Consider the following 121,896-nt stretch of genomic DNA (forward strand, 5'->3'; position numbering starts at 1 on the left):
CAATAATATAGTGCTCCCCAAACACCTCATTGCAGTGCAAGACTAGACCATGAGCTCCAAGTCTCCAGCATGACACTTGAACCTGCAATCTTCTGACCTAGAGCCCTTTTTGAACATATACATAAAATGCATTAAATGAGCTTGCAGTTATTCAGGTGCTCATTTTATTCTTAGCTTTGTGCATTCACCTGTTGAATTTATAGAAGTCCTGTATTTATATAAATATGTACACACCTCAATCTTGCATATCCAGGTTTGTTCGAGTAAGTGCAAAATTTATACATAGTACTTTGGAAAGGGATTTTCCTATGGAACAATTGTTTGTAATGTCGTATTTAGGTTGCAAGTAATATTGCCTCAAGTTTTAAAACTTACCTTTCAATGAATGTGAATTCCTTCAGTGACTGAGTTCAAATTTTCAAGTGCTTTCATTAATTCCTAAAATTGGTAACTTTCTTTCCCCCTCTTCCTCTGTATCTTCCTTACAGGGTGCATATCATCCTGTCACTCACATTTATACAGCCTCTGATGTTAAAGAAATCATTGAATATGCTCGTTTAAGAGGAGTTCGAGTCATTCCAGAATTTGACACTCCTGGACACACACAATCATGGGGGAAAGGTGAGTTCAGTTTGCCTTTAATAGAAATCCAATCTGCTGTAGAACTGATGCAATGATTTATATCCTTTAACTGAAGGCAGTGCTGAAATTGTTCATATATATAGAGTGCAGTTTAGTCAATATAATTACATTTTACATAAATGTTGAATGTAAATGAACTTTCCTCTACACCCTGTGAATCTTTGCACAATAACTTGTTTTCAATCTCAATCTACCACGTGGTCCAATCTCTTAAATTAGATGAACTGATTTTTGTACTTGATATATTTTATGTTGGGATGTTTCAAAGCATTTCCCAGGATGTACTGTACTATAAAATGTAGTGACATTATTTTGTAGGTGAACTATCAATCTCACTGACTGTAATGTTTGTTCAATCAGGTTTCAGTAGCTAAGTTTTAAGAATTTGTCGCATGAAGATTCACACCAATAAATCCTTAATGAATATTGTTTTGTACATCAACATTACAATTAAATTTAATTGACAGTCCAGGCCTTCTATAATTTTTTTACTTGCATTTTGCGTTTATCTAGGTCAAGCCGATCTCCTTACTCAATGTTACAATGGTGAGGAGCCTAGCAGAACATTTGGACCTGTCAACCCCGCTGTAAATACGACTTTTGGCTTCATGACTAAGCTCTTTAAAGAGATCAGCCGCACGTTTCCTGATGACTACATTCACTTGGGAGGAGATGAGGTGGATTTCTCCTGCTGGTATGAAAACTTGTAATTTTCTTGATCTTGTCCATGTGAATTTAAAATGTTTGTTCAGTTCTGCTGCCAGCAAATCTCGTATAACTCAGTAATTTTACTGAGATTGTGTAAGCCTTTCATGCTTGAATGTACATGCGTTTAATGTGTACCATCCATTTAATGTATTTCATAAAGCCATTGAATATTACAAGGCTTTGTTCTTGTTGCATTGTTTCCTTCTAGGAGATCAAATCCCACTGTTAAACAGTTTATGGAGAGCCATGGTTTTGGCACTGATTATAGAAAGCTTGAATCGTTCTACATTCAGAGGTAAAAATTGTTTCCTTCCCCTCTTGCAGCACTGTAATTAAATATCGATAGCTAAATACACATCGTGAGATGTAAATCATTTTAGGTTTCCTGTTTTGTCATAGAATAATTTTTTTACAATACTTATCATGCAGTAATCTCTTGATTTTTCAATTTAAGTACGGTTCATTTTAACAACCTCTATTTTGAGGAATTGCTCTTTGCATTAATGCAGCCCAAACATTTGGACATTATGCATTTTTTATGTTTTCAGGTGGTGTTGCACATGTAGTCGAATTAATGTTGTGTATCCACACTCATTATTTAGAATCTGGCTCCAATAATATTGCCCACATGCTTGTGAGGTTATACAATACATGTTTATGGAGTGCTTTTCACATTGTGAGGATGCCCCGAAGTGCAATTGCAGTCCTTGATCGTTACCTGAGATGGGGTAAAGGTTGCAGGCTTCTTGCAGTGCTGTGCAATGTAACTGAACTGGCAATGTAGTGTATTTTTATGTAACAATTTGAGACTGACAAGTGAAGAGAAATTCTGAGAATAGTTCAGAGTCTGGCACAATGTGGCATTAAAGTGATAACATAACTCCTGATAGAGGAAATTTCAGAAGAGTTTTCTGCTCACTTATTTTTATTCTTCCAGAATGCCTTTATCACAGCATCTTGCTGTGTCCAGCATCCTGGAAATAACCACACTTCCTGGCAATCTGTTAGTTATTTCATTACCCTTTGGGTACAGAAGTACTTATTGACCTGTGTCCTGAAATTAAGCTTTGCAGCTCTAGTCCAGCGCTGTAGTCAATTTTGTGTGATTATCAACTGTCCTCTTGTTTCCTTATCCATAATGACTGATCCCAACTGTCTTTATTATAGAACTAAAATGGAAGATGGAATTTAAACTTGCTGAAGTTGTCCTATAATCCTCTATTTATTGGTTATCTGCTCTTGGAAGTATCATACATTTTTGTTCTTGTAGCACAGTGTTGTCCAATAGAAATCGTTGACTTTATCAACAAAAAGATCAAAAGTATACATGCATCCACCATGTAAATATGAGTATTGTACTTGCCCAATGATGGTGTCTATTACTCATTTTTTATTTACTAATCAAAAATGCAATTTCACCACATCTAGTTTCCAAATTTGCCACATGTGGCTAACGTATTGGACAACCCTGTTGTAGTGGGAGGTCTTGTGTAGCATTTCCTGTTACAAAGGTTTCCACTGACTAATTTGGAAATAAAGGTTTACATTTTACATAAATTGCCAACCAGTTTGGGGACGGAAGTTACAAAGATTTCAAACACAATGAAGGACTAATGGTGGTGATAATGGGGGTCTTTTGAAGACGTGTTTGAACCTGCACACTTATTATACTGAAATTGCTGCTGTAAAAATCTTCTAAAAATAGCGTTGTCTTTTGATACTTTTTGTGACCAGTTTATTTGCCATTCTAAAACAGCGACTGATTCAGTGTATATTACTTGCAGTGTCCTGGATATTGTATCTGCCAATAGGAAGGGTTATATGATCTGGCAAGAGGTTTTTGATAATGGGGTAAAGGTAAGTACATGAAGCATTTGACCTATGCATGGCTGAATCTAGTTTAAAACCACTAAATTCCCAGGTAACGGGCAATAACTTAATACTGAAGATGCACTGGTGTAATGTTAATCTAGCTATTAATAAACTGCTTAGAACAACTTAAGGTAGCTAGAATTTCAGATGTGCAAACTCATTTATGATTAGTCTTGCCTGATTTTGATTTATTTCTTAATTTAGACATGCATCACATCTTATTTTACCTTGGGTGTTTTGGATTTTTTTAAAGTGAAACTTCTCAAGTCATAAGGATGGTGGTTCCTGTGAATTTGAAACTATAGAGTAATGTCTGGTGACCTTATGATCCAGAAGTGAGCCATTTTTGTAGTTCAAAGTTTTTTTTTAAGAAAGTAACCGTAGAAATACATTCTTCTCGATTTGGAGAAAATTGGAAAACCTGTTGAATACTGATTTTACCAATTAAAATCAAAAACTGGCAAGCCTATTTATAATGTTGACCTAGAAATGTGAGATTTGAAATTGTACAGATAGAATGGGTTGAGTAATGTTTCCTTTTCTGTTCTAAATCTCTTGGAGACTTCTTTGCTGAACTTTTTATAAAATGTTGCATGCCCTTATGATTTGCATGGTTCCATCAGTAACCTACAGATTTACTTTTTGCTGTCCTGCATTTACAATGTCTCAGGGCATCCAGTTTTTCTTTAAAAAAAGCGTTAATAAATGAACTGGTAATTTTATAACTAACTATTTTGCAGAAAATCTTGCAATATGGACTTTTCAGTGAAATTAATTTTACAAATGATAAATAAAAAAGCTTTGCTCATTTGATATTTTATAAAGTCAAAATGATCAAAAATGTCAATCTTATAAAATACTACAGATGTTCTGGTTGCTGGCTTTTTAATTTCTTCATCCGGATACTGATCCATATTCCTCATATCCTATAAACGTGGCCCTTTAGGTCATTTTCCTCCCTTAACTGAATTAAGTCAGTGGTACCCATCTCTCTACGCCCATCAGAGACTCACAGAGGGACCTGTAGTAAAATACAGAATGATGTTGTACCAGAATAGTCTGTATTCTGTTTACATTTTATCACAGCAATATGAGGTATAATTACTTTAGGACCCGAGTCTTGTGTAGTTTCAGCACATTCTGGAGACACCGATTATTCTTGGCCGTAAATGGTAATAACACTCAATTCCCTTGTTTTACTTCATTTCGAGCACTGGTGTAACTATTATTGAGTTTGTAGGATCCTGTTACAAAAGGACATATATGAATATAGTTCTGTTAACTTTCCTCACAATATCAGAACTTAATTTGTGGAGTCTTGTAGCTCAGTGGTTGGAGCACTCACCTTGTAAGTGAGAGACCTGGGTTTGATTCCTGGCAGGGCAAAACCTATACCAAATGCAAGGTTATTATTTTGTTTATTATTAATTTGTATTCAGATGTCCTGTCTATTCTACTATAATTTGCTTAGTAATTTTACTGCCCCACGTTTTCTACCAGTTTTCTGCAGTTGATTCATTTTGATACTTCTGCAACATACTCATTCATGTTGATGTTAGAGTTTTTAAAAAAAAAACTATTTTGTATCTAAACCATCAATCTTAACTCAAACTGTAGTTTAAAGTTAGTATTAAATTAATTTATTTGTCTGCAGTTGTAATATTTGTAAGTAAAAACCATTAAAGTCTGTTTAACCTATTTGCACTGAAATATTAGCTTTACTTGAATCAATCAGTTCAAATCTATTTTTCTTCCAAATTTAGTGTATTTAAAAACTCATTACCCTCAGCTATAAATCCCTTCCTGCCTTAGTGACTTTCTCCTACCCCCACTCTTCGGCTCACCCTTCTCCTCAGCCAACTCGGGCCTCATGCCCATCCCCAGCCCTCTCTGTATTACTGTTGGTAGCTGATCCTTTAGCTACTAGGTTCCCATGGTTGCTGTGGTAGCTTACTGTGAGCAAATTGGTTGCCACATTCGCCTACAAAATAGTCAATCCACTTTACAATATCTCCTGTAACTCACTTTGAGACATCTCAAAGAGGTTATAAGGTGCTGTAGCCTTATTACAAAATAATCACCACTTTTTACAGTAAAATCCTATGAAGTGTTCCCCTGACATGAGGCACTATATCAAATATAAGGATTAATATCTGGAGCACCATGCCTCTACCACTCAAACATGTCCCTTCCTCTTCTTTTCTCAGTGTTCGACCCTATCCTTGTAAAGCTTTTGACGTTTGACTACATGAAAGATTCTATATAAATTGTTCTTGTGGTGTTGATGTGTTCTATTTATGTACAGCATATTGTTAGATGGCGATAGAAACATTTGTAGAAAGAGATGGAAAATTAGGTTCAGTGGGATACTGAGGTGAGAGGGACAGATCTTGAGGGCTGGCAAGGTGTTGCTATGGTGATTGTATTACACCTGATGCAGTAGTTTTTTAGTCTGCACTGCAGATGATTTGTATTTTGTGTGGTCCAGTTAACCACACTGGTGATTTATCTGTATCAGAAACAGTCCCACTTAGTGTAGATAATTGTCTTGCTGCTGTACTAATTGCCTATCAATAAAGCAAAAATTTTTGAGCTTATCATTGGTTCCAAAATAAATCCCAATTTTCACCAATCTCCTTTTTAAAAAAAAAAGCAACAAAGAATTATTTTTAATTTTTAATACTGCCTTTAATGGTCCTTACTTATAATGAACTGAAATTAAGCTTTCAATCATATCTCTGAAAACAACACAGAATTTTTGCACAAAAACAAGGAATTTGGCTAGGTATCTGCACAGTTGTCGTCTGAACATTATCCAAGTATTCTGTTCATCCAAAACTCAAACTTTTAATATATTTCTTGTTTCCATTTAATTCCCTTTTTATATGGTTCTATTTAATCACAGCTTACATTTAAAAACATTCAAACTTTTGGGTCAGATTCATTTGGGAGATTGCACAACTAGAGAATTGAGCGATGCTGAGAAATAAAATTAAACAAGTTGTGAAAACTTTTTTTTGTGTGGTTGATTCTGGAACAATTTTGGATGGAGATCATTTGTAATACTAATTTAAAGAGTTAAATCTAGCTTCTTTTTACAGATTAAACCAGACACCGTAGTTGAAGTGTGGATGGAGAGCAATGTAAAGAGAGAACTAGCTAAAGTAACGCGAGCTGGGTTCACAACCATCCTGGCAGCACCATGGTATTTAGATTACGTTAGCTATGGACAGGACTGGGTGAAATACTATCAAGTTGAACCTCTCCATTTCAATGGTTAGTTATTTCCTTTATAGAAGTGAGGAATGGTTCTGTAAATGTTGCATTGCATGTTACTATAAACACCTAGGATGCACCTGGAGTTCATAATGCTCCTATGATCTTAAGGATTTCTGAATAGATCTTTTGAAAGGTAACGTTTAGATGTTCACCAACATAGGATGATCTAGTCCTACAGGTTTCCATCTATTTTTATATTAAGTTGTACATTTGATCCAGTTCTAGATTGTACTTGCTAAACAATGGGAAGTGACCAAAGGGGTCATTAGTATAGAATAGTGAAACTTATTGAAATCAATATATTGCAAGTCACAAAATGAGACTACAACTGCCAATAAAACAATATAAACTTTGGAAAACTAAAAAAGTATTCTGAGGATAATCTTCCCTCCCCTTTTACTTTAAAATGAATGTATTTTATATAGAAAGTAGGCTACTGTTTGTCCTTCATAATCTGGTTTTGGTGGTACAAGAAATGTTACCAATTTATCCGTGCAAATTAGACAGTCCAAAGGCCATGCGATGCTTAGACGTGGAGCGATTTTCATTACACGTTTTATAAGATGCAGCATTTTTTGGGGGGAAAACTCAAATCAAAGGCGAGAACATGTGCAAAGTTTCTACAATGTGAAGTTATCCAATACAATTTTATTGCAGCTGATTTGATGCAGTTTGTGTAGAATTTTTGAATGCAGGAGTTTCTGCAAAAATCTTCTAAACATTTAGATGTTTAACTTTTATGAAAAGTTAGAAATTTGATGAGTACCACTTTGGTTAGCTCTAGAATGGATATAGAAACTTGTATGCTCTGAACATAGTCTTTTTGATCTGGCTGCTCAATTAGTTTGTACAGTGAAATTCTACTAATTGAATACTCAATTTACCTGAAAATTGTTCATTAAACCGAACAAGTCATATAACCGTAAATAAACCAGTGACCTCTTTGGGGAGGAAGGAGAGGATACCAGTGTTTGCACTGTACTGTAGAAGGGAGTAATTTGTGACTGAATTTGGATTAATAAACAAATTATCCTGGCAAAAAACAAATTATCCTGGCAATTGACCGACCTATATTCTTAGATATGGTTTGGGATTTCTAAATTCTATTCAATAAACTAAACTGTTCAGTTGTATGATATTCAATTAACTGAATTTCACTGTGATGTGTAAATATACAAGTTTTAATTGATTCATTACTTAAATATCCCAGCTGCATCTTTGGTAGGTTTGCAGTCACTAAACTGGTCTTAGTAGCTTCATAATGAAACCTTTGCTTGCTGTTTACTATCTTTTACTTCTAACTTTTCATGAATGTTTCCAACAATTTTATGTTGAGAGAAAATACAATTGCACAAATAAATGTAAATGGTTTGGTATATATGTAATATAATTTAGAAGCCGGTCATATCCACATTGAGACCTTATGGAAGTCAGAACTGTTGAAGATTTTAGTGGTGCAAGCTGATGTTTGCCCGCTTCAATAAATATTTTTGATAATTTTTTAAGGTTTCTTTATGTGAATAATTTTTGGTTTGTAGTTGAAGTTAGACACCATTGTTCACGTGTGGAAAGGCAACACAGCCCAATACCAGAAGGAATTGGCCACTGCAACAGCTGCTGGGTTTCATGTTCTAATTTCCTCTCCGTGGTATCTAAATCGCATCGCATATGGGCAAGATTGGCAGCAGATCTACAAAGTGGAACCAAGGAACTTCACTGGTGTGTCCAAATGGCAACAATTGCAGATTTGCTAGAAAACTGTCCTAAGTAAAAGTTTGAGTTTAATTGCTGCTTCAAGTAAATCCCTAAACTAAATTAGTTTTTTTTACCAATAAGTGGCTGTTGATTATTTTTGACCAACTACTTTTGTTAAACAAAATTTTATGGTTTCAAGTAATCTGGTGCTGTGTAAGAGTACTGAAAACCAAGGCAATTTGAGCGTTAGAAGTAGAACCTATATTATAACCTAATGAGATGTGTATTTGAACTGAATGTTGACAGTAAGTAGTCATTCATTCCTCGTCCTTCTAAATGAAGATCTCAGGGTGATAGCATTACTAACAAAGTCCATTTTTTGGATGAGACATTCTGCCTGTTTTCAAAATATCTCTGGTGGGGGGAAGAAGGTGATAAAGAGGGTTGATAACATTTCTGGTTACATTTCCGGATGCATTTTTGTCAATTTGAAAAAGAAACCTTTCCTGTTAGTCCAAGAGTTACTAACACTTAAGACTATACAGAAAAGGTAATTTTCTATACAGATTCTCATCGTTGTCAGTCAGGATTTAGGTGTACAATGGCCTAGTCATCCAAAGGCTTCCTTATTCTCCATAAATAATTGTCATCAAATATTGGATTAAAATATAAATACAAAAGTAGTCTGGCATATCTGTTGAGCAATGAAGTGACAGTCGCAAGCAAGTTATAATTATAATGGCTTATCAATAACATTCTGCATGATTGCAATTCTGGCTGATCTTTAGTCAACTTCAGTTATCTTCAACAGTGCTGATGGCTCCATTACTGCTCCTCAGCAAAGCTGAGCTTTTTTTTCCATCGTCCCCACAATGTTTTCTCCCTTATTTTAACCATGTCCTGATCACCTTTCGCATACCATCACAGTTTTATTCATCTGACTCTCAGCCACATAATCTACAAATTTTAGATTAGCTTTTATGTATGATGCTCAATTTTACTTCTGCACCAGCACTCTGATCTCTCCTCACTGGGACCCCTCAATCCTACTTTCTCAAACGTTTTAACTCTGTCTCCATAGCCTAAGTTCTGTCCCATTCTTATCCAGTTCAGTGAATAGGTTTCAAGATGCTTTTTTTTGTTTGTTTTAAAACAACCCTATTTTCCTCACTCTATCCTAGCCTTCTCGGACTCATTGGAGGTTAAATCACCACCCTGTATGCTGGTGACATCCCCATTGTAAACCACTTTCATACTTTCAAAAATCTATTTTAAAATGCCCCCATCTCATAATTCCTACCACTTTTTGCTCTACAACCATATGCCTCAAAAACATTATTGTGTATTAATGGTGCTAGTGTAATTTGTCTTTATGCATGGATATAATCTGAATTAATGTATTCTCTTACATAACATAAGTCACCTATGGATCACATCCATAATAATGTAGGTTCCTGTTGTATTTGTACAATGTGGATGTTTGGTTATTGCTTTATTTGGAATTGTAATTCTTGTGCCTGATCCATCTCTTGAACTCCATTGTTGAAGAAGCCAGGTGGGAACAATGTACAGGTAACCAATGAGATCTTTCAAGTAAATGCTTTGGGAAGTGGAAACCTGCAATCTGGGATGGAAAAACAGTGAATTCAATATTCTGCCAGATTTTGTAAGAACCATAATGTTTGGGATTCAAACAAAAGCCAGAACTGTCGAATGCTTCCCAACATGTATCCCGAAAGTGCTATATAAATACACATTTGTATTGCTTTTAAAGGTAATTTCTTTCAAGTGGCTGTTTACATTGATTTATTCTTGAACTATACTTACTGTTACGGTGCAGTTAATTGATTTAAGTAATCCATGCATTAACAATCAATAATTTTTCCAAATGAAATATAAGCAAGCCATGGTGGAGAATGTCAGTATCATTTTACTGTTCTCGCTTACTTTTGCCATTAGCACAAATATAAATATTGTTAAATATTGATCTAAGCTTTCATAATCTAATAGTTTTAAATTCTTCAACCTTGGTATGTGTATAATGTGTTCAGAAATAAGAACATTTAAAACTCAGTGCTGTAGTCCCCTGGAGTCTATTGCAAGCGTACTAATAGCAAATGTATCTTCACTTCTGAGAGCGAGAGCAATAGTTAAGTGTTGCATCTTACTGCACAAATTAATCAGACTAGTGTTTTAACACTAATTTGCTCATCAGTAATGGAAGTTCTGGCACTATCTAAGGACCCACTTAGATATATGGGTTTATCTATGGGTATATGGGTTTAATTTCCATAGAATGGAAATTTTGAACAAGAAATCAAAGTTGGAGACACTTCTACCATTTCATCCTTTTTTTTCCCCTCCCCCAAATCTAGGAACAGCTGCCCAGAAGAAATTGGTGATTGGTGGAGAGGCTTGCCTCTGGGGAGAATACGTGGATGGAACAAACCTCACACCACGATTATGGTTGGCAACCTATTCTATTGTTTAATTCAGATTGTGTTGTATCTTTTTTGAATGCTGAAATGTTGCATTTAGTGTATAATGTAATTAAATAGATCTGATCTACTTTTGACTTTATCACTGCAGTAGGTAGCTTGGTTTTATTTTTTTTGGCTGTTCATTGCAGAGGCTGTTTCAATGCATTTTGAATTCTGTTTACCTTCCCAAAACTGTTTGTTTTGGAGAGTATTTCAAACCATTTTGTTTGGAATCCCCAATGTGTGTTTCCTTTGTCCACCACAGGTGGGAACTGGTTAAAAGCATTATACTGATTGTGAACTCCCTTTAGTTGTGGGCACTAAATAAATGACATGAAGGGTAATTTTTTAAGCTTTTGTGCATTTTCCAAGATACCATGTTTATGAAATGTACTTGTTTTGCTCCTGGAAGGCCTCGCGCGAGTGCTGTTGGTGAACGACTTTGGAGCCAGGAAAACGTAACTGTTCTGGGAGATGCATACAGTAGACTTACTAAACACCGTTGTCGCATGATCCGGTAAGCAAAGATTTAAATTTTTATATTTACACATATTGTGCCTTTTTTTAATATAACTTCAATTCATAAAATGAAGGCATCACTCAGTGTAGAGCTCAGCTATGCAAAGCAGAAGATAATTAAATTTTAATCTCTGCTCAGTAACTAGTGCAGTGATAGCAGTGCCACAATTGGGTTCAGCACACCCAGGGTTAGGAAGTACAAAATCAGAATAGCTTCCATTCCTGGTTTCTAATCCAGACATCTGCTGAATGGTGACAATCAGTTGAAAATAGGATCTGTTTCAGCTGTGATGTTGGTGTGATGCCATTGTCAACCTGACTTATCAATGGGAAAACAAATAATTTTAAGAGGAAAGGGAGAAAAATACAGTGCATAATTCAGGAGAGTCCAATGTGAACATTTCTTGACCAGCTCTCTGCAACTTTGACAATCAGTTTGAGTAATAACGATCCAAAAGAAGTAGATTAATGCAAAATGTCTTTTGTTAAATGGCTTTCCACCAATGCCACCATTGCTGTTTTGAATGTTATAGAGCCTTGATTTTTATTTAAAGCATCTCCATCACATTTAGTTGATCATAATACAGCTGGAAGTTGATATATTTTTTAAAAAATCCTTTTTTTCCCATTTTTAGACGAGGGATACCCGCAGAGCCGATGTTTGTTGGCCATTGTGCTTATGAATACAAAGGCTGAGTGTTTGGAAAATGAAACAAAATAGCAAACTTTGAAATCAGCATTTGAACTGAAGAAAATTGCTGTACGACACTGAAATTATAGAGAATGATCATGAGTATTTTTAACCAGAATGAATGTTTGATTTTTTATAAATATTCAAAGGCATTGTACAATAAAATGTTCAATATTTTTGTCCAACTTCAATTGTTTTGTGCCATTGTCTTTAAAACTCAAGTATTATCTATTCTGATCCTCATTTCTTGTTATCTGAAGTGCTGCTCTTCAACCGATATAACAGATTATCTTTAGTGTGTTTTGTCATTGTTGATGGAAGGGATACAACAACAACACCTTGCATTTATACGACACCGCACACGCAGGGCAGAATCCTAGAGCGCTTGACAGTGGCGGAGCACGACGCCGAGGCGGGGGGAGGTGACTGTAGGTAAGGTCAAATTGGAAGGTCTTAAGGCGCAACCTGAAGATGGGGAAGTAAGGGGCAAGGTGGAGGGATAGGGGAAGAGTATTCCAATGTCAACATATACAAGTTTTTACTTGGTGCTTTTCCACTGTTATCTATTTCAGCAGCAGTACTTACCATTTTGAAATTGACGTTAAATGTTTGATTATTCACTTTTTTAAAAAAATCTGAACAATCTGGCAAGGAATCTCAAAGCACAAATTTCTACCGAATTGTTGCCATGCACTGTCTGCCAATTCTGTGTTTTTCTGCCAAAAATGTTCTGGTATCCAGTATAACTTGGCCAAGTAGTCTACCGCAAAAGAAAAACAGATTCATCAAGTCGATCATGAGGTGCCTCATTAATTGTGCTTGGTGCTCTTGCCAGTTTAGAGACCTCAATTTCTGCTGTGGTGAGCAGTCAAAATTTTGACTTACAAATGTGGGATGTTGTTTGCAAATATTTTTTGCAAGCCTGTTATATTTTAACACTGGTTTCCAACATTTTTTAAAAATCATTGGAACTAATGAGCTTTGCAATTGATGGCTTTCTGTATCTCAAACAAGAGCATATATTTTTACCTTGCCTATAATCTTTTTGGAATGTAGTCCAGTTTGGTGGTTTACATAATTGCCATAAGGTAATTGATGTATTAGTATTTAATATAGCCAGTGCCTTGGGAGTGCTTCAGTTTTTTCTGTAAAGTGTACTGACTATTTACAGGCAAACCAATGTCCCACAACTGCCATGAAGTCAAACCTTAGGCAAGTTTCCTTACTCCAGACACCTTACCCAGCAGTAAGTAGGAACCCAGTTGTAAGTTGATTGGTGGATTTCTTTCTGGGGATAATAATCCTTAATAAAAAAATTTAAAAAATTGAGTGGCTACTCAATCCACGACTTTGTCGGACACTGCCATGGGATATTGACTGCCACATTTTGCACACAATTCACTTTACAGTATATGCTGTGAAGCACTGAGACATCTTGAAGATGTGATAAGGTGCTATATTAAATGCAAAAATATCAAATGCAAGGATTACTTTGAAGTGACTTTTTAATCTGGGAGATTTTTGGTCATTGGAAGAAACTCTTTGAAGGCTGTGGGATCTTTGGCATCCACCTGGACAGGCAGATGGGATCTTGGGTTGATGACAATGCTTTGCTCTTTCAGTAATACACTGAAGTATCAGATCAGACTGAAATCAAGTTTCGTTCTACTTTTTGAAAGCGGTGTGACCAAACTAGGCAATGTTATTAGACTTATTACATCCACGTTTCTCTCGCAACTTCTGCAAAAATGTGTAGTTTAGTTTTGCAATGGCAACGTTTTGCTGTGTTGTGGGAGTGGGTGTAATATTGTGGTCTGGGCAAAGATATGCCAGTACTGATGAAATGAAAATAGCTTTACAATAAAAGAAACTAAAGTCTAAAGTGTAATATTTGCAAACTTGATGTTGCTATACTAATTCTGGTATTGTGGTTTTCAGTTTGAAAGGACTTGTCTTTTTAAAAAAAAACTACAGTTAAGTAGCTGAAGGCACTGCTTGTAGGGCAAGGCAGCAGCAGACTCTAAACAATGCAACCATATCCTGAAATAAGAGTAAAACCTGCCAGTCCACTTATGGCCTCGGGGATGGGAATGAAACTGTCAAAAAAGTTTAAAAAATGAATATATCCCTGGTTTTAGTAACCCCACCAACTGCTCTATATTTTTTAACTCAATGCACTCATTTCATCAGAGCTGTTTGTCTTCTAATTATGGTAATTTAAACATCTTTGATCTATAAGATTAACACCTTAACACCAATTGTATTTTAAAAACATCTCACTGTCAAGTGACTTGATCTTTAATTTTCCTGTATCAGCTTGGCTCAGTTTGGCTCAGTAGCACTCTTGCCTCTGAGGCAGAAGGTTATGGGATCAAGCTCCATGTCAGGACTTGTAATCGCATATTCCAGTTGCAGTGCTGTAGATGTTTTGCAACGTTGGAGGTGCGGTTCTTAAGATGAGATGTTAAACCAAGGTCCCATCTGATTGTTCAGGTGGATATTAAAGATCCCCCAGCCTTATTTGAAGAGAAGGGAGTTCTGGCCAACAAATCCCCCAAATAAAATTGGTCACTCACTCCATGGCTGTTTGTGGGACAGTGCTGTGTGCAAACTGGCTGCAAAGTTACTCCATTTCATAATGCATGTGATAATAACAATAAGGCACTATATCAAACAAGGATTTTTAATATCCTCCCTATGATATAGCTCTTTGACCTAATGCCTCCCCCTTACTCCATGACTCAAACGACCACATTAGCAATTCACAATCAGAGCCCATCTCTTGCAAGTTTGCAAGTCCAGGTGCTATTCAGCTGTTAAAAAACATGATTTAAACCAGGAAATACCAACTATATAAAACAATTTAAACTCTTGGTTGCTTTGCCAGAAACCTGTACGGGGTGTTTTCAGTAATGTGAGACTTCACAGAGATGAGTTGTGAAATCAGTCAACACCACAATATTATGTGGAGTACAAAATCAAGTGATCTAAAACTTATTTCTTCATTCCTTGTTTCAATTCCAGGAACTTGAGAACGGAAGTGGTTCGTCTCTGGGGAGAATATGTAGACATCACAAACCTTATTGCAGTGCTGTGGCAGGGTCACATGAGCCAGTAAACAGGGTTATGAAATTGTACAGATACTCCAACAGGAGTATTCTTTCACATGCTTGGCTTTTACACTAAAGTCTGATGTAGGAACAATTCCATTACTCAAATAAAATTGGCAAATAGAACATTGAACAAGTGAGAACATTCTTGGCACCTCAGAAGTTTACAATCATTGAAGAGACTCTAACCAAACTAACCCTAATCTATTCCTTAGTTATTAATTCTACCTTGTCTGGGCCATTTTTTTTTTAAAAAGTTTTTTTTTTAAAAAAAGGCCAGGTGACAGATACTGATCAGTTACTTGAGTCAATGCTGAATAGGTTGATCTCAGGAAATCCATCTGAGCCACTGCAATTGCATGGAATGTCCAAAAGTGTCGCTCACTTTTCTGCTCCCGATTGTTGTCAAGTGATTCTGCTGAAAAGTGTGTGAACAATATCAGCACTTAGCTTTAATACCACTCACAATGTCAAAAACTCACTGCCAGATTCACTTACTCACCGCAAGGGACTAGAGGGCATCTGGTGGGAATTAAGATTATGAGGGAGAGGCAGGGAGATTGAGGTAGGGAGTTCCAGAGGTTAGCACAGTGGCTACAGCACAGCCACCAAAGGTGACGAGGGGAGTCGGTGAGCATCCAGCTGGCTTATGTTAACTGAGCGAAGGGGGCAGCCAAAAGAGGGCTCTACAATCAGGTAAGAGAGGTAGGGAGGTGCTGGAACATAAATGTGGGAATGTCTTCATTACTCTGAGGCTGGGAGGGGAAAATGATTTCACTCACCTCCGTGAAGCCTCACAGTACTGAAATCACCTCGTACAGATTTCCGCCAAGCAGTGGTTTAAATTGTTTATTTGGTGTGTATTTTATACTACAACAACAACAACAAGATTCCATTTATAAAGCGCCTTTCACGTCAGGAGGACGTCCCAAGGCGCTGCACAGCTGGGTCATGACCCGAGCAGGGGGGAAATGGTCAGGGTGAGGGGAGGGAAGGGAGGGAGCGAGGAGGGGGAAGAGAGTCGAGAGGGGAGCTGAAGGCACGGTCAAAGAGAAAGGTTTTGAGACCGGCCTTGAAGGAGGAAAGGGAGGAAGCAAGGCAAAGGCATTGGGGGATAGAGTTCCAGAGCCTGGGGGCTGAGAGGCTGAAGGCCCGACCACCAATGGTAGTGCGGTTGGGGCGGGGGACGTGGAGCAGACCGGAGCCAGAGGAACGGAGGGTACGGGCAGGTAGGTAGGGGGATACTGCCATTAATACGCAAAAGAATTGTGGAAAAAAGAAAATAGAGACTTTACTTCTGTTTGTAGGATTTACAACAGACAATTCCATTGGTAACTGTCACTTTTGGCAGCAGGAATCGTGGTATAACAGTATAAGGACTGGAACAAGCTGCTAAACCCATTCCTGGTTTTATGATGATCAACACATCTCACAAGTGAAAAGGATCTGAGAACTTAAAACTGCTTTCCCAATATTTCAAGTTCAGATAACAAAAAAAACTCAAGAACTTCATCACCATGTACATTATTAACTCATATGTGAGTGTAGATAGTGCTCATCTTTTGTTATCTTAATTCAATACGTTGGATTAAAAGATCTGCCAACATCCAATAAACTTGGATGTCATTTGTTTATTTCCCCTTTACAGAAGTAGGCCATTTGGAGAGGCTAACATTTCAGTCATTTTGCGACAGTGAAGTAAAGTTGCAGGTTTGAATCCTGGTCTGTGCTGAGTTAGCTGATATCTGCCCAGGCAGCAGGTGAGAGAACTATAATTGGTGTCTGGGTTGTGGAATGGGTTCCCACTCCTAATTGCTCTGCAGCCTCCCTCCCCACCTCTGGTGGGAGGTGCATGTGTGTGGCGCTGGCTCAGATAGGTTCAGACTTGGGCTGTGATGGGCTGTCAACATAACTGGCCAGGCTCACACATGAATAACGACTACTTGGGTTAGATACTACAATCGGATGAAAAGGGAATGAAACACATTCAGAAAAGGAGGGAGGGAAAATCCATGGATCCAGATGTAAATGAAATCAAAATCTAGTTGAAGTAAGAAAAAGCTGCCTTGTGATTTCATATTGTAAGTTGAGTCCCAACTAGAGTTTGCAGTTCACACCTCAGTCGTCTTGAGTGTGTTTATCAGCACTTGTAGATTCCGGGATCAGAAACAAATGTTAGCATCTGACATGATATACTGGGTAGAAGCCACTTCTGTTGCCTAGAAAGTGGCTGAATGTTCTAGGAAACCCTTTCCACATCTGCAAGATTCTCTATAGCATTCTGGAGGTCAATCATTTTCTGCTCCAAGCTGAGAAATCACCGTAGGTGTCCTTCTCCCAAATGTCATCAGTCATAACATGGACTTTGTAGATGGTTTTGTTCTGCACTCACATGACTCCGGTCATTTTGTTGAAAAGCATCTTTTGTTCCTGTGAAGTCATCGCCTCATACCTCGACAGCTCCAAGGTGAATGTAGCCATGCCTGATGCCAATGTGCGGAGAGTGGTCGAATAACCCTGAAATCATTCACAAGCATTTAGATGTATGAGCAAATGCTCATCATTAAAAAGGAAAGGGGGACGGGGTATGAAAAGATTCACTTTAATGTTAGGATAATAATCTTTTTTTTAAAAAAAGCAAATTATTCCAAAATAATAAAGGTTAGAAACATTTTAGAATACTTTTTCACAGATTTCTTATTTTGTAACAACTAACCAGCTCGTACGCAATTGCCATAAACAACTTGAGCTTAAATGGCGCCTTTCACGTAGGCTTACGTGGCACCTTTCACAAGGGCTGCTTGACCCCCTTATCTCCCACCCAGCTCAGGCTCCATTCTGTTTTTCCACAGCTCTTTGAGACGTTCTCCTAAACAAGTGCAAACTGTTGAAAACTCATTTTTGAATCTCAGAATCGCAGCAACTTGGAATAGTTCTCAGTATCTCATCGTGGAATAGGATTGTTTATCCTTGGATTGAATGCAACTGATGTAGTGTTTACACTTAGCAGAAAATAAAAGTGCTGATATGTACTTTGTCAATAAATAATAGAACTAATATCCAGCTCAATTCATAATTTACCATCATTTCAGCAAGTGGGACACATGCCAATACCACTCGGTTATCCTGACGGCTCTGGATTTCCTGGACGCTTCCTCTTCTCTGAGCGAGGTCGGCCAGCACTACACTGAGATGGTCTTCATCCACCGTGATCTCCAGGTTCATCACTGGCTCTAGGACCTGGCTCCCAGCACGCCTCAGTGCCTAGATGCACACAGACAAAATAGCATTGTCTCAGAAAACAACCAATTCTTTACTGCCCACCCTATGAGTGGGGGTCAGGCCTTCAGCTTTTCTGCCCCCACCCTCTGGAACTCCATCCCGGAATCCTTCTGCCTTGCCCCATCACTTGCCTTCTTTAAGGCCCATCTCAAAACTTTCCTCTTTGTAAAAATTGTAATAGGAGTACAATTGATTCTCTTTGACCACAAAATATACAAACAAAATTACAAAATTAAATTTTTAAAGTGCCTTTCACGTCGGGAAAACGTCCAAAGGCGCTGAACAGTCAAGGATTAGGGTCCGAGCGGGAGGGGAGCGCGGAGGGCCGAGAGGGTAGGAGGATGGTTGAAGGCACAGTCGAAGATGAGGTTCTTGAGGCGTGCCTTGAAGGAGGCAAGGTAGGAGGCATTATCTTGTGAGACAAGTCGGAGAGTGCCAGCAGTGATTTAACATCATCTCAGAAAACCATATCTCTTTCTAGCTCCAAATCCACATGTACTTTCTTAGCCGGGGTCACACTCAAAGGCAGGAAACTTGGTTGATTTTTTCTCCCCCTAAGCGCTTTGGTCAATTGTATTACTTCTACTGGTCACTCAGCACAAATCAGGGATTGAACCAACCTATTCTGACAACATATTCAATTTATAACATTCACTGTAGGCATCTTAGTAGTTATTCAAACTTTTATCAGATACTAATTTGAGGAACAGAGACTGTTCAGATCCTCAGGTATTTTGCAATATGTTTTGCAGTTGCTCTAATGAGGCTCGAAAAGGCCGACTTCCCTTTAGAAACAGGCAGTGCATAACCTCCCATTTCTCTACATGTCCCACAAACTTCATATACTGACTAGAATGCAATCACACACAACCTTAGATAGCTATGCAAGAATAGGACTGGGGCTCTTTCACATTGTATTTTTGCAGTTCATATGCCTTTCTCAGACTAAGAGGTAAAGACCTTTGAGGAATCTATTCCTTTTATAGTGGTAGCCATCCTTTGTAGAACAGATTCAAATGGAAATTGTTGCTGGAAAGACTTACAGTAGGATGTTAATCACACACATAACTTGTGGTACAATAACCATAAAATAAACAATGTATGTAATAAATGTTCTGGAGTCATTTGAGGTTAGTGATAAAACTGTGGGCACACACATGGCTTAAACATGCTTTTTGGACAGCCTGACCTGCAGTACATCCCGGTATATATTGTCAATGGGACATTATTCTCCTGGATTAGGTTGTTTCTTTGTACTACAGTTAGATTGTTGCTGCATGAATGTGCCAAATATTAATTCACTTGCCACATAAACAACTGCATGCTTTAGGATGTGTGTGCCAAGGCCTCACCTTCTGCAAACAGCGAGATACACAAGCTGAAATCATTGGCATTGATGTCCCAGGGTGTACATGGAGAGATTCCAGTGTGACCACCACATCCTGAAGAGGGAAATTCAACAGTGGGCCTACAAACAAGGTAAACAACACTTGCGATGTTAAATGGCATATAATTGGCAGTACAGTTCTATACAGTATGGTAGTAAGTAAATGCTGGAAGGATGTTTATACATGAATTTTAAATAATGCTAGGATTGAGCTCAATTATGATGCCTCCAATGATTGAATAGTCGGTCAAGGCCCAAAAAGCCAAACAGTGGAGAGAATCAAGGCTGATCCAATAGAGGAGAGTGTGATGAGTGTTACCGGGATGATGAGATGTGAGAAACAAATGGATAAACTTGGGCTCCAAGGTGACATGCTTGGCAACGGAAGGTCGGAATCAAGCCAGCTCAGCTGACCCCCCAAAAACAGACTTGGCGTTCTGGAGGAATGAGTTCAAATTCTGGAAGGATTTCGTCCTCAAAATATATAATCAGTTCACTTTACAGTATATTCTGTGAAGCACTTTCAGACGTCTCAAAGATGTGATAAAGCATTATATCAAATGCAAGGATTATTATTATTAAATAATCTGAAGATCCTTCTCCTAAATTATCTTGAGAACACTCACTGCCAAGGCTCATGGCTGACTCATGGCTGCCAAGTTACCCGAGGTTTCATTTTAATCCCATTAGAATGAAGAGAAGGGCAACAAAAAAAGTTAAACATTTTGTTTGGCACCTTGCAGAAATGAAGTGTTCAGTCCATTTTCCACAGCATCTAAGATTTCTGTGGAAAGTTGCTCCTGGAGAACGTCTGAAAACTCAATCAGAGGCTTCGTCACTGGGCCTTCTCCTAGCCATGGGCGAACTGACAGCTCAGCTGTTATCAGGTTGCGTTTGCTCCCCACGGTTCTGTCCAATGTATCTATGCAACAGAAGCAAGTCTCAAAGTGTTTTGCTACGTGAGTGTTAAGGTGTAAAAAACACTGATTAAAACTTAAAATGCCAGATCACTTTTTGGTGGTAATAATCCTTCCAATAAATAAATTACAAAATTTCACTCAATCCACAACTGTTTGCGGGACACAGTTGTGCCCAGATTGGCGCATTCTGGCTGCCACATTTTGGCCACAAAATTCCACTTTACAATTTTTCTGTGAAAGACTTTGAGACTCTCGACAACATGATAAAGAGCTATATCAAATGCAAGGTTTATTATTACTTAGGAAGAATGTTCTCAACACACACAAATATCATTTAAAAACAAAACTGCTGATGCAGTTAGACAAATGACTTTTCGATGCCCGACTATTGGAGCAGTAGAACATTGGCAAAGGGCAACAACATTAATCAATCCAAGGTTGAGAAAACAGAAACTTAAAAACAACTATACTCCACACAGTACTTCCATTATTCCAGAATCATTGCTTCACTTGATTTTGATCATTAATGTAATAGTTTGTTGCAATTTACTATACAAAGAACTTTATTATTATTCAAAAGTTGACCTGACTTTTTGTTTCTGGAGCATAGACTTGGTCTATTCAGAGAAACCATTAAATAAACTAGAAAGTACAATGTGTTTACCTGCTGAGCTGGCAGAGATTGATATGGTTTCTCTGTAGGCCACTTGGAGGGGTCCAAGGTGAGTCTCAATTTTATACTCCCTCTTGATTCGATCATGGATTATGTCAATGTGCAGCTCACCCATTCCACACAGAATAGTCTACAAAAATGGTCGAAAGTAGGAGTCAACTACCCTTTTCAAAACCAGTTGGCTTCCTGCTCTATTGGTAAAATTATTAATTAATTTACACTATTCTGTCTCGACAATACCGTCGGTTATGTATATTACAATAACTGCATTAATCTCATAACCTCCTTTCACCCAGCAATGGGCAGTCAAACCCCGGCTACAGATTGCACCTGAAGACTTTCCTCTTTGACCCTGCCTACAGTCACCTCCACTTCCTCCCTGGCTCGGTGTCAAAATCAGACACTGTTCAGAACTCCCAGAGAAGCTATCCCACATGAAGAGCTCTACATACATGCAAGCTGTCATTTTATCACATCTAGCCATAAAGGCAAAGTACAGCATAACATAACATGTAGAAGCAGGAGTAGGCCATTCGGCCCTTCGAGCCTGCACTGCCATTCAATCATGGCTGATCTTCTAATCTAACTCCAGCTAATAACCTGACCCTGCCTTATCCCCATATCCCTTAATCCCTTTTGCAATAAAATAGCACGGTGGCATGTTGCATTGAATCTACAATATGCTTGTTCCACAGACTGAAAGCTTTCCAGAGAAGCTGAGGCGGACAGTTCCTGAGTAGAAGAAAAAGGCAAAGGATACCAGAAGTGGCAATGCTGGTGGTCTAGATGACAGCTATTTTTAGCGGGTGGGAAACCAAAATGGCTAAATTCCAGGTCATGGAGTCCTTGCCAATGTCACTTTCTGTGTGTTTCCCATGGACAGTGAGCAGGGTCCACACACCATTTGTGTTGCAAACTATAAAGCACTGTAACAAAGTGCATTATAACAGATTGTGCTATAGTCTCTACTTCTGTATTTCTTGTTCTCTTTTGCTGTTCTTGTTTTGAAGAGATCTTGAATTTTCTCGACCTTGAATTTTGCACCCAGGCGAAAAAAGCATCGGAAATATGCTAACGTTTTGAAATCTTTCACAATGTTGTAACTCACCTGCCCGGAGTCTGGGTCAATCTTCACCTTTAAACTGGGATCTTCGCGCTGGAGACAGATAAGAGCACGGTCCAGATCTAGGAGCACCAATGAGAACTTGTATTGTGAAAACATGTAAATCTGCTGCCACAGCTAAAAAGTTCCAGTGCCGTCACCACTGCAAAATCTCCGGCAAAAAGTGCCGACTACTGTGTTTTCTCCAGGTCCCTGCCTAGCACACAGGCCCTTGAGACTTTGATTCAGACAAGAGTTCTCACAAGTCTTAATAGGAGATTCCTGAAGAAAATGCTGTTTATGTTGAGGACACCTTGCCAGCAGCCACACAACAGTGTTGGCGCACAAACACCTTTCAGGTTACAAACTGGGGTGGAAGAGACTTTTGAAATCTATAACACAGAGTTTCATGGCTTGTTAAATAATAATAGCAAAACTATATTTATATAGCGTCTTTCACATCGGAAGGGTGTCCCAAGGCGATGGACAGTTGAGGAAATATTTGTAAAAAATTTTAATAAAACATTTTTTAAAAAATACAATTTAAATATATTTTTAAATTAAGTTAATTTATTTATTATTGATAAATAACCTGAAGGCTAATTTCACACTGTTAACATATTTTGGTTAGCAGAGGATAAGTATTGCATTGAATACAAGGATACTTTTACTGATTTTAAAAATAATAATTATATTTGGCATTCAAACTTATCACATTGTCAAAATGTCTCATAGCGTTTCACAGAATGTTTAGTGTGTAGTGACTGTGTATTTGTAGTCAAACAAAGCAACTAATTTATGCTCAACAATGTCCCATAAATGCCAAACGTCCCTCGTGAAATGTGTAACCAATTTTATCTGAGGGATTGATGTCCAGAACTAGGAGAAACTCCTTTCTCTTTTTGAATAGTCTATGGGACCTTTGCCATCCACCTGAACAAGCAGACGGGACTTCAGTTTAATATCTCATCCAAAGTCACTTCCGACAATGCAGCACTCCCCCAGTACTGCACTGGAGTGTCAGGTTAAAAGCTCAAAGTCCTGACATGGAGCTTGAACCCACAGTCTTTTGACTCAGAGACGAAAGTGTTACCAACTGAGCCAGGTTGACACCTCAGTGGAGATTAAACTGGTTATACGTGAATCAAACGTTGCATTCACCTGCTTGCTTGGCCAATGAAGGGGGTTCAATGGTGCAGAAGAAGACTGGTTCAGGAATCTCAACACCTGCCAACACAAGATTTTCCTGCTCTCTGTTCTGATCACACTTTTTTCCAGAATCCTTCGCTGCTCGCTGGGACGCAACTGCTGCTGATGCCTTTGATGAAACTATTGTGTCCCCAGTGGCTGTCTTGAGAGGAAAGCAGAAATTACCATCAGACAAGCAGCAAAGCTCATTTGGCTTGCAACAGACAACAAATTCAGCCTGCGTACTGCTGTAAAATGTAGTAAATAGAGACAACAGTGGGTAAAGTGAATGGAAAGAAGGGGAACCCAAAAATGCACGAAAGGGATATATAACTTATATAGCCTGATGGCATTTCTTGGTAACATTGATGTTCCATATTCCTTATGGATCTAAGAATGAGATACTCACAAACAAATTCACAAATAGCGACACCTGCCGGTAACTGGAAGTCACGTCATCTCACAGAAACTGCACTTGAGTCGTGACAACCATAATGCCAGTGTGACAACATAGCATTAGGTGAAAGAGCATTTTAAGATCTAAAGGCAGATATTATTATTAGGTTTTATTTGACAAGAGTGTATATTTTCTACTATGTAAGCATTGCCCAAGTACCGTCTAACCCTGCCACAATGCTGTCCATGAAATTGCAAGTAAACGGCTGCAGCTTCCAGGTCATTGGGTTACTACTTACCTCACTTCTAGTATAACAGGCATCCCCAATCTAATGAGTCATGTTATAACTGGTCTGAACTAACCAATTCTATTTACATAGAAAATGAGCATTCCTATGTTTCAGACCGTTACGCTCACAGTTAAACAAAAAGGTAAAAGGATTTTTTTTGACACATCCAGAAACCCATCACCATGCTTAAGGGAATCCAAACCAAACTGAGAATTCCATGCAACCCACCTACACCTGGAAATGAAATTCAATAGATAGATTGCTCACAGTTAAACAAAAGGACAATTTGCAGACACTTCTCACCTGTTTGAGTCCAACAAGCAGTGCAATATTTCCAGCCTGTAATGATGGGATCTCAATCTGCTGGTCAGCAAAAGGCAACAAAAGACGACTCATTCTTTCCCTGAACAGCACAGTCGGGACAAAAAAAACACAAGATTAAAATTTCATAATTTGGAGAGAGAATGAGAACAAGACACTGGGTTCCATTTCTCCTGATGTTTTCCCAACAAGCACGTTTTCAATGTTAATATCAAGTTAAATAGAACTTTTCACCTTTGGAACTATTGATATAAATAAGTAACATAAAACCACTTCTAAATGACACTAACAGAACAGCATCATCCTGTGGTCTGTTATGGCATCCACATTATTGGTTTTCTTGCAATACGGTATTTCCAAATATTGTTCACCCTTCAAATGAAAATAGATTCGCCCCATCTTGAAGGAATACTGAACTTCACCTCAAAGAAAACATCTGTATGAGTTGGACTGAATTGATTAATCTGACAGCACTTCAATAACAACAACTTTCACTTCTATAGCCCCCTCCACACAGGGTAGTGTCACAGAGCGCTTAACAGTGCTTTATTTGAAACTTTATTTCAAAATTAAAGCTAGGATCGGTAGAAGTTGGATCAAAAAACATTTCCAATGTGAAATGCACTGCGCCAGAAGGCAGCAGAGTTAAAATCACTTGAGCTATTTAAAAGGGAGATAGTAAGGTACATGGGAAGAGATGATATTAAGGGTTTGGAGAAAAGACAGAGAAACGGGATTAAAGGATCTAATAAACTACCGGATGGAACACACTCAATGGGCTGAATGACATTGGTCTCCTCTTGTTCCAAGCATTCTGTCATATGTAAGTATTATTATTAAAGTTTTTTTTAAATGATCACTTACTTTTGAAATTATTTATTTGGATAAGTGCCAATCTTGATTTAAAACAAGTATCTTAATAAATAATTTATGAAAGAGGATGTGGAGCAATCGACATTTACAGGAGCACATTAGCCACTCACATGCAATTCTTGTTGATGTTGTAAACGGCTGACTGAGGTTTCATCGACCCAGAATAGATGCGGACAAACACTATAGGTCCTCGCTGTTTGTCGTGAAGAACTTTAAAGGCAAGAGCACACAGGTCATCCCCATACCACTGTCTGAAAATGGAATGGCGGGATAGAAACATGTTTAATATTTTTCTTTTTTAATACCACGTGAAAGGTCAAACATCTGAATAAAAAGCTAAACAAAACGAGTGCTCATTAAATCATGCAGGATTATAGCTTTTCTCATTGGGATCATGCTTCTTCCCTCATTAAATAACTAAGATGAGAAGCTTGAGACTGTCCAGGACAAAGCGGTTTGCTCAATTGGCACACCAGCAAATCTAGTCAGGGTTCATTCCCACTCTCATCAATGTACTGTGACTACAGTGTCTTCTATCTCCACCACCATTCAGGACAAGACAAACACCACCACATTATCCTCCAAGTCACTCAGCATTCTGACTTGGACATACATCACCTTTTCTCCATAGTCAAAATCTTGGGTCTCTCTACCCAACACTCCAGGAGGAGCACCATTACCACAAGGACGGCAGTGGATTAAAGCATAGGTCCCACCACTACCTTTTCAAGACAACCAGAGACTTTTCAGGGCAATAAATGTCGATGTCGTCCACATCCCCAAATGAATTTTAAAAAATATGAATGTCTCACGGTTTCTGCTACAAGAAAGATCCAACGAAGCATTCACTGAACATCAGTGTTAATTGGAACATTACATTTTTCTCCTACATTGAAATCTCTGCTTTTTCTCCATAAACTTTCATATTCTTCAAATATTTAATTTGACTCTCATTTAAATGTTATGGTCTGAGCCACAGGAGTTTGATCCTCACCCTCTGCACAATACTGCAGTGGGACAAATTAAACTGTCTCTGAAACCACCTCTTCCAAATGGTGCCAGGAGCAGGCTTCAGCACTGGTTCAACTCCAGATCTGTACTAAATGTGTCACAGCGAATCGCTGCCAAAGTAATAGAAGCACACGCAGTAGAAACACAGAATAAACCCCACAATGTGGCATTTGGCCTGCAGTTCGGAACCACCTTTTTTTGCCACATTTATTAAGTATCGAAAAATCACGTCTGTTTGCAGTGAGTCATGGGTTCATGAAAAACATCACAGGGAAAAAATTCCACCTGGGTCTAGATTTACTCTAATTACATTGCTATTCAGAGTGAACCAAATTTAGCAAATTCTTAATTATAGCTTTAGTTTTGAAGGCTGTTTTGTCCAAATTCTTTTAAGCTACCTCCTGGTGACTGCTCTCAAATCGCTCTTGGCAAACTAAACCTGTGTCCTCTTGCTCAATCACCTAGATATTCCCTCTATTGTTTCCCTCTTAGCTGACACTAGACCATAATGTCTAGAAGCAGTTCAACCGGTTTGGATTTCACATGAGGAAGCTCAAATCTGGATGGAAATCACACCAATGACATATAAGCATCGATGCTCCTGAAACCTGAATCCTCACTTAAAGTCATGCTGGCCTTCATTGGGGGACGGCAGGTACATGGAGATGGCGTCCATCAGCAACTGCACTCCTTTGTTCTTCAGTGCACTTCCGCACAATACAGGCACGGCTGCATGACTCAGTGTGATTCGGCGGATTGCTGCGTTTAACTGTATTGAAAATGACAAGATTCTTACTCGTTATTGATTTTTCATCTCCCGAACTGCAGAGCATTAGCCCAATTTTTGTGGTTTCGCTGCTGATATCAGCTAACAGCACAGAGCACGGATCAACCTGGGACCAGTATTGGCTCAATCATCACACCAAACACAAGCATCTCTCCAAAGAGACACCATGGAAGCTAGCCAGTCAATGTTTTATCAGCAGTAGCAGGGAGAGTGACTGCCAAGTTAATAAGCTCAGTTTTGCTACCTTCCCAAGATGGGCTGCCTCATTTTCTGAGGCTCGCCACCTAACGACCCAGTCAAAAACTGACAGAATTCACCCCCAAATCAGATAGTTAGATTTGGTAAATGTGGTGGTTTGGGTTCATAAATTCCGACTTTGGGGGTTTTCCCATGTTGTAAAGGGCTGCTGGTCACTGATCTCGTACAGGCAACCATTCTCTTAAGCATCTCGAACAGTTGCTGGGATGTCATAAGGCGTCCTGGGTCTGTGTGCCGTGCCCCAAACATATCACACTTCTGGTATATCACAAGTCCACAGATCACCAGCTATTAACTGACCCATGCTATTCCAAAGCGCAGTATAACGGGGTATGATTCCATGAGGTTTTCATTGAAAGGCAACCCCAGGGACTCAAACCCATAACCTGATTTGAAGTTTTTGTTTTGGAGCCTTCACGGAATCAATCTACTGAGAGTTTAGCAAATTCACCTTCTCAGCAGGAACTGCTTCTATGTTTTCACACAACTCTCTCAGAGCCAACTCAGCAAATTCGTCATCCAGATCCGCTACCTGTGGGAACCGATCACCATTAATGTCCATGTTAAATCTGATACGGGGCATCAATACAGCATACATCTTAATGAGGCAGATTTTGTGAAAATATTGAATCAATTTTGCTTTGCCTGAGCATACGTACCATAAATATACAGTTTGAATACACAAGATTGATGTACATTGAGGTCTGCATTTAAAAGGTAATCAGCACAAATGTTTGGCTTCTGACTGTAAATCACTTAGATGTGACTTCCCGCAAAAGAGAATAACCATAAATAAAGTGGAAAACAGCACGAGTTAAATAAGAAATTGCACGATTCAGTACAATGTCATGGTTACAGTCCGTTTCATGTCAGAGACAATGTACAATAGATCTCATCTAATTTTTACCTGCCAAATGAGTGTCTACTTAAACAAAACTAACTTAGCAATCCGACAAGTTGGTGCCAATTTGGAGGTAAATCTAGGGAGTTTACTGGTAACCAACACCCATTTTAAACCACTCAATACTTTTTTTGTTTCATCTATATTTTTAAATAAAAAGGGTTGCAAAAATAGTTTTTCACCTACATTGACATAAGCAGTGTTTTATGGAGAAATAGCTGATGTTTGTTAATTCGGTGCTTGCTATTTACGTTTCACAACCTGGTTTACAAAAAGTTGAGGTTATATAGCATCTCGCAGGAAGGATACTGTTTCGAAGCTCTTTACAGTGACAATATGGATCAACAACAACAAATTACATTTGTATATCGCCTTTCACATCAGGAGGACATCCCAAGGCGCTGGATCACCAAGCAGGATGGGAATGAAAGAGAGTTTGAAGATGCAGACTGATGAAAGACATGATCAAAGAGATAGGCTTTTAAAAGGGGTATTAATGCAGGGAAAATAGACAAACAGCAAAGGGATTCTGGTAGAGTCCTACAAAATGGGGTCATAGTTACTGAAAACTCCGTAGTTCTGTTTGAGCTGGAGCTTCAGAAGGATACAGTGTTGGATAAATCATGCAAACATGATTAAGATGATGAAAACATGATGATTTATGGTGTGTTCGCATACATATGTGAAGTTACAATACTGGTCTTTCAGCATTTTAAAGACTTCAATCACACCCTCCTTTAATCTTCGCTCTTAATGAAAACTTGATTCTTGAATTTCTATTGGGAATTTAGAAAAAACCTTCTCTCTCTCTGCTCACTTATTTTTTTCCAGCAAGACAAGGGTTCCAGAAGGCATATACAACAATCAAAATAATATCATATCTGAAATATCCTCTACGGCACACGTATGTGTTGATAAAGGACTATTTGTGTTCTGGGGAATTTAAGAGCGGAGTTTCGTAAATGTTATGCTACAATGACATCTATGGCATATAACTCTGGTTGAATATTCTCCTGTGATGTTTGGCAGATGCCATGCTCTCAAATAAACATTTGAATTCAGTTAATCTATTTCATCGATCACCGACAATCATGGTTGAGGGAGTCTTCTTCCCTTAGACCTTCCCTTGGTCATTCACTCCATGACTTTTTGTGGGACATTACTGTGTGCAAATTGGCTGCTGCAGTCACACACAAAACATAGTCACCCCTCTTTACAGTATATCCTGTGAAGCACTTTGGGATGTCCTCCTGACGTGTAAGGCGTAATACCAAATGCAAGGTTGATGATTGGATAGGGTTTACCAAAGTTGTCTTTCTCCTTCCTATTTGGGATGCTAAGGCCATAGAGAAGGTGCAGAGGAGATTCATTCAGATGTTAACAGGGATGAGAGGTTTTACTTATGAGGAGAGACTGAACAAACTGGGATGTTTTTCCTTCAAGAAAGTTAAGCAGAGACCTGATGGAGACTTTTAATACTATTAGGGATTTTTAATAACGTAAACAGGGAGAAATGATTTCCGCTGCTTGTTGAGTCAATTACCAAAAGAGCAAAGGGAAAGGAGAATTTTTTTTCTCACAGAGGGTTTTTAGGACAAGAAATTCCTTATCTAGAAGGGTGATTGAAGTAGATTTCATATCAGCTTTTAAGAAGGAATTAGATAAATATCTGAAAAGAGAAATATAAAAGGGTATGGGGGAAAGGCATGGGAATGGAACTGATCAGAGAGGCACAATGGGCAGAATGGTCTTCTGGGCTGTAAAGTTCTATGGTTTTCTCCTATTCAGTTTAAAGCCAATATAAAAGCTTTGTGAATATTTTATCTCCCTTTCAGTTTCTGTAGTTACTCTCGAATTCAAGATCCTCACCCTCACCTACAAGGCCATTCACGGCCTTGCTCCCCCCTACCTCTCCGACCTACTATCCCCCTACCTACCTGCCCGTACCCTCCGTTCCTCTGGCTCCGGTCTGCTCCACATCCCCCGCCCCAACCGCCCTACCATCGGTGACCAGACCTTCAGCCTCTCAGCCCCTAGGCTCTGGAACTCTATCCCCCAGTGCCTGCGCCTTGCTCCTCCCTTTCCTCCTTCAAGGCCGGTCTCAAGACCTTTCTCTTTGACCGTGCCTTCAGCTCCCCTCTCGACTCTCTACCCCCTCCTCGCTCCCTCCCTTCCCTCCCCTCACCCTGACCATTTCCCCCCTGCTCGGGTCCTGACCCAACTGTACAGCGCCTTGGGACGTCCTCCCGACGTGAAAGGCGCTCAATAAATGGAATCTTGTTGTTGTTGTTGGCACTTAACCGTATACCTAACGGCAGGTCAATTTGTTCTTGGATAAAAGTGTTTTAAGGATGCAAATTGTTAAGAAAAAACTAAGAAAAAAAATCCTTCCTCAGCTCAAGAGGTTAAGATGAAATTTACCAAAACACATCATGGGGTATTTACCAAAAGACATTCTATTATGTACAAAGTATAAGCTCCGTGTACTATGTGTAACTTATATGTGCATCGAGTGAAATATGGAGTCCTTAATTCTGTAATTAAGATTAACGATATAATCTTTTTCTTTGGTTAATTATATAATTAAGGACGCTTGTTATTCCTTGTATGCACGTTTACACATAGCACAGCTGTATACACCTGCGGTTCATAATAGATTTCACCCCTGAATTTGAAACAGAATCAAATAGTGAGGTGATTAATGTGCTCAAGTGAGAGATGAAGCTTAATGCACAAAAAGGAAGGTTGTACACTTTGAGACGAAGAATAAGGAAAGGAATTATATTCTAAATAGTAATATTTTAAAAGGAGAAGAAAATCAGATTGATAGGTGTTAACAGGCATAAATCTGTAAAAGTGGGGAGACAATTGGACAAAACTGTGAAGAAAATAATGAGATACTGGGTTTTATAAACTGAGACATTAAATATAAAACTAAATAGGTGACGTTTAACTTGTACAAAAAATTAGTTAGACTACAGCCAATGAAAAAGGCTACAGGGAATTCTAAAACCTTCATTTGATTTAAAATGATAAACACCCACACTTCTGCTGGTTTGTTATCACACAGTGGCAGGGAAATAAAATAATAAATTAAAAATGTGGTAAGATTATGTTGAATTAATCATTCATATATAAACTGGGTATTTTGTAGATTAAACACTTCAAACATTTACTTTAAAACTTTACTTGTTCAATAAGGGCATATCTCGCATCTCTGGCTTCCTTTAAAAGATTTGGTCCATCTGCTGTCACTAGAGGATGTCGATTGAACACTGCTCCGTCACCATCACTTGTCTTCGGGCCCCAGATAACTTTTTCACTTGTGACAAGGTCAATCACTCCGGTAAATGTCCTCCCTGCTCCGATAGGCAGCTGCAATTAAGAAACACACAGGAAACAATGAACAGAATAGTCCCTTTCTAAGTAAAAGAAGATGTGCTTTTGTAACAACCAGTCATATATCAATACCTGGCCTATCAATGAATCCTGGTCACATAGAATGGGGAGTAGGGGGAGGGGTAAAACCTTTAAAGCTCAAAGGCTAGATAAGGAATATAGATGAGATTAGGTCACATTAACTCAACAACGTCATCACGATCACCATTACAAAGCACAGTAGCTATTGCTTCTATTTCTGAATATTCCGGTCTCTATACCCAATCGGTATAATCTCTAATCGGTAATCTTACCCAAAAAACACATTCAGACACTTTGTGCTTGATATTTCATCAGTGGAAATGTCCCAATATTAGAAATCAATAATAGTGTGATTCAGCATCCTCCAGATCAGGTGAGCACCCCAGTGACGGATTCACAAAATAACACTGGCACCAGCAGATGGGAGAGCTTAGTATGTTATTCATCCTCATTGAAGATACAAATACAATACAAAATTACATTTGTAAGTGCCTTTCTTGTAGGGAGGACGTCCCAAGGGGCTGAACAGTCAGGGATTAGGATGTATGAATGTGAGAAGTACCAAAAAAGGGAAAGATTCAAAAACGAAAAAGTAAAGAAAAATGCAGACAACCATATTAAGAAACCTTTATATAGTACTTATACCATTACTCACATATTTTACTTATAAAATGTATCTGAATCAGAAATTCTACTCTTATTACACTATGCTGATAGATTACCAATCTGGAAAATCACATTGAAATCCAGGCATGTGGGAAGAAACACACTCAGTTATGATTCCCCCACAGTAAACAGAGAAAATTGAGAAGGAAAATGGTTACCTGCAGCAGAAGTGGTTTCACCTTTAGCTTCTTTTTGATGCTGTCCACAGAATAGCAGAAACTGGAAATGAAAGAGATCCCATTAATGAGGAAATAATTGAGGATTACCACAGTATGGATGCAAACACTCTTATGAAGGGCACCATAGCCTGGTTGCTGGCAAACCATAAATTTCAACTTTTCTTACTATTTTTGGATGGGTTTATTTCTACAAAAACTCAGCAAAAGTACAAGAAACAAAGTATTGAGTATTGTATACTAACCTTAGTTGCTTTATTGAAAACCATTTAGTTGTAAAAGGTCAATCATGATCATCACACTCATCAATATGCATTCCCCAGAGCCTTTTGTCTCTGTCAATGTGTTGCTTTTCCACAGAAGTTGTGTTCTCCATTCATCATATAACCTGTCCCATTGCAGGATTTAGCTGTTGCTTCTAATCTACATTCACTGACTTTCTTCCAGTGTCCAAAATTTGATTCTTCTAGCGAATTCGATAGCTGAATCACTAAACCTTGATCTTTGCAAGGGCTTTCGATAAAGCATTGCAAATCTTGTTACATCAATAATTATGCTTTTACATATTTTCACAAGTCTAAATACCTGCCACCTGCTAAATCTCTCCTACCCATATAGCATTCGTTCCCAGAACCTTAAGACTGGAATTTTTGATTTGCATCAACCAAATACAAGGATTATTACTTTATTATCTTCCCTTCCTCCTACAATCAACAGCCTTGAAAAGTCTAAACATGTCTACTCGATCTATCTCGTTTTCCTATCAAATATTTGCCTAGTGTTAAACTAACTGGTTTATAATTCTCTAATTTATAACTCACTGTTTCATGCTTCAATCCTTATGCCAATATCAGAGTTGAAATGGCTAACTCCCAGTCCACAGAAATGTACTGTATTTATGAAACCAGAAACTCTTCTACTTTATCTCTTATATTTTTGGGGCAATTTAAGATAGTTCCAATCCAGTCACGGTGTCCCTTAGAAATGTAAACTTTTAAGGTTGAAGCAGTATTTGAAACAGCCTTATATATCTGACTTGGGAATATTGGCTGCCATTTCATACTGTGAATGTTCAGTAAGCTTTACCTGGCTCCAGGCTTATCCATCTTGTTTAAGAAGCAAATACGTGGAACACGATGTTCATCTGCCTGTCTCCACACAGTCAAGGTTTGCGCCTACCAAACAAAGCACACTGATTATATCAGAGATAAACCAGAAGTAAGAATTTTTCCACCTTTCATGTCCACAGCACTTAATCAATGCTGTGCCTTAGAATATATATGTACAGTATACCACAAGTATATTTAAATTAGGCAAATGCTACACAATTCTGTATTTCAAAGCTACCAACACAGAAAACATTCCAAAGCTATATTTACAGTAGCTGTGTTTTTTTTGTTCAGCCACCGTCTAATACATGTGGAAACCCATCACCATGTAAGCATCAAAACCATAATAATAATAATAATCCTTGCATTTGATATAGCGCTTTTCACGTCGGGAGGACGTCCCAAAGCGCTTCACAGGACACACTGTAAAGTGAATTGACTGTATATTTGTGGGCGAACGCGGCAGCCAATTGCGCACAGCAATGTCCCACAAACAGTCGTAGATTGAAAATGACCAATTTATTATTGTTTTGTTTTTTTGGAGGGATTATTATTAGGCTCTGTGTGGAGTAAGGAAACTTGCCCAAGGTTTCGCCCTCTGCCTGGAATTGAACTCAGGTCTCTCGCTTGCAAAGCGAGTGCTCTAACCACTGAGCTACAGGACTCCACAATATGGTAAAAGAGGTAGGTTTTTGGGGGGAGGGAGTTTGAAAGCAGTGAGTGAGGGCGAATGAGACTGAGCGATTTAGCAAAGGAGTTTTAAGGAGCAGGAGAGAGGGTATAGTGGCTGAAAGCTTCTTTAGGAAAAGCAGTTCCCCTTTAAGAAACTCAAAGCAATAATAATAAAAAAACACCATGAGAAGAAAGTGAGAATGAGAGTTCTGCATAGTTTTATTCCTTGAACAACAATAGATGCAAGTTGTTTCAAGTTCAATTCTTGGCCTGGGCTGAGTTGGCTCATTTGTATGAGGGAGGAGTGCAGGGTGCGATGATTGGCCTCGGTATCTCACCCCAAGGGAGAGGAGAGAGAAATAAACAATCACTTTTACTGGTAAACAGTGACCCCTACTGGCAAATGTACATAAATGGAAGTCAGGCTTCACTTGTGAGGCTCCACGTGATTAAATATAGCCTGATGGCTGACACATACAAAAAAATAATTTGATCACTCAATCCACGACTGTTTGTGGGACACTGCTGTGCGCTTTTGGTTGCTGCGTTTCGCCCATCGTCGATTCACTTTACAGTATATTCTGTGAAGCGCTTTGAGATGTCTCGAAGACATGCTAAGGCGCTATGTCAAATGCAAGGATTATTATTATTTATCATAGAAGGAGTCACTGCCTTCGGTGGAGGAAACTAGAAAAAACAAAAAGGATGCAAAAGCATTTGTTGGATTGTTTTTTAAAAAAGGATAGTGTTGAGACCATTCATTCTTTAAAGAGAACGTTACTGACCTCCACACCAGCTGAAGCATCAAACACTGCCACAGCTCCATCAAGTACTCGCAAAGAACGTTCAACCTCAACAGTGAAGTCCACGTGACCTGACCAGATACAAGATGTAAAGTTCAGTGCCTCAGAAGTGAAATTTCATATTGTTTAGGTACAGAAAATGTGAATTGTAAGAGATTATTTTTGACATATGAACTGGGCTCAGCTGACACAAACTAAATACGAATCAGATTGACCTCCAAGTATTCTTGTACCCTTTGCTGGTTGTTACAACTTAGATGTTCTTTACTACCGGTCTCTACAGGAGATGACTTCATCACATTCTTCATATTGTTTGTCAATATAAGCATTTTGGATTAATTTCCAAATAGACTGCTGTATACAATTCAATTTCCACCAAAAAAACTATCTTCTTAAAGTATCATTAGCAAAACATTAACAACAATATTTACACTTTTATAGCATATTTCATGTTAGGAGAACATAAATCCTGTAGCTCAGTGGTTAGAGCACTCGCCTGGTTTTGATTCCCGGCAGGGCGAAACCTTGGCAAATTTCCTTAATCCACACGCCTAATAATAATCCCTCAAGAAAAAAAAGCAATAAAATGGGTCACTTCAATCCACGACTTTTGTGGGACATTGCTCTGCGTAATTGGCTGCCGCGTTTCGCCCACAAATATACAGTCAACTCACTTTACAGTATATTTGGGACGTCCTCTCAACGTGAAAGGCGCTATACAAATGTAATGTTGTTGTTGTACTTTGTGAAGTGCTTTGAAAAAAATCTCAAAATGTTTTATAAAGACTGAACAGGAGCCCAGACTGGGAGGAAGCTGGTGAGGTGGTCAAACCACATTCAAAGAGTTAGGTCTTCAGAAAGGATTTGAATATGGAGAGGGAAGGGACAAGGTGGAAGGAGTTGGGAGGGGAAGAGTTTCAGAGGGAGGGGAAAAGTAGCTGAAGGCTCACCCGCCATTGGGGGGTGGAGCGAGCAGGGACATGAAGCATGAAGTATGTGGACAGGTCAAGGAGTAGGATCACGCAGAGGCACGATTGTGCAAGGTCGTGGAAGTATTTGAAGATAAGGACGAGGATCTTGAAGTTGATCCATGAGGGATAGGGAGCTCAACATGCAAAATGGTCCCTAGTTCCACCATCTCTCTAGTTCACCATCCACAAGCTATTGTTCATACAAATTTCCGCTACCCACAACTTCAACCGCACCAATCTCTACACGTCCATCTCCCATTTTGTGCTTCCATACCTGGTGTGTCTATCAAGTTGATTCGATGGTTTTTCCAGTCAAAAGTAACAGCAGCTGACTGGATGGTAATCCCCCGCTCCCGCTCCTGTGCCATGAAATCAGTCACCGTGTCCCCGTCATCCACATCTATGTGATGAGAAGAAGATTGTGTACAACAGTGTGTTAAGAAGTGAAGCCTAATTCACAATCACTTCATATCAATAAATTCAAGAGGAAATTATATCCAATAATTCAGTAAAAGTGTGTTTAATATAAAATCAGACATATTACAGGGTACATAGACCTTTGAAATGGATTGACTTGAGCATGGGCTGGCACCCAACATCCAATAATGTACGAAAAAATAATTTCAGCACTGAAGGCGCTAACACATCCCATTGTGTGTATGTGCTGTACTAGCTCCCCAATGGAGCTATCTATACTAATCTCATATTCCTGTTCTTACCATGTATGGCAAGTTCCTGGACTAAGCTATGCTCTCAGGGAGAGGTGCTGAGTACAAGACTGGCTGCCACATGGAGGAGATATTTAAAAATAAGTAAGACAAGGCAGTTATACAACAGCAGTCAGAGTCTGGGAGTTGATTGCCTGCTATCTTATGTCAGCTAGATCGTGGCGGCCAACTTGGGAAGTAACAAAAAAGGAGAGGAGACAAAGGAGTTTCCAAACTAAATAAAAGGTTTTTATATAAATATTTTATGTTTAACTTATTCCACTTTCCAAGTTGTGTTTTATCTCAGTCTCTTTCTTTCTAGCACACACTCCTCATGCTAACTTTGAGCTACAATCTAACCTGCTTGTCCACAGTGCAAATCACTCTTCCTTATCTGCTACTTTTATATACTGCAGTGGATGAGGATAGCTTTACATAAACAGTTCATTATTTTGTGCCAACTAATTTATTTTTACCTCCAAGTGCCCTGGTGTATCCGGCATAGTAAAGCATCCTTTCGGTGGTTGTGGTTTTTCCTGCATCAATGTGAGCCATAATTCCAATGTTGCGGATTCTGATGATTTTTATCCAAAAGGGAAAGTGAATTACTTAACAAAATGAATGCCGGAAATAAAAGATAGCCCTGAACAAATCTAAAAGGGAGTTCAGTAGGAACCTCTTTAAGTAGAGAGTGATGAAAATGTGTAGCTCGCTGGTAAAAACTGTGGTTGAAGCAGAAAGAATCAATGTATTTGAGAGGTTGCTCAATGCATGCACGATGGGGAAGGGAATAGAAAGATATGGGGGCACGCTGGGGAAGGGGGAGATTAGAATGGGTGACGGCTCATGCAGAGAATAAACAGCGACTAATTGGATCGAATGGTCTGTTCCAGTTCTGTAGATTCTATGTAATTCTCTACATATTATTGTAAAGCATAATTATTAGCATTATTCTATGTTATTTAGGCATAATAGCTACTGGAGACTGTAATGCGGGACAAAATAAAGCTCTACTTAGAGGAACACGAGGTAATTAGAGACAGCCAACATGGATTTGTTAAAGGCAAATCTTGCCTAACAAATCTAATAGAATTTTTTGAAGAGGTGACTGCGAGGGTTGATGAGGGAAATGCGGTGGACATTATTTACATGGATTTTAAAAAGGCTTTTGACACAGTACCGCATAAGAGGTTAATAAAAAAACTGGAGGCCCACGGTATTAAGGGGACAGTAGCCGTTTGGATTAGGAACTGGCTGAGTGACAGAATGCAGAGGGTGGTGGTTAATGGGTGTTTCTCGCAATGGAAGGAGGTGTGCAGCGGTGTCCCCCAGGGATCGGTATTGGGACCACTGCTCTTTCTAATATATATTAATGATCTGGACTTGGGCATAGGGAGCACTATTTCCAAGTTTGCAGATGATACCAAGTTAGGTAGGGTAGTAAATAGTGAAGAAGATTGTGACGGACTGCAGGCAGACATACACAGAATGGTGGAATGGGCTGACATGTGGCAGATGGATTTCAATGTAGATAAGTGCGAGGTGATACACTTAGGTAGGAAAAATGATAGGAGGCAATATAGGCTTGGTAGCTCAATCTTAAGGGGGTGAACGTACAGAGAGATCTGGGCGTTCAAGTAAGCGATTCATTGAAGGTGGCAGAGCAGGTAGATAGGGCAGTAAAAAGGGCATTTGGTGTACTGAGCTTCATTAGTAGGGGCATAGAGTATAAGAGTAGGGAGGTTATGGTTAATCTGTACAAAACACTGGTTAGGCCTCAGCTGGAGTACTGCGTCCAGTTCTGGGCACCTTACCTCAGGAAGGATATTAAGGCACTGGAAAGGGTGCAGAGGAGATTCACGAGAATGATACCAGGAATGGGGAACCTTAGCTATGAGGACAGGCTGGAAAAGTTAGGACTTTTCCCATTAGAGCAGAGAAGGTTACGCGGGACCTGATAGAGGTCTTCAAGATCATGAAAGGTTTCGACAGGCTAGATAAGGAAAAGCTGTTTCCGCTGATAGGTGTGTCTGTGACCCGTGGTCACAGTCTTAAGATATCTACCAAAAGAAGCAGAGGGAAGGTTAGAAATTTTTTTTTCACTCAGCGAGATGTTCGAATTTGTAATGATCTGCCTGAAAGGGTAGTGAAGTCCGATTCGATAACAGCTTTTAAGAGAGAACTGGATAGGTATCTGGAGAAGACAGGTTTGCAGGGTTATGGGGAGAAAGCTGGTGAGTGGGGTTAATAAAAGTCAGTTGCTCTGTCAAAGAGCCGGCACAGACTCGATGGGCTGAATGGCCTCCTTCTGTGCCGTAACATTCTATGATTCTATGATAATATTGTTATATCACAATACTGTGTTTGTGAAGAACAAGTCACAAGTATATAAATGCTCAAGCAAAGCGAGAAGTGTTTCCACCTTTCCACCAGTCACAGAATGATAGAAACATTTAATTTATCCCATCAGGCCTGTGTTGCTGTTTTTCATTATATGAGCCACCTCGTCTAATCCCACTCACTTGCTCACTCCCCACCACCTTTAATATTCTTCCTTTTCAAGTGGTAAAGATTGGTATTGCTACTCACTGTTTTTCTCTATGACACAATTGCACACAACACGGGACATGGTGCAAGGAAAAGCATCTATCACTAAGCAAGGTATTGGGTTGATTTTAAATGCTGAACTGTGATCACTGTAGGAGCCCATACTTACTTCGAGATGTCTGGATTAATAATGGTGCGTAAAGACTTAACGTCACCTGCAAAACAATGGGAGTTAGAATTTATATTCCTATATGAAGACACGACAATGATTGTATATGCTCAGCGAATAATCAAAAACACTTTTAAAAGAGTTGCAACAAAACATAGATTTGATATAGAAGCTTATTACGACAAATCATCTTTAAGTACTTCAAATGAGGAGTAATTTAGGAGCTTAGTGACTGTTATGCTTGATGGATCTGCTACCAATTGTGATTCACTTCTCCAACACGCCCTTTGTGGTTATATTAATACGGGCAAATGCAGGTCCTAATCAGTGCTACTAATTATCAAACTAATTCTGCTTTAGTTTACCTGGATGAGAGCTGTACCTTCTTTCACCTTGCACATTCCTTCTATTGTTACATGCAATCCTGAGCTGCCAGCATGAAGGATACTGAAAATGCACAACAACCAGTTAATCCAACAGGTCCCGGGACAAACAGTGACCATTTTTTTCCATTTGCAGACTTTTGAAACATTCTATGCTATCTCGACAATCTCAAGTTAACATATAAAATACAATCTGTTGCAATGTTCTAGCAGTTTGCAATAAATTCTAGTGCATAATGTCCACCTTTTGGGAAATGCTATTGTGAAAAGTGCAATGAGATTCTAATCACAAAAAAATTAATGGGAGTTTGAAAAAGATTTATTTATATTGAAATTGGCTGGAATATGGATTTCGCTGCTGCAAAGTTCCATAGATTTTTTTTAAATGGTGATAAGGATGTGCAAAAAAGAGGATTAGATTGGGTGGAGAAAAACATGAACACGATCTTGATAAATTCACTACTTGTGGCACAAACGAACACCACAGTTTTCAGAAAAAAAAATACCATTGAAAATGTTACTGACAAAACTGGAGGGTGAGACACATGCCGGGTTGAACCACTGAGTTTTTTTCATGTAAATTACCAAGTCTCATTGTTTAAATATTAAATTAAGAAAATTTAATTCGTTGGCCAACAATAACAGTTAAAGCAGCAACCATAAAGGTTGGCCATCACTGTTTTAACTCTTAATATACATTCTTGCCAAAGGACATATCTATTTCAATGTTAATCTTACCACATAGCGCAGTTTGGACGAGTGAGTCACAACTCGTGGCAGCCCTGTCACAAAGAGCATCATCTTCTTTTTCTTATCAAATTCTTTGCATAAAAATCTGTAAGTCATAATACACGCAACATCAAATGTGTACTCAAACAGTCACCACTTTACATATTACAGCACTAACTATTTTTTGTACACTAAAAACATGCCACTGCCAATTGCACAGTAGATAATATACATTGCTTCATTTGGGACGGAGTCATCATAAGTTATATACTATTAATTCTTACAGTATGAATAACTAATCATGTGTTCATAAATTAATTTGGATGAGGGAGGTTATATAAGGTGTCACAAAAACAGAAGTCGCTGAGAACACTCAGCAGGTCAGGCAGCATCTATGCAGAAAGTGATCAATGTTTTGGGTCCACGACCCTTCGTCAAAACTCAGAACCTAGTTCTGACGAAGGGTCGTGGACCGGAAACGTTGACCTATTTTCCTTTCTCCATAGATGTTGCCTGACCTGCTGAGTGTTCCCAGCGATTTCTGTTTCTGCTTCAGATTTTTTTCTTTAGTGTCAGCCTGGCTCATCTCTGCATTAGATGGTTGTAGAATCAAGCTTCACATCAGGAACTGAGCTCATAGCCTAGGCTGATATTCCCGGTGGAGTGCTGCATTGCCAAGACATACTGCCCTTCAAAATCAAAGTTAAACTGATGTTGGAACTCCTTGCCTCAATCCCTCCACCTCACTCACTCTTTAATCTATATTCAAATCCCTCCTCAAGACTTACCTTCAACTGTGCCTATAGTCACCTCCCCTCTCCCTTTTGTCTAATCCCATCACTACAACACGGTACAGATGATATCCTGTATGAAAGACGTTGTATATAAAAGCAAGTTTTTATTGTTTTGCCTGCCATTCCAAGCGGATGTTAAAGATCGAGTGACACTGTTTAAAGTCAGAAATAAGTTCCTCCAAGTGACCTGGGGAACAATCCTCCAAATAAACCAGTCACTTCATGGCTGTTTAAGCACTGTAAGATGCTACCCTGCATGGAGGGTGCTATATAAGTGCAAGTTGTTGTTGCTCGTGGGACCACGTTGTGCGCAAATTGTTAGCCTACAAGAAGTTATATAACAATATTTGTATAGGGCTTTCATGTTGCGAGGACGTCCCAAGGCGCTGGACAGTCAGTGTTTTAGACCCGAGCTGGGGGAAGGAGGGTGATCAAAAGCATGGTCGAAGAGGATGGTCTTGAGATGGGCCATGAAGGAGCAAGGGAGGGGGCGTGTTGGAGGGACTGCGGGATGGAGTTCCAGAGGATGGGGGAAGAGTGGCAGAAGGGCCGCCCACCAATGGTGGGGCGGGCGAGACGGGAGACGTGAAGCAGCCGGAGCCCATTGATCGGAGGGAGCGAGCAGGATGGTAGAGGGTTAGGAAGGTGCAGAGGTAGGGGGGAGCAAGACCATGGAAGGCTTTGAAGGTGAGGACCAGGATCTTGAACTGTATCCTCTGTGTGATGGGAAGCCAGTGGAGGCGGGCGAGGATGGGGGTGATAGGGTCGCAGAGTCTGGTGCGGGAGAGGACACGGGCTGCAGAGTTCTGGATGATCTGCAGCCTGTGGAGGGAGGAGTTGGGGAGGCCGACAAGCAATGAGTTTGCATAGTCGAGCCTCGATGTCATGAATGCGTGTATGAGAGTTTCGACAGCCTGCGGTGCGAGACAGTGGCGGAGACCCGGGCGATGTTGCGGAGGTGGGGGAGGGCAGAGCGGGTCATGGCACGGGTGCGGGTCAGAAAGGATAGTTGAGGCTCAACCAAGATGCCAATCCGGAGAGCCTCGATCTTGTTGACCTTCATCGGTAGACAATTTGCTCATCCAGGACTTGCTGTCTGACAGACAGTCTGTCAGGAGTGGTCCTGGAGTTGAGGGGGAGCCGGAGAGGGAGAGTTGGGTGGTATCCGCACACCTGTGGAAGTTGACCCCATGTCTGTGGATGACGTCACCAAGAGGGGAGCACAGCGATGTTGGAAGACATCTGTACAGTCACTACACGGGAGAGACATTCTCTGTGAAGCTCTTTGAAGACCTTCTAATGTGACAGAAGCGACAGCAAACACAGCATTTAACATCTCCATCATAATACTGACCAGGAAAGCTCCTGCACCCCCCGCCGGAGCCTGAGCCTCAGGGCCTCTGTTCCCCGCCCTGACCTTCCGATCCACACAGATGTCCCCCAGTGAAGAGCACAGTCTTCGCGTCTCTCCATTAAGGTCACATCCAGGACTGCAGGAGCCTTGGAGACGGGCAGTCCTCCTGCTCATTCACCCCCCCCGCCGGAGCAGCGGCGCCTGTCTGAGTCCCCTCTTGCCTCTTCGCTACCTCCTTGGCGCGGGTACCCTCTTGTCCCAGTCGCGCGCTCCTTGGTTTCTTTCCGCCCAATATGGCGGCGTGTCTCTGAGAGGAACAACCGAGCGGCGGACACGGACACCCCCCCACCACCCCGACCTCAGCCCGCGTCAGCCCCAGCCTGAGAGCCACACACAGCCGCCGTCATGGTGAGTGAGTGAGTGAGTGAGTGAGGAAGGGGGTCGGTCAGTCAGTCAGTCAGGCCCGCGGCCCAGGCTCAGCTGTGGGAGGAAGCCCGGCCCTGTGGGCTCGAGCTGGGCCCCGAGGGGCAGCGATGATAATAACCGTTATATTACATTCTGTGTGACATAGAACCTCACCCACGTCTTCCAGACGAGTCCAAGCGCTTTTACAGGATTTACCCCGGGAGTGGGGGAGTGGAGGGGGTGTCCATATTTTTGTGAACCAAATCCGGGGGCACGTGTGTGTGTGTGTGTGTGTGTGAAAACAAAATGGAGCTGAAGCTCCCCACAATCCCTGAGGCTGTCAGGTACTGTGCTGGGGAAGCTTGGTGGGCTAATGGAGTCCTGTAGCTCAGTTGTTAGAGCACTCGCTTTGCAAGTGAGAGACCTGAGTTCAATTCCAGGCAGGTCAGGGCGAAACCTTGGGCAAGTTTCCTTACTCCACACAGAGCCTAATAATAATCCCTCCAAAACAAAACAATAATAAATTGGTCATTTTCAATCTACGACTGTTTGTGGGACATTGCTGTGCGCAATTGGCTGCCGCGTTCGCCCACAAATATACAGTCAATTCACTTTACAGTGTGTTCTGTGAAGCGCTTTGGGACGTCCTCCTGACGTGAAAAGCGCTATATCAAATGCAAGGATTATTATTATTATTATTATAATGGCCGTGTTTCTCTGACGAGTGTCTCTGTTTTCGAGTTGAATTGTTCTGGCTCAGTCTGTTGCTGAACTCAACACAAATTATTCTTAAAAAATACTTCACAGTGTGTTCTGTGAAGCGCTTTGGGACGTCCTCCCAACGTGAAAAGCGCTTTATCAAATGCAAGGATTATAATTATTATTATTATTATTAACACAGGGCGAATTTGGCCCCAGGGACACAATACCTCATCTGGGCACTGTCCCCAGAAACCAGACACCCCACTAAAGTGCACTCACTGTGTTTCGTAAACTATTGCGACAGTCGGTCTGTGCACCGCAAGGTCCCACACCCACAAAACGGTGTGGGGGATTGTTGGCCAGGACACTGGTGGAAACTCCCTTCTCTTTCCAATAGTGCCATAGGATCTTTAACATCCACCAGAACAAACAGGTGGTAGGTAGGCTCATTGTGGAGTGAGTGAGGCTCTGTACAAAGCTATATATATATATATACATATCACAAGGTTTTATAAGCCAATCATGCTTATTTCATACTCTTTTAGTCGTTCAACTTCAAATGATCAGCTAATTTCTTTTAAAGAGTTCGTTAGTGAGTAGCCCCAATTTCTCTTTTTGCCTTTTGGTAATTTTGCTCGGTTTTTGAATTCAGTTTTTAACTCTGATCTTTGTTTTTTTTAATTTGACTAAATTTTTGTGTTGAAATAGTCCTTAAACATGGTCCTTGCATTAGCAGCTGCAATGTGAATTAGTGTTGTGCAAATTGGAAACTGGGTGCAAAGTAAGCATTTAGCCTTATGTTATACTTGTATTCAAATTGAAATGTAAATTTCTTTCTCACTTCCATAATCATTCAGGATGGTAACCTGTAGAGGTCTGTATTTCTACAAAAGATCAGTCAATCAGGTCTACGTAGTTCAAAGGAAATGTGTACAAGTAGATAAATAAGTGAGTAATATTCAATATAACTTGCTGTTCCAAATTTGAACTGTTATTACAACTATATTTCCTGCAAAATAAAACCATGAATATTGTAAAACTCAATCTTTAACATAAGAAATGTACTGAAATGCATTTGTGTTTTTTTTACAGCCACAGAACGAATATATTGAGTTACATCGTAAGCGATATGGTTATCGTTTGGACTACCATGAGAAGAAGAGGAAGAAGGAGAGCCGTGAGGCGCATGAACGCTCACATAAGGCCAAGAAAATGATTGGTCTGAAGGCCAAACTCTACCATAAACAGCGTCATGCAGAAAAAATACAGATGAAGAAGACGTGAGTGTTAATCTAAACCATGTACCTTTAGGACATCTTTCTGACTATTTAGGAATCAGAAGAGCAAACCTGCGGAGAAATCCCTGTGCCTGTCTTATACAGGCTGTGCACTAAGTGCCCTCTTTACATATAATGGTGCATGTAGTTGTCTTACCAACAAATCAGTGCCTCACATCAGTATACATGAAAATGGCACTGTTGAATCCAGTTGACAACATTTCTGTGACAAATCAGTTACTGAAAATATGGTAGAAACGTATAACAATACGGTATAAGAAACTTCATTATAACATTGGTATGCTTGTAGCAGAATGGAATGTGGACCCTGACATTTACTTACCAAAAAATCCATAAAGCTCCCCTTTTTAGTGTGCAAAAAACCAGCCAGTGTTTTAAAGGCAGCTGGCTTTCTCTGTATTGACCAACAATCATGTACCTTGTAACACTGTTTGGGATTTTAAGGATCCCTAACTATCATGTTATAATGGGCTCAATTGTATTTGCGTATACCAGCTACTTTTGATCACGTCATATTTTTGGAAATGAGAACTTGTATCATTTTAAAATCTCCCTGTTCTAATATTGTGAGGATTTCCTTTCCTAACTGAAGAGTCTAAATGTTTGAAGATTGCGTGGGCTTCAAATATAAATACAGCAGAGACTTGTTTTCATTAAGCTAAGGTCTGTACTAGAAAATGTATGACAAGAAATTCAGTTGGGCTAACGCTTCATTGTACGTTGTAAGACTGAAGTGTTTATAAAAGTAGCTTGTAGCACCTAATAACTTAGAAATAGATATTAGAAATAATGTGAATCTGCAGCAACCTATTAATCACTGCTTACACTGGCCTTTTGTTGAGGTAGGAATAAGCAACAAATTTATGGCTCAAGGCATGACCGAATTCTGTGTTAGCTTCTTGCTATAGTTAATACAGTCAGACATCATGCTACAGTATGCTCACTCTAAACATCTATAATGCCATGTCCTGCCATAGCACAGTTGGCAGAATTGTTCATAGAGTGAATACAATAATAATAACTTGCACTTATGTAGCGTTCTCCACGCAGAGTAGCATCTCAGAGTGCTTAACAGTGGCATAGTCTGACTCCGAGCCAGCAGGCAGGTGAACATAAGCACAGTCAAAAATGAGGGTTTTCAGGCTGGACTTGAAAAAGAAGAGAGAGGGGGCAAGGCGGAGGGATTGAGGGAGAGTGTTCCATAGTTTCCGGGCATAGTGGCTGAAAGCGCAACCTCTAATGGTGGAATGGAGGCTGGTGCCAGTCAAGCGGGTGGTGGATTGGGGAGTGAGGAGGTCAAGAGAGATAGGGAGGTGCCAGGGAGTGAAGGGATTTGAACACGAGTGTAAGGATCTTGAAATTAATCCATTCAGTAATGGGGAGCCAGTGGAGTCTGGTCAGAACTGGTGAGATGGAGGTACAGAGTTTGGTCTGGGTAAGTACTCAGGCAGCAGAGTGCTGAATAACAAGAAATTACACTTGTATAGCGCCATTCACGTCAGAAAGATGCCCTGGAGGGTCAGGGTTTTTTGGACCCGAGTTGGAGTTTGTTGGATCCAAGCTGGGGTCAGGGGTTGGGGTGGAAGCGTTGCCGAAGTACGGCCGAAGAGGAAGGTTTTTAGACGGGACTTGAAGGAGGCAAGAGAGGGGTGAGTTGGAGGGATTGCAGGATAGAGTTCTGGTGTGTGGGGGCAGAGATGCTGAATGCCCAACCACCAATGGTGGGGCAGGAAGTGTGGGGGACCTGAAGCAGCCCGATGTCAGCCAAACGGAGGGAGTGGACAGCGTTGATATGGGGTTAGGAGGTCGGAGACGTAGTGGGGAGAAAAACCCTGGAAGGCTTTGAAGGTGAGAACGAGGGCTTTCTACTCAATTCTCTGAGGGATGGGGAGCATACAAATAATTCTCTATGGAATACAGATTTTCCATAGAAATTGCTAGCACACATGATTATATGGGGAATACCTGGCAAGACAATTTTTTTTAATTACCTCATCAGTTTAGTTCTGTTACAGTGTGTTATAAATCTCTCAGGTTCTTGAGATCATTAAATAACATGCAGTAGTTGAATATAAAGTCTATATATACGTTTCGCCCACAAAATACAGTCAATCCACTTTGGAATATATCCTGTGAAGCACTTTCAGATATCTCAGCGACATGATAGTGTTATTATCAAATTCAAAGATTAATATAAACCAGCTTTAAAAGCCAGGTGACCCTGGCACAGAAGGCTTGTCAGGAGGCCATAGCTAGCAGTATTAAATTGTATAAAAATGTTTACACCAACTGAGGTGATTAGTTTCAACTTCATTCTTCATTTTAGAAACTTTTTTAAAAATCGCTCAATGAATAGTTGGAATCCATATTTAGGCCACATTTCAATCAGTCACTATGCCCCGAAACTCTGGAACTTTCTCCCTCAATCCCTCCGCCTTGTCGCCTCCCTCCACACTTTAAAAACCTTCTTTTGTGATCGTGCTTACAATCCACTCTCCTCCTGGCTCAGTGTCAGACTCCGCCTTCCTCACTCCCTTCACCTCACCCCCTCTCTTCCTATTTTCAGGTCTCGGCTGAGGACTTTTCTTTTCGACCGCGCCTTTGGTCACCTTCCTCGCCCTCCCCCTGGCTCGGCCCCGGGATCCGTTACTGTGAAGCGCTCTGAGGCGCCGTCCGGTGTGGAGGGCGCTATATAAATCCAAGTTGTTGTTGTTGTAATTACTTTTCACTTCTCTAGGGAAAATGTGTATGTTTGGACACTAGGAACAAGCAGGGCTCGGCTGTGGTAGTCTCAGCAATTGTTAACCTATTTATCCAATGTACAGGCACCAAATTCAGATACTAGAGGTTCACACTCAATTGCAAGGTTTCCTGCATTCAGAAGAAGTAAAGAAAGAACTGGTGAAGGAAAGGGAATACAGAACAATAAATTCTACTTGAAGGATGGTTATGACAAACCGCTTTCAGCAGTAAAATAATGGACCAAATAATAATGGGATTTGAGCTTGGCAGAGGAGAGTCAGACATAGTATTTTGTACATATTGGTTGGTTTCAGAGCAGCATTGATTGAACCCCTTGAGAGCAGGTCGCGTTTTCATTTGCATAGCCATTGCTCGTGTGTGACACAAAGAGTGAGATTAGAGGTGGAGTGGTACATCCTGTGTTGTTGCTGGTAATGATTTTGAGAAAACTGTTGTCATTGTGTAGTGAAAACAGCACTATTGCACAATGCTCAGCTGTTTTCCCTCGCCAGAAGTAAAAACAATGCTTCATTAAGACAGTCTCTTTTTAAGAAAAAAACCTGTGCTTTCAGCAGTAGAATTAAATTCTTTGGCTGAGAGCTTTACTCCCACAATTAAGATTTTCATTCTGTAATAGTAAGTTCACTGGTACTTGGTTTGGGATTTTAATGGCCTTGTGGCTCCATCGCGTAAGAAGGATCTCAAGAACGTATGGTTTGCAAAGGAAGAGCGGCAAATATATTTTTTTAGAAAATTACAAGGAATGCAAAATAATTTCTCATGAATTCTAAGTTTTCATTGCTCATTTGATCCCTGCAGCATCAAGATGCATGAACAGAGAAACACAAAAAAGAAGAATGATGATAACACACCCAAAGGAGCCGTTCCACCATATCTGCTTGACAGAGAGGGCCAATCCCGGGCTAAAGTTCTCTCCAACATGATCAAGCAAAAGAGAAAAGAGAAAGCTGTAAGTCAAGAAATAGAAAGATTCTTGCATAAGTGCTAAAGGTGCCTTTTGAGAGGGTAACTTGTTCCTTTGGAAGGAATACAAACATTAGTAAGTGATGTTGGGTTTATAGTGATGTTCATTAGATAGTTCTTAGAATGTGGAATACTTTGTACAAGTGGCTATTGAGGCTGGGGTCATAACATTTATATGAAAATGGATAGATATTTGAAGAGTGACATAAAATGGTACAGGGAATTGGGCTGAATGGTGTTTGAAAAACAACGCATTACTGTGCTGTTTGCTCATCTGACAAAAATCCAAGAAAAGACACCCAAAAGAAAGCATTTCACCTCGATCCCAATTTTTCTCTGTCTTTATGCGAGACACTGTCATGCTGTGGTGCGATATTGTAGATGAAAAGTTTCCACGACCGCTGATACAGCACCATTGAACAATCTCCCATTTTTTTTCACTCTCTGACATTTCACTTACCTTCTCTACTGGTGTTACAACCTTCTGGGCCTTGTCCAAGTGGCCATTCTTTATATGTGAGCAATGTCAGTGGGCGAGTCAGAATTTGTCCAGAGCTGAAGCCCGCACAAATTGCCCTTTGTGGATCACTGAGAAGTGTAGACATTTTTAATCCTTTTTTTCCTTGCCTCAAGGATTATTACCATTGTTTTAGCTGATATGAGCTAGCTATACACATAGGAGGGATTGAAGCTGAAACCTTCTTGATCTCTGTGGGTGTCGCACTTGTGGTGTACTAATGTAAACCGTGGGGAAGTTTGATTTTCTGTATGAATAACTGGTCAATGTTTTCTTTACTCTCCACGAATAAAGACTGACATTGCCCAATTGTGTGAGTGGAAAGAGGATGTATTCTGTAACATATTACAAATATTTTAAAAAGTGTTGAGGAGGACAGTTTTATTAGGGAAGGGAACACATTGCTCTTTGTGAAAAAGTTTCATAAAATGTAATTGTACTTTTTAAGGTACTTTATAGAGTTGCAGTGCTAATTTGAAATTGTGAATCATTCCTTGGCAGGGTAAATGGGAAGTCCCGCTGCCCAAAGTCCGTGCCCAAGGTGAAACTGAGGTATTGAAAGTTATCCGAACGGGAAAGAGGAGAAAGAAGGCCTGGAAGAGAATGGTCACTAAAGTCTGCTTTGTTGGTGATGGATTCACTCGGAAACCACCCAAATATGAAAGATTCATTAGGCCTATGGTGAGTTACAGACTTTCTTTGAAGAAGGGATTTCATGTTCGCTTTGGTTTGGTACTTTTGAATTTGTACACTGAATTAGATGATTTTGCTAAGTATTGATATGAAGATGCTATTCTAGAAATGGGCAGTAAAACCCTAATTAAATATTATCCAGTCTGTTTCTTAACAGTAATAATATTTGTATTTGCTTTTATTTTGAAACATCTTCCCAGGATTTTCTGTAAATGTTGCAACTGTGTATTTGTAGGTGAACATGGCTTCCAATTCGCACACATCAGCATCTCACAAATGAACATGAAGTGACCAATTTTTTTTTACCTGGGTGATTATTGCCAGGACACTGGGAGAATCTCCCTTTTTGAATGGTACCACACGATCTTTTATGCCACCTCAACAAGCAGACTCAGTTTAATGACAATATAGTGCTTCTCCAGCACTGCGCTGGAGTGTCAGCCAAGACTCTTGAGGCCAAAGTCCTGACATGGGCTTGAACCCACAACCTTCTGATTCAAGAAATCAGAGTGACCGTAACAGGCAGCCAGATCCAGGCTGATATCTCTCACGTGTTTTAGACAAAACTTTTCACGTCTGCTTATGAAGCTACTTGTCCATACATGACAATTATATGTTCCAGTAATCCGTTCACAGAATTGTGTGATTGATGTATGTTATAGTAATCGGCTAATTCACAGTATATTCTCCATCCCAAAGTTACTTGAAATAGCATGTCCAACAACTTGCATTTATATTCATGCGGGGCAGGGTCTCTGAGCACTTAACAGTGGCTGAGCCTGATGAGGGGGAAGTGGGGAGGGTAGAGGACGAGGTCACTCTTACTTCTTGTAATCCAGTAACATTGCTTCACATTAGAGAAACTTTTTTTGTCTCGGTTGGGGCTCCTTTGCTGTAAAACTGGAATGATAAACAGTTGTACTTTGTTTTAGGGTTTACGTTTTAAGAAGGCGCACGTTACCCATCCCGAACTGAAAGCAACATTCTGTTTACCCATCCTTGCCGTAAAGAAGAACCCATCATCGCCTTTATATACAACATTAGGTAAAGTAACTATTAAACAGAGATGCCTAATCAATAAAATTAATTCTTGTGTATAACCAGGCTTTGTGAGAAAGATTGACTGGAAAACAGCCTTTCTGAAAATTCATGCTAATGTTTTACCAGGTAACTGCAACATGTGATGAATTGATTAGGAGATATGTACATTTTTAATTCTGAAGAGGTAGTTTTCTTGAAATCAGACTAATGCTCAGCTAAATTGTTTCTAAAGAGGTATTTATTAATGTTTATAGCCAGAAAGAAGCAGACTATAAAGGTTGAAATCCCTTGCAATTTTTTTAAAATCACAGCCGATTGACAACTGTTATGCTAGAGTAAAGTGACAATTCCCTGCACAGACGTCTTTGCAGATAAATTAATGATGTGGACATCACTTGAAATATAAATCAGCTGCAGTGCTTGCTTTCACTGCTGGTGCAATATGTGCAAAGTTATGTGCATGGTTGTTAGTATTGTGCAGCCTCATTCACGCATCCATAGAAACCTTGCACTACAGCTTTGTATGTAAGCACATCAGTATTTTGGCAGTGTCTTGAAAGCCCCATGTTCAACTTCTACTTGGAAGACCTATGTTAATAGACAGAAGTGGATAAACACCATTCGACTGTGGTTAAATGTTTAGTGGGGAAAAAACAGATTTAAGACGTAAGGATCTATTATTTTAAGGATCCAGTCTCCCTTGTTCAAAGTGCTACTTTTAAATTCTCCATCTGTGAAGCCATTATTTAAATTTATTTAAATCAAACTGAAATTCATTGACAAATGACTGCACATTTGTTCCAGATTTAGGTGGTTTACTTAGTAATGTGTACAGTAAAAGCCTATAGCAAATCGTAAGAAGAAAAAATGTGCATTTTACAGTTGTGACTGAAATTTAGAATTTAATTCAGTTAGGTTAAGGAGGTCCACAAAACGAGATGTCTTATCTGTTTCTACGGTGCAGATCATATCTCTATGACATATCTCTGTTTACATAGAAGCAATTGTGTATGTGTTCAAGGCTGTTTCAGACAGTTGAAGGTCAAAGTCAAGCAAGGAGGGATTTCCCCTTGGTTATTAATCTCCATCTCAGACATTACCTGAGTTTCTCAATGTTTATTTCTCTGCCTATAGGTGTTATTACCAAAGGTTCTGTCATAGAAGTGAACGTAAGTGAGCTTGGCCTAGTCACACAAGGAGGCAAAGTTGTTTGGGGTGAGTAATGTACAACTCATTTTAAACCTTGTACTGTTGTCTCACTTTAATACTGTAGCTGAACTCTGCAAACCCAGTCATGTCTTGGCCGTAAATTAACTTCCAGCAATTAAAGGATTACAATTTCTGTTAAGGTTTCTGCCACTGACGATAATTTTTCCAGATGGTAGCTCATCTTGAAAAGTTTCATTTGTTGATTTAAAATCTCAAATATTGATGAGGCAGAACTAGGGTTTGTAAATGAATGTGTTCCCCGGACAGATTATTGCAATGCTCTCAATTCACATTTCTATTACTGCCTTCAAGGCTCTTCGGTCACAGATTGCTGGCTTCCTGAGGATTGACAAAAGGTCTATAGATACCTAGCATCACTTGTTTCTTGTATTTTGGCCTGCTAAGATCCATTTGAGTCATTCGCTTGGATAGCTAGTCATTTGAAACAGGATTGCTACCCCTATTCTAATTTTTTGCTTTATGTCTGGTCTCAGTATTTTTGCTGTGCTGTATTTAAAATGTTTGGGTATTTTTAAATACCAAAAATACGTTTGTGGATAATCCTATTTTAATTCTTTCTCTCTTTGCCCGTCCCTTAAAGAAATATTGAATGAAAGAACGGTCTGGTGTTAATGACCTTTGAACATCACCTTCACCTCTCAATACTGGGATTCAGGAGGTGGTGGGGTGGGAGGTTGTCAGCACTATGCTTGTGCTAAACTGCTACCCACCAGGTCACCTTTCTCAGCTGTGTAAATACTGTCAGCTGTTTTGCTGAAGAGACAAGAACATTTGTTCTCTAGAAGAGTAAATTGTTATTTTTCACACTACATTTACAGTGTCCTCTGTTGACATTAAAATAATCAATCATTTGTTCACTGACTGGGAAGGTCAGTTGACGATCTTAGTTTGAACGTGATATGGTAAATCGTGTGCTTCCATCATTTTAATCTGATGCGTATTAAAGAATCAGAAATATCCTCCATTTCTGAATATGGGCACAAGTCTCCATAGACATAGACTGAGCTTCAGTTGTATGAATACTAGAGACCGTTACAGGGACCTGATCCCTCTTAATTGTACTCCAGACATCCCACTGGAGGTTGGTGTGTATTCATGGATAAATTTGTTTATTCATCAGATTATTGCTTGTCTCTCGGCTAGCACCAACCTGAACAAATCACACACTCCTTATTTTAAAATAAGAATTCCTTCAGATGTAAATTGCTTCCTGGAGTACTGTGTTTTTTTTGCTAATCTTTTGCTTTTTGCTAAACTCATTTCTTGCTATTCCAGCTGTACAAGTAGAAACGTGCTTCCTGGTAATGCAATACGTTTGAGTCCGACTTGATGAAAACATAAATATTGCCCTCATCACAGAAGTGGAGTGTCGTGCTTCCAAGTGTAACCTCCACTGTACTAACTTAAACCATTCCCTAGTGCTGTTGCACTTTTTCCTTGTGTGGTTCCTGTTTAGTTGTAGTTCCATTCAAAACGTTGGAAAATGTTTTAGCCTATAGAGACTGGGAATATGCTCTTCCTGCTGGTTTATATTTGTTCAAAATCAACTGAAATTTAATGGCTTCAATGTTCAACAGTCTACAAACACTTCAGGGAACTGATTAGCTTTCTGCTAAACATCATGTATTGAATCTGCCAAAAATAATATTGTAAGTTATATTAATAGCATAACACTTGGCTGTTTTTGTGTAAAGTGCTGTTGTGAAACTAGAGTGTCCAAGAACCAAACTGATGTTTCCTCTTCTTCCTCAGGTAAATTTGCTCAAGTGACCAATAACCCTGAAAACGACGGCTGCATTAATGCAGTTCTGCTTGTTTAAAATCATCAGGACACAGAACTGTACCATGAACAATAAACAGACTGGATTTTTAATTTGTAATGTTATTCTCCAGGGATGGATTTTGAAAGCTGAATTTTGACCTTATGCAAGATGCCAACCTTCCTGTGGAAGAGTAATGACTGGACCATAAGAAATACTTAATAGTATTTGTGCTATAATGGGTGTGGGTCCAGGAATTTACAGCATTTTGTATAGCCTTAATGTATTCGTTTAATTTCTTTATCAAATAACATCATGCTGAAGGCCGAGACAATAAACTGAACCAGTTTTCAGATTATTCTGACTTGTTTTTAGTGTGTCAGACGTATAGCTTGTAATAAGCAAACAACTGGCACAGCCTCAATATAGCTTTTTGTATTGCCAAATTTGTGATTTGGGACAGCACTCCTGACTTAAGTGAAGGTGGATAGCGGTGAAATCTGAAGCCTATACTTCTCCAACTCCACCTTTCTGCCTGTACCCACAACTCCAAGACCACTGTTGTCAGAAAGGCAATCTGCTGAACAAGTCCTGGATAAGCCTCAACTTTCTCTGACTCAGTGTAAACAAAACTCAGGTTATTTTGCTCAATTCCTATAAGCGCTTCTTCAAGTCTAACTGGATCCACTAAAGCCCATAGAGCCTGAGAAACCTCAGCCTTCTTTCAAATCTACTCTTGTCTTTTTTCTGGCCTCTGACCAAGTCTGCTTTCCTTTATCTGCCTGTGCCAGTTTCACCCCCAATACAAAAGCTGTAGATCATCCAGAACTCTAGCCATATTTCTTTCCTGCACCAGACTGTAAGCCCTTCCTTGTCAGCTGGCTCCATAGCCCCACTGGATCAACTTCAGGATCCTATTCCTTGCCCAACTACCCCATGACTTTGCCCCACAATAGTGCAATATTCTACCTCCACTCCTCAGTCACTGTCTACCATTTCTGTGCTGCTTTATGCCCTCTTCCCCATCATCACAAGCTTTCGTGCACTTTGAAACTTCTAAAATCACACTGCCTTGTTCCCTTCCCTCTGCCTTCAAAATCCATCTAAGCTGTGCCCATAACCATTCCCTCATCTTATTCCTACTTGGGCTTCCACTTGTAAAATGTGTTAAGTTCTCCAGCTTGAAAGGCAAATTGTTATTACTGATTCACACATAAGTAAGCAATTCATAAGTAAGTATTCTCACAAAGTAAGCAATTATTGTAATTAGATTTGATGCTTTTGAAACTAATGATGTAACTCAGGGGCTTTAGTCCTTAATTATTTACACAAACAACATAATGTAAACATTATTTACACAAGCAATATCAGATCACATTTTAAACTGAAAAAGCACTTGTTGCCATGTGCTAGAACTGCAGCACAGGACGAGTTGAGCAAATGCATTCGTTGATGGTTGATAGAAACACAGAGATGGAAGTACATTTTTTTCCTCGCTTCCTCACTGGGACTTGCAAGCTTCTATAGAAGGAATAAATGTTCATTGAATATCACCTGTTCCAAGTAATGGCTAATGCTGCCTTGTAACACAACATTGAAGGGACAGGGTTCCAGAGGATAACAATGTCAATAATTCAAATGGAAGAAAGCACCGGATGAAACGATCATGAATGCTTCCTGGACTTTACGAACTGAAGTAGGTCAAATATGATGTTAAAAATAAGTGGAGAAAAAAAATTGTGCAAAACTCTAAGCTCATGTGTGATGTAAACACACATTCAATATCCAACCTTTCATACATCTACCTTTGCATATATTGTCTTTTACTCTTCACCTTTCTTAAAAGGACAAATGCCTTGTAAGTGTGCAATATCTGTCTGCCATATCCTTTTGCTTGGGTACGTGATCTACTAGTGTGTATCACTACAATGCACTTAGTAAAATATTTGCACCATGCTCTCACTTTAGCAAAATATTCAATGCTAAGAGGCAAAATACCACTTCTATATCTTGTGGTCAGGCTTATATACAATTCACTGAAGATCAGAAAATCATGACAATATGGCCATTTTTATTTTGATGATTATAAACAATACAGCAGAAAAGCACCATTACTTCAGACTTGGGATAGATTTGGTGAATGTTTTAAAAGTCTCGGTAAAAATTTGGAGCTGGGTGTATAAAAAGGACTGCAACAAATGTGGTAATTACCATTACAGCTGAGAATTAGTTCACTGATTTTAAAAAAAATGCTTTTTGTAAGAGTCTGTACTAATAGCCTGGTCAGACAAGCTGACTAAGGTCATAACCTGGACCAATGGAAAAGTGCGGCCGCAATTTTTCCACAGAATCTGCTATAAACCGGGCTTCTGCCAGTTTATCCAATGCAACTGTGGGCTGAGAAGCTCCAGACACACGTGCAGGGTATGGCACGAGCAGGAAATGGGCTTCACTCCACTCGAAAGCTCCACTGTTGAGTGCGTCTCCTCTGTGTGTGTGTCTGTCTCTCCTTTGTATGGGACGTCCTCCCGACATGAAAGGTACTATACAAATGTGATCTTGTTGTTGTATGTATGTATGTATGTATGCGTTTGTAGATGTGTCTGTGTGCGTCTCTTCTATGTGTGTGTGTGTGTTTGAGTGTCTATGAAGGTAGATCTCTCCGAGTGTGTATCTCTCTGAGAATATGCATCTCTCTGTGCCTGAGTGTGTGTGTCTCTCTGTGTCTGTGTTCGTGTGTCTCTCTGTGTCTGTGTTTGTGTGTCTCTCTGTGTCTGTGTTCATGTTCCTTTCTCTGGGTCACTGCCTGTGTGTGGTGCTGGGCCCCCAGAAGCAGGAGATGGTGAACTCCTGTAGCCCCACAGTCAAGACATTGGTCCTGATTGTGGTTTTTGGTGGATCTCCAGGTGGTGTCCCATGCCGCCCCACCCAGTTTTTGTTATAGAAGAAATTAATAACAATGTGTTATTTTCTCATTTTTAGTTTTATCAATGAAGTGAAAAAATGAAGGTTGGCAGTAAAATGTACCTTAATAGCACCAATCAACTCCCTGCAATTTTCCACAAAAATTGTCAAATTTCCCTGTACTTTTTGGCAAATATTTCTGCACTTTTCTATTTGCCCAGGTCATAACAACCAGCCCTGCTTTCCTAGTGGATGGAAAGCCTAATATTGCATCCTGGGAATTGTTTGTGAAAAGATCACACAAATTAGTCCCCAGAAACACGTTAGTTATTCTTACAGCATAGTCACTGTTAAGTAACAAAGACTGACAATATCATTGTACTTGCACAATTAAATATAGCACACATATTGGGAGTAAAACTATTTTTCTGAGAAGCCAAGGAAACCAATTTGCTTACCCATTATGAAGTGGCAAACAATATGGCATTCAGCTGCAAGGCATCCATAATGCAAGCAATATTATTCAATCAGACTATATTTTATGGGTCTTATCAGTTCCCTTTGTCAGACTTACTACTGCTAACTAGTGCTGCATATTAAATACCATTCGTGTTGGTGCAGTGGCACAGAGTGCTGGGATGGGGATTTGAACCCTGGCTTCCTATATACTGAGTCCCCACAACAACAAATTACATTTGTATAGCGCCTTTCACGTCAGGAGGACATCCCAAGGCGCTGGCAGCAAAGATTCCCGATGAATGCTTGTCTACCATCTTCCAGCGAATGTCAAGGCAGCATTCATGGAGCCCCAGAGCTGGCTGCACAACTGTCCCTTCAGTTGGTCCTTTTTGCTGCAGGAAAAGGAACATCTAGGGGGAATCCCCTCACCCACAGCCATCAGTCTTGTGATACACTTTGTTAGTATGCTCTATTACAGCAAGATCTCTTACACTGGAGATACCTTACGCTGTTACATCCTAGTTAGGTCCCCTTAGAGCAGATGCTTCCCCTGAGGCAGCATAAATCTGTCATTCCACTACCGACTGGAAATGAGATGACAGAGGATTTAGTAGCAGGGATATATGTAACAGGTAGCAGGGATATATAAAAAGCTTTTTTTGGGGTGGGGTGTGGTGACGAAATAAAACTCAAATAGTCTAAAACCAATTGGAAATTATAAACTCAAGAAGCAGAAAGAATACAAATTTTGCACATTGTAACCACAAACAAAACATCAACACAAGTTATAATTCCCTGCACCTTTAAAGCAGAGATTGATCTTATGACTGCCTTTCCACAGCCACAAACTTCTCACCTCAGAAACTTAGAAAATGCTTTATAAGATTTTCATCGAACTTGATAAATGATTTCCTTTCAGCGTTTTCTTTTGACCGCACGGGGGTGATAGACCTACAAGGAGACAAAATGAGGAGCTATAATTATATTGAAAAAAGCAAGCTGGGAACGGTCTGTAGCACTTTCTCAATTGCCCTTAGCAAACAAAAAAAATGTCCCTTTCTTAGATTTTAATCTGTATTGGCTGAACCATAGTTTACAAGACATCTTTAACTTGTGTAGGGTAGTTTGCCAGCAATTATTTGTGTGGGGTGGAATCTATGCTTCCATTTTTTATTGGGGAAAGAAAAAAGAAATGAATAGAGTTCTGGGAGTCGCTCTTAGCTGTGTTCAGTGTAAGGTGATTAGAGAACTGCATCAACAAATGCTCTCTCAATGGCTTAGGGGTAAAGGCACAGACCAGGGCAGGACCAGACCTTAGAAACCTGAAATGGAGTTTCAAATCTTGGCCTGTGCTATTCAGTGTGGGGCAAAGTTTCTGCTCCTGATCGCTATGCAGAGATCCATGGAAACGGGTGATGGTGAAGATGGGACCAAGCTTGGCTCTGATATTCTTGCAGTCAAATAGCCTGTCAACATTATGGCCGAGTCTTGGGCATTAATAATGGATGTTTGAGTGAAGCAGAGATAAAACGTCTTCAGTGATGAGAGAGAAAGTTTGTGGCTAAATAACACAATAGATAGCACTCGTGTTGTACACTGATTTTACTGTAATGCCATCAGGCTAAAGAAAAGAGCTTGTTTGGGAATAAAATAGTTCAACTATTTCTGCTATTTTAGGTTCTGGTATCCAATAGTTGTCAATTCACATTAATCATTTCAAAATTCATGCAGTTCAAAAGTCAGTTTATCCACAAGAACTACCTACACAGTCACTACACTTAATTACCTGTAATTGACATTAAAACATGACAAGATCTATACCTTGGCAAGGATTATTTTATATTACTGCACTGAATATACCCGACAGACTTATCCTCTAAAACCACCCAATTAATTGGAGTGTTTTCATTGCCGCATTACAACTCAGACTTGAAGTGATCCAAGAATGATTTTGGAAAACAACTTGCTTCATTCATAATTAAAGTTTCATTTTTTAAAAAAAAACTTATCTCTTGCAGGTTGAATTAATCCTGTCTACCATTGTTATTTATCCTGCAGTAATTCTAAATTAGTACGGCAGTCCAGATACAAATTAAAAAGGAGTTGGTTTATGGTAATGATTGACAGTTCTGCAGTCGGGCCACAGCAAACATCAGTCTCAGCACCAAATGAATTTAAGAATGTGGCAGACATGATCGGTTGTAGTCGGCAGCTCCAGACATTGTGAAACCAAATCACCAACAGCAAGGATTTATTGTTTGATTTCCAGTACTGAACTATAGGTCGGATTTGACTAGGATTTTTTTGTGTGCTGAAACATTTTAAGAGTTAGAAGCTGTGAAACATTTTAAGAGTTAAAAGCTACAAAGCTTTTACAGAGTTAATCTTGATACCAATGAGAAGATACAAATAGTGCGACTCAGTCAGTATCATTCTCACCTCTGAGTCCCATATCAGTACTTGACCTCATCATTTAGTCTGACATCAAATGCAGAGGGGTGTGGGTGGAGATGATCATTTGGTCATTAATTTTGTGGCATGGATTAATTGCCATGTTTGGTCACATAAGTCACATAAGTCATCGCACTTCAAAGGAACTCATCTTGTACTTTCCTCCTCTACTCTCTACTCTCAACTCCACGAGCACCGATGTCCTGACAGTCTGCCTGTCCGACATCGAGTCCTGGACGAGAGACAACTTTCTTCAGCTCAACGTGCGAAAAACCGAGGCCCTCCTGATTGGCTCACGTCAGCGCCTCCGCACCTCAGGCGCCGACACCATCAGCATCCAAGGCTGCACTCTCCACCTCTCAAAGCCAGTCAGGAACCTCGGCGTTTTGTTCGACCCTGAGCTGTCCTTTCTCCCTTACATCCGCACCACAACTGGCACCGCCTTCCATCACCTCCGGAACATCGCCAGACTACGGCACTACCTCACCCCTCACGCTGCTGAAACCCTGGTCCACTCCTTTATCACCTCAAGGCTGGACTATGGGAACTCTCTCCTCGCCGGCCTTCCCGCCACCTCCCTCCACAAGCTGCAGGTCATCCAGAACTCTGCAGCTCGTGTACTGTCCCGCACCAGGCTTCGGACCACATCACTCCCACCCTCGCTCTCCTCCACTGGCTCCCCATCCCCCAGAGGATTGATTTCAAGATCCTCATCCTCACCTACAAGGTCATTCACGGCCTTGCTCCCTCCTACCTCTCCGACCTACTATCCCCCTACCTACCTGCCCGTACCCTCCGTTCCTCTGGCTCCGGTCTGCTCCACATCCCCCGCCCCAATCGCCCTACCATCGGTGGTCGGGCCTTCAGCCTCTCAGCCCCGAGGCTCTGGAACTCTATCCCCCAGTGCCTTCGCCGCCTCCTCCCTTTCCTCCTTCAAGGCCGGTCTCAAGACCTTTCTCTTTGACCGTGCCTTCAGCTCCCCTCTCGACTCTCTTCCCCCTCCTCGCTCCCTCCCATCCCACCCCTCACCCTGACCATTTCCCCCCTCCTCGCTCCCTCCCCTCACCCTGACCATTTCCCCCCTCCTCGCTCCCTCCCTTCCCTCCCCTCACCCTGACCATTTCCCCCCTGCTCGGGTCATGACCCAACTGTGCAGCGCCTTGGGACGTCCTCCTGACGTGAAAGGCGCTTTATAAATGGAATCTTGTTGTTGTTGTTGTAAAATTAACTCTACTGGAATTTAATGTGGCATCTTTGTACACTGAACTGCAGTTAATTTTACAAATACTACATATGAAAATTATTGTATATTTATTCCATAAAGGATGGAGACTTCATAATGAAGGAGTTACAAAATATTTATATATACGCACACCACCTATTAGGAAAATTAGAGCATAACTGCTCTGTGTCCAGACAATAGGCTGAATGGCCTTCTTCTGTGCTGTAGATTTTTATATTTCTAACTCCCCCATGACCCATGGGTACCCAGTTTAACAGAAAGTTATAGAGACCATTAGGTTTCAAGTTTGATTCTAAATCTGGGCCGACTGAGTGGATTATCAACCAAAGCGAAGGTTGCTGTGTTACAAATTTGCATTAGTATCTCTGGTCTAAGGAGGGTGGAAAACAAATTCAGCCAGGTTTTCCACTGGTTACTGGTTGTCGAGGTGCAGGCAGGAAGAATAGCCACCCTCCCAGATGTCTCAGACCTGTGGCCTAAGCCTTTCGGGAGAGGGGACAAAGCAGAAGGCTGTTGTTTCCCAGCCCTCCAATAGCAGTGACCACGGGCACTTCATCTTATCGTGCCAGCACTACAATAAGCTCCAATGACCTTTCAAGCCTCCCCGCCACAGTGAGCACCACCAGTAACCACCGCAACCAAGTGTGGTTACAGGTATGAAACGCTTTCCACAATAAAATTTTGCATCCTTGACATTAAAAGCGATCTTTAGGTTGCCTCGTCCTCTTTCCCATTTTCTTGCAAACTCCTTGCGACTTCTTGTGTTCTTTTTCTACAGCTTTATTCTAGTCTGAATAATTGAGACCCATGCTTTACTCAACGACAGGGTCTGATTTACTGTACTGTTTCTCGTGACCTATCGGTACTGTTATTGAAGCACTATCACTTGCAACTCCAGTTGATGTGAGCAGAGAGGTTGCATTTATACCATCCTGTCTCACCAAACTACTGTATTTTAAATTGCTTCAGGGAATTCCATGCACAAACTTGATATATTTTTAAAGTGCACATTCTCACAAAAAAACATTTTAAGGGTTCCCAAGGCAAATTTTGAAGAAAAGTACTTTTTAATTACAAACATAGGTTTACAGGAGACCATTTTAGTCATCACCATGACAGGCAGGGAAAGGATTCACATCATTTACAGCGCTGTGAATTCCTTTCAAAACTATCTTAAGTAGAAATTAAAAATACAGCTAGAAATTCTTATCTGCGTTGTCCTAATTCAACATGAAGAGAATATAATGGGCCTGAACCCTTTTACGGTCATCAGCAGAAAACAACGATCTGAAAGTTCAATATGCTGTTCTAGTACTGCCACATCAATATGAGGCAATTGCCTGCATCATACGGACACTTTAAAGTGGAAACATGATTTTTCATCAATCCTAGTTTCTTATCCTAACAGACTGGGGTGACTGGTGTGGAGACTGAATGGTTTGTGTTCTACCCAACAAGTTGTTTTATTGTACTGTTAGATCCCAACATTAGCTGGAATACTTTTGGTTAGTAAAAACAAAGTTACATTCATCGCAATGCAACAATGAAGCTGAGGAAATCCCATTTGCAAACAGGCTTTAAGAAGCAATATTTTTTCTTTTTTTCATTTATTTTTCCAAAGCTAGACAATTATCTAGGAATTAACCCAATATTCAACAAAATCCCTGTCAAATGAACTGCACTGTAACCTAAATAAGAAATTAAATTTAATGTAATAATTTAAATAGAAATGGTGTGGTGTCAGTACTGACTTGCTGTCAGTAATTCCCCGTGTGTGTATTTTTGGGGTGTTGGCACAACGTGACAAAGTTCCAAGCCTACAAAATACAGTCCCTGTACTTTCAATAAATCCTATGAAGCACTTTAAGACGACCTCCTGACATGAAAGCCTCTATATCAAATGCAAGGATTATAATTATTAATTATTATTGTACGACCCTCACACTTAATGTTGGATTTCCTTCCCCTTCTAATCCCTTGCATTATGCAACACTGGTTTTGAAAATAAAATTGACGTTTTTTAAATATCTGTCATAATAATGAAAAAATCCAACAGGTATATTATGCTGCACATGTAAATGGTTTGATTTGTGAGATTCAATGCAGCAAAAAGTTAATTTTGATTACGAAGTGACAGATAAGACAATTTGATAAATTTACATAACTCAAGCCCATATTATAGGTCTCGATAGTATCTTTAGTCAATAAATCAGCACAATTTGACTACATCCAGCAAGAAAAAAAACAAGACACTTTAATCACAACACATATTCACTGTAAAAACTAGATCATACAAAAAACCTAACATTCTAGTGTACCAATATAAATTAGTAAATACACCAAGGTTATCTACTGAAATAGCACAATGTATTAAAATATTTCAACATTCCCTCCCCAGATGCCATGTTAAAATGAGTTACAACAGATCTATTGCTGAGAGGAGTAGGCACACGGAACAGATTTGGTTTGTATTTTCTGACTAAATAAAAAGCAGATATTCGAAACAGTTAGTGACGGACCACACCAGCCATAAAACCACAGCAGTGGAAATGAATAGGTGCGTTTTCATTAACGATCCTTACAATTAGCTGCATAGAACAGTAACATAGGGAAATGATCATCAGCTGAGATCAAGAGTATGTTTATATTCAACCAATCTGCTTTTTACTTTAAATTCCTAGACCGTGTCTCTCTCCGCTGACCAAATTCCACATGAAAGAAGTTTGTTAAAACAATACTATTGGTTACATTAGAACTGGATTTAAAAAGTAAGTTGCAGTTCACTTTCATTATTCTGTGGATGTCGTCGGGGGGTGTGGGGGCAGATCTTACTTGATTCGATTTCAAAGGCTTTGGCAAGCTTTGCATTTTCAGAATTTTTAAAACAAAGTTTGAGGGAGAAACGGAATTCCCCAGAATTGATGTCCATCAGTAGCAAACAGTATCCGAGATCATATGAATTTGTTGGATCAAAAAATCTGTTTGAGATAGTTTTTATGATGACAATAATCAAATCCCTTTCCTGCCCTCTCCACTCTATTCCTACGTTAGAACACAGACAAATAATAAATCTACACTAAGATTAAACAGTCAGCACCTAACAATAAACAGTCCTCCACAACTGGAAACGCCAGAATATCTGTGTGCTGAGAGCTCCTACCTTAAGTTTACAGCATATGTATACAAGTACTTACAGGGCTCAGTTTAAACCTATTCAGTTTGATGCATTAAACAGGCTTTTCTACACAAAGGATCTCCATTGCATGCAACAGAGTAAAGCATTGGAGTATAATTGAAAATTTGTAGTGTGTGTGGGGATAGGGAAGAGGAAAGAGAGAGAAAGTAGAGGGAGGGAAACACCACTAAGAGCCAAGACTTCAGCAAGTTAGTTACAATATAAAAACATTACAGCTAATAGAAAGTATTTTTTTAAAAAATTAAAAACATTTTAAAAAACACAGACAACTTGGTTGCTACTAAATTTGCTTTTATAGATCACTCTCCTGTAATACATTACCAAACTAAACAGTGGCAGGATCAGGTTGAACTCTGTAACATTAGCATTTGAGAATTAATAAAGTCAGAGATGGAAACAAAACCCACCCAAAACAGATTTGCCTCACAGATGAGGATTTTCCCCCACTTTTCACAGCCTCTGGAAGAGGATGCAAGAGACAACAAAATTCTGCATTGGAAATGGATCTTCATTTTTAAAGATTTGCGTTTGATTAATGCTAGCGTCTGTTAATGGAGTACAGGAAAATGAGGCTTGTATTATCAAGCTGTCACAGAATACTGCACTGGATCCACAGCACTTCACTTAACCGGTGGCCCAAATACTGGCTAAGGATCAATTTTTTTGGAAAACTCTTGAAATTCTGTTCTATTAAGAGTTTCGGTAACAGTAGGTTATAATGAGTTACACACATTAGGCGTAACTTGGACTTAAGCTGCTACCTTGCTCCGTTTCTTAGGAGGTCCTTTGTTTGCCTTCCCCTTTCTCCGCAAGTTTCTCCTGTCCACCACTGGCACCTCCATCTCAGTCTCCTCTGAACTGCTCTCAGCGGTCTTCTCAACTACAGCTGGCGACGGCTGGCTCTTCAGGTCATCAGACTCCTTTGGTTCATCTGACGGGGTCTGCTTCTGTGAAACGTCATCGAGTTCAACCAAGATTAGGGGACCTCGACTAAGGTCCATTGGGGCATTGGACTCCCCTTGCTCACTTTCATGTGCTGCTGAATCAGTTTTTGGATGATCAACAGAAATGCCCTCATTCTCCAAAGAACAATGCTGAGATACTTCCTCATCAACTGAAATGTGGCCATTATCAGATGGCTCCTCCTTAGCTGGCTCAGGGATTTCCTTAGTGCTTTCAGCTGAATGATCTTCCTTTGGGGCAGATGCATGATGATTGGAAGAGCTGCTGTTATCTTCTACCACGGTCACTGGGTCAGCCTCTGCCGCTTGGTCCTGTGCAGTAACATCTTGAGCACCTTCAACATCCTGCATAGAAACAATCTGATTAATATCTGGCTCCAATTAAGAGATATGTATTCATCAAAGTGATCCAAATATGATTAGATTAACACTGATACTTAATGGTGGACAATCTGTCCAAACAAAATCTTTGTAGAGTTGTATCCAACTAGCTACAGATGGATATAAATACTGCATCAACTAATAACTGAGGTTCATTCACTAAGAAGAATTTTAAAACCAACATAGGACCCATTCTGTCAATGGGAAACCTCAGAAGGTTTAAAGAAACCAACTCATAAAGGGACCTTTTTGTACAAAAGTGTTGCACATAAACATACAAAGTCACTACACTTTACAATAATTCCTGCAAAGAGCTTTGATATGTTTTGAGGACATAAGGCGTTTTATCAAATGCAAGGATTTTTATAAAGCTAAGCATGTTACAAGCACAGATATAGGGTGGCTGTTGTTTACGTGTTGTGTTATTTAACTGTGGACATTATACCAACAACAATTTACATTGATATAGTGCCTTTTACATTGGAAGAACGTCTCAAAAGAACTTCACTCAACTGACTGGGAACTGGGGGGAGGGCAGGAGAGAAAGACGCAGCCCAAAAGCCCAAAGTGCAGTTAAAGAGATGGTTCTTCAGGTGGATCGAAGGCAGGGAGGGAGAGGTCAAGGCAGTGGAATTCCAGGATGGAGTTCCAGAGAGCAGAGTGGAATGACTGAAAGCCCTTCCACCAAGAGAGTTTGACGAGCAGATATACCTGGGATAGTAGCTCACATAGTTGGGTTGAGGACCTGGAGGCATTTGAAAGCTAGGCCAAATATTTTGAATTTGATGAGGAGGGAATCAGTGGAGCTGGGAGAAGATGATCTCCTGGAACCTGGCTTGAAGCTTGTGGAGGAATGAGTTAGGGAGATTTCGACCACAAAATATCTAGTCAATTCACTTTACAGTGTAACTTGTGAAGCACATTGAGATGTCTCAACAACATGATAACAGTGGCAGAGTCAGGCTCTGCCACAGTTAAGCGCTCTAAGTCGCTACCCTGCATGGAGGGTGCTATATAAGTTCACGTTGCTGTTGTTAAGGTGCTATATCAAATGCAAGGATTATTATATCACATGAATAGCAATTAACATAGAATATCATCTAGTTTTGCCAAGGTTTTTCCCCAACCCATTCTAATTTCATATTTTAATATTTGTTTTTGTTTTGATTCATTATTTAAAGTGCCACCTGCAGGGAAATAACAATTAACAATGTAAATAAATGTCATCCAGGTTTAAATCCCCTCCTCACTCATTAATGTAATCCTAGTTTAAACCCCTCCTCACCCATTAATGTTATCCTGTTTTAAATCCTCTCCCCAGCCACCAGTGTTATCCTGCATTAAATTCTCTTCTCATCCAAATAATTTGACTATTTGTTGTTTGTAGAATGCTGGGTGCAAATTAATGATAAATAATAAATGATAATCCCAACATTTGATATATCACATCACCAAAACATCTTAATGCTATTCACAGAATTTTACCATCAAGTGTAGTGATTGTATTCTGTAGGTCAACTTAGCAATTTATGCACAGCAGTGTCCCAAATACAATGTCCGACAAACACAGATTAATTACCAGGTTTACCTACGTAACAACATTCACTTAATTTCTAATTAATCTTGTTCTTTAAAGCGCTTCGAGACATTACTTATACATGAAAGACACTACAAACTTGTAAATTGTAAGGAGCTAAGAAAATCTACTGAGTTCAGTTACAATTAAATACTATAATAAAAACTTAAAATGCAAATTAATGTTGCAACTTCCTTAAGCGCTCTGAGATGCTAGAGATCATTATATAAGTGCAAGTTGTTGTTGTTGTTCATTTAAATAAATAACCTAAGATACACCGTGGATTTTTATTGGTGAAGTAAGATACATGATCAAAACTTCATGCTCCATACATTGGCCAATACAGCACATCTATACGTGAAGGGACATGCGTTTTTTCTCACTAACACTGCTCCCGTCAAGAATGCCTTCTTCCACACAACTTACAGAGCAGCTGAAGCATCAGAGTGAAGCTGTTCACAGTTATACTCATTCATTCCATAGACTGGAAATACTTTGTGAATGTCAATGTGAAGGGAGATGGGATTGGGAGGACAGGAATGAAAAAAAATATGGAAACAATACCTCTTCCATCTCATTGACTTCATTTTGATCTTGAAGTTCCTGTGTAGCTCCTGGATCTTCAGGTTCATCATCTAGCTGCTCAGAAGGACCTCCATTGGCAGCTTCCTCCTCAGGTCTTATTGATTCCTCAGTAATCTCATCATCTTCATCATCTTTAGTCACATCTTCGGCAATCTCCTGCTCAGGTTTTTCTGCATCCTCAGCAACCTCCTCCTCTTCCTCCTCCTCCTCATCCTCTTCCTCCTCCTCCTCCTCATCATCTCTCACTGACTCTTCAGCAATCTCCTCTTCAGGCTTCACTGTATCCTTAGGAATCTCCTCTTCGGTTTTTGTTGATTCCTGAGTAGCTTCATCAGTCACCTCACCGTTCACTGTTTCTGGCTGTGGTTCAGGTTCTGGCTCCAATAAAAAGTCCTTATCCTAGATTAAAAGAAAATGACAATGTTTATGTCAATCCATGCATTTTTAAATAGGTTTTCCTAATGTATAATGTAGTGATCAAGGAGTCCTTGGTTTTACAGAATACTCTGGTCTGACTTGTCAGGGAATGGGATTGAGATCTCTTACTGGGAAGACAATCACAGAGCTCACAAGGAATTCCATCAAGAACAGCAGCAACAACAACTTGTCACTGATTGTGGAACTAGAACTCAACTTTTCTTAGCTGTTGAGATGTAAATATCTAAATGTCAGAATTATAATATCAAAATTAAAACTGCAGTTAGGTTAGTAGTGAATCAGATCTTCACCTAGGATATGCATACAATAATAATCCTTGCATTTGGTGTACCACCTTTCACGTCAGGAGGACATCCCAATGTGCTTCACAGGATAAATATTGTAAAGTGGAATGACTGTGTTTTTGTGGGCAAATATGTATACACCAGTTGCTGAACACACCTGCATGTCTCTTAATAACATGTCCCAATGATTGTTTACCAACAAAAATGTCTCGATCAGTTTGTTTCGGTGTTGGGTCTTGACAATCAAGTAGAGGCTCGCACTTCAACGAAGACATGTATAATAACCCTTTGAGGTCATGCTAATTCTCAATGAAAGGTAAGTAACTTTTCATTAATCGCTTTGTTTTTGCTTGTTTTTGGCGCCTTTACAAATTGGGACAGGGAAGTACAGGGGAAATGGTCTATTCTCAGCTCACTGCCAATCACATCCTTTGCAAGATGCCCATATGTGAAGCAGCAATAAACAAGGCAAACAGAACGCTGTGCTAACAAAACACAAAATACTGCAGAAGCTGAAATAATAATAATCCTTGCATTTGATATAGCGCTTTTTTCACGTCTTCTCGACGTCTCAAAGCACTTCACAGAATAGACTGTAAAGTGAATTGATCGTATACTTATGGGCGAAATCTGAAACAAATATAAAAGTCGCTGGGAACACTCAGCAGGTCAGGCAGCATCTATGGAGAAAGGAAAGTGAGTCAACGATTCGGATCCATGACCCTTCGTCAGAACTGGGGCATGTTGGGAGGGTGAGGCTTTTAAGGGGTAATGGAGAGGCAGGGCAAGGAAGAGAAAATGGGATAGAGGATTGGGGATGATGGGTTAAAGAGGAGCTAATGATGCAAAACAAAGGGGGAAAGATTGCAACAAAACAGGGGAAAAGAGGTGTTAATAATGCAAAATAAAGAGGGGGGGGGGGGATTGCAACGAACCAGGCAAGATCAGAGAGAAGAAAGGTGTGTCTGAGACCCAGATGATGTGATAATGGTCACAGCAGAAGGGGAGGGGGAAGGTGAGTTGTTATGGTCTGAAATTGCTGAAATCAATATTGAGGCCAGAGGGTTGTAAGGTCCCCAGCAGATAGATGAGGTGCTGTTCCTCGAGCTTGCGCTGTGGTAAAACACTAACTCGCCTATTACTTTACCTTGGAACAGAGTAGGAGACCATGGCTGGAGACGTCAGAGTGCAAGGGTGAGTTGAAATGGCAAGAAACCGGAAGCTCAGGGTTGTGCTTGCGGACAGAATGAAGGTGTTGTGCAAATCGGTCACCCAATCTGCGTTTGGTCTCCCCGATGCAGAGGAGACCAAACCGTGAGCAGCGAATGCAGTAAACTATATTGGTGGTAGTACACGTAAGTCGCTGTCTCACTTGAAAACTGTGTTTGGGGCCCTGGACAGCGGGGTGGGAGGTGAAAGGGCAGGTATTGCATCTCCTGCGCTGGCATGGGAAGGTATCGGGGGGAGGAGAGCAACTGTTGGTGGTTGTGCTATATTGACAGATCAATTACATTCAGGTCCTCAGAAGTCACACTCAAACTATCCAGTGCTCTGATCAGGCTGTACCTAGAGTATTGGATGCAGATCTGGTCACCACCGTATAACAACAACAAGATTCCATTTTAGAGAGCGCCTTTCACGTCGGGAGGACGTCCCAAGGCGCTGTACAGTTGGGTCAGGACCCGAGCAGGGGGGAAATGGTCAGGGTGAGGGGAGGGAAGGGAGGGAGCGAGGAGGAGTTAGAGAATCGAGTCGAGAGGGGAGCTGAAGGCACGGTCAAAGAGAAAGGTCTTGAGACTAGCAAAGGGGGCTACCCAGGCCCTAGAGATAATGCAAAGGAGAGCATCAAGGATGATCCCCAGAGGTAAAGAGGTATAAGTAATAGGCCAGTTAGGACAAGTTAGTGTTTAAATTCCTCCATTCCTTGGCACCCCTCTATCTCTCTAACCTCCTCTCTCCACAGCAGTACCCACTGCCTCCACTCTACTAGGTCTGGTTTCCTCCGCATCCTCTGAATCCTCTGCTCCACCATCAGTGGCCTTGCCTTCAGCCACTACATCCCGAAATTTTGGAATTTCCTCCATTAACCCTTCGCCTAGCTCTCTCCTTAGGTCGCACCTGAAGACCTTCATTTTCAACCGCGCCTACAGTCACCTTCCTCCTCCCCCTGGCTCGGCCTAGGGCTCTATCATTGTTAAGTACTCGGAGAATCCGCAGGACGTGGAGGGAGCTATAGAAGTGCAAGTTGTTGTTGTTATTGTTGTAGAGCTCCAGCCTTGAAAAGATGTCTCTGAGGGATCTTTACAGAGACATACCAGATTTAAAATGAGGATTGAGAAATAAAGCCAGACAAACCATTCAGCCATTCAGATACACAAAGGCAGCACATGAGAGAGCATAGGTTCAGGGTAGCACAGGGCAACTTCAGGACAGACACCAGGACGGATTTTTTTACACCCAGAGTAAGTAAAGCTGAAACAGTTTACCAGAAAGATCGGTTGAGGTCAGGGTGCTGGACTCATTCAAGAAACAGCTTGATGCCATAATGTGAAGACAGTAGTGTGGGGATTCTGGAAAGATTAGATCAAATGGACCAAACCTTGTGGTTTTACGTGAACAATTTTACTCTATGCTGGAGAGGAAATCTGCTGCACCTCACCTCGTCAGCCTCTTGCTCCAACACTTCAATGTGGCACAACAAAACATCACCAGGTGTCATTTCAAGCTGATTTTCTGCAGAATCCTGTAGAACCGGGCACTCTTCCTGCTCTTCCATTGTTTGTGCAGTGTTTTCAGTTTCCTCTGTGTTGGGCTCAGTGCTAGGAAGAACATGGCAAGATTTATTTTACTATCCTCAAGAGGGGAGGGGTGTGAAGAGAGAAGAAAGTGGGCGGCGGAAGAAGAAAGAAGCGAGTGGGTAGGGGGGAGAAGAGAAAGGGCAGCGAGTGGTGGGAGAAAGAGAGAGAAAAAAAGGAAATGGGTTGAGAGAGTTGTCTTAATATCATAATGTTGATTTGAGCCTGGGCAGCAATTTGGCTCAAGAATCATTGTCAGCACCCTGCGCGAGGGAGGGAGGAAATAAGCCAGGTTCCCATTGCAAAAGCTTGCACTACAGCAAAGTGGTGAGCATGTGGAGATCAAGCAGGGACAGGTTCAGACTCACCTGTGATGCTTCCTTGAAGAGCTCGAACTGAACTCACGTGTGAAGAATAAAAATTGACCATTCACTAGTGGCTATTGTGGGACATGGCTGTGCGCAAAATTGGCTGCTGCATTCATCCACAAAACACACAGTCACTGCATGTTACAGTATATATATCATGTGAAGCGCTTTGAGACGTGCTCCCAACACAAAAGGCGCTATACCAAATAGAAGTTTTAGTACTAACACTTGGTCAAACTATCAGTATCAGCAATAGTCTGCTACGATCACCAGACAAAAGACAAGTTTTTAAAAAAAAAAATTTCTTAACTATAAGTGGTGGTGATGGCTGTTTCGACGCCATCAACTCAGAGAGAGACAAAAGTCTGCATAGACCTGTCGGCAGGTTAAGGATTAATAAATCACCACACATTTACAGAGAATCGGTTGTGCAGGAGTCGACATTCAATATGAAAGTTAGAAAGGCCTTTCCCCCACACCTTCACAGGCTAAGTGTAGCTAATTGACTCATCATTTAGATGTGAAACAGCCGCGTCAGGAGCCAGCATGAGAACAAGTTAAAATAATAATAATCCTTGCATTTGATATAGCGCTTTTCATGTCTTCTAGACGTCTCAAAGCGCTTCACAGAATATGCTGCAAAGTGAATTGACCGCATACCTGTGGGTGAAACACGGCAGCCAATTGCTGTCAATAGGTCGAAGCCCAGAAGTTAAAGACATTTATGAAGGATATTGGACCTGAATTATACTGCAAGAAATGTCAGCCTTTAGGGAGCAACACCAGAGCCTGCATAGATGTCCATTTAACACACACTCAATTACCTGTTCAAAGGCTCCTCAGGCACCTCTAATGTGCTGGGCTCCTCTTCGTTATTCAGAGGCTTTTGTTCAGGCTCGATCAGTTGTTTCTCTACTTTGGGCCGTTTGGATCGACTACTCCTTCCTCGCTTACTAACCGGTGGCCTTGTGAGCTCTGGTGAAGGTCAACAGAAATATTTCAGTAGAACATCAGAAACCTCAACCTTCAGATAAGAATTCCCAAAATTGGGAATACAGGGCTTCCCTGATAGAACATGCCCCGGTTGAGGTGGGTTCACTTGCATCTATACTGTGCCAAATCAGAACACCCATCTTTGGCACTGAAAAGTGACTGACCTTCACAAGCTAAGGTGTGAAGCCAGGTCGTTGCTGACAGCATTTCCTATGAGTATGGTGCAGAAAGACTTGCCAATGTCTCTTCCTGTGCACTTGCGTCCTGTGGGCAGGAAGTAAGATCTGCTGCGACCCAACAACCTAGATGTCGGTCACTTTTCCTCCCTGTGTTATAAGGCAATTCCCGAGATACTGGACCTATCCAACCACATTATAATTGAGTTGCTCTGAACACTGTGAAGGACTAAAACCGCCCCCTTTCTAATCACCCAATTTAGCAATAAAAACAGCTTAAAAATAAGACCTCCAACACCTTACATATTCCCCCTTCAGCTGCCCCAGGCTCAGGCCCATCCCTCTCCAGTGCTCCTGACAGAAAGCTAGCAGGGCCTCCAACAGAGTCCACATTCCCCAATATATGTACAATCCTCCACATGAGCCAGTTCCCAAGAATGTACCTTCAAACACACTTGAAGAGGCAACCGGGAACTCTCTGGAAACGTAGGCATCAGTCTAAAAGAAATTTAAAAACTATCAAAAACTTTCCAAGTTTAAAAAATAATTTGTATTTTTATTATTGTGTTTCTAAAAGCCTTTGAATAATTGCATCCCATAAAACACAAGTCTGGAAAAATTCCAGTGGAAATAAGAAGAGATATTTCACAAAAGGAATTCAAAGGATGAGGCATTTGATCTTATATCAATCTACTGTATCTAATAGGGAGTTTAGGAGGAACTTCTTCATACGTAGAATTGTGAGAATGTGGACCTCATCATTGGAACTTGATGCATTCTTGAGGGAGAAGGGAATGGAGGAGTACAGCTTGGGAAGGGATGTGTGACCAAGCTGTGGGCAGGAAGATGGTGATAATTTAATCCTGAGCTGTGTTACCCACCAGGAATTTTACAGGATTCTACCTGCCATCTACCTGGTGAGGGCTCAAACCCACACTTGTCGGATGTCAAATGACCAACAAGTGACTCTCCTCCTGGGGGTGGGTGGGGGGTGAGGTAAGCAGAATCTCCTTGGAGCTGAACGGACTCCAAGGCAACTAGCTTGACAGAATGTCGAAATCAAGCCAGCCCTCTGATGTCCATTCCTGAGCTTGGCAGTGTCTGCAGTACCTCAGAGCACTGCTGATGCCAGCACAGCCAGACTGGCTTATCCCCATTCACTGGGGGCAGGGACTCTTCCCACTCAGCTCCTGTTAACCCAGCAAGCCAAATCCCTAACAGGTAGGGTGGTCCAAGCTGAACAAGCAGTAGGAAAGCTTGCTCTCAATGGCAAGCTATGTGGGTTTAGCTGGTTAGACTCCAGCAGTACCCCAACACACATTCTGGTGTCCCCAAGCCTTGGCTCTTGCCAACCTGCACCTAATACTCTCCAGAATTCGTTAAGTAGGATGTGTCCCTCCAGGGAGAGAGTGTGCATTCCATTCCAAAAAAAATCTCTGGAATTTCCAAGTATAGATGGGATGCACGGAACGGTTGTTTGCTATTGATACTCAAAATGAGTTTCCACATGTGGTCAGACACGCAGCTGACCAAAAAAGGAAAGCTTGATGCTGTGATGGGGGTATTTTGAAAGGATGAGATCAAATGGGTCAAAGGGCCTACTTTATCCGAACCGCTCAAGTTGTGAGACTACACTGGGAGACACGCCCCCCCATTTCCTCAACTTTAGATCACTGCGAGTCTACATCAGCTATTCTGTATGAATTGGAAAAGGGACCTACAGATAGTTCCATTGTTTTTGGCTCATTCTCCATTTCTTCTGTCAGTTGGGTTTGAAGTTCACTCTCAGCTACGGGCAGGGATAGAGTCTCCTCACTTGCTGCTTGTTGCTGATCAGCCTGTGCAATGTCCATGTCTGCAGAATGCAGCAAAGGCAAAAGAAACATCCGATTAATAATACTCTACAGAGGACAGCATTCAGCCAACTTACTCAGAACCAGAAAAACACACAAAAATCTCTGCAGTGTAATATCAAAAAATATAAACCTGAACTCTTTAGGAGAAAAATCTCAAATTATTCCCATTAATGATTACCCCGCTCATCCTCAAACAAATCCCCTCCTCACCCAAAAAGAAAGTATATTCAAATGCTGGTCAGAATTTAAAATCAAAGTGTTTCCATCTTTGGATATGAGATGGAGACTGAAATGTAAGCAAATTCAGGATATCAGCAAAGCAATAACAGTCAGAGGCAAAGAATATTGTGGTTATGGTTATTTTCTGGTCAGCCAGGTATCTCACACATGTGGAAACCCATCACCATGCTTAACAGTAGTGATGGAGTGTTCCCAAGCTTGTGTTAAAAGCTTGAAGATTGTGGGTGGAGGGGAAGATTGAGGAACGGAAGCTGCTCCACTGTCTTCAGGCCCTGGAAAGAAGAATTTGGAGAATGAAATAGTACAAATGAGTTGATTCTATGAGAATTACTGTATTAAACTCAAGCCTTAGAAATAGCGAAATAACCAACTTATCCAGGTCACTATTAGTATGGCTGCTGGGATATTGCATGGTTTCAGAGACTCTCAATAGTTAATCTGTTACAAGTGTTAGGGCTTATCTCAGGAGCTAAGAACTGGAGTTAGAGTGACCATGAAACGTTGAGCATACACAGAGAATGTTAGAGAATATGGGAAAAGTAATAAAGAATCACACACATACATTACTGGAAACAAGAAAACGAGAAGGGAAATGATCATTACGCCAAATCCCTCAATTAAAAGCAAAGGTCCTTCATGAATTTATAATAATCCTTGCATTTGATATAGCGCTTTTCACGTCTTTTCACTTCATTGAGATGTATCAAAGTGCTTCACAGAAAATATTGTAAAGTGTAGTGACTGTATTTTGTGGGCGAAATTTAGGCAAGAACACAAGGAGAGGTTATCCTGGATAAAGTGCGCTATATAAATGCAAGTTGTTGCTGTGGATTCAAACCCCACAGTGTTCCCCAATTGACCAAATGAGCCAGTGGGGTGCCAACAATACAGAGAGAAAGTACTGATAGAAGATTTATAGACTAGACAAGTTCCAGCTTCCACGAGGGTATTTAATATACGTGGAGTCCTGTAGCTCAGTGGTTAGAGCACTCGCTTTGCAAGTGAGAGACCTGAGTTCAATTCCAGGCAGGGCAAAACCTTGGGCAAGTTTCCTTACTCCACACGCCTAATAATAATCACTCCAAAAAAACAAAAACAATAATTAAATTGGTCATTTTCAATCTACGACTGTTTGTGGGACATTGCTGTGCGCAATTGGCTGCCGCGTTCGCCCACAAATATACAGTCAATTCACTTTACAATGTGTTCTGTGAAGCGCTTTGGGACGTCCTCCTGACGTGAAAAGCGCTATATCAAATGCAAGGATTATTATTATTATTATTATTCATATGGAAAAATAATGCACATTACTCAATTAAAGTTGTCACAAGGGACAAACAAGTACCGCAGTACAACAGTATCAACACAACACAAAATTACATTTGTGTAGTGCCTTTCAAGTCGGGAGGATGGCCCAAGGCGCTGGACAGTCAGGGATTTGGACCGGGTGGGGTGGGGATAAGGGAGGGTAGAGGGCAGGGAGGGTAGCTGAAGGATCGGTAAAAGGAGGGTTTTGAGTTGCGGCTTGAAGGAGGTAAGGGAGGGATCGAGGCAAAGGGAATGTCGGATGGAGTCCCAAAGTGTGGGGGCAGAGAGGTTGAAAGTTCGACGGTCCATGGTGGGGAGGACCGGATGGGGGAACGTAGAGCAGGCTGAAGCCAGCTGAGCGGAAGGAGCGGACAGGTTGATAGGTTAGCAGGTCAGAGGTAGGGAGGGGCAAGGCCGTGGAGGGCTTTGAAGGTGAGGACGAGGGTTTTGAACTCTACCCTCTGAGGGATGGGGAGGCAGTGGAAGCTGTCCATGCTTTGCTTGTACTTGCTGAGCTCATGGAGAATGGATTTTGAGAGCCAATTTATACTCAAGGAAGAGGGGAAAAAGTTAATCTCTGGTGGAACAAGAGATTACAGCATTGTTGTCAAGGTCAATCAGAGGTTTCTAATGTTACCTTCTTTGGCAGAAATCTGTGCTTGCAGTCTGTCAGCAATAAGAGCTCTCTGGAACATGTGTCCGATGCCCTCAACTTCCCAGAGAAGGTCCCGGTCGTCGGGATAATTCTCCAAGTACTTCCTACAAACTGAGGCAAGAGAAGAGAGGAGCTGAGAGACAAGGTGGACAAGACAAGACTTATAGATTTTTTAAGTTTACAATTTTATGACATTTTATGGCTATGACTGTGCACCTGAATTACCTAGCATGATACAGCAAGGAAACAGGCCATTCAGCCCAACTAGTCTGTGCCAATGTTTATACTCCACCCTTCCTATTCTCCTCTCCCACACCCTTCTATTTTCTTCTCACTCATATATGTATCTCTTAAATATATTAATGTGTTCTGCTTCAACTACAGTTAGGGATACATATGAATCCAATTTATCTTTAATATTATTATTTCACTGACAAGTTTGTTCAATCTTAACACCATCAACAGGAGAACTGCGTCAGCTTTGGTGTACGATGTGTGGTGGGCCCCAAGAGAGAGGGTGAATATGCAGAATAGACTTTGCAGAGAGGTAGTGAGTTGATCAATTCCCGAAGGAACTGGATGGTTAATTAGCAATCAGTTGGAGTACGCAAGATTGATTGGTTAGATCTTGTTTTTGCTTTGGCATCAGAGTCTCTTGGTCTTGTATATTCTCACTAAACAGAAGCTTTCTAATACTGGGAGTTCACTGTGTGGGCAATCACAGCACACAACCAGACTTCACCATCTGTGATGCCAACTCAGGACACTATAGAATGGTGAATCAGAGCTTAATCCCAACTAATAACTGAGCCCGTGGGAGTGTAAAATGGGAGTCAGTCCAGGCTGTTCACATACCGCCTGGTAGCTGACAATAGCAGGTCACCCTCCTGCCCTTTTCAAATCAAATGAGTTGGAATATAGAAAGAGAAATGTTCAATGCAATGTTGCAAACGCAAACACAAATGTTCAAAGTCCAATGGCCCACAGAAGTTAGTGTCTGCCATCGCTATCCATTTTTCCGTAGTTGCCCTTTATTAAAATCCAACTTTCTATCTTTCTCCCCAAAATATCTCTTAATGTTCTCACTGTTCAGGTGCTGGCCCAGCTCCATTTTAAATGATTCCATTGATCCAGCCTCAATCGTAACTTGTAATGAATTTTAAACCCTAACCATTTGCTGAAGGAAGAATTTCTTTCTAACCTTTCCCCAGTTTCTTTTGTTTACAATCCTAAGAGTTTGCCCCTTTTTCACTGATTCTCCAGTTTTCCATATTAATGTTGTTTTTCACCTTCCAAATTTTAACACATCTCTACCATACCTCTTCTACACCAATGGAATTGTGATGAAGGTCTCTTCTGAGCCGAATTCAAATATTGCACAATATTTTATAATGAAAGTTAACTCTTGTTTTACCTCCATACATAGAGGGTGGAATTGGGTATTTCAAACCCAACATATCCTCCGTGAAAGAATCAACAAAATCTTCCAGCATTTGGAGTCCGTAGCCCTTTCCTCTGTGCTTCTTCCTCACAAAGATGGTGTCTAGCACTGGCAGCTGGTAGCATTGGGTTAGGAATGTGTTGCACTGGCTTCCTGTAGAAGCAGGAAGGACACTGATGTTAGAGTAGGTACAATGGCAGGAACGTAGTTTATTCCATTTGCATGTTTCGTCAAGTGCCTTAGCACGTCCTCCCGACCTGGAAGGTGTTATTATAAATGTAAGTTTGTTGTTGCAAGTGTCCTCCAGGAGGCCAAAATTTCTCTTGCTCTTATCCTTAAGGCATTCCCTTACAAAATACACAGTCACTACATTTTCCAATATATCCTGTGAAACGCTCTCAGACAACCGCCAGATGTAAAAGGTGCTGTATCTATCACATGCAAGGAATATTTTATTATTTGTTTCATTAAAGTAAATGAACAAAATCTTAAAAGAAAAACAAATATACACTTATGAGACCAATACTTTGGAGTGCTGCCTGGTGTAATGGTTTTCGCACAAAAAAATACAGTCAATTCACTTCATAGTATATTCTGTGAAGCACTCCTTGAGATGTGATAAGGCACTATATTGAATGCAAGGATTATTATAGAATGATTATGGTTGCAGCAGAAGTATGTTAACAAAAGGTCAAAATTCTAGGGAGCCCAGGTCAGATGGCTTCATACGCAAACACAATAGCTATTTGGGACAAGGTACGAGGGGACCACCAGACCACCAATGGAACTACATGCCAACAAATAGTCAGTACATTAGTAAGAGAAAAGAGAGGAATAGAAGCTCTCATATGATGAGGTATATACAGCACTCTCAGTTTGTCCACTGCCACTGGAAATTGCACCCAACATGAAAAGCATTTTCTTCATGGAAATAGTGGTAACGATCCTTACATTTCACATCAGCAGAATGTCTCAGGATATGCTGTAAAGTGGAGTGACTGTGTATTAAATCCCTGTAGAGTACACAGGACCACAGGCCATAATGATTCACTCCCACAAGATGCTGTCACCCACAACTTTGTTTAAAATATACAAAAAGGTTCTATTATTAAATAAAACATGCAAAACCAAGATGAGAACAAAGCTGAAAGCAAGTAAAATCAATAGCAACTAAACTGATAAGAGCACGTTTTAGATGTCAGCAGCACATCCAATATACATCAGTGAAATGGTGACGTATTTAGGATCAACAGATGGGTATGTAAACATAGAGCAACATTATACTGGGATGAAAACACAGTTAGCTTGAAAATGAACCCTGGCCTTGATTACGATACCTGTTGTTTTGATGGAGTAGAAGCCAATTGCTTTGCCAGACTTCCAAAGAATTTTTGCGTTCTCGGTAGCACTGTGACACAGAAAAGGGAGCTCGTCTGCGCTCATCTCCTGATCTCTGTAAATGATGCGATTCAGTACGTATAGGACGATTCTCTCCCCCAGCAAATTTACCTGGTAACAGTGGCACAGCAGAACATGTGTGAAAACTCACCTGCAGCAAAGCCAGCCTCACAATGCCACTTTCAAATTACACACAAAATATTGCAGCACAGAAACAGGCTATTTGGCTCTATTTTGTCTGAGCTGGCATTGTTCCCTACACGAACCACACTTACACATTTGCTCCTCACATCCTTTAATATTCCTCTTTTTTTAAGTATCCATCCATTCCTTTGCAAAGAATTTACTAAAAAAGAAGCATGTTTTATATAGTAGAAATATGAAAACCACAGAGCAAGACCAAGAAATAGCTCGCTCACAAATAGATCATTATAATAAAATTGAAACTAGTCACTAAATATTTCCAAAATCTGACTGTAGCCAATCCACAAAAAGTAGTTATTTTCTCTAAGCGCAAAAAAACAATTAATCCTCAATATGCAGTGAATTTGAAGGAATGCGTTAAAATTCATGCAATTTTTTTTAAACCAGACTAGATTCTTAAAACATTCTTGGGAATACAGACTGAAAGACATTTTTTCATAGATCGCTCCACACCACTGACATTTATTTCTTGCATGAGAAACAAAAAACGCTGTACGCACGGGTAGCAATGTAATAAACAAAACACATCCATCAACACTGCTAGGATATTTGACCACATTATGCATGCCGGTATTTTATACTCCACATGAGCTTCCACCACTCCTAATCCTCTCCCTCATTCTTGATCGCTCATTTAAAATGTACAGGTGTGGATTGGTTATCTTTCCGTGCTATATGAATGATATTCCAGTTTTCATTTAGGAATTGGAAATGATCATACTGTGAGCTGGATCTTAAGAGAGCACCTGGAACATTAGAATGGAGCACATCTATTGCTTTCTGATAACACAGTGCGAGTTTCAAACTCCGAGTTCTGCACTTACCTGCTGGAGACCTTGACGGGATGGTTCAGCTGTTTTGACGATGTCATCGATTGCCCACCATCTATCCACTACGTACAATGCCACAGCTTGAAGGAAGAGAAGAGGAAACAAGGTGAAAGCAAAGCCAGCTTCATCCTGGCCTCTGTCAGCTGTTTGGAGTTTGCTAGGCAAATGGAAACGACACGATTCCTTCTGTATTTCTTGAGGTGAATTTGGGGTTTGTTAAATAAAATACATTCTCATATAGAACCCTTGGATGTAGCAGATCGGTTAGATTCACAGCAAACTTTCCTTTACCCCAGCCCAACAATGTTTTTTTTAATATATGGTCTGAAAAAGAACGGCAGGAATGACACCTCAATACTGGAAAAGACACGTTGAGATGTAAAGTGTGATTACTGCAGCAAATCTAGTGTATGTGATACCAGCCCACAAGAACTCTACTCCAAGTTCCTTTAGCCAAATTCCCACATATCAACACGGGCATGCACAGAGTCAGTGAACTTCATTTTTGAGGGCTTTTGGGCATTGGTGTTCCCTCTGCCGTTTTTTCAATGAGCACATTTTCATTCCCAATGTAACAATATTTTCACTCCACTCTTGTTTATTTGCTGGGTCCAGCTTACAAAGTTTTGCCTTCGGTACCAGCCCACTTTAGACAAGCATCACCCCTTGCGCTAACTGGCACCAGCTAACCTGTGTGGCCTCTCCAAGTGACACTACCAGTTTAATGCCAATTCTGGTATCCCCCAGATACTGGATCAGAACTGCCCAAACCATAAAGTTACCTCAATGTGAAGTACAGCATGGGATAAATTATGTTGATTTATAAATGACAGGGTCAGAGCTTAAAATGCAGGACAAACAGAAGAATTAAATGCTAAAGATTTTATTGTCAGTTTACAATAGAAAAGCTCAGCACAAACCTACGGACTGATCCTCTGGGGCAAACAAGGCCAAAACCTTATGGGTCACATCATTACCATAGAGAGGAACGAAACCAACAGAGGAGAGACTGATTGGAATCTGTGCAAGAAACAAATAAAAAAAGTTACTTTTATACATAGTCACAGGCATCCATTAATCATTTCCTTTCTTTAACACACCTTTCCGAAATTATTTTGGGATTTACTCCTTTTCTTTAACACTCTTTTCCTCTCCCCATGGCAGGTTAGTAGCACTTTCACCTCTGAGTAGGAAGGTTGTGGGTTCAAGTTCCAGGTCAGATCTATAGTCTACACTTACCTTCCAATGCAATATTGGAGTGTGCTGCAGTGTCAGAGGTGGGAGTTGGAAAGCGACCGAAGGAATGGTCAAAGTTGAAGATCTTGATCGAATGAGATAAAAGTACTGCAGGATGGAGTTCCAGAGACTGCGGCAGATAGGCTGAAGGCCCTAACCGCTGCCTTGGAGTCTTCTAAACTCCTCTCCCTCTGGCTTTCATTCCTCACTGACCCCTCTTCTGCTCTCACCCTCCTCCACAACACCCTCTCCTCCACACTCGACACTTTTTCCCCCATCACCTCCCGTACTGTCTCCTACTCTCGCTCCTCCCCCTGGTTCACCAGCCACCTCCGCTCATTGAAGAGCCAGGTGCGGGCCGCTGAACGCACCTACCTTAAATCTGGCCTAACGTTCCACCGACAAATCTGGCTGGACCTCCTCAAAACCTACCGCTCCACTCTAGCCTCGGCCAAGTCGTCCTTCTACTCCAGGATAATCCTGGAGGCGAAGAACAACCCCAGGCTTCTGTTCTCTACCACATCCCAACTCCTCCGTCCCCCCCGCCACCCCGCGCAGGTCATCTCCTCCAACCTTCACTGCGAGGAGATGCTGGATTTCCTTGAATCCGCGGTCACTCCCCCTCCAACTTCCACCCACCCCCCACCCCTTCCCTCCCACACTCTGACTCCTACCCATCCTCCCCTACACACCTTCAACCCGTTTCCCCACCCTCTGTCACCAACGTCATCCTGTCCCTGAAACCCACCACCTGCTCCTTTGACCCCATCCCCACTCCACTCCTTATATCCCAGCTCCACCTCCTTGCCCCACTTCTCACAGATATCATCAACCTGTCCTTCTCCTCTGGCTCTGTTCCCATTACCCTAAAAACTGCCACCATCACTCCCACTTTGAAAAAACCCTCCCTTGATGTGTCGCAGCTATCAAGCTACCGGCCCATCTCCAACCTCCCCTTCAAGGTCCTTGAAAGAGTTGTCGCCTCCCAGCTGCGCTCTTTCCTCTCCACCCATTCATTATTCGTACCCCTTCAGTCGGGTTTCCGTGCTGCCCATAGCACAGAAACCACCCTGGTCAAGGTCACTAATGACATCTTGACCATCTGCGACCAGGGCTCCCTCTGCCTCCTCAACCTATCGGCCGCATTCGATACGGTCGACCACTATCCTCCTCCACCGCTTGTCCTCCAACCTGCAAGGCCCTGCCTTGAGTGGTTTAGGTCCTACCTCTCCCACCGTTTTCATTTTGTTTCCACAAACGGCTTTTCCTCCAGCCCCCGCACTGTCTCGTGCGGTGTCCCTCAGGGCTCTGTCCTCGGTCCCCTCCTCTTCACCCTCTATATGCTCCCCCTTGGTGACATCATCCGCAGACATGGGGTTAACTTCCACATGTATGCGGATGACACCCAACTCTACCTTTCCTCCTCTACCCTCAACTCCACGACCACCGATGTCCTGACAGCCTGCCTGTCCGACATCGAGTCCTGGACGAGAGACAACTTTCTTCAGCTCAACGTGCGCAAAACTGAGGCCCTCCTGATTGGCTCACGTCAGCGCCTCCGCACCTCAGGCGCTGACAGCATCAGCATCCAAGGCTGCACTCTCCACCTCTCAAAGCCAGTCAGGAACCTCGGGTTCTGTTCGACCCTGAGCTGTCCTTTCTTCCTCATATCCGCGCCACAACTGGCACCGCCTTCCATCACCTCCGGAATATCGCCAGACTACGGCACTACCTCACCCCTCACGCTGCTGAAACTCTGGTCCACGCCTTTATCACCTCAAGGCTGGACTATGGGAACTCTCTCCTCGCCGGCCTTCCCGGCACCTCCCTCCACAAGCTGCAGGTCATTCAGAACTCTGCAGCTCGTGTACTGTCCCGCACCAGGCTTCGGACCACATCACTCCCACCCTCGCTCGCCTCCACTGGCTCCCCATCCCCCAGAGGATCGAATTCAAGATCCTCATCCTCACCTACAAGGCCATTCACGGCCTTGCTCCCTCCTACCTCTCCGACCTACTATCCCCCTACTTACCTGCCCGTACCCTCCGTTCCTCTGGCTCCGGTCTGCTCCACATCCCCCGCCCCAACCGCCCTACCATCGGTGGCCGGGCCTTCAGCCTCTCAGCCCCTAGGCTCTGGAACTCCATCCCCCAGTGCCTTCGCCTTGCTTCCTCCCTTTCCTCCTTCAAGGCCGGTCGCAAGACCTTTCTCTTTGACCGTGCCTTCAGTTCCCCTCTCAACTCTCTACCCCCTCCCTCCCTTCCTTCCCCTCACCCTGACCATTTGCCCCCTGCTCGGGTCCCGACCCAACTGTCCAGCGCCTTGGGACGTCCTCCCGACGTGAAAGGCGCTCTACAAATGAAATCTTGTTGTTGTTGTAGTGGGGCAGGCAGGGTTAGGGTTTATCAGCCAAATACTCCAGCTATAAAATCTCAATCCAATCCTTTACTCACTCCCTCGGAACACAGTCAGAGAACACCTATTGACGATGCATACATACGCTGCTTTCTGTTGCTGTTGCTAATAATAATGATACTTTTATTTGATATAGCTCCTTATCACGTCGTCGAGATATCTCAAAGCGCTTCATAGGATATACTGTACAATGCCAACTTGTATTTATATAACACCCTTCACCCAGAGTAGTGTCTTGGATTGCTTAACAGTGGAGGAGTCTGACGCCAAGCCGAGGGGAGGTGACCGTAGACATAGTTGAAGAGGAAGCTCTTCAGGCGTGATCTCAAAATAGGGAAAGAGGGGGGGCAAGGTGGAGGGATTCGAGGAGAGTGTTCCAAAATTTCAGGGTCATAGTGGCTGAAAGCACAGCCGCCAATGGAGACAAATGGATTAACTGTGTAATTTGTTGGCGAAGGTCATCAATGCCAGGGTAATGGGCAAAGTCATTAATACCAAGTTGATGTAACATCATCCTGGCATTGATAAGTCAGCAATGCCAGGGTCATGATAGATCAACTGGGTACAGTAATTTATTATTGTAACCTTGCTGCTTGTTAACATGCAGACACATTGCTTAGCTTTGGGGATTCACATTCTCGCGAGTCCCTGTGGCAATCTCCTGTCTGAAACCCTGGACAAGTAGCGGTCCTACCTTCCTTCTGGTGGGCAGCATGAAGTACTCCAGCTTGTCAGGGTCACCATACAGAAGATCAGACATGTACTCGTCTGCAGACTGCTCGATGTCTTCATGGTCCAAATCCGCAAGTAAATCCACAGGGAATGCCATCCCTACCAAAGGAAGCAGGAAACAAAAATGATAAAAATAGAATTCTCTTGCTTGTCTCGTACACACTTGCACTGTTAGGGTGCAGACTTGTCTCTGCGTCAATTATTTCTTTGCAGTATCGATGGGGTTTGTGCTGATATATTTAAAGATCAGCCCTAGCAGGATTTCCTAGCTTTCCCAGTGACCAATTTATCCGGATGAAGTCTCAGTCTTTTGAATACTAAAAATCAATAACGTTGCACAGTGTCAAATCAATACGAGAAGAGAAAGCTTAAAATCATTGCCAAAGGACATAGGCCAAAACCTACTTCCATTACAATATTCTAACACTTAATTAAAGAGCAGATTCAATGCTTCAAATTATTTGGATTCACTTCCATGTCTCAGTGAGTTGAGCTGTGATCCACATAGCATATACAGAGACTCACATGATTTTGTATAATTACTGCTATGCATATACACACACATAGATAATGTACCCTCCATTCCCCCCCCCCACCCCCAAACACACACACAATTTAGTGCAATGGTCTGGAAACAAGTTGCCTCTCTCAGCATATCTGCACCTTCATTTGCTCTGGGATTTTTTTGGAATCATGTAAATAAAAATTCACATGATATCACTGCAATTCTTCCCATTGCCAAGATGTCTGTGCATGCCTCGGTCGCCCTCTCTCTCTCTCGCTCTCTCTCTCTCTTCCCCCTCCCAAAATCACTCTGCACATGCTCAGTTATCTTCCAGATATACTCAAAGGTTTTCTTTCAAAGCAGAAAGTGAAAAATGTATTTGTATATTTGACATATATATATATATTATAGCCTCCGATTAATACGTTTATGGTACAATTTTAAGTCAAATTTTCTAGGAACTTCATCTAAATTAAAAACAAAGTGATAAATAATGCTAAACGACATCACTCACACATGAGAGATGGGCAGAAGCCCAATGGGAAAACAGCAGCTGTCCACATTTCCTGAGTAGATTTTAATCAGTATCTTGCTGTTCCCTTGTTTAAAAGGCTGCCTTCCGTACACAAGAGGAAGCGCTTTCCAGGTACCACCACAGAGCTAACGGTGTAGAGGGAAGGGGGAGGGGAGGTGGGGGAAGAAGAGTTGAAATTCTGAAACTGGATTTAACAACTATTAAATTCCATCTCTCAGTTTACGAGGATCAGATTGTGAGATTTGCAAAACGACAGATTATGATTCGCAAACCCCACAAAGCCAAATAAAAGCCTGGTGAACGAGCAAACAACTCACTGTTTGCCAACAATATTTTCACCACCAGAGTGAATTCAGTGCACATGTTGGAAACCAGAATTGAACACAACAAATGAATTTTATAAATTTAAATTGATTCAAAAGACTAACGCTCCTCAATTAAAATGAAGCCAATTTATTTGACTTTTATTGAAGTTTGGAAATCTGAAATGAAGCTCATCCTGGCAGATTTGATCTTCCCATTCGTCCTCAGCCAATAGACATTTATCCCTCTGGTGGATTCCATCTGCAGACACAGGGTCAACATCCAAATTTGTGCAGATGACACCCAAATCTACTTCTCCTTCAGCTGTGACTGCAGATCCACTGATGTTCTGCCGCTTGCTTGTTAGACTGAGTGCAAACTTCCAGCAGTTGAATGTTGACAAGAAAGAAGCCATGCTCCTTGGCTCCCATCAACATCTTCTCACCTGCAGCTCTGACCTCGTCACCCGCCCCAGCCTGTCCCCAAGACTTACCGTACCCGTGCGTAACTTAAGCTTCAGGTTCAATCCCCAGATGTCCTTCCTATACCACACCCAGTCCCTGACCAGGAACACTTTGCTCCATCCCCCTCATATCGCTCACCTCTGACCGTACCTAACACTCAACACAGCCAAAACCATGTTCCATGCTTTCGTCACTTCCCTTCTCGACTATATTGATGCCTTTTTCACTGATCTCCCCAGCTTCACTATCCACAAAATCCAACCAATTCAAAAACTCCACTGTCCGTATACTCAGCCGCACTAAACTCTGTACCTCCTTCACACCAATCCTAGCCAGGCTCCTTCTGTGACTCCCTAGAACGGATCAACTTCAAGATTTTCCCACTTGTCCACAAATCCCTTCATGCCAAGGCATCTCCATAACTCTCTGACCTGCTTATTCTCCACTCTACTATCTGCCACCTACGTTTGACTAACTCTTGCCTCAACAACAACAAAATTACATTTATAGAGTGCCTTTCACGTCGGGAGGACATCCCAAAGTGCTGAACAGTCAGGTGTCGGGGCCTGAGCATGGGGGCGGGATGATGTAAGGGTGAGGGAAGGCAGAGAGGTGGGAGGGCAACCGAAGGCCTGATCAAAGAGAAGGGTCTTGAGACCGGCCTTGAAGGACTTAAGGGAGGAAGCGAGGCGAAGAGACCCTGGGATGCAGTTCCAGAGTGTAGGGGCAGAGAGGCTGAAAGCCCGGCCACCGATGGTAGGGTGGGTCGGGCGGGAGACATGGAGTAGATCGGAGCCCGCTGAACGGAGGGAGCGGGCAGGTTGCTAGGGAGTCAGCAGGTCAGAGAGGTAGAGGTGGGCAAGGCCATGGCTGGCCTTGAAAGTAAGGACGAGGATCTTGAATTTGATTCTCTGGGGGATGGGGAGCCAGTGGAGTCGGGCGAGGGTGAGGGTGCAGATGATGGGATCGCGGAGCCTGGTGTGTGAGAGTACACAAGCCGCCTCCTGCTTGTCCCTCGTCCCTTCCATCAATGGCCACGTTTTCAATCACTACACTCCGAAGCTTTGGATCTCTCTTCCTCATTCCCTCTGCTATGCCCCCTGCTTCCCCATTATCAGATCACATTTGAAGACGTTCCTCTTTGACTGTATGTACGGTCACCTCCCCCTGGCTCACATCAGACTATGCTACTGTTAAGGACTCCAAGAAGCTACAGAGACAGAAGCAAAGGTTCACACAAGACAACACAACATGGATTGAGAAAAGATCATCTTTTCCTTCCACTTGATAGTTATACTTCCTCTGAAACAAATAAGCTCCAGGTGAATGGAGACAGAGGCTGGTTTTGAAATATTTTGTGATGCCACAAGACCATTTATGGTTACAGATTGGTTCTGAGGCTGGCTTTGAGGAGCTTCCCATTGAGGACCAGTCAATGCACTTACTACGACAACACAGTCAGAGCTGGGCCTGATATACCCAATCCCAGCTCTTTCATCCCATCAGCCATCTCACCACAAATATAGATAATAATACTTGCATTTGATATAACACCTTATTGTGTCTTCACGATATCTCAAAACACTTCACAGAATATACTGTAAAGTGTAGTGACTATATTCTGTGGGCAAAACGCGGCAGCCAATTGCACACAACAGTGTCCTACAAACAGTCGTGGATTGATTGACCAAATGATTATTTTTTATAAAATTTATTTTGAAGGAGTTATTACCCCCGGAGACGGGCCTGTTTACTAACTGCTAGGTAAATAGAGGTGTGTGGAGTCAGACAACTGCCGGGAATCAAATTCAGCTCCTCTCGTTTACAAGTTAGCTAACATTTTGGACTGTGCTTATAATGGAATTCCCCACCAGATAAGATCAGAACAAAAAACTGTCTATAGTGCAAGCCAACAGTACAGATCTCGCATGTACTACCCTAATTAACAGCTGGCATTGGCAAGTTTGTAGGTAGAGAGATTTTTAAAAAAAAAATAATATAGAAATATTTTCTGTTCAATGCACTTCCTTTTCCCCGCTCAGCATTCTCTCTGAAAAATATGACTTGCCAACCACACACCCCAAGCCAGCCACACACCGCACTAACCAGCTAATCGCCATTTAATATAGAGGTTGTGCCTGACCCTACCCCACACCCCATTTCCAACAACAGCGATCAGGAGAGGATCATTTTGCTCCTGTGGAGCAGTCATCATAATAAAATTACAATTTGTCAAACCAAGTACAGTGAGCAGCATGACAACATTTCCTCCAATCACGAGTAAATGGTCCTGGAAGATCACTCTTAAAGGGCCATTACACCAGGTGAGAATGCCTCTTTAAGAGTGCATTTCGAAACACAGCACTTTGTAAACAGTAGGAACTGTTCCTTATGGATGACTCTGAAAATTTAGGAATAAAAAGGTGTGGAGAGAAAACATCCTTTTAAAAAGGCAAATTCCAATCTGAAGGGTCACAGCAAGTGAAAACAAAACAGCTTTCTCCCCAATTTCATATAAATTGAGGAGAAAGACCTTTTAACTCCAATTTCTTCTGTTCTCCCGTCATCACGTTACTTGTGTGAGTGTGTGCATGAATGTGTGTGTGTCTGTATATATAATATATAGGCGTAGTGCCTGTATATGTCTATACATAAATACAAACATACAGACACACAAAATATAATATACATATAAATAATATACATTTATAAAATGTGTGCATGTGTGCATGCCTGATTTGCTGGTGTAAACAAGTCCAACACTAATACCTTTCACACAGTACAACTGTCACACTGAATATACATCAGTTGTCCAAGCTATACCGATGATCCATTCTGGATTGGTTGAGGGATCTCGGAGCTGAGCAGACGGAACGAGGCCTGCGGCAGGAATGCAGTTCACGAGCATTCAGACGGAAAAGCCCTGTGCGCATTTGCACGGGCAATCCTCTGCGAGAGGCTGCAGAAAACAAGACCGATCCCAATGCCTGCGCAGGAGTGACAGCAGGGCTGGAGCAGGCACTACAGGGAATGAAAGCCGTCCACATTAAACTGCCTGCGTGCAGTGTGTCCGCCTCATCCGAGAGAGCTCTAGATCGATGCGCACCACCGTTTAGCCTCACAGGGTGAAAAGCCGTCAGCCCCATCAGCACTGAGAAATGCTGCTGATTCAATTAAACCTCGACAGTGGATGGCTTCAAAGGATCTGGAGACAGTCACATGGTACTGGAACAGAAGGAATTCCATTCCTTGTCAGTCAGAGCAGAGATGCCTTTGCAACCAGTCATATACATGGACCTAAACTGGAGTAATATACCATATCCTTACCTTAAACAAAAGATGCTTTTATTGGCCCGTTCACTCCTTGCAGCAAATTTGTTCACGCAGGTCTACTTTCTACTCCCTTCAACAGATTGTATTTCCCCTGTACATCAAAATATAAAGCGACAGTTTTAAAATTATAAATCGAATTATACTTTTAAAACCGTATTACGTTTCCAAAAAAGCACAGGAGACAGCCTTATGAAACTTGCCTACATCTGCCCTTTGGAACAGAATAACCCAGCAAAAGTAAGAGCATGTATCTTCTGTAAAGCCCTCAAAAACATAAGAAATATAACACCATAAAATATGAGAGAAGGAAATTTTCCAGAGCAGCACTGCATAAGAGGAGACAGTAGTTGATATAGGATAGTTGTGTGAATTCCATATTAAATACTGCAGTATCTTATAGAAGATCATATTTAGTCATTATTATCACCCTCTACAAAGCTAAACAGCAAGAATGCAACTGGATAAAATGACTAAAATATGAAAATATTTTAAAATATTAAATAAAATAAGATTAGTTACCAGCTGGGCCAACAGAAAAGTGCAGGTGTACTTTTTCCGCATTTTCTGCTACAAACCCGCTGAGTCACACACTACTGCAACACATTCTTGGTAAGTGCTGTACTATTCAAATATTTAGTATTTTAAACATAACTACATTTTCAGGAAATATATACCTAGAGTTTTAATCAGTGTTGCTTCACGTTTTAAGGTTGTACAATACAAAAATGTGCAAAAAAGTTTTTGTAAAGCCCTTGAGGAAGCCAAGAAGCAACACGTCTCATTTTCTGTCTGTCCCTCAGATAGAATTGTACTCTATCCAGATGATCTTTACGAAGAAGGGGGGGGGCAATTGTTTTGCTGCGTTTACTGTCACACAATTGACCATGTTCGCAAGTTCACCATTGATGAGCACATGAAATCACGGAAATATTGTGAACGCAAGGCAGTGACAATAAAAAAAGGAAGGTAAAATACTTTTGATATATATATAATTAAATGAAAACGCATCATTAATTGCTTTTAACCTTAATTTTGAAAAAAAATCTTAATTTGTATGATTACAAAATGAATCTCCCTCCTTTCGGATTGAATTTTAAAAGCACATAAGACAACCACACAAAGAAAAAACAAATAGACAGAACATTTCTAACAACAAATGCCTCATGAAGATCAATTTTTAATGTTTTCCCTTCTAGGTGGATCAGGACCTCAAAGACAATTTGCTTCTCTAGAGCCACTGCATCATCTATGGAGATGAAAGAATTCATATTGGACTTTGTCCGGTGTTTGACTAGAGCAGACATACTACTTGAGATCTACAGAAGTTCTGTAGCTTAGTTAGAGCACTCGTCTCGCAAGAAAGACCTGAGTTTGATTCCCAGCAGGGCGAAACCTGTTTCCTTGTTCCACATGCCCGATAATAATAATAATAATCCTTGCATTTGATATAGCGCTTTTCACGTCGGGAGGACGTCCCAAAGCGCTTCACAGAACACACTGTAAAGTGAATTGACTGTATATTTGTGGGCGAACGCAGCAGCCAATTGCGCACAGCAATGTCCCACAAACAGTCGTGGATTGAAAATGACCAATTTATCGCTTAAGAAAAACAATAATAATTTGGTCACTCAATCTACAATTGTTTGTGGGACACTGCTGTGTGCAATTGGCTGCCGAGTTTCGCCCACAAAATATACAGTCAATTCAGTTTACAGTATTTTCTGTGAAGCGCTTTGAGACGTCTAGAAGATGTGAAAAGCGCAATATCAAATGCAAAGCTTATTATTATTATTATAAAGGCTCCTGCCTTCCATGAGTTTCTACGCAAGAGGGAGAGACTATTCCAACAATATCACAGCTTTGTAATACATACTTGAAGGAGCTTATTCCTGACCATGAAGCATTTTTGTAGAAACATGTTGAGTACACGGATGTAGGTTAGCAGCAAAATGAGTCTCTCAGTAGCACCAATTAGCCCTCCGCAAAATTTAAAGACCTTCTTCACGATGCTCCACAGGATTTGTAAAGCACTCCACCCCGCACTTTTCTATTGGCCCAGGTTATCAGGAATGAGCCAGTCTAAATCTGCTGCAGAAACACAAACAGCAAAGCTTCCCTGCAATCTACTGCAAGCTGCTTAATGTCTTCTCTCTGTAAATTATCATTGGGGATAGAACAGGGGTAATCTCCTACAGCAGTTTCTCCTATACCAGCCCTGCCTGAGTTATAGGAGGACAATCCTTAAAGGGGAAATAACACCCCGACTTACAGGAGACAGGTGGATTTTGTTCAAAGTACTCACGCTAGAAAGAGCTAAATAGCAATGGTTATAATATTCTTTCCTAATAGCTTTAAACATCACACCTGGAACAGTCTTCTCCCAACACTAAGCTGTTGTGACATCTGGTACAGGGAGGAGCTGGGTGTAACTTGGAGCGTTTCCATGGAGTTTATTGAGGCCTCCAGCCCCCCAGGGTGGCCCCGAGAGAGACAACCCCAATCCCCCATCCTGCCCAAGAGAAGCCACCGAGTGTTGACTTAATTATGTCATTCCAGATGGATGGACGGCACAAAGCCATTGGAATCGTTAGTCTAGTTCCCGAGCCCGGCAAGTCCAGGGTACTCCAGCACACCGATCATGATGGTCAGTCAGCCTGACTCATCAACAGGACTTGGATGGGCAAACCAGTCACTGAGAGCACAGTTAACACTGAACACAAAGTCCTAACAGATAGGCCGGTCCTAGCTGGACAAGCAGCACAAAGCTTGCCAGACAGTCCTCTCAATGGCAAGCATTGTGCTTTCGTCGATTATGCTCCAGCAGCAGATCAACGTACACTTTTGGGTCCCAAGTCTAGGCTTTTGCCAACCTGCGACGAATATTCTCTGGAATTAGGTAAGTATATTCTCTGGAATTAGGTAAGCATCCCTCCAGGGAGAGAGTGTGCATTCCATTCCAGTTCAAGAGAAATTTCCATGTGTAGGTGGCATGCATGCAACTCACTGTCTGGTTGGGATACCCTTAAGCATGTTGATGAGTTCCTGCATGTGTCAGACACCCGGCTGCACTAAAAACAAACCTTTGGCCACTCTAGGTCCATCAGGTGAAATAGCTCACCCCCTTTTCACCATCAGAGTCAAACAACTTACATTCATATAGAGCCCCTCACACAGGGTAACATCCCAGAATGCTCAATAGCACAGAATATCAGTAACAAAACTATTTTTTAAATAGTTGAAATTATTCACAATTCTCAAATAGACTTTTGGATGCCAAATTCTTTATAAACACAAATATTTTAAATCTTTATTAATACTTTGTGGAGATAAGCACTTATAAATATTAAAACACAAAATGATCATTTCATCTAACAAATTCTAAGGCAAATGAAACGCAGATGGATAGGGGATTTGCTGCCCACAAATACTGAATGGTGCCCAGACTGATATTTAGAGCCTTATTGCAGTCAACGTAAATCTACACTTAATATTCAACACAAGAAAAATAACCTAAGCCTGTTTAGTGAACAATCTTAAGCCTGTTTAGTGAAGGCAATTAGGATAGAGAGTGTGATACTGCTTGTAATGAGAGTACGACATCAATGCACTAAACACAGGAGCGAAAATAAGCTTTGTTCATCTCAAATACATTCCACCCGGCAGGCATTTCAGCCTTCCACAGAAATCACATTCCACAGATTTAAACAGGAAATTTGATGGGAAACACATGAAAGTGAAAAAAAAACACAACAGCCTTCACAAATACTTTTAATAAAAGCGGCCTGGCCAGTCAGCAAGCAGAAGAGTTGGAAGCAGATTTTAAAAGCTTCAGTGGTGCAACAAGAGAGAGAGAAAGAAAAGAACATTAGCATAGCAGCTTCAGATAGTAATATCCTGAGCTTCAATTTTGCTCAGGTTCAGAAGGGTTCAGGGTAGTTCCACAGAATAATTCATTAGAGATGGGGGGGGGGTGTGAGAGAGAAGGGCAAGTAGCCGAAATGAAGAGTCTAAATGCAGGATTTCTAATGAGAATCTTTATTAAGGAATCTCATTAAAAATTCCCACTGACTCACGGAATCCCCCCCCCCCCCCACCCCAGAAGTTGACTGTAGCAGAGCGGCGTTCCCACAGGTTCTTCCAGTTAGGGGAACTGAAGCTGCAATGCTCATGTGTTTTTTCTTTCCCTCTCCTGGTCAGAGGTGGCTTCGTTGGTAGCACACTCACCTTGGAGTCAGAAGGTTGTGGGTTCAAGCCCCAAGTTAGAACTTTGAACATTGACAATTCATATCCCTATTTATGCAACATGAACCCTTAAGTAAAGAGAGAGAGAAGGGGATGATTTCCTGCGATTTAGACCCCATAGTGTTTATCTGACTCAAGGTTGCACCACTGTTAGGCCTATCCTTAGGGAAACAGCCTTTTCTTCCTGCTTTTGCCTCTTCCCCTCTTAAAACTATTTGGCCGTTCAAGACTGAGCCCAGACTCCCTGAAGACATGGCTACCCGGGGCAGAAAGAAGCATGGAGCAAGCAAGGAAAGAAATATTTAGCGGATCAGGCTCACTGTCATAGCCACACAAAATCAACCCTGTGATGGAATTCTCCACGTCCACTCTCAACTCTTTTGGAAACGTATTGTAGAAAAAGATTCCTAAAACCTAAATTTTACGAAGCAAATGCTCCACATTAATTGTCCTGCTGTTACAGAATTTTTCAAGGCTGAAGAGCTCTAGCTTGTCTAATCATTGCTCATAGCTCACAGGGATCATCTTTGTTGCTCTGCACTGCCTCCAAGGCCTGGGCAGACCCTTAGGTCGAGGCGACCACAACCATACAGAGTTCTCCATGTGCGGCCTGACCAGAGCGTGATCCAGCTTCAGTACAGCGGTGGACATTTCAATCCCAGCCAAATTCTGGATGTTCTGAAATGCTAAGAGAACAGAGTAAAACTAGAATTTCTTCCTCCCCCTACCTTCCCCACCCCTTGCAGCAAGTTCTTTCTTTCCACAGCCTGTGTGGAGCAGCTCTCAATGACCCAGTGACCACCAACATCTGTTTTAGTGCTAAAGTCACCCATCGGTCTGGGTCAACAACAGCTCGACTGCAATTGACCCCATCTCCTCCTTCCCCCACATCAACTCCCAGCATCAAAGTAAAAATCAGCCAGGGTTTCTGTTCTGCTATCCCTGCTGAAATATAACCATATGTTGGGATTGGACTCGGCCTCTCTGGCTCTCGTGGTCAGATACCTTCCAGATAAACAGTCATTCACCTGAAGACTATTTGTGGGACTTTGCTGTGCGCAAAATGGCTCCAAAATTAGTCAACAGAACAACTACTACACTTATATAATAATAATAATAATAACACTTGAACAGCAATTACTGGAAAGCCTGTCAAGATGTTTGGAATGTGATGTGATGCTGTGAAAAGCTTTTGTTACAGGGTACAGGGTTTACAGATTAAGATAATTACATGCATACAAGAACAACGAGATTACATTTGTATAGCGCCTTTCACGTCGGGACGACATCCCAAGGCACTGGACAGTGTACAGCATTTCAGACCCGAGCTGGGGTCGGGGGGTGGGGAGAAGGGAGGGGAGGGGAAGGGGGGCGGCCGATGGCATGGTCGAAGAGGAGGGTTTTGAGGCAAGACTTGAAGGAGGCTAAGGAGGGGGCGAGGCGGAGTGATTGGGGGATGGAATTCCAGAGGTTAGGGGCAGAGCGGCTGAAGGCTCTTCCGCCAATGATTGGGCGGGTGGGTCAGGGGACGTTGAGCCGGCCAGAGCCAGTTGGTAGGGGTTTAGGAGATCACAGAGGTAGGGTGGGACAAGGCCATGGAGGGCTTTGTAGGTGAGGATCAGGATCTTGAACTGGATCCTCTGAAGGGTAGGGAGCCAATGGAGTCGGGCAAGAATGGGGGAGATGGGGTCACGGAGTTTGGTGCGGGAGAGGACACGGGCTGCAGAGTTCTGGATTATCTGCAGCCTGTGGAGGGAGGAGTTGGGAAGGCCGACAAGCAGGGCGTTTGCTTAGTCGAGCCTGGAAGTGATGAAGGCAAGAGTTTCAGCAGCCTGAGGGGTGAGGTAATGGCGGAGTCGGGTGATGTTACGGATGTTACAATTACCAGAGCTCAGAAAACGCCTGACCTAGCAGGCTCCAAAACTTTAGTAACTCCATCCATCCTTCTCTGCACATATTTCTCCTTGACTCAAAAACTTCTGTTCACATCAGCCCAAACCAGAGACTCGTCTCCAAGCTTCACACACACACACTCCCCGCTTCCCTTCGGGTACTCTGAAAGTACAGCAATCACACATTGAGTGGGGGCCTGGAATAAACGCTTTGTGATAGTAGGTCTACAGTAACTCCTCTGGCAACGAGGCAGGAGACGTGGAAAAAAAANCCCACGACATCTGTCTAAACTGCTCAGTTCAGCGTTCTCGTGCCACCCTTACCTCTGGGCTTGTGCTTGACCTGAAGGCTGGGAGGGCCCTCAATCCACGCTGCACTAAATCAATTTAAAACAATTTTGCAAATGGTTTTCTGGAATTTGGCTTTCAATCCTGTAAAAATTCCACCAGATTACATAGGATCTCTGGAATCTCTTCAGCCAGTCTATCACATCTTGACAGATCTTTTAGTCTTAACGCTTCACCATTTTGCCATACCTTTAACAATCTACTAACCAACTATCTCTCTTTTAAACAGCACTGTTGATTTCACCTCCACAGCATTCTGAGGCACGGTATTCCATATCTTCACAACCTTATGTGTGAAGAAATATTTCCTGATCTATTACAGGCCATGTGCGAATAAATACGTTCCCATCCTAATACAACAGTATGTACAGAGGTTGACTGATGCAGATAGTTGCTTGCTAGGTATAGTCATGTCAATTGGTACTGTTTCCTACATGTACAATCTCACTATGTGTTCTGAAACAGTTATTGCCTTGTTCCTCAGCCTGTGTGCACAATTTAATTACTCAAGGAGTCTTAAGAAGCTTATATAAGTTGTTCAGAATACGTAACCCAAGGAAACAGTTGCATAAGATGAGCAAAGAAAAATGATAGTAGCCAATCTGAGAGCGTCAATCGACGATGGTATGTGCTTGTGTCATTTTTAGTCCAATCTGGGGGTCTATTATGGGTCGCGTGTAAACCATGTGAAAACTCTGCAAATCCAGGTGTATAATGCATCATGTGTACCGAGGGAGTTATGAGTGCCCTCACTTATGTAACTAACTGCATACCAACTAAAAGGATTATTTGTTGACTAGATAATTAAACTTTACAGTGTTTAACTAGTCTGGTTTAGCCAGTGAGCTAAATACCCCAGAGTGGCCCTTGCCAACTTGCATTGAATATTCTCTAGAATTAGGTAAACAGGGTTCGTTCCTCCAGGGAGAGAGTGGACACACCATTCCAGTCAAATTCCATGCATAGGTTTCATACGTATGTAGAACTCTCAGTCTGGGTTTGGATACTCAACCATGGTGACGGGTTTCTATGTATGTCAGACAACCAGCTCACCAAAAAAAAATCACATCTTTTCTTTAGTATTTTTCCATTTGGAAATGATTTTAATTTCAGCATACACTTTCAGTAAGTAATTTTTCTTCCTCGGCCATCCTCTGGCATTATTGTGCCATTCCCCCTGAGAGTACAGTTCTCTGTTCAAAATAATGAGGTGCTCAGATAAGGTAACTGTAAAGAGAAACTTTCTCCACTGGTAAACGAGTCAGTAACCAGAGGGCACAAATTAGAGAGAAAGAAATAAAAAAGAGTAATTACGAAAAATGTTGTTAAAGTGCACACATCAATAGAACACTGAGTATCCTACCACAACTGTGATTGAAACCAGAATCCATAATGCTGCAACTTTTTAGATGGGAACTAGACAAATCTTTGAAACAGAAAATTATAAACCTGTGTGGAACGGGACAGGAGAGCAGAACTTCTTTATCAGTGGTTTCTTTATCCACTCGGGAATTTCAAATGCCCAAGTGGATAAAGAAATCACAGCAACATGAAAACCCAATGGCCAAGTTCAAGCTGCTCATCCACAAGTCACATACACGAGAGAGAAGGGAATAGAGGGATAAAGGAGAGGGGATCCTTGGAGCTGAACTTGCGCCAGAACAGACAGAAGAGCAAGGACACCACAAAGCAGATGTTTGATAAGAGTTGTATCTGAGGTTGGTGTTTGAATGCCTGTCACACCAGATAATGGCAAGCACTTGCTAATTCTGGTTCCCACGGCAATGAAGCCAGTCAATGTGCAGACTCAATGAGCCAGTTGGGTGCAACTCTAATAATAAAAAAAACTTGCATTTGGTATAGAAGGCTTCACAGCAGGAAAGCATCACAAAGCACTCCACGGGTAGAGTGACTGTATTTGTAGGTGAACACAGCAGCTCAATTGCATACAGCAATGTCCCCAAAACAGCCATGAAATGATGCTATTTAGAGGATTGTTGGCCACGACACCAGGAAGAACTCCCTTCTTCTTTCGAGTAGTGCCATGGAATCTTTAACATCCACCTGAACAGGCAGACAGAATAATAATAATAATCCTTGCATTTGATATAGCGCTTTTCACGTCGGGAGGACATCCCAAAGCGCTTCACAGAACACACTGTAAAGTGAATTGACTGTATATTTGTGGGCGAATGCGGCAGCCAATTGCGCACAGCAATGTCCCACAAACAGTTGTAGATTGAAAATGGCCAATTTATTATTGTTTTGGTTTTGGAGGGATTATTATTAGGCTCTGTGTGGAGTAAGGAAACTTGCCCAAGGTTTCGCCCTGCCTGGAATTGAACTCAGGTGTCTCGCTTGCAAAGCGAGTGCTCTAACCACTGAGCTACAGGACTCCACAAACCTCGGTTTAACACCTCATCCGCAGGATGGCACCTCCGACAGTCAACACACACCAAATGCTGAATTGGGAGACCCAACCGAGAACTCCCAACAGTTTCAGCTGGAACTCCAATCCAGTGACGGGGACGGGGCTTCAACCCACAACCTTCTGATTCAGACGTGAAAGTGTTACCAACTGAGCCAGGCTAACACACACAATTAATCAATATAAAGCAGAAAGTTGCACATTCAATTGTATGTGCTGTTGGCATCTCAGCAGGAGCAGGAATTGATGAGTTAGTTTGGGGCAGATGGTCTGAAAAATAATTTCAACAGTATCTTGATCATAATCCATCGACCCCCTCCTGCAAAGAACATCGGGCGAGAACACCATCCGGCTCACCCATGATTCTAACCTTCATATCCCCTGCTAACATTGACTGGCAGGCTCACACATGAAGAATAGAGACTGTAGGACTGTAGAAAACTCATTGAACTGCTGTCCTGTCTTGAATTCCCTTATGAAGAAACTCCAGAATACAGCAGCTATTACAATGTTGCATTTGTCTTCATGTGTGTTGGCGTATGACCAACACCAAAAACACTAGAGTACAAGTCCAATGTGTATTTGTGAGTGATCTCTGTGGGGTGTTTTTTTGCTTTGCCTGCAGTACACATATGTTGATTATTTAATGAGGCTCCTTGTTACACCAACTCCCTGTTTGTGGCCATTTTCAGTCAAGGAGTCGAACACTCAGATTCCACCAACTTTTTTTCCTGGAACAAATCATCCATGGATTCAGTCCCAACAAGGATAAGAGTCCACGTAGCTCACTCTGCATTTTATCCATTGAATGTCCCCCTTTTTCAGTAGAGGTGAATGGAGTGCTTTAAGTATGACTTCAAATTAAATATCTCCCAACTGAGAGTGTACAGTTGCACCTGACCCAAAGGATATCAAAAACTAGAGAGAGTGTGTTTTCAAACGACCAGAGGCAATTTGCCTATTAGCTCATTTCTTTCCTCCTTCAAGGCGTTAGACTCAAGACTCTCTTTGACCGAGCTTTAGATCACTCTGCTTTCCCCCTGCCCTCCACCCTCACCAATCCCGACCACCAGCTCGGGTCCAAAACACTTGACTGTCCAGCGCCTTGCGACGTCCTCCCGACGTGAAAGGTGCTATACAAATGTATTTTTGTTGTTGTTGTATTACCACCCAAAGAACCACAGAAAGGAAAACAGAAGCTACAGTGGGAATGTGCCTCTCTGTTTTCCATTTTCTTGCTAAAATTAGTTATTCACTTCAGGAGCTTGTGGGACATCGCTGTATCCAAATTGGCTGCCACATTTGCCTACAAATACACAGTTACTACATTTCACAGTAAAATCCTGCAAAGCCCTTTGAGATGTCTTGACAAAGTGACAAGGCTCTATATTAAATGCAAGGTTTATTATTTTTCCCAATTTTTAATAACTTTTTCTCCACTAATTTAAAATGTTACTTATCATCCATGGGTTAATACTGGCACAGATCAGTTGCTATGTTTGCCTCAAATTTAATTGATTTCCAGATCATGATCCCATTCGTTGGTTGCTTCATTAATTTCAGGTTGCTTCTGCCTTATGATTTCAAGTGGTCACACAACCTGCCAATTCACAGGAATGTATCATCTATCTGGACTGTATTCCTCTGCACATTCAAATTTATGCCAGAGTTAAATTAATTTGTCTTCTCATCTCATTGTTTATAGTACATTGGTGCCATAGATTAGCTGCTCATTTTCTCATTAGAACACACTTAATTTCTAATCCCCATCACCCAGACTGCCTGTCTTGCCTCCTTCCTTCAGAAACCCACCTTAAAACCCATCTCTGCAGCTGTGCTTTTGACCACTTTACCCTTCTCAATATGCTTTCTACACCCCAGGAGCCAAGGCTCTCGTCAGTTGTGTGAAGCATTGAGATATCCTCTCAGTATGAAAAGCGCTATATAAATTATTGTTGAGGCAATCAATTCTATATTGTAAAGCCCTTTGAGACAAAAGGCACTATATAAATGCATGCTATGATTATTATTATTTGCTGAAATCGAGTACTGAATTCTCCAGTGCAAACAGAATTTAAGATATTAAAGCTGTCTTCACATCTGAATTTTTTTGTGTAAATGAGCATTTCACATTTCGATTCTTTCACTGTTGACTCCTCTGAATCAATGAGTCAATAAATCTCATACAAGATTGAGGTGAAATATAATAATATATAATATAGTTATATATAAATTTAAAAAGATGGTCAATTAATAACATTGTATGGATCAGTTAATGCCAGGGCCCTTTCAGAGCACTTATCAAAATGTTAACAATTAAAATTAATTATATAAATATCAATATAAATATTAGTTAATATTTAATAGTTAATATTGAATAATATTTATATTTCTATATCAAATGCAAGTATTATGTTATTATTATGTTTATAATTATAGTGCATTTAAAAAAGGCACTTTGACTTGTTTTCTCCCGAACAGTGTCAGAACCACCATTTAAAATGTATCCAAACTGTTGATATTTCCCAACATCTATGTGGTACAGCACACAACAATTAATATTTAACTAAAAACTATAGTTTTGTAAAGTTTCTGGACAACAAATGTATCCTGCTACAAGAAAAGTTTAAGGATGAGCATCATCTTGGAGAGAAGCTTAGTTAAAGCGCACGGATTCAGAAAGTCAAAACATTGCAACTTGTGATTTATAGTGAAGTACAACAACAACAAGATTATATTTGTATAGTGCCTTTCACGTCTGGAGAACATCCCAAGGCGCTGGACAGTGTACAGCATTTCAGACTACTGTATAATAGATCTTATCTTCACAAATTAGACTAGAATTATTAAAAATGAATTGAAAGCTTTTATGTTGACAATCAACAATATAATACCCTTCACACAAAATGACATCCCAAAGGCGTAGTTCAAAGCTGAGCCGGAGAGAAAGGGGAGGTGAATGTAGACAATAAATCAATTTAAATATGTCGTAGATAACAACTAATTAAATAGATCAAAATGTTATCTTTGAACTGGGAGATACCTCTGATAAACTTCACCAGATGAGACAGGCCAAATAACTCAAAGATAACAAAAAAAATCACCAACATACCCTCCGGCTGAAACGTGCAAACAGATCACATTTCCTTCAGACTGCTCCATTTTAAATGAGTAATTCAACTGAGTAATTTGAGTCCAAGTAAAAATAATCATCTTGGATTGTTTTATGGGAACACTCAAAACTTAGGGTTGAAAATGGAGAATTTGCAAATAACAACACTAAGCAAATGTGTTAGAAAAACCCACAGCAACTTCACTCTCATGTGTCTAAGCAAGCTGTAATATTTAACGTGGAGGTGCATGAGAGGCTAGAAATAAGGACTCAAATGCAGTGACTGAGGTAATAAGGGGATTAAGGAATTTGCTCTTTAATCTAGCAGCAAGGAATCAGAAGCACAAACCTGATAAAATGGTCAGGCTTTGTTTAACAAGCATCATCGGACATTCATGGCAAACGGAGACGTTTCTGATCTGAGAGGGAAAAAAGATTAAAATGTTGGGAGAACTGAAATCTCACACTGGTCTGTACTATTCCTGGGAAACAGGAAATGCCAGTAGTTTGGATCAGGCACATCACTGCATACAAACAGGACAACGTGTTGACTGCTTAATTCTGCCATCCCTCTTTAAATACAAATCTTCTGTCCTGGGAGTACTTTCAAAGTCTATTGTACCTGAATCACAAGTTCAGCAACCAGCAACGTGTGGTTTCATGTTCTTAATAGCATCTGCTACACAGGTGATAATATAATGAGAAAGAAGTTCAACTGCTTTTAAAGGCAGTGACCAGTGTATTTATTAAATACTATCCCTTTTAAGTATCCCATACTTAAAGCACAGATCACTAGGCACACACACAGCATTTAGAGAATTTATCTGAATTTGAATTAATGGTCAAGCAGCAAGTGAAGGAAGGATACAACAGATTCAGTGTATAAAAGCACGAGAAATGGTTTCTAAAGTATTTACAATGAATTGTTGAAAGTTTTGATAATTTTGAAACAAAATGTCAAACCGGCTTGTCTGACAATTTCCCTCTATAAATCTGCCACCAACATATGACCATCCATCAAGTTGCAGTGCCAGAGTACTACTTCATTATATAGGAACAGAATTAAGCCAATTAATCCACTGACCCTGCTCCACATCAAGCCAATGGCATCTTAATGCCATTTCCCCATTTTTCTCCATATTCCTCGATAACCCCATTTATCAAGCATGCATGCATCTATTATCGCCTCAATATCAATGACCTTTTGAGGGAGTCCATTCCACATTCTTATAATGCTCTGTAAAGATTTTTTGGAGGCTTCTCTCACTAGATAAATAGTCTCTCCCTTCCCCCACAAAGTTCATACACATTACTTGGCCCACTTCTGGATTGAATAGTACATGTTACTGCAACTTCAGCTAATTGGTGGCAACTATCCAACTCTAGAAGATGTCAATTACAGCAGCCTTACTGCAGGTCATATAAAGCACCTGGAATGTACATGTTCAAACACCTCACTAAGATATTTTCCAAAGCATAGATTTAATGGGGTCAATTTCTCTGCCCTTTTCAGCAATAATCATCACTGCCTCCAATAATAATCGTAGCACTTGATAAAGCACCTTATGTCAAAATATCACAAAGTGCTTCAGAGAGTTTACTCAAAGTGCAGTGTCTGCTTATTTGCAGGTAAGCACGGCAGTAATTTGAGCATAGCAATATTCCACAAGCAGCCATGAAGTGAATGACCAATTGTTGGCCATTACAATATGTACGTGGACAATACCAAAGTCTACATTTCTGCCTCCATCCTAGACTCCTGGTCAAACGTTGTTCAAGAAAACATCAGGTCATACATGAGTCTTACCGTTTTCAAATTCATCACCCACAAAACAAGCTATCCTGCTCATTCCAGTCAGTGCCTTCTCATCTCATATCTGCCTCCACCCCAGATGCACATTCCAATCCACACTACCTGTGCAGAACTTCATTTTGCTTGAGCCTGAAACCTCCTTTAAACCTTGCAGCCAGGTTCTGACCAAGTCTGCTTTCTTCCATCTCAACATCACTCACCTCTGCCACCACCTTACCCCCACACAGCTGAAACTCTCATCCACACTTTTGGCACCTGCAGATTATATTTTTCCAATGCCCTGTTTACCAGCCTCCCCAGCTTCAAGTGATCTGGAAATCTGGAGCTGCAACCTCTCCTGCACTAGACTCCACAAGTCTATCTTCACCTGATTCCACTAGCTCCCTATCCGCTAGCTCAACCCCACTATTAGCAGATCAGCTTTCAGCCACTTTGACAACTCTCTCTGGAACTTTTCTGAAATACATCCATCTCCATCTCTCTCCCTGCTTTCAAAAACCTATTTAAGATCTTGCACTTTAACTGCATCTTCACCACCTATTCCTCTCCTAGCTTGGATTCCTACTCATTTGTCGTAAAGAGCTTGGAGACATTCACCCTATGTGAAAGGTGCAAATTACAAGTGCAAATTGTAATTATGGTGGTATCATGGGATCTTTAACATCCACCTGAACAGGTAGATGAGATCTTGCTTTAAAGTCTCATCCATCTTTTGGCACCTCCCCCACTGGAGTACTGCACTAAAGTGTCAGCCTAGATTATGGAGCTCAAATTTATGATAAGTACCACACTCTTCTGACTCGATCGCTACGATGCTATCGACTAAGCCAAGTGATCTGGGTGTCAATAGTATTAGGCACTACATTAAATTTTCACATCACAAAGAGCTTCACTGAATTCACCATGAAATGCAGTGACTGTGTATTTTATAGACATAAGAAATGCTAGAAAACCAAGGTCCATCTAGTTTGCCTTCCACCTTCCTGGCCGTCGCATGCAAATGTGTCCCAAACTACCTATGTACTATATCCCATAATGTTATTTCCTAAAAGAAAACTATCTGTGTTTGAAAGAATCAACACTTCCTGCTTCTCTGTAGGGAACCTGTTCCACAGGTTCACTATCTGCTCACTGAAATAGTGTTTGCATAGATTTGTTCTGAATTTACCCCACATCAATCGCAGGCCGTGTCCTCTGGTTTTACTATTCTGGACAAGTTGAAGCAGCCTGTCATGATCTATATTGTCGAGCCCCTTTAGAGTCTTAAAGACAGCAATCTTCTTGCCTCTCAATCTTCTCTTTTCCAGTGTGAAAATGCCCAATTTACATAGTCGCTCCTTATAGTCCAGTCCTTCTATTCGCTCAATTATTTTGGTTGCCCTCCTCTGTATCTTCTCGATTTCTCCAATATCCTTTTTGTACTGCGGCGGCCAGAACTGTACACAGTGCTTTAAGTGTGGTCTCACCAATGATTTATACAGTGGCAGGATTGCCCCACTATTTTGGCTTACTATTGATCTTTTGATACATCCCAACATCTGGTTTGCTTTATTCACTGACACAGAGGATTGTTGGGAGAGCTTCAATTTATTGTCAATCAGGACCCCCAGGTCGTTTTCATTTTCTATACATATTATTTTCCTTCCGTTCAAATAATAGTCTCTTCCAGGATTTTTTGTCCCCATGTGAAGTATTTTACATTTCTCCACATTGAATTTTATGTGCCACCAATCTGCCCAATTCCCAAGTATGTTCAAATCCTCCTTCCTGTAACCTATCTTATTCAGCTTCGCAAACTATCACCTTCATTAGCTTGGTGTCATCTGCAAACTTTGCCATCATGCTTGCAACTCCTAGTTCCAGTTCATTTATAAAAATATTAAACAAATAAGTCCCAAAACAGACCCTTGTGGAACTACACTGGTAACATTTTCCCAGTGTGATGACATTCCCTGTATCACCACCTCCTGGCTTCTTCTGGTCAACCAATTGTGTATCCATTGTAATATACCTCCATGAATTCCACATTTTTTACTTTTAGTACCAGCCTCTCAAGAGGAACTGTATATAGACCTTACTGATATCCAGATATACAACATCCACAGCCTTAGCCTTATCAAGCTCCCTTGTCACACTGTCAAAGTAAACCAGTAAATTAGATTGACAAGACCTCCCTTTCATTAACCCATATTGGTATCATTTATACCAATGATATAAATTATTTTTATATTAGACAAACAAAACCACCAATTTGCACACAGCAATGCCCCACATACATCAATGCGCCACATACAGCAATGCCCCACAAACACCAATGAATTGAATGGCCAATTTTATCCGGGGGATTGTTGACTGGGACACTGAGAAAAACCTTCCTCTCTTTTAGAATAGTGCTATGGTACTGAACAGGCAGACAGGCCCTCGGTTTAATGTTTCAACCAAAAAAAACACTGAAGTGTCAGCCACGACTGTGGAGCTTGGACACCAGACCCATGACCTTCTGACTCAGAAACAAGAGTACTACGCACTGAGCCAGCCTGACACCTAAAATAACTGTTAAGGAATAACAGAAGGAATTCCTGGAACAAACTTACATTTTTTCCTCTTCATTACCTAGAATCACTTAGAAGGTGATTGGGCAAAAATCAGTATTTCTTTAGCTTTGCTGTCAAATAAAACCAACATCCATTCACAGCCTGTCCAAGCTCATCTCCAACACTAATAGACAAATAGTTCTCTACACTTACTGGGAAAACACCTACATGTAATTCAAAGAATAATTCAGGTCAATTAATTTGAAATGTAGAAAGTAAACGTCATTAGGTGTCAGCCTAGCTCGGTTTGTAGCACTCTTGTTTCTGAGTGGGAAATGTGTGGGTTTAAGCACTTTGAGACAGACGTCCTCCAGATGCGAAAGGCACTCTATAATTTTAAATTATATTGTGCTGTAGGACAGGATTTGAGCTCACAGTCCAGGCAGGCACACCAGTGCTGTACCAAGGAAACGCTGCATTGTCAGTGAGACATTAAACCAAGGTCCTGTATGACTGTTCAGTCCCATGATACTGATCAAAAGACAAAGGAGTTTCAACAATCCTCCAGATAATCATTCCCTTCATGACTGTTTGTCGGACTTTGCTGTGTGCCTGTCACATCTGCCTACAGTGACACAGTCACTTCACAGCAATAACTGTGCAATGTTTTGAAAGATCCAATATTACTAGAGTTGTATTAAATAAGATTATGAATTATTATTGGTTATTAATTTTGATTATTGTTGTTGTATTTCAAACAACCATTCAGCAAAATGAAACTTCCTGAAGGAATAATAGCTCCATTATGAAGTCAGGTTAACCTGTAGTCACTTTATAGTCACGCAAAGTTGGACATTATTAGCTGAACAAGAATTGCTTCTTGTCGGTGCCACCGATTTAGACAAAGGATCTGCTATGCATTTCCCCGAACCCTCCACACCACCATTAGTCGCTGTGCCTTAAGCCACTATGCCCCTAACCTCTGGAACTCCCTGCTTCAATCCCTCCACCTCGCCCCTTCTTTATCTTTGAATCCCACCTTAAGACATACCTTTTGGTCCGTGCCTACGATCACCCCTGCTCCACCCCTTCTCGGCATCCAACCCCATCACTGTCCAACCCTGAGACCCTATCCTGTGTGCAAGCCTGGCTCAGTCGGTAGCACTCTCACCTTTGAGTCAGAAGGTTGTCGGTTCAAGCCCCACATCAGACCTTGGTCCCCATATAGTCTAAGCTGACACTCCAATGCAGTTTTGCAAGTGTGCTGCATTGCTGGAGTGACATCCTTCAGATGAAACATTAAACCAAGGCCCTCCGTCTCCCTGTTCAGGTTGCAACATTCAAAAAGTGAAGGGAATTTCTCCCAGTGTCCTGGCCACCACCAATCGCCGAAATAGAATTGGTCATTCACTCCATGGCTGTTTGTGGGACATTGTGGTGCACAAATTGGCTGCTGCATTCACCCACATCACTTTACACTACATCAAATGCAAGAATATAGGAATATTGTTTATTATTAAATGTAAGTCGTTTCTGTGAAACAGGAATCATTCAGAGTAACTGGTAAAACTAGTGTTAAGCTCAAGTGTGTGATGCAAATGAGGGCTTCATTGCCTCAAGCCAATATAGAACTAGGACGTGATATGCAACATGCAGACTTAAACTAAAAGTGCAGCACCATTTTGGAAAATCAGAATCTATGAAGCCTATGCTCCATTCAAATGTAAAGCTTTAAAAGTTCATTCAATAAAGCTTGGCTACAGCCAATTTTATATGCTATTGAATTTCTCCTCGCATTCCCCCTCACCCATACACACAAAAAAAGGAACTAGTCAAAGAAATGCAAAACGTGAACTTTTGTAAGTCACACTGAAGCCTAGTGAAGGGTCACTGTGCTGACACACACTTTTTGCTTGTGGTTAAACACTCCTCCACCACTCTGTCAGAAACTATTGCATTCAATTTTGTACATGAAGGATTATCAATGATTACTATAAACAGACATCTACAACTTCCTACGACACAATCCCTTTTTAATCACATAAGAATAATCCCTAATCACGTCATCAGTGGACAGACGGGGATCAGCATTTACAGTATTTACTTGACATTTTGTTTCACTTTTTAATTTGGAGTGGATCGGAAGCAGCAATAAGGACAAACAGGAAAAGCAGGCATTTGTTAACACATACACTATGCTAATCACAAAAAACACATAGCTCACACAGCAAACAATCCAAATAAGGAAAACATGTTGTTTCTTTTGGTATTGATTGCCTGTGGAAAGTTAAAGGTCCCATGAAACTATTTAAAAACAGCAACTTGTATTTATAATAGCACCCTTTATGTGAGTAGCATCTCAGAGCATTTAACAGCAGTGTGGTTTGGTGCTGAGCTGGAAAGAAAAGAGAAAAAGCACAGTTGAAGAGGTGTGATTTGAAGACAGGTAAAGAGGGGGCAAGAAGAGGGATTGAGGCTGAGAGTTCCAGAGATTCAGGACACAGTGGCTAAAAGCAAAAAAAAGAGAAAAGTGAAGAGTTCCTTCCAGTGTTGTGGCCAACAATCCCCAAATAAAAATCAGTCATTCACTTCATGGCTGCTAGTAGGACTTTGCTGTGCAATTTTTTTCACCACATTTGCCTATAAAATAGTCACACTTTTACAGTAAAGTCCAATGAAGTGCTTTGAAACATCCTTCCAACATGAAAGGAGCTATATAAAATGCATGAATTATTATTATAACTACTTTTAGCTGCACTGTTCAAAGATTGTATTGAAGAAAAGAGAAAGAAATGAAAGAACAAAACTAAAAGTATAAGAAAATCTGGAAGACAACACACCCACACCCTCCACCCCTAAACAGGGCCGAGAGCGATTACGAAAACACATTGCAGTTACACAAGCCTGTGCAGTAATTCCACATATATGCTGAGACCAAAGTCATGAAAGTTAATTGGATTCACATTTATTCAATAGAAGGTTAAAATAACATGGCAACATTATGTATAGGACCAACAGTACCCAATGGTAAAATATCTTCCATCAAATTGCCTTTACTTTTGCTTTTCCAAACAGCATTGCTTCCTCTCATTACAAGATTATTATACAACATTCACACTTTTTTTAAAATCCTTTGGGGGGTGTGATTTTGTTTTCACCCAGCAAATTTGTACTGCAGAATATCAGTGTTGACCCCATATACAGTATAACAGGCTACACAGTCATCGATCACTAACACTAGACCTCAAACAGATCACGAGAGGTCAAATAAATTTGCCACCATTTGATCACACCCACCTACCCTTTTCCCATTACAACCTCAAGCTATTTATTAAAACAGCTCCAAGTATACTTGCCATTATCACTGCCCTGTTAAACAATTCCAGCTGTTATTACCTTATGCGTAAAGAAATACTTCCTGTTGTCTGTCCAAACATTGTCCTTCACTACCCTGACCCTGTGCACCTTGCTTGCCCATTGCCTTGCCGTATCTGAAAGTATTGTTCTGGGTTATTCTTATGCAGAACTGTGGGGTCCTTTGGGACATATCCTTTCAGGGATAAAGAGCCCTAAATTTATCCTATCATTTCTCATCTGCAGGTGATTGTTTCATTAACAACAACAACAAGATTACATTTGTATAGGGCCCTTTCACGTCGGGACGAGGTTTGTTTTGTTTTCTGAGCAGCCTCACAGGAGGACGGCAGAGGACGTCAGAGGACGGCAGAAGAAACCACCATAGACATCTCCGACCCAAACTCTGATGAATGTGCTCCTGGCCCCAGGTGCTATGCTCCAGCAATCAACGCCAATGAGAAAGTACTCAGTCCGGAAGTGTTAATATCGTTTGCATGGGTGCCCGGGTTGAGCAAGACAGTCACGTAGAACTCATCCAGACTCAGGGGACAGAGTTTGTAACAGCATCCTACAAAAATCTACAAGGAGAGAAGTTTCTTCACAAGAACCAACTCACTCACGAGACCCTGCTCGGTTTTGCATCCCTTCCTGAGCCACCTGCAACTATCGCAATGTCATTTCATACTGTTATCGCTCTTCAAAATGAGATTATCCATATCGAGATACTCTTCATACAGTGATCGCTCTTCATAGTGAAGTACTGCCTGCTAAGATGTCCCTGCCTGCCGCCCAGCATGTATTCAGCAATAATACTGCGTGTTTCTGCTGTTCCGGCTACAGTCTCTGCCGCTATATTTCACCCACAAAAATACAACAACAACAAGATTCCATTTATAGAGCGCCTTTCACGTCGGGAGGACAGTCAATTCACTTTACCATATATTCTGTGAAGCGCTCGGAGACGTCTGAACAACACGATAAGACGCGATGTAAAATACAAGGATCATTATCGCATATACACATATATATATATTTTGATTATCTAAAAACAGAGGAATACGCACTTCACCACCAGATCACATTATTCCTCTTATCATAACAATAATAATAATAAAAAAAGGTGCAAACGGACAATCAAATCCCCACCTACAAAGACAATGAAATCACCGAAAACACCATTCCTCCCCCCCCAAAAAAAAACAACCATTGCGACGGTGCCCCCGAAGCCTCAGCGGCAGCGACACCGACCAGACTTTCCTGTGTGGAGCAATGTGCACCTGTTGGGGACCGGGGGTCTGTGACCGATGGCCGGTGTGGAGACGGCGGCCACCACAGCACAAAGCCCCCGGGAGGCCGGAGAGGTCCTCCACCGCCTCAGGATCTCCCCCTCTCCCTCCTCTCTCCCTCCGCTCTGCAGTTACAGCGCGTGCTCTGCTCCAGCACATTCGTCAATCCCTCACCCCCCCCTCACCCTCACCCTCCCCTCACTCACCCTCACCCCCTGTCACCCTCACCCTCCCCTCCCCTCACCCCCCCTCACCCTCACCCCTCCCTCACCCTCACCCTCCTCACCCTCCCCCCCCTCACCCTCCTCACCCTCACCCCCCGTCACCCTCACCCCACCGTCACCCTCACCCTCCCCTCACCCTCAACCCCCTCACCCTCACCCCCTCACCCTCACCCCTCCTCACCCTCACCCCTCCACACCCTCCCCCACCCTCCCCCCCCTCACCCTCACCCTCCACCCCCCCTCACCCTCACCCCCTCACTCACCCTCACCCTCCCCTCACCCCCCCTCACCCTCACCCCCTCACCCTCACCCCCCTCACCCTCACCCCCCTCACCCTCACCCCCCCTCACCTCACCCCCCTCACCCTCACCCCCCTCACCCTCACCCCTCCACCCTCACCCCTCCCTCACCCTCACCCCCATCACCCTCACCCCCATCACCCTCACCATCCTCACCCTCACCCCCCTCACCCTCACCCCTCCTCACCCCTCACCCCCCCTCACCCTCACCCTCCCTCACCCTCACCCCCTCCTCACCCTCACCCCCCCTCACCCTCACCCTCCCTCACCCTCACCCCCCCTCACCCTCACCCCTCACCCCCCCTCACCCTCACCCTCCCTCACCCTCCCTCACCCTCACCCTCCCTCACCCTCACCCTCCCTCACCCTCACCCCCCCCCCCTCACCCCCCCCCTCACCCCCCCTCACCCTCACCCCCCCCCCTCACCCTCACCCCCCCCTCACCCTCACCCCCCCCTCACCCTCACCCCCCTCACCCCCTCACCCCCCTCACCCTCACCCCCCCCTCACCCTCACCCCCCTCACCCTCACCCCCCCCTCACCCTCACCCCTCCCCCACCCCCCCCTCACCCTCACCCCCCCCTCACCCTCACCCCCCTCACCCTCACCCCCCCTCACCCTCACCCCCCCTCACCCTCACCCCTCCTCACCCTCACCCCCCCTCACCCTCACCCCCTCCTCACCCTCCCCTCACCCTCACCCCCCCTCACCCTCACCCCTCACCCTCACCCCCTCCTCACCCTCACCCTCACCACCATTGCTCGGCTTTGCCGTTCGCTCAGGGAATGCCCCGGACCTGCAACTCGCGTCCCGGGGCCCGTCCTTCCCTCCGCACAACACAACACAACACAACACACAATACAACACAACACAACCGGCGCTCAGCCATCCCAGAGCCCCCACTGCTCACCGTGTGCGGGGATTACAGGGCGCCGCTGGGGAGGGGGAGGGGGGGGGTGTGAGCTGCTCTGCTCCTCACTCCCAGGCTCTGCTCCTCACTCCAGGCTCTGCTCCTCACTCCCAGGCTCTGCTCCTCACTCCCAGGCTCTGCTCTGCCTCACTCCCAGGCTCTGCTCTGCCTCACTCCCAGGCTCTGCTCCTCACTCCCAGGCTCTGCTCCTCACTCCCAGGCTCTGCTCTGGCTCTGCTCCTCACTCCCAGGCTCTGCTCCTCACTCCCAGGCTCTGCTCCTCACTCCCAGGCTCTGCTCCTCACTCCCAGGCTCTGCTCCTCACTCCTCACTCCCAGGCTCTGCTCCTCACTCCCAGCCTCTGCTCCTCACTCCCAGCCTCTGCTCCTCACTCCCAGGCTCTGCTCTGCTCCTCACTCCCAGGCTCTGCTCCTCACTCCTCACTCCCAGGCTCTGCTCTGCTCCTCACTCCCAGGCTCTGCTCTGCTCCTCACTCCCAGGCTTTGCTCCTCACTCCCAGGCTTTGCTCCTCACTCCCAGGCTCTGCTCCTCACTCCCAGGCTCTGCTCCTCACTCCCAGGCTCTGCTCCTCACTCCCAGGCTCTGCTCCTCACTCCTCACTCCCAGGCTCTGCTCCTCACTCCCAGGCTTTGCTCGTCACTCCCAGCCTCTGCTCTGCTCCTCACTCCCAGGCTTTGCTCCTCACTCCCAAGCTCTGCTCCTCACTCCTCACTCCCAGGCTTTGCTCGTCACTCCCAGCCTCTGCTCTGCTCCTCACTCCCAGGCTTTGCTCCTCACTCCCAGGCTCTGCTCCTCACTCCCAGGCTCTGCTCCTCACTCCCAGGCTCTGCTCCTCACTCCCAGGCTCTGCTCCTCACTCCCAGGCTCTGCTCCTCACCCCCAGGCTCTGCTCCTCACTCCCAGCCTCTGGTTCTCGCTGCACTCACGTCTCGCAGCTCTTTAAACCCAGTCCTGAGCTCGCAAAGCCTGACGCACGCAATGCGACGCTGGTGCTGTGAAAGCGACAGCCTCCATCTACACACACACACACACACATCCCCCCCCCCCCCCCCCCCTCCCAAAGGGCTCACTGTGGCAGATGTTACAACCTACACAAATAACATTTTGGAATTGGCACAAAACATCTGTCCTTTACTTTTCACCTCCTCCCCCCCCTCCCACCCACACCAATCCCTAAATCTCCCCCAAACACGCGCATTCGCTTCAACCAACAATTTTTTTTCTTTTGGCCAAAAAAAAAGTCTTAATTTGATTATACAACCACCATCCCTTCCCCCCCCACTCCCCCACCCCACCCAAGGGCTAGGTTGTCTTGAAGCGTTAACGCGGAATAACATTAATTATCACCTGGAGATAGTTATTGACTTGTAAATGGCTAAATACAAAATATACAGTGAAGTCACTTTACAGCGTATCCTGTGAAGCGCTTTGAGACGTCTCAACAACGTGATCGGGTGCTATAGCAAATGCTATATTAACTCTTTAATAAATGTAATAGTTTCTGAGCAAATAACTGAGAATGTTGGTATGCGGTGGATGGCATCGAATGTGGACTTTTGAAAGACATTTGATAAAGACCGCATAAAAATTGAAAGTATTTCCATTCCTGAAAGAATTAAGGTGCAGTGGATCAATGGAATTGTTGAGACATGGATAGAAAGTTGGGCCTAAGGACACAAAATAGAGAGCATGGGTAAATGGATCTCTTTCAGACTGAAGGAATGTAAACAGAAGTGTTTCCCAGGGGCTAAGAATAGGAACAATGCTTTCTCCATCTATGTATTCACAAGGTCATGTTACCTTCATGTTTTTTTTGACTGACCCAACACCTGAAACATGTGGAAGAATAATGATAATTGTATTTAGAAGTACTTCATTATATTCAACAACAACAACAAAATTACATTTGTGCAGCGCCTTTCACGTCGGGAGGATGTCCCAAGGCATTTATATTCAGTACAAGTGTTTAATAGTATTAGAAGTCCAAAGGATTGGTATGAGAGCCATCATTTTCATGGCAGGTAATGATCCGTCACAAGGTTCGGTGAAACATCTTCAATAAGGAAGGAGGGAGACGCAGAGGAGTAGAGTCACAGGAGAGTCCAGTGACAAGGTAGTGAGAGAGAACTTTAACATCCACCTGAATATGCAAATGCAACCTCTGTTTAATGTCTCATCTGAAGGATGGCACCTCCAACATTGCAACGATCCTCCCTCTCAGGAGTAAGAAGATTTACTTATGAGGAAAGACTGGAAGAAGTGAGGCTGTTTCCCCCTAAAACAGAGATTGTTGAGAGGAGAGATGATAGAGGATTTTAACATTTTGAGGCGTTTTCATAACGTAAACAGAGAGAAATTATTTTTACTGTCAGTGAACTTGTAATTAGAAATCACAGTCCCTCTACACCCTTTCACCCACAAACTACACAGTCACTGTGGTAAACCCTGGCTTAAATTCTGACTTAGCAAGACTGAGCCTGAAATGAAAAAATTTTAAAAATTCTGCAGGCCCACACATCATGTAGAATCCTGCCGACCCTCTTTCCTAGCACATGCCCCCACCTCCCCGTGCTCGCTGGCCTTCAGTGGCCAGGGATATCGGCTTTGACTCATTTTAAATCCTACCAGCAGAAGATGGCTTCCTCACTATCTCCTTCTCCCGTGATTCAAACAATTATAATGTCAGTACTGGCATTTTTCAGCACTGAAAAAAGCAGACACCAAAAAAAGCCAGTAAATGCCGGTCCAGCTTTGTAATTACACTTAGCTGGAAATTCCGGATGATCAAACCGGATCTCTCCCCTATTGGATCAGCAAGCCAGGGTTTTGGAGTACTTACAATATATCCCGTGAAACTCTTTGAGACATCTCAACAATGTGTGAAAGCGCTTTATTAAATGCAAGGATTATTATTATTATAAATTGTTTGAATCGGGCAGAGATTGTGCCAATGACTCATTGAGAACAGTTTCACACTGAGTGATCGATGTCTGCTCAGAATGGACCACAGAGTCATCAGAAGCTGGAGGACAGGTAAGCCTAGAAAGGAAGAAGGCAGACAATGTGCCAAGGAGAACAGAGGCCTACGGGAGGAAAACCATGTGAAAAGCTGAAGCAAGCTTAAAAGCAAGAGCATTAACAGGCAAAGAGGTGTAAGTCAGCCATTGTCAGCATAATGAATTTGAGGACAAGTAAAACGTACTTTGATGTGTGCAAGGGAAAAAGGCCAAAGTTAGCAAAGGAAGAGAGGATCAACAAACATGAATAGTGGAAAAGGGCAACGATTGTTAAAGAAAGAAGAGAATGGGTGTTGGTATAAGGTGATCCTTCCTCCCTCCAGTTTCCTCATGGTTTTTGTTCATTTGCACAAGATTCCACCCCTCATTGAGACCTCACTGATCACATACACCAAACACCATTCGCCTACAAAATACACAGCCAATACACTTTACAGTAAATCCTGTGAAATGCTTTGAGATGTCCTCCCGATGTCAAATGTTCTATATTATTTGGAAATATTATTATTATCATTATTATTAATAATTAGGACTATGGAAAAGAGCGTCTCTTTCCTTGATTGGTGTACTTAATATTGGACAAGATTCAACCAAAAGTTAGCTAGTTATGAGTCCCATGACAGCATTGCCCCACCAAATTTAAGGCAGAGATGTTGCCTTCTGACTCCCTTGTATTGCTGGATAGTATTCTCTTTTAAGTGATGAATACAAAATACCATATTGGTTGAAACAAGATCATAACAAGATGATTATGTTCTTATGTGTGAAAGGCACTATATCATGCAAGTTGTTGTCTGTGTGTAATAGCAGTGATGAAAGTGAGACTGAGCTCTACTGAGCCAAATACAGGTTCCATTTCCTTCTTCAGATCCTAGAAAACTTTGGCCATTTATAGCCTTTGATCCAGAATAGCAACAAATGGAATTCTTGTACAGCATGTTCTGAGCAGCAACAACTATCAAACCAACAAGTTAATATTTTATCCAGTTGACTCCTCTGTACGACACTGAAACCTGATCCTTTTGGGACATGTTGTTCAAGGAGGGTTTTGGTTATTAGCTTGAAGAACAGAGTGTCCAAGGCAGTAATGAGTTAGAATAGTCTGTATGTGGTAAATGGAGAATGTTACAGAAGAAAGATTGAGATGAGTGGGGTGACGGACCCTCATAAATGAAGATCAATAACCTAGGATGCTGCAATAGTTGAAAAGGTCCCAACTGGACCAACAACAACAAATTACATTTGTGTAGCACCTTTCACATCAGGAGGATGTCCCAAGGCACTGGACAGTCAGGATCTACTTGAAAGACTAAGTGGAGATATTGTGCAACCCTTTCGAGATTTAATTTGCAGGATTGAAGATATATGTACACCTCCATGTCTCATTGTTGAGACACACCATCTAGTGAAACATAAACATTGCACGCTTTTATTTTTAAAAAAATAAATGGTTTGAATGATAAATGGGAACCACAGTACCTGTCCATATAGTACCATCCTTCCTGTTAGGGCTCTGACTTGAGGATGGATGTGTCTAAATCTTTAAATCTCATCAAAGAACCTAACAAAAAACAATAGATCTTGCTTTCTACAGATCTGCCTACAATCTCTCTTTAGGGTAATTCAGAGGTAATTCAGATATAGAGACCCCACTTATCTCCTTCGCAAAGGAACTCATTTTTATTAACTTTCATGAAGTTGTAATAGACTCTAATTCACTCCTCCACCCCATCCTTCAGAAGGGACGTTAAACCGAGCTCCTGACAGTCGTGACTGTTCAGGTGGACATTAACAATCCCACGCACTGCTCAATGAGACAAAGGAGTTTCTCCCCATGTCCTGGCCAACAATCCCCAAAATAAAATTAGCCATTCACTTTATGGCTGTTTGTGCGACATTGCTGTGTGGTGCACAATTGGGTGTCACAGTCGCTCACCGCACATTACAGTAAATTTTCTGAAGCACTTTATGATGCCCTCACAACGTCAAAGTCACCATATCAAATTATAAAGATTATTATTATTTTATTAACTGCTTAACCCATCACAGAGAATGTTTTGTATCACAGAAAATGATAGAAACAAAAGCATGATTTCCAGCTTCTCATCTCAGTCCAAGGTTCCAATAGCAATACAGACCACAAATTCAAAGGTTAACATGGTTTATAGCCATCATTTGAATTCGAAGATAAGATTACTGGACAGGGGTCAGCCCCTGCATCCAGTAGCAGAGCTAAGGTCAAAGGGTTGCTGGGGGTGGGGGCAGGGGATGGACAAAGTCCAGATTTGAGGCCATATATTCTGAAACTTTACTATGTGCAATAATATTAAAGAGATTCAGAAGGAGTATCGGAAAGAGCAAGAGAATTCAGTGCATGTTAGAAAAATGAATGAATGAAAATAAGCAATAAGGATGGTTATTATTGTTAGAATAATTGTAATAATAATCCTTGCATTTAATTTAGCGCCTCAGCACAAGATATTAGCAACGATTAGTCAAGTTCGAATTCTTCAGTCTTGAAAGGAGACATCTCACAAGGGACCATGTAGAGGTCTATACGATTTAAAATGGAAATGAGAAAAATAAACCCAGAACATTACTTTTGGATGTGCCAAAACAGCAAAATAAAAGGACATAGGTTTAAGGTTGCAAAGGGCAATTTCAGGACTAACACTAGAAGATATTTATTTACCCAAGGAATATTTTTTGACTGGTTACCAGGAATGGTGGCTGAGGCCAAGACACTGGACTCATTTAAAAAAAACACAGCTAGATAATGTGATGTGGTTATTCTGGAAGGATGAGATCAAATGGGTCGAAGGGATTTCCTCATCCAAAACAATCTTGTGATCTAAATCAACACGTTTCAACATTCTAAATGCAGATTGTAGTAAACATTAAATAAAAGCCTGTAATTTAGGGTGTCTGGCACTAATATGACAATATCATTATTCCTTCTGGATAGAAGCTACCAGGAACCAAATCAGTACCAAAGATTTTATAGAATCATCACCACTATGCCTATAGCATGCCAGCTCTCCCCTATAGCTACCTACTCTCATCTCACTTTTTGCTCTTTCTATTTTTTGCTCCTTTATTATTTTCATTTTTATTTAATTCTCTTATAAATGTCTTAATTGAATTGGTTTCAATTGCCTCTTGCAGTGATACTTTGAGTGAGAGCCGGGCTGTGTGGTAGGATTCTGTCCTCCTAGTTAGAAGGTTGTGGGTTGAAGCCCACGTTGGGACATGGAATCACATAGTATAATCTGACACTCCAAAGCAATTCTGGGGATGTGTTACTTTGTCAGAGGTGTCAGATGAGATGTTAAACTGAGGTCCCGTCTGCCTGTTTAAGTGGACGCAAAAGATCTCAAGGCACTATTCGAACAGAGAAGAAAGTTTCTCCAGTTGTCCTGGCCAAAAATCCCCCAAATAAAATTGGTCACTTAGTCCATGGCTGTTTGTGGGACGTTGCTCTGAGCAAACTGGCTGCTGCATTTCGCCCACAATATACAGTCAAAACCATTTTGCAGTATAACACGTGACGTGCTTTGAGGCCTCTCGACAACGTGATGAGGCTCTATATCAAATGTCAGGGATCATTATTTATTATTGTAACACAATCAGCATTTCATGTAAAATATTACTTTTAACCACCCCTTTCTGTTTTTTTATCTATGTAAATCGAGACAGATATGTAGGATTTTTAAATGGAGTACAAGTGGACAAGACCATAGAAAAGCAAATGGATTTCTATGTTGTTCAGTATTAATCATGTATGCATCAAGTTTCCTCTTGAATACATTGAAGCTTTTTGATTCAACCATAATTTCTTGCAGTGCGTTCCATATTCTCTTGATTCTGTGCATGTACAAGTTCCTCCAAAATTCCCTACAAAGCTACTTTTAGTTCTGAAAGTATCAACATAAATGATCAATTATCCAAACATAAAAACAGACTTGTGAAGCAATTTGGAACTGTGAGAGAATTCAGTTTTAAATAAAATCAATAGAAAGTAACACATGAAACTATATAATGATAAAGTGTTTAGTCCAGAATATTTGCTAATTTTGAAGGATAATTTAATGTAGAGGTGAGAAGTTATAGCTATGGAGAAAGATTTGAGAATCTGAACTGTTTTATTCGGTTAAATAGAAAGAGGCTATTTCTACTGAATACTATTTCTACTGAATTTCTACTGATCTGTAAGTCAGTAACAAGAGAATTATAATAATAATATTTGATATAGCGCCTTATCACGTCATTGAGATGATCAAAGCGCTACACAGAACATACTGTAAAGTGAATTGACTGTAAGTGACCAAACTCTTATTATTTTTTTAAGGGATTATTAACCCCAGAAAACGATCCGCCAATCAACTAACAACTGACTTTCCACTTACTGCTAGGTAAACAGGGGTGTGTGTGGAGTAAGGAACTTGTCTAAGGTTTCACCCCAACAGACGAAAAAGAGGGGAGGTTAATGGCTGTATAACCAAATCCATAATAACATTTAAAAGAAAACTGGATTAAAAAAATGAAAATGTGTGAGGATAGAGCAGAAGGCAGTAGCCTGAGAAGCAGGTTTGACCGCGATTTCCCATTTGAAATGATTTCTCACTCGCAGAAACTATAGCAGGAACATAAGCCAAATCCGAACAACCCACAAAATATGGTCACCATTAGTTGGTCAAATAAAAAGCTGTTTAAAATATCTTTTTCTAAAAACCATGTGGTGTGCTGGCACATGCACAATTTGTGTTTTAGAAAACATTTGAGTTGGCCTAGTTTGATACCATTATGTCAGAGAGCTTGAGGTGCCAATGATTGCTCAGAAACGTTTTGACATGCAGGAAGAAGAAGTCCCGAGATAGGTTTGAGAAGTTATCTGGTTGCTGTTTTCTCTTTTCTCCTGGTGAATCAGTACAAATAAGATGGTTTCACAAGCAGAAGAATTGCTTTTGAAAGCAAGTCTGTACAGTACTGTAAAACATGCCAGGGCTCCCTACAGTGGTTCAGCTCCTGCCAGCTTCCATTTGGTCTACTTACATATACAGCAGTGTATTATGAAATACACTCAACAGTCTTTCCAAGCCATGTTGATTTAGGATGTTTATTCTGCTAGCCATTCCACTCCACGCTTTCCTTTTCCCAGGGGTAGCTTATAGGAGCTTGATGTGTGTTCTCTAATGGTTAACATTTGTGTCATTTGAGGCCAATTCATTTTCCTTAGAATGTTTGCACTGTCTAGCTGTCACTGTATGTGTCTCCTCTGCACCCCGATACTATCTATTTGAGACACTTGGCACACTTTAACATAGCACCTAAGTCTTTCATATACCCTATTTGTTTGTATGAGCCATCCATTTCTACTATAATTTTGTTCACCTCATAGAAAAAAAAACCTGCTTGGATAACATAGAATCATAGCACAGCACAGAAAGAGGTCATTCGACCCATCGTGTCTGCGCCAGCTCCGAAAAGAGCAATCCAACTCAATCCCACTGGCCTGCTTTCTCTCCATAGCCCTGCAATCTTGTCTTCCCCAAATATCCATCTATTTCTCTCTTAAAAGTTGTTATTTAATCGGCTTCCACTGCCCTTTCAGGCAATGCATTCCAGATCCAAACAACTCGCTGGGTGAAAATTTTTTTCCTAACCTCCCCTCTGTTTCTTAAATTGGTGTCCTCGGGCTATTGACCCACATGCCAGTGGAAACAGTTTTTCCCGGTTCAACCTATCACATCCTCTCATGATCTTGAAAACCTCTATTAAATCCCCTCTTAATCTTCTCTGCTCCAGGGAGAATAATTCTAGTTTCGTTAACCTCTCCTCATAACTAAGGTCCTTCATTACCATCCTGGTAAACCTCCTTTGCACCCTCTCC

The 121,896-nt window shown here is 41.5% G+C and overlaps 4 protein-coding genes and 1 non-coding gene across 10 annotated transcripts in view; 3 read left to right on the plus strand and 2 right to left on the minus strand.

Moving 5' to 3' along the window:
• hexb (hexosaminidase B (beta polypeptide)) overlaps nucleotides 1–12,064 on the plus strand; it is an 18,787-nt gene extending 6,723 nt beyond the window's left edge. The window contains exons 6-13 of one of the 2 annotated variants that reach the window (XM_042335593.1): nucleotides 489–621; nucleotides 1,156–1,336; nucleotides 1,559–1,645; nucleotides 3,135–3,207; nucleotides 8,040–8,220; nucleotides 10,572–10,662; nucleotides 11,089–11,193; nucleotides 11,831–11,974. In XM_042335593.1, coding sequence (XP_042191527.1) covers nucleotides 489–621; nucleotides 1,156–1,336; nucleotides 1,559–1,645; nucleotides 3,135–3,207; nucleotides 8,040–8,220; nucleotides 10,572–10,662; nucleotides 11,089–11,193; nucleotides 11,831–11,891 — 912 coding nt within the window. In that variant the 3' untranslated portion in view covers nucleotides 11,892–11,974. 2 annotated transcript variants of the gene reach the window in all.
• A 4,520-nt stretch (nucleotides 12,065–16,584) lies between these two features.
• Nucleotides 16,585–43,067, minus strand: gfm2 (GTP dependent ribosome recycling factor mitochondrial 2). Its single transcript, XM_007905337.2, has 21 exons — nucleotides 42,886–43,067; nucleotides 40,747–40,843; nucleotides 39,991–40,072; nucleotides 39,626–39,671; nucleotides 37,386–37,483; nucleotides 36,477–36,602; nucleotides 35,214–35,302; nucleotides 33,734–33,822; nucleotides 32,630–32,690; nucleotides 31,575–31,760; nucleotides 27,936–28,016; nucleotides 27,060–27,208; nucleotides 25,539–25,679; nucleotides 24,538–24,637; nucleotides 23,522–23,711; nucleotides 22,367–22,443; nucleotides 21,250–21,388; nucleotides 20,402–20,587; nucleotides 19,631–19,746; nucleotides 18,078–18,260; nucleotides 16,585–17,513 (listed from the first exon to the last, which is right to left on the minus strand). The coding sequence occupies exons 2-21, from the start codon at nucleotides 40,807–40,809 to the stop codon at nucleotides 17,385–17,387; spliced, it is 2,331 nt and encodes a 776-aa protein (XP_007903528.1). The 5' UTR covers nucleotides 40,810–40,843; nucleotides 42,886–43,067; the 3' UTR covers nucleotides 16,585–17,384.
• A 98-nt stretch (nucleotides 43,068–43,165) lies between these two features.
• Nucleotides 43,166–54,614, plus strand: nsa2 (NSA2 ribosome biogenesis homolog (S. cerevisiae)). Its single transcript, NM_001292810.1, is given in 7 exon segments — nucleotides 43,166–43,293; nucleotides 45,085–45,272; nucleotides 48,852–49,002; nucleotides 50,035–50,214; nucleotides 51,159–51,270; nucleotides 52,402–52,482; nucleotides 54,250–54,614. Coding segments are annotated over 7 exon segments (783 nt in total). The 5' UTR covers nucleotides 43,166–43,290; the 3' UTR covers nucleotides 54,318–54,614.
• Nucleotides 46,164–46,304, plus strand: LOC121850789. The gene has a single exon (XR_006085762.1). It is a non-coding gene; the product is annotated as a small nucleolar RNA SNORA15 (small nucleolar RNA).
• A 2,661-nt stretch (nucleotides 54,615–57,275) lies between the features above and the next one.
• On the minus strand, nucleotides 57,276–114,018 carry fam169ab (family with sequence similarity 169 member Ab). 5 transcript variants are annotated; one of them, XM_007905340.2, is made up of 15 exons: nucleotides 113,916–114,018; nucleotides 90,518–90,614; nucleotides 85,346–85,482; nucleotides 81,921–82,020; nucleotides 80,995–81,080; nucleotides 79,906–80,077; nucleotides 78,542–78,721; nucleotides 77,110–77,238; nucleotides 74,790–74,923; nucleotides 73,512–73,566; nucleotides 72,724–72,874; nucleotides 71,396–71,555; nucleotides 67,994–68,413; nucleotides 65,272–65,817; nucleotides 57,276–58,571 (listed from the first exon to the last, which is right to left on the minus strand). In XM_007905340.2, exons 3-15 carry the CDS (start codon nucleotides 85,478–85,480, stop codon nucleotides 58,536–58,538), a joined length of 2,304 nt encoding a protein of 767 aa, XP_007903531.2. In that variant the 5' UTR covers nucleotides 85,481–85,482; nucleotides 90,518–90,614; nucleotides 113,916–114,018; the 3' UTR covers nucleotides 57,276–58,535. The 5 variants fall into 5 exon arrangements, with proteins under 5 accessions (XP_007903531.2, XP_042190656.1, XP_042190664.1 ...); XM_042334722.1 differs by lacking the exon at nucleotides 113,916–114,018 and adding an exon at nucleotides 112,969–113,059; XM_042334730.1 differs by lacking the exon at nucleotides 113,916–114,018 and adding an exon at nucleotides 112,811–112,827.
• Between the last annotated feature and the right edge of the window lie 7,878 nt (nucleotides 114,019–121,896).

Source organism: Callorhinchus milii, unplaced genomic scaffold (genome assembly GCF_018977255.1).
Source record: "Callorhinchus milii isolate IMCB2004 unplaced genomic scaffold, IMCB_Cmil_1.0 Scaffold1, whole genome shotgun sequence".
NCBI classification, from domain to species: domain Eukaryota; kingdom Metazoa; phylum Chordata; class Chondrichthyes; order Chimaeriformes; family Callorhinchidae; genus Callorhinchus; species Callorhinchus milii.

Bases quoted from the DNA above. Each gene is read 5' to 3' on its own strand.
- gfm2 (XM_007905337.2), bottom strand. From the start codon at position 40,809: ATGATGCTCTTTGTGACAGGGCTGCCACGAGTTGTGACTCACTCGTCC. The intron at 37,484-39,625 runs GTAAGTATGGGC...AAAAATCATCAG, and splicing joins ATTAATCCAGACATCTCGAA to AATCCGCAACATTGGAATTA. The intron at 18,261-19,630 runs GTGAGGCCTTGG...GTGTGCATCTAG, and splicing joins TATCTCGCTGTTTGCAGAAG to GCACTGAGGCGTGCTGGGAG.
- fam169ab (XM_007905340.2), bottom strand. From the start codon at position 85,480: ATGGCATTCCCTGTGGATTTACTTGCGGATTTGGACCATGAAGACATC. The intron at 81,081-81,920 runs GTTTGTGCTGAG...TCTTCCTTCAAG, and splicing joins CCCAGAGGATCAGTCCGTAG to CTGTGGCATTGTACGTAGTG. The intron at 77,239-78,541 runs GTAAAACAAGAG...CTCTTGCCTCAG, and splicing joins TCCACCCTCTATGTATGGAG to TTTGTAGGAAGTACTTGGAG.